Source organism: Takifugu flavidus, chromosome 5, assembly GCF_003711565.1.
Source record: "Takifugu flavidus isolate HTHZ2018 chromosome 5, ASM371156v2, whole genome shotgun sequence".
In the NCBI taxonomy this organism is placed as follows: domain Eukaryota; kingdom Metazoa; phylum Chordata; class Actinopteri; order Tetraodontiformes; family Tetraodontidae; genus Takifugu; species Takifugu flavidus.
In genome coordinates, this window is record NC_079524.1 from 16,226,573 (window position 1) to 16,370,751 (window position 144,179).

General features: G+C 44.9%; 1 protein-coding gene and 2 long non-coding RNA genes across 11 annotated transcripts in view; 1 reads left to right on the forward strand and 2 right to left on the reverse strand.

Annotated features, from left to right (window-relative positions):
- Positions 1–8,100: 8,100 nt before the first annotated feature.
- On the reverse strand, positions 8,101–12,717 carry LOC130526339 (uncharacterized). The gene is made up of 4 exons (XR_008950707.1): positions 12,379–12,717; positions 8,716–8,811; positions 8,414–8,547; positions 8,101–8,340 (listed from the first exon to the last, which is right to left on the reverse strand). It is a non-coding gene; the product is annotated as an uncharacterized LOC130526339 (long non-coding RNA).
- Positions 12,718–25,819: 13,102 nt separating this feature from the next.
- On the reverse strand, positions 25,820–78,355 carry pbx3b (pre-B-cell leukemia homeobox 3b). Of its 9 annotated transcripts, none has more exons than XM_057033348.1 (11): positions 76,886–78,355; positions 76,437–76,516; positions 37,598–37,839; positions 36,561–36,751; positions 35,445–35,580; positions 34,730–34,759; positions 31,203–31,368; positions 30,320–30,397; positions 29,475–29,587; positions 28,763–28,852; positions 25,820–27,283 (listed from the first exon to the last, which is right to left on the reverse strand). In XM_057033348.1, exons 1-11 carry the CDS (start codon positions 77,131–77,133, stop codon positions 27,191–27,193), a joined length of 1,467 nt encoding a protein of 488 aa, XP_056889328.1. In that variant the 5' UTR covers positions 77,134–78,355; the 3' UTR covers positions 25,820–27,190. The 9 variants fall into 9 exon arrangements, with proteins under 9 accessions (XP_056889328.1, XP_056889329.1, XP_056889330.1 ...); XM_057033349.1 differs by having other exon boundaries at positions 76,437–76,510; positions 76,886–78,354; XM_057033350.1 differs by lacking the exon at positions 34,730–34,759.
- A 64,961-nt stretch (positions 78,356–143,316) lies between these two features.
- The window catches only part of LOC130525715 (uncharacterized), a 1,436-nt gene continuing 573 nt past the window's right edge, over positions 143,317–144,179 (forward strand). The window contains exon 1 of the long non-coding RNA XR_008950552.1: positions 143,317–144,179. This exon is cut by the window's right edge and continues 18 nt beyond it. This is a non-coding gene — a long non-coding RNA (uncharacterized LOC130525715).

The window sequence follows — 144,179 nt, forward strand, 5'->3', positions numbered from 1 at the left end:
CTGCGCTTCTGGTCATCACTGCCGAGGACTGCTGATTAACATAATCAGCCAGCATTAGTTATTCATGTGATGTGCAGAAGCGCTCGGGGGTCAAATCTTTGCCCTGTCTAATAACCTATGTTAAATATTAAAGAAGAACAGGGGCTGCCTGATTTACATGCCTATCATCCTGCCTTTGGATGCGGGGGGAAAAAAGAAAAAACATTCAAAGCATGCTATTATTTAATTCACAAGAGTGAATTTGCTGAAAATGCAGCGCTTTGAAGATCTGAGAACATGCTGTTGTTATCCTGCAACGTGCAACAGCACCAACAAAAAATACTGCTTGTGGAAACAGAATATGCGATCATGTGATAGTCAGACCATTCAGTGTTTTGCAGATATTTTATTAAATAAGTGTGCGTGTGTGTCTTTGTGTGTGAGTGGCTTTGTGTGTTTGTGGCGTAAGAGGCTTTTTCCACTTGGCTTCATCTGACTGACAAAAAAAGACCCCAGTGGGCACGCATGAACTGACTTGCTGCATCTTTATGCCTCACATTTCTTGATTAAGAACAACTAGCAGAGAGGCTAGCCAAGCGTGGCCTATGTTGGGTGAGCTGGGCGGGCGGGGAAGGGGGAGGACCCCTGTGGGCTGCAGAAAAGGAGGCCGGCTATGAACCCTGAGGACCTTATTAGGGGACCAGTGACCTCACTGGTGCAAAGCTCAGAAAAAAGCTGCCCGCTGGCATGATGTCATACTTCAGATGTCAACCTTCATCACAGTGACTCTGTGATTTGTCCAAAACTGTAAAAATATGTATTGTTTCAACAACTTAACGATGAATGGAGCTAATGTGTGTTGCTAACAGATGTGTTTCACTATATAGTTTGCACTGACAGGCCCCTTTATCAGGTAAACATGTTCAATGACTTGTTAACACAAATAGCTAATCAACCAATCACGTGGCAGCAACTCAGTACAGGGTGATTTTAAACTGAGAAAAGAGGTTTTAAGTAACTTGTTTTTTTACGAACTGCCGACCAGCTGGGGTTTCAAAGCACATCCATTTTTCCAATGAAAAATCCAGTGAGGCAGTTGTGTGGATGAAAATGCTTTGTTATTGTGAGAGGTCAGTAGAGTATGTGCAGACTAGCTCCAGATGATAGAAAGGCATCAGTAACTAACTGAAATTATCGCTCATTAAAACTAAGGAGTGCAGATACCATCTCTGAGCACACAACACCTGGAACCTTGAAGAAGATGGGCTATAGCAGCTGGAGACCACAACGGCCCTAACTCCTGTTAGCTTGGAACAGGAAAGTGAGGCAACAATTTGCGCAGACTCATCAAAATTGAGCAATAGCAAGATTGGAAAAACCTTGTCTGGTCTGAAGAGTCTTGATTTTAGCTGTGACATTTCGGTGGTCGGGTCAGAATATGGCATGAACAACATGAAAGGTTTGTTAAATCCAGCAGGAAAATGCACCATGTCACAAAGCTCAAATCATCTCTGAAACATAACGAGTGTACTCCAGTGGTTTCCATCATTAGATCTCAATCCAATAGAGCACCTTTGCTATGTGGTGAAAGAGGAGATTCACATCACAGATTTGCAGCCAACAAGTCTGCAGCAACTGTGAGGACATCATCTCAGTTTGGACCAAAATCTCAAGGAAGTGTCCAACACTTTGTTGAAAGTATGCCATTAAGAATTAAAGCAGTTCTGAAGGCAAAAAGGGGTCCAGCCTTTTAGTAGCAAGGTGGACCTAATTGAGTGGTCGGAGTGTGTATATTTTACAGCTCGGAAGGCTTTTCCAAAATTTTAAAGAATTGCAATAATCCAGAATCCAGTTGTGTTGAGGTGAGGATTCTGTGAAGCAAAGAGTTCCTGCATGTCAAACTTGCGCATCGATGTTTTTGTGGAACTCATTTTGTGCACTGGTGTGCAGTCCTGGAACCATTTATGGTTAAAGGCTGAATGTCTGATTTCCCCCTTCTGAAATTGCCCCTCAGCTCTTTAATCTGAGGGTTGAGGAGACAGTTTGTGGAGCATCATGTTGAGAGTCTTTCCACCTCCTCCCTGTATGCAGTCTCATCTCCTCCTGAGATGAGTCCAGCTACGGTGGTGTGGTCGTCAAACTTGATGATGGCATTGTTCAGGTGGCTAGTCATGAGTATAGAGGGTATAGAGAAGGGAGCTCAGCAGGTAGTACTGAGGAGACCCAATGCTGGTTCTGAGGAGAGATGTGGATCTAGACGCACCCTCTGGGAGCGGTCTTTTAAGAAGGTGTAGATCCAAGTGCAGATGTGTTTTGGCAACGAAAAGTCCAGCACAGCTTAAGTCTATGAATAGCAGCCTGGCATAGCTGCCTCACTGCTACACGTTAGTGTGGTGTGGAGAACTGTGGCAATGACATCTTCTTTAGACCTGTTTGTCCTTTATGATGTTTTGGGACTCTTTGCCACATTTGCTGTACGTTGTTAGTGTTAAAGTGAGCCTCAATCTTCCTTTTGTATGTTGTCTTAGGGTTAAGACCCTCCCTGATGCCTCTCTCCAGTTAGCCTTGGCAGACTTTGTCCTGAGTCTCATGCGCGGACCTGAAGGCACAGTCCTTTTCTTTTTAAAGCACATTGACGTCTGTTGACATCTATTGCGACTGGTTTGGATATACCTGAATTTGTCTGTACATTGGGACGGTGCCAACACAGCGTTTGATGTAGCCAAGCTCAGTCGAGGTGGACTCTTCCCGGTCCTCGTGTTTTAAAATGTCCCAGTTGCTGTGATCAAAGCAGTCCTCTAGCTGCTGAGAGGAGCCATCATGCAAAGTTTTAACGGTCCTTGCCCTTGTGTGGACTTTTTTTTCTTTAGGTGGTGAATGCTGGTATCATGAGCAAGGATATAGTATAGCCCTGTAACTGTGCTTGATAGTGGTAAAGACTTTATCCAGCGCATTTTTTCCTCTGGTGCTGGTGGAATTTAGGGAACAGCCGGTGGGATGTACATGGCAGTCACTGAGATAACAGTAAACTCCTCTTGGGAGTGCATGGGTCTGGAGACCAGTGGCTCTTGATGGTCGTAATGTTGGGGCACCAGTTGTATTTAATGTAGATGCATAACACCTACCCTTTGCTCTTATCTGTCTCTGTCATGGCAGCGGGCTGTGGGGCCTGCTAACTCGATGGGTTTGGTATTCTGTCGTCAGCAGAATGCCAAAGTCCTCTATGAGGCGACTCCATTTTATTTGTGATGGATCTGGCATTCAAGAGGAAGATGCTGGGAAGGGGTAGCTTGTGTGGCTGTCTTTTCATCACAACAAAGGTGTTGCTGCCCACGGCGATTGTAATCCACGGAGAGCCCAGTGATCAGGCAAAGTCCTGCAGTATGTTATGTGGTCAGATAAAGTCATTTGTTATTTGGTGTTCATTCCGTAATCAAATGCTCAGGAGCTCCAGGTGACTCTAGACAGGATTCGCCTGTCAAATCAAATGAAAAATGACAACAACACACAACACGTGTTGGTGTATGTGTACGCTGGGTCTCTCCTAACAAAAGATATACTATAGTTTGATGTCTTTTGAATGAGATGAATAATTTTTAATTAATCTTTATAGTAGTGTCGCTTACAATCAAACATGTCTCTAGGTGCTTTACCCAGGGCCTGACCCCCCCAATAACCAAGGGTGGCAATGAGTTTGCTGGACTTCCATCCAGTACTGGCAACTTTGTTCCTCACCGAAATGGATATTTTTTGTAACATAATAGAATGAGCTGAAAAGATGTTTGTTCAGTTATTTTGGGTTGTTTGGTTTGACTTCACATACGACAGTAGATCACATTTCTAATCATGTTACTGAATATGCAACTTTTGATTAGATTGATTAGATTAGATTTTAGTTATTATGAAGGTGAAGAAACTGTCAAAATGCTGGTGTGGATTACTTGGTTACTTTTTATGAAATCATTTCAATTCTGAATGTACCCTCACTAAAAGAAAAGTCTCTTTAACTCCTTTGTAAACTTTGTAAAGCTGAATCATTCTGGTTTCAGAGTTCAATCTCTGTGGGAGCCATAAAACGCACTACAAACACAGCTTCAGCAGCAGGTGGGTCTCAGAGGTTGCACTACACAATTCCAGATTGGGCTTTTAATGACAACCTGCTCTGTGGAAGTGAATGAGTGCACAATTTATCACCCATATTCTCTCACCCTCTAGGACTGGGTGGACTGATCATATAGACTAATGAAGTGCAAACTCTCCTCCAGGGTTCCCTCTGCAGTGATAGAACTACTCGGGATTTTCCTTTTCTTTCTTCATTCTTTTTCTTTTGTTCTTTTTTAATTTGCTTCTTAAGAAAATTACAGCCTTTCTTGGCTGTGCTTGTTATTGCTTGGCCACGGTGACCGTTTGGAAATGAAAATAACTTTGTTCATTTTGTGCAAAGACCTTTAGGCCCCTGCATCTGGGTTAAGAATTAAATTTCTAAATATAGCCTTCAGTGCTCACAGGCTGCTATGCTCTCACATAAAGAAACAGTGTGATGGGCTCATTTACAAGGCCAGTAAATTGGAAATAGAATCACTATTTGTGCAGAGCCTTGAAAAAAAAAGAAAAAAGCACTTCATTGTTCATTTCCTCATTACTGTTTTACTGTGCATGGCCATGCAATTGAAATATTTGTTGGAGGCATGGCTAAACTCAGACTAAAAGGCTTTTGGTTCATTTGAAGAAGCCCTAAAGTTTGAAATGTTGTTTCCAGATTACTGTGTTTGCTGGACAGTGTCTATTTTACTGCAACACACCAACTAAAGTAAATCCACAAAGGAAAAAGAGAAAATTACATCACTTTTACAGTATATAGTAGTGGACAGAGTTAGCAGGACAGCCAAGTTTAAAAGAGGTTATTTTGAGGGGGGACATCTCCATTTAATATATTGCATTAATGGTTTGGTAAGATAATTTGACATTATAACAATATAATGTAGCTGATCCTTTGTACCAGTTATCAGCAGCATACCGTGGGTTCGCTTCTCTCCAATAGGGAGAATTCGAGGGGAATGACATTTGATTGTGTTGGAGACATGGCCATTCCATCCATCCATCCATTGGATGCCCATCATGATTATTTCTACCAGGAGTTTTACACCATGTACTCTAATAAAGCCCCAGCCCAAGTTGATTTAGAACTTTCTAGGTTTAGTTCCAACCACTGGACCAGCATGCAGCTTCCTGGCAATTAATAATTTAGCTATTGTAAACCAATGTTTATCAATATTTATCTTTGTCTGAAATACATAAATAAGTTCTTCTCCAACTCTTGAGTTAATTCATTGATGCTCCTATAGAAAACCACACAGTATAACTCTCCGTTTCTGTTGGTTGAAGACCAGACATGATGCATCATTCTCCGTCCATCTGAAGCAGCTTCACCACACATCAGCGCACCGTTAGAAGGCCATTGCAGGAGTTGGTGCTGTACCAGCAGTTGGGGCGCCTGCTGGCTTAGGAAGAGTCCAGTTGTGATGCCAATGTGGTGATGAATTTGTATTATTTACTTTCGTTTCAAAATTGATTCAGATTTTTCAAATTATTTTTATGTCATCTCAGACATTTTATATAATATATAATGCTGAATAACAGTCAGTCAGTCTGTAGGACAACAACGAGAAGGCCCTTGAAATTTGGACTCTTGCGAGAAGTACGTCCCCTGGACAGTGACCAATTCGATGGGGCAGGAGAAAAAAGATCGAGGGTGGACTGTGACGCTACATTTGATGAACCATGGTTTTAAACAGCTTTTCAAAATGAAGAGAAGAACGAGTATCCACTTATTTGTGTTAAGGGAACGAGCCACTGGAGCTTCTATGGTGTCACAGCCCTCACACACAAATAGTTTCCTCACTTCAAAAACCAATGTCGTGGCAGGCTGGATGTACTTGGCAGAGACCAACGTCCAGCCGTGACTGGATGGACGGGTCACAATGTTTCACCGTGTGAGCAGGCTGGACTACTCTTTAAATGAAGTGGGCAGTCACCCTCGATGTGTACATCACCACTGAGGCATGGTGAGCAACGAGACGCCTGTATAGAGCCCCTGCTGGCCTATCGCAGGGCTGGTCTGCGAGGCCCCTAGGTTGCCTAATCAAATCTGAAATCATCACATTTGCTGGGCTTACAGGCAGGGATGCATGCAACAAGAAAGACAGGGAGACTGCAACACCCGTCATACTCCTCCCCCCACCGCTCTTAAATACCACCATTAGGAGGACATTAGAAAAAAAGGGGTGCAATTGTAACAGTGTCTTTCCCATCAGGGTGAAGCTTTCTGGTTACACACTTGTGATCTAGTGATTTTTTTGTGCAGAATCAGTAGCCAGCTGAAAACAGTGATCTGTGAAATTCTAGACTCGCGGTATAGCAGCGATGTGTTTATTTGGCTTGTCCGAGCCGAGGCTGAGGAGTAATAGCCCTGTCTAGGGGGTGCTGAAGATGGAATCTTGTCGCTTTACTATCAATGAGGCATAATGGAATCCTTTGATGGAGTTTTGAGTCATCAAAACATAATTAGGCAAGCGTGAACAATGATCTCCATAAAGTGCAGAGTACTAATTAAAACAGTTCAGCTTTACAGCATTTCAAACATGACAATAAAGATAACAGGAGGGCCCAAATGGATTGTGCACTGTGCCAGTAGTTGGCAGGAAAGCGCAGGATCCCACATTCAAAGGACATCAAGGTTTCTCCACTGAAAATCCAGATGTGCAGAAAATATTTGGCGGTGGGGGGGGGGGATCCATGTGCATCCATCAATCACGTCTCAGTTTTCGTTTGTCCGTATTTCACGAATGTGAAATGGAAATCAACAGATTATGTCATAAAGATCATCAACAATGAACATACATGTATCAGCCGCTTGAATAATTAAATAATTCATGTAGAAAAAGGGATTTTATTCCGTTTTGAAGTTTTTATGGGACATTCCTTGTTAGAGTTACTGTTTTAAATGCATCTCGTAACCTTTTTGTGCAAAATATGCAAATGCATTTTGTTGTTCATTGCTTGAACTCTATTTATCAGCTCACTAACATTGATTAAGTGCAATTAGATATCAGCATATGATAGTTCTTTGAACACTGAAGGTCTGTAGTCCATTATGCAGTCTGTAAGCATTTAAAACCTTTCAGACTAAAATCATAACTAATAGGTTGCAGTTATATGTGTTTGGGATTGAACTAGCCAGTCCCTCGAGAGCTTCATTGATCCCTTAATGAACGTAGTGCAAGCGAAAAAATTGATTTTTGCCTCCCTGAAGATGCGACTTTATATCTCTTCTTTAAATTCCGACAGTGCTGTGTGCATTTGATTATACACTGAGAGGGTGGAAATCTTTGCATCTTTATAAAATATTCATTGGAGTGGATGGGTGAGGCAGGCCTGTGCAGACGGTTGCCTGGTGATGGAGGAATTATTTGAAAGTTCCAAAAGACAGAGAGGATTTGGTGCAGGCAGTTAAAGCGCCGTTATTCTTCCAACGCAAGAGCTGCAAAAATCTATTTCCTTGTAGGTATTTTACACTATTTTACATAAATCCTACATATGTGATGCACATTTCTTTGTATATTACACTATATAATAAATGTAATTTTAGTTCGAACCCTCTCCCTGGGTTGGACAGGCGTGAATTAGATGCCACATCTACAGAGAATATCAACATCAGCAATATATCTCTGTTCATTATAATTAGAGATACAGTAGGTAGTGCATAATATGTCCATGGAAGATGGTATCAGTCCTGGAATCAGCAAGACTAGAGGAAAACAAAACGGGATGCAGCAGTAACATGTATTTATGTGGCATGAATGTATAGATTCATTTTAAGAATAGAAGAGGAGAAAGATGGAGAGGTGTAGGTGCATTATATAAGCAGCCAGAGGTCTGAGATATATAAATACTTACTGTTGTCTGAACTGTGGGACATTTGATACATCCTCAAACTGGAATGGTTGAGATAAAAGATGCTATAAGAATGAACTTCAAATGAACCTCAGTTTCCTTTTAGTTACAAAGGAAATCCATGTGTTGTCCTGTACTGCTGCCAGCCACAGGGGGCAAGGAACTATACCAGACATGTTTAAATCAAAGGGGAACTTTTCTATGAAAAACAGGTACGTAATTAAAAATGACAACTCAAACCAGAATAAAATCTGGTCTTGTTGAACTGCTGTGGTTCTCAGAAGATGGTATATCAGAGTTTTAGGGTGAAAACATGAAGGGAAATTTGAATTGGACCACTTTCTGCCGTCTGCATTGAGTGGTGGAGCTTGTCAAAGGACTACTACCCCTCGCTTGGTATCTTCAGACCTGAGGGGATGACAAACACATCTGTCAGCACTGTGCCAATATAGTTTAGGGCCTCTCGTGATGGGGCACATACCGAATGACAGAAACGGGTAATTTCCACTCCCTGGCATCATAAATCCACCGTCTGGCTGCCGTCCGGCTGCTGATGCTGCAGAATGCCACTCACAGTGGACCTGTCGGAGCACCACGAGCTCCATCACTGCTCCCCTGGCCCCCAGAAACAAGCACATTATAAACATTTCATCAAAACATCCATCTGTCTGTCTGTCTGTAGCATTGGTTACTATATTACTTGCAAAATAGAATAACAGTATTAATTTGATCATTAATTTAACGATTTAACGATTACTTTAACAAGAAAATAAATGCACAAACCAGCATCCCGTGTAATCCAAATGAACCAGCGCAATAATTGCGACCAAACTGCAGACGATCTCACGTCGTGCCGTTGGAACGGTTCCTCACGACACCCTGTGGGGAAACGTTTACGTTCCAAACAAGAGAAGAACAGACTGTGTTCCGAGCAGCATCAGGTCAGAGCAGAATACATCGATAGCATAAACTCAGCAGCTCCCAATAACATTACTGCTAATTAGTCTTATAAATGAGCTGACAATTACACCTCATGACTGGAGTTAGAACATAGAACATCCGTGATGGAACGACACCAAAACAACATCAGTTTTTCATACAGTTTTATGCCATATGTTGAAAAAGGACTTAAACTTTTTAAAATGATTTGGACAATGATACATTTGTTGAAATGTTTGTGTCACTGTAAAGATCTACAATAAATATACTCTAGAATTTATCAGAGAAACTGAGAGCAAGGTCTAAACCTGAAGGTCTAAACCTGAGGAACAGCAGGTGATCTCATGTCAATAATGTTTAAGCTGCTATAGTATGTTAAGTAGTAAATAAAGTGAATGCTCTATGAAAGTTTATTGATATATGATGCATTATGTATGGATTCTTTAATTTTTGTCTGCTAAAAAAAGAAGCAGAGCTGTCATGCTGTTGTTCAGCAGACCTTTATGCAGAATCTGACACGATACATTCACATCTGCAATAAAAATGCACTTAATTTACAGTGGCGCAGCAAGAATATAGTGCTGGCACAGCCATGGAGATGAGGCGTAGCAGCCATAATATATTCATGTTTGCTTAAATCAGGCTCAAGGTTAAAACAACACCTCTTTCTCTTGGCGTCACATCTCTTTGGCAGAACTCTGAGTTCTGACATGCCAAACATGACACCTCCGCTCGCTATTACCGTAGAAATAAAGGCTGAATGATAAATAAGTCTGTAAATTTACAAGCCTCCAGCATATACTTCCTGTTCATCTCCTTACTGTGACTGAAATGCAAATAGGTCATTCAGCTTCATTCCCCCTTTCACCCTAACAAGCAATGACAGTCTTTAAATTTCCTGTTGAAGCCACTGTCCTCACCAAAAACACAAGAAACTCTCCCATTTAGCTTGGAAATATATTTCTGTGCCCTAATGCTGCAGAAGGGGAAGGAAATATACGCTTAAGGGAAGCCATGACCGCTTTCAGGAAGCCATGACCGGGATTGAGCGGAATGCTAAATGCCATACATCTTCAAGGTTATCTCTGAAGACAGAGCCCTTTTGGAATCTGCTTTATTTTCTTGAATGCATGCATCAAGTCAACGGAACGAAAAAGATGAAGGTGACTCCCCCCCTCCACCCCTCTCTGTGGCGTTGGTGCACCTTGCTGTGTCTGCAATGAATGGCTGTAATTTTGGCCAGTTGCTGCGCCGTCAGTGTCTCTGCTCCGTCTAGTGGACCTGGGAGTAGGTGTAGGTACAGTTAGCCAGGGGCTAATTCAAAGCTCTTAAATGTGAACAGTGTCATTTTCCGTCCCCAAGCCCCCAGAATATTGAAATTAGGTCATCGGTGCAGCAGAGGCCAATTTTCACCATCATATATCATAGCTGCCCCTGCACCCAAGGTCTCATTACACCATACATGGTCAATAAGCCATTAACATGCAGCAGACAATATGGCGAGCCTCCGTACAGTAGCGATGAGTCCACGTGTGCAGGACACATTTCTACCAAGAAAAATAAGGAGAATTTGATGTGTGTGGGATTATTTAGATATTTTTGTGTGCCGAGCCCCCCTTTTTTCCACCAGTAACACCCCACCGGTGTTGGAAGCTGAGCGGCGTAAACAAACAACGCCCGAGGCCATCGCTGGCTGGTTAAACAACCACAGGCTATTTTCTCTTCTCTCCAGCGTTTCATGATGGAAAGTGTTTGGTGGGGCTCCTTAACAAAGAGCTTACACATTCTTACAAAATCACCCACATTACGGCCCCGCTCGCGCTTGTCGTCTTTTTAATTAATTCCACCTGAAAAGGAGATAAAAACTTGCCGAGTAGTCAAATAGCTTTAGCGGTGATTGATCCGCGAGGGCGCCACTGAGCAGCAGAGACACGGAGGCATCCTGCTTTTCTCCTGGCCATTATGCAGCCAACAAACCAAAGGCATGGGCGAAGCAAAGGAAGAATCAGCCACCGAGGTAACAAATGGACCAAATCATTGTCACAACCCATGTTTCTCTCCCCTATAACTTGGTTACATGACGTTGCTGGGACATTTATGGACCCTCTGAGCCGGAGCTGGTGGATTAAAACCAAATTAAGCTGAACTGGTTGAAACCTCTTCTGTGACGAGTCTCACACCAAAAACAAACATTTTATTAACAATAAAACATTGCTTTATTTTATTTTCTCGGGCTGATTCAATCATTTTTCCCTACATTTTTTTTCCAGAGAGCCTTCTTCCTGTTTGTGAAAATGGGGTTTGTATTGATGAGCTGAGCCCGATATTGATTTCCCATCATTCCTGGTGTGGACATTTTCTGGTCTATTATACTACAGTCGCAGCATATTCCCCTTGCAGTCGTAAAGTGGATATATGGACAACCTGACCTTGGCAATATGGAGATAATGAAATATCCTTAATGACCCTTCCGGAAAGATTTTAAAGGCTGGACTATAGACTGCCAACCTATGTACAGTAATGGTGGGAGTGGGAGGATTTTAGTGGCCAAGGAGCTCACCTCATGTACTGGGAGGACTTTTAACGTGTCTATTTTACTAGGTTAATGTAACCATTAAGGGCACAGCGTAGCACGATGGTAGCGAATATCAAGGAGCAGCAGTTTATATTTAAGGGCAGTGTCAGTCATTGCCCTTTCACCCACAGCACTAACCGGATGAATAAAACTCGCTTTTTCCTGCTCGATCACGCACAATCGTACAGAAAGTGTTAATATGTTTAGACCGTCGCTGAATAATTTAGATTAAAACGTCCATCCCGTTCTGGAAAGGCGTTTTAAATGTTTCACCATCCGATGATTTAGGAGCGACCATAAAATATATCGATGTAGCAGCGAAGCTTCTCCCCGCGTTCAGTTAACATCACGCCCTATAGACACACTCATGCAAGTGTGGAAATTCGAATTCGCTGATACGTATTAGCACAACTTACAAAATCGGAAGAATTTTCAGAACTCTGTTCAAAGTCAGAGGCAGAGAAGGAATCAGTGAACTCGAGCAGCATGTCAGGTATTCAGGTGTCAGAGCTGGTTAGGTGAGGGAGGAAAGATGTCATAGTGACAGTTGTTTCAAGATCTGCGCTGCTAGCAGCTGATAATCAGCAACAATCAACTTGGCCGACCACTTCACTGCCTCCAGCGCGCTTCAAACGCGCACCGCCTCGAGCACAAAGGCGAGCCGTCGCCTTTGATGTCATTGTCAAAAAGGCGAGTTTTGTTCCATCGCATTTAAACTCCACCCCCTCTACGGGAACCCCGACGAAGACGAGCAGGAATCCGATTTTGAACATGAAAAGAGCCTCTGTGTTGTCTGCAGCCGCCTTTCATCCGCAGAATACAGCCGAACCGTCGCAGCCTCCGTCTGCTCAGCCTAAATGATGCTCTTCTGGGTAATGAAAGCTCAACCAATAATGCATCTTATTCAGAGTAAAGTGATGGTTAAATCTCACCTTCTAATGGTGGTAAATGCACCTTAAGGTCACGCTTCTTCTCTGGTTCCCATCTCTCTCCATGTGAATTATCTGGCCATTGTGAGAAGGTATTTACATATAGTCACGGCCCCGTGTCATTTGGGGGGTTACGTATCCCTGGGATTCAGGAAGAGCTTCAGAAAATGTTAAATGGGTGCGATGCAGGAATTTTGAGTGGGGGGGGATTCTTATTACAAGTAGAAAACTGTTCGACATTAAATTACATCAATAAACTCCTTCAACTCCGCCAAACAGCAGCAGTCAGCCGAACACACACGTGATGGAATCTCGCCGTGGCCGCGGCTGCTTCATAATGACTATAATCACGGCAGATAAGCAACTAGTGGATTGGAGAGGACGGAGGAGATAAGAGGGCAGGAGAAATAGAAGGATTGAAAAAGTAATTGAATCTTTTGGAGGCGCGTTCAGATGAAAGCCACCGGCTACGTGGGAGAAGCTTTCCCAGCAATGACATTTAGATTACAGGTGGCCCTGTTCCCCATCACGGTCGACACCTCCTTCTTCACAACAGCTCCAGAATCTCTGCAGTTGTTGCTGTCAGGGTGACCATTTATAAGAAAGCATTGTAAATATATCTTTTTATTTCGTAGTTTTGTCAGGCGCTTTGATGAGCGACATATTATCCATGCTATAATGATGTTCCTGCTCCGGATGGTCATCTCAAGTCTCCATCCGAGGACCTTCTCCGAGCGGCCCCGTTTGGCCCCACCACCTCCTTTTATCCTGTCTACCCCCTGTATTGACACAGAGTGGCATATTTCAGATATTAGAGCGATCACATTTGCCCCTGTGACACACTTCAAATGCATCTCAGATTAATGATATGCCACGGTGGGAGATCTACAAAAACCATTAGTAAGCCTGACAAGTTGACATCAGATTTTTAAAAATTCCCGAGTAATCTTTTTGATTTATGAAAGTGTGTCCAGGTTCATCGGGAGTGATTCCAGATTTATCACATCCTGGTTAGAATTATTAATGATTTTCAATTTGTAAATCTGAGCCTGCCATGTTCTCAGGAGCTCCGTGGAAATCACTGAAGGCGGAGAGCGGGGTCCGTGCTCTGCTCCTCAAGCACGATTACTTTATCAAAATATAGCTGGGTGTGACTTACATTTCACTTCCTTTCCACACCTGCGGAGGCTTCATTTCTCTCCTCTTTGCTGTGAGGATTTTTCAAAAAACGGCATCTAAACAGCAGAGCCGCAGCTTGTGCCATTGCTTGGCTAATCTTTTGAAGTTAGACGTGGGAATATTAGTTCCGAGTTCCTGACACGTGCACTTTTGAGGGCCCACTGTGTCAACATGTCAAATGGATGTGGCGGCCAGACAGCTGTACATTGCAATCTTTCTCAGTGTTGATGAGGAGCGCCGCCATCATCATCACTTTTCGAAGATAGCCAGCTCTGTGTTAATGTTTGCTCTGATGTCACATTGATGCATCAGGACGACTATTTGACTTCCACTTAATGTGCACGCTCACAGCAACTAGAATCTAATCTGCATGAGGCATCCTTTGTGTGGCATATGCCAACTCAGACATGAATAAGAATGGCACTTTGCTAGCTAGCACAATGACCACACAGCAAGACGTATGGCCGTTTGCTGAAACGTGCATTTTCCGTGATGCCATTAAGAACAAACATGTTTGATAAGCCTAATTAAATCCTTAATACTTCATATAATGACAGAATGATGGTTTTGCAAGCCTTTCTCATTTTTCCTCACACTTTTTCTTCTTTGTGTGGTGCATCTCACTTCCATCAGACGGTTGCTAATGGCGTTCCGTAGACGTGCTCCCATAAATATAACCCTTCACCACAGCCGAGATAGTGCCAACATGACTTCGTTTGTACTAATGTCTGTTTACATATTCAGAAGAGGGAGGTATTTGCATTGTTTCCTCTCCTCAATAGGACGGATGTTTGTTGTAATATGGACATCCACTGAAAGTGGACATGACCAGATAATACATTAACGTCCCCTTTGCAGGACAAAAGATTTTTTTTTTCCACAGTGGTAATCATGAGTATTACAACATTAATAAAAACCTACATGGGGAGATCAAATTGAACCGTTTTTTGATTGTGAATAAACTGGAATCACTGTAAACAAAAGTGCTAACGAGAAAAATCAGCATCTTGGCATTTACTTCTTGGCTACAGTGGCTACAGGATTCCCAGCCAGATCACAGCATGTTGAATTTGGACCAAATTCAGTGCAAACTGTACAAGATATTCTCTGTATTAGCCACCTTTGCCTGCTGAGCTCCTGTTGAAAATGATAGAAAACAATGCCCAGAATTGCCCATTTCCCACGTCCCAATCTCTGTGCTCTCATTACAGAAGGCTGATTTAGGCTTGATAAAAACAGAAGAAAAGTCTGCTTTCTTAACTGCATGATTAATATGACAATTAAAATGCAACTGATCTCTGGAAAAATCTTTTACCTTTAATACCATTTTGTGCATTTACATGTTCTAAAGCAGCGCGCGTGGGAAATGTTTGTCCTTAAATTGTGATTATAGTGAAAAAGTCCTGACAGTTAGAACCAGCGACGGACTGAGTACAATCCAGAGATCTAACCGACTCAGCGGCGCTGTGTGGAAGATGCGGAACAAAAGGAGCGAGCAGACAGCTTTGTGTTCTAATGAATGTTTGTCAGCTCTGGAATAATAGGAAGGAATAGATTTGCTTCAATGTTCCACAAGGGAAGGACGCACATTGTAAAACGTTACACTGGACTAATCAATCAATTATGTCGGTTCCCAAACTCAGCCGACAATAAACAGGACGTTTGTCTTAGCATTCAAGTCTTCAATACGCTTGAAATTCACTTTTATTAATTTGTATGGAGTCATATCAGTTCTAAATGATAATTAATACAGAGCTAAGTGCCTAACCGTAAATAAAATACATAAAAACTTTGTAAAACTTATTTTCTATACCTGGACTGTTAAATTCAGGTGAATGTTCGTCCACTCTCACCCCCGGGAGCTTGTTTTAATTTGCAGCACTTTATCAACAGGACAGTTTTTAAACATAGAAAGATAAAAACCAAGAACTTAACAATAAAACAGCAAAAACATTCACTAATTAAATAATAGAAATTATGGACAATCACAACACAGCTTCTCATTCAGAGAGAAAAGCCAAAGAGAAGAAATGTGTTTTAAAGAGGCCTTAAAAGCAGGACGTGTCAGTTCCCTTTCACAGCTTGATGGATCACTTCAGATACTGTAAGAGAGGCTGGAGATGAGCTGGATCCAACCCAAACACCTGGACGGGACATCAGCCTATCAGAGTGGGTCCAGCTCCGCCTAAAGAGGGACATCGATTCTCCGTGTGTCCAGGCGTACAGGGACACTGATGCAGTCTGGCTGTAACTGGGAGGACAGTTCAGTCTCATATCAGACACCTGCTTTATTGATGACAAACTACATTAATTCTGATCTTCCAGATGTGACAGAGTCTGTTTAACTTTTTCCTCAACTAGAACAGAGAGAAATCAGCTGATGCGTTTCAGTTTGAACACTGAATCAGGTCAATTTAGGCATGAAGTTTAGTTTCTTTCCAAGTTGTTTGCCAAATTGTGAGTCAGTGTGAAGCACTGTTGTTGTCGTTGGTTTGATGTAGGGGTAATTATCAGACGAGTGGGTTGCAGCCAACGAAGTGAAATAAGGGATGGAGTCTCACTGTCACACTCCTTCATTTGTTTTCCCCGTTTCTGTTAGGATGCGATTCAGGCAGGACCAACACAATATTTTAATTAACTCAGATAGCTGATCGCTGATCAGATCGTTCCTTCGAACAAAAGGCACCAAACACACAGGCCATGATCTCCTGGTGCCCTACCAGGCTTCTGCGGATGGTCCCGGTAAAAGTTTTGCAGGAGGCTGCTATCCAGGAGGAGCCCGAGACCTTTCCTCAGGACCCCCCTGCCAATCGACCAAGAACTGGAGGTCACGTCCCCGCCGACGGACATCCAAATGTGTCGGACCGTGTGGGCTGGGCCACCGTCAATAACACGGGGTAAGGTGGGGGCTCGGCTGGAGGGACCAGGTCCGACTCAGAGACCAGCTTAATACGAGAGACATGGAACGTGGGATGAATTCAAAGTGAAGGAGGCAACTTGAGGCGAACCAAGTAGGGGTTGACAATGCAGTCGATCGCAAATGGTCCGTTAGATAGGACGGGGCTGGAACACGGTGACTGTTGGCCTGCCTCTGGCACTGTGAGGAAGCACGTAGAAGGGTAGAGCAGACCCGCCCCCACACCCTCTCGCCGGTTGGCCTGTACAGGAGGCACTGCCACCTCCTACTCCTGGAACTCAGAGGTGGCTGATATCCAATGAAGGCCATAAAAGGAGACATCCCCATGGAGGCCGTGACCAACGAGTTGTGGGCGTACTCCACCCAGGGCAGGAAAGAACTCCACGATGCCGGATGTTCAGGTTCTCGTCCATGTACCGTCCAGGCTCCCGCAATGCCGTGCCAGATGCTCTGTTTTCGCCCGATCCCTCTCCCTGAGTCTAGCTCTATTCTGTCGCCATCCTGCATTGTGGGAGCTGCCACCTGGCAAGTCGAGAGAAGGGTCCTGGAGGCCCAACGGACTGCGCCAGACCCGGGTAACGGGCCTCCCAACCATCTCTTTGTTCCTGACTCCGGTCTGATGTCCTCCAGTAGGGGCATTCTTCATTCCTCAGCTCACCTGCAATCCTGGTCTCACTAGGACCCTTCACTTTCTTCGGCAATGTTTTTGGTGGCCTTCCATCGTCTGAGATACCAGGGCTTTCATCTCAGCGTGTCCTGTATGTGCCTGGGGGAGTTCCTCCCATCAGCCTCCAGCTGGCCTCCTCAATCCTCTCCAAATTCCACAGCGACCCTGGTCGCATATTGCAGTAGACTTTGTCACAGGTCTTCCCCCCTCGGACGGAAACACCACCATCCTCACGGTGGTGGATAGGTTTTCCAAGGCGGTCCACTTCATCCCTCTTTCCAGGATTCCATCTGCAATGGAGGCGGAGAACCTCCTGGTCAGTCACGTCTTCCGTCTTCATCGCTTCCCGAGGAATAGTGTGTCTGATCGGGGGCCCCAGTTTACGTCCTTAGTTTTGAAGGCCTTCTGCAGCGCCCATTCCTCCGATTGAGGGGCCTAGGAAGGGAGCACGAGAGGATACCATTGGCCCACGTTTACCACAAAGCCGATGAGAAAGGTCAGACTTTGGTGATCAGCAGCAGATGTGACGGTCACCAGCGAAAGGTACCCACGTGAGTCCACCACACCCCCTAGTGAGAAAACCAGGAAAACGAAACCCCAACAACAGGCACCAAACACACAGGCTTAGTGATGTCCAGGAGTATTTTGGGATTGACATGAACGTGCATCAATAAAATGTCACTTTTGCCGTGACTGCAAAGCATCAAACCACATCCTAAACCACGTCATCCCTTCTGGTTCTACATGCTGGACCAGAAACAACCAATTCTCAAAAGCGTAGAAGCAGGAAGACTTTATCCCTGGGTCATCTCTGGCTCTGAAGGTCACATGTGTCTCAATATAACTGAACTTTTTTGGTGAGAGGACACTGTCCAGCAGAGTTTTTACTCTATTTTCCGTCCTCCAAAACTTGCCGCCTGCTCACTGGCCGCCGGCCTGCGCAGTCCTGACAGGCTTAAAGAAGGGAGCTGCAGGCTACCAGACCTGACAAGTGCCTCTGACAACCACACAAATTGAGGATGACTTATGATGAAGAATTGTGGTCTGAGGGGCAAGACAAGAAAGCATCACAACTTCATTTGCGTCAGCCTCACAATGATGCTAATGAATTCCTGTGGTTTGGATCGCACTCTGAACTGATGCCTCAGAATCCATGCAATGAATATACTGCATGTATTCCGAGGCATTTATTGCATCAGACATACCGTCTCTCTGCTGTATGTGAATCTATTCTTCGATTTTATGTCGTTGCTGATTTCGTAAACAAGGTTTTTCAACCGTTGTGGGCTCAGACCACAATTTTAAAGCTCATTTTGTGCTGTAAGGTCCGCAGGCAAGCCTGATCATTTTGTCCATACAGTAAAGGACCTTTTATTGAGAATGTCAATAGGAGGATCTGGTTACCTATGTTGAGGGAGAGGGAGGAACTTAATTGCTCCCAGTGAGCGCAGGCAGAGGACTTGATTAGACCTTGAACCACTTCTCATGTTTTTCATTTGTGTGGTGATGACCTTCCTCCTGACTGGAATCACCCCGATCTCATTCCGTGTCCACCGCTCTCTGGAGATTCATGCCCCAGTGGCTTCAACTGACTGCTGACTTCATTCTAGCAACTCTGAAAAGGAGCATATTATGTTAACTCTAAAAAAGGTAGGGAGTTCAGCACATTTGTTCCGAGGGAAAAAACTTCTACCCATAACTACCTGCTGGTTCCAGTGAATAAAGGGATTTTAAAACGGGCTTCTCAAGAGCTACACAATGTATGAAACATAAGTCTAAATTTGATTAAATATCAAGAACAATAAAAGAAAGCATCAACATGTGCACTAAGTACACTGTTAAAACTGGCCTATGGATATAGAATTGTTAGCAGTACAACTTATGCTTGTGTGTGTGTGTGTGTGTGTGTGTGTGTGTGTGTGTGTGTAAGCATACAATTTGCAATGTTACATTGACATGTATTATTTCACAAACCTAATATTGCTCACTGTTATATAACATAGAGTATTTAATGATGTACTGAGGTCTGTCTCATTTTTCACTATATGACAAATAGACATTTGTATAGAATATAAAACATAAACTATATTTTTATATAAATCCAGAGGCTGTTCATGTATGAGTGACCTTATATGCAAGTTTCTGACTTGATCTTTAATTTTCTATTCTATTCTATAACAATATTATTCTGTATTTTGTTAAACTGTTGATGCCCAACATGCTTCTTTACATACAAAATATATATAGAACCACTAAATAGAAGCAAAGAAAACAATCCAGGATTATAACACTCAGCTGACCCACCTGCCATTAGCAAGATGAATTAGCTGGGTTCACACTAGTGACAACAGCTACAGAGGGAAAATGATCCTGGTGCCTCCTAGACCCTCAGCTCCCAGACACCAGGAAGTAGACAAGGGCCACCCGGGCCCCAGAGACTCTGAGTGAGCGAGAGACACAGAAAGAGAGGGAGAGAGAGAAACACATTAAGTCTGTGATTGTATGGAAGACAAATAGGGCTTTATTTGTGCAGTGAAGAAAATATGCAGCACAGTGGTGCAGATCTTTACAGAGCACCCCCACCCACACACACACACACGCATACACACACACACACACACACCCTGCTTTAAAGACTCTGCAGCTTAATGCAGAGACATGTTAAAAGCCTCAAGAGACGTTAAGAATGCAAATGTGCACAATGTTGTTTGAATGCCAATACCTGATTTACCACTGAGCTCACAATTATCCGTGGCTGCTTTGGCCAGTGTCAGTGAGTCCGTTTATTCTGCTGCTCGCAGCATGCAGTTACTGTCTGGAGCTGTTAATGAACTTCCATTATGAGCTTGCTTGATGACCCTTATCTGATGTTGTGTTGTCAGAGTCAGCGCGTAGGGAAGCGCTAACACCCAAGTATGATATACGTTACAGAAACGATGCATGACACTGGGTCAGCCATCTTTCGGGACACAACTCCAATCAAAATCTGTTTTAAAAACCAAAATGGGCCTTTGAGGCGAACGCTTCTCATCTGCTCGCATCCACCCTATTTGCATATCTCTTGAATAATAAATAATTAAATCACATTATCAATTGTTTGAAACAAGGCTCCACGCGTAAATGGCTTCTGGCCAGGTGTGCTGGCCACTGATTGGTCAGAATCACTGTCTCCACGGTCACCCGCTCTGCCCAAACATGCAGCCTGCAACACAGATTCAGCAGGTTTTGTGTTACCACCAGGAGCTCCTCTCACGGCTCCATTGATTTTTCCACGTTGTGTAGGTTCAGAGCGCTCTCTGCACATCACCGGATTCAAGCGACAACAGTCCACGAGAGCACGAGCAGCGTTGCAAATGAAAAATCATGTTAATTTCTTTGTCACGATGTTTGCGCTCATCATGGGTGCACTCACCAGAATAACTGATGACATCATGCTGGTGGGCAGTTCTGCAGGAGTGAGATCATGGTCTCACAGTGAACTCCTCAGGGTTTGCACCAGGCCTGCTTCTTTGCTCTGCTTGATTACGTTTTATTTATTTTTACGTGCGTTACCAGCCCACGGAGCAAAGTTCACAACTGGGTCTTGAACAGAAAGGCTTTGACCTCTGACGACACTCTGATGTCTCAGTAAAAAATGGTTTAGAAGAGTGCGGCGACACTGGGCTGACCTATTTCAGACATATTTTACATCCAAATTCTACTTTTTGCCCGAAATGAGTACCAACAGGTCAAAGGTCATCTTCTGAACTTAAATGAACTTAAATTTGGAAAGTGAAGCCTGTGAGTTTTGAACGTGATTAAATGAAGGGAATTCAAACACAAATGTACCATTACCACACGTCGTCCTAACTGGTTTTAATTTTGAAAATGAAGGTTTTAAACAGACTTACTTGAAATGTAATTAGAGCTTGTGGAGGGAAAAGACGGCGCTGATGTTTGCTTGGTTAAACCTCTGGCCGTCCTCGATGACACATGTGTATTTGTTCTGCTCTGAATCATAGGTGGCCCAAAGCTGTCTTGATAAATAGCTACTCCAGGCAAGTATGGTGTATGCTCCCTGACACTATAGGTCACATAACCTTGTTGTCGGGACTAAGACTAATGCAATGTGAAGTGTCAAGTTATTATACTGGAACTAGACTGTGGAGCGGAACCTGAGCTACTGCGGTGATAGCAAGTAGGTGAAACAAGGCAAGGTGAATGTAAAAAGGTCATAAAAGGAAGATACTCAGCAAATGAGAGGGTATGGGAGGGAAAACGCTCGACACTAAGTGGGTCTTGTTGGTAGTGAAAGGGGGCACCGAGGCTCTCAGCACTATGCCAGGAAGGGAATGTGTTTGTTTATTTGAGGAGAGCTAAATAATGCAGTAATAATCCCCCGCACCGTGTCTCCTGAGCAAATGCCTCAGCACCTGTCAAGAATTTGCAGCACGTCGTCTGTTGAGAGATTCGCAAGAAGGAAACATGCTATCATTACAAAGCCAAGTGAACGAAAGTAATTGTCTGCAGATGGCAAAAAACAAGCTGCAGCTGTTAATACAGTGTGAAACATAAAATATGAAATATAAATGTAGCAGCGAGGGACCGAGAACAAACTGCATTAAACCAAAAAGTTAATGACTTCCCATTACACAACCTAGCCTATAGCAACACTGCAACAGTGATACAAAGATCAGTTGCTTTTCCAGATAATTACTGGAATCAAAGCAGATGCTGGCTGGATTGCACATTTGAAGATATTTTAATTCTTTTTTTTTCTGCTCTGAAATGCATTTAATTCATTTTCAGTGCATCTTCACACCATGTGATGAGCACCAGCACTGACTCAGAGAGGGCTAGACTACCGGTATGCTAAATGAGCTTAACTTAGCATAGATGATCGTAAAAACACAGAGCACAAAAACGTTCTCACTCTTTTAATGCCTTTATTTGTTAAAAATGGAAAAATAGGGTTTATTTTCATGCGCTCATGCAGTGTTAAATAACAGAACTGCTTTATGTCAACTTATCAGAGCTTCCTTTTAGCATAAATGACAACATCGGAAGATTAGCAGGCATGCATGCAGCAGTACGAGGACAGCATATTTTACCCAATTCATATCTATTATTTAATACTGTTACCGCCACACTTTGCAAACATTCAGACTATATTAGTGGCGGTACTAACTAGCCGTATTCACGTTAGCTAAAAAACCCTTTCCAACACAATGTCTTTATTGTACAAGAACTGCAACGGCAGCCTGAATCATCTGCATTTACTCCACCTGACGGGATGGTTTCTGCCTCTTTTTAGCGGCAGTTAAAATGAACTTTGTTCTTGGCTCTCAGTCAGTGTTGGATTGAGTGTTGAGGAAAATTAGACCCATATGGACCCTCCATAAACTTACTGCCATCGCGAAAGAATGATAAAGTATCACTGGTACATTTAAAAGTATGGTCATATCTGAAGTTTTATAGAAAAATAAAACCAAGTGCTAAAGAAACAATGATGAGTTCACTCCTTTATGAGCTACTGGAGAATCAGGCCTGGTGACGCTTCCTCTGTGAACTGGTTACGACCCAGAATAAACTGTGTTTTGCACTTTAAGCGTCGCAAGTTGTCAGATCTTGTAACTGAAGCACAACAGGAGGTCTGTGGGAACACCATTCCCTTCTCCACTGTATGGAATACCTGTCTCACATTCACTCTTTCTGGCATAAAACTACTGTCACAAGCAACTAAACGTGTAAATTCTTCACCCACTCTAGTTAAGCATGGACTTTAATATAAAAATAGCTGACAGTAAAGTCCAGACTGGCTACATACGCGTTTATATGAAGACGGGCATCATATAAAGGTTCCATAAATACTCAACTTTGGTTTAGTCCTGCACACACTGTACATGTGAGCAGAAGCGCAGATGGATAAGAAAGTATTAGGCTTTTATTATCACTCCTGTCACGGAACCTGACACGACAGCAGTATGATAAGCTACCACAGGTACAAGGATGAGGCAGCAGATGACCATTAAGCAATCTCCAATGCCAGAAATGGGCAAATGAACTCAAACAGAAAATGAACTTAAGAAGGAGGAAGGATCAAATGTTAATTAACTCCACTGTTTTGAGCTCAAAGGCCACTCAGGACTCATCTCTTAATAGGAGACAGTGCTGGTGAGGAGAAGGTCCATTATGCCCAGTAAATCAAGCCTCTGTAATCCTCTTCCAATCATGTCTCATGAAGCATGATCTCAATGTGAACAGGACACGGCGGCTCCTGTAAAGCTGATTCTCAAGGCCCTGACTGTGAAGGGATCTGATCAAGGATACTATAACATGCAAATAAATAAGTGCCGGTACACACATTTGGAAAAACTTGGACACCACATTCAAAATGGGACTGTGAGCTTTGTTCCTAGAATGCTGTATTTCAACATGTCCTCCTTCAGATTGCTGAGCAACAGCGTTCTAACATGTGAATCTTGGTGTAAGCTGGCACCGACCCCCCAACTGTGATTAGTTGGGGGGGGGTAGTGAGTCAGGCAATAACTGGCAGTTAACCAAACATTGAGGGACGTGGGGAGATGAACTAAGAGAAATAATCCAGGTGTGGTTTCTGTCTCACTCAATGAGGTTTTAATGTGTTATGTCGCTTTCAAAACCTTAAAAAAAAGATCCTCACTAATGAATTTGCATAATTTTTATATTCCATCCGAGACACCATGTCTGTATTAGAATATCAAGGGGCTGTGAACAATGACACGGAAGCTTTACATTAAAGATGCATCTTATATTTAAGCTAATACATCCTCTATCCCCTAATAATATAAACGATGTCATTCTCTAATTTAATTGGCACTAGATATGCTCATATTGCTAATATAGCCAGATTTGCATATTTAATGATGCATGAGGTTCATGGTGAATTTTACTTCGAAAATGTCTCCTTTAATGAACCTTGGAGGAATCTTTAATAAGCATAAGCTCAGAAAGTGTAACTTCTCTAATTGAAAGGCTGTGATGACAATTTTGCTGAGTGCGGAGTTTCAAAGGCAGCAGCGGAGTTTGAAAACGTTTCTGTTTGTAAAGGTAGAATGAGCAAATAGATCTGAATTAAAATAGTGGAGGAGAGCCGTCAGGGCTGGACCTCAACCTCCGAGGAGAGGGGAAGATGTGTGGAGCCTTTTATCAGGAAGGAACACTTGGAGGAGGAAATTCAATGTTGCAAGCAGAATTCTGTCATTATTAATATTTATAGCAAATACAAAAATGGTAAATGAAGTTTTATACACATCTGGTCTCCTGCGAAGCATCTTAACTGTCCTCCATCTTGGTTCCATCTCTTTTCTCAGCACAATGTCTGTTTCTTGCCATGCACAAGGTTGCCATGGTGTTTGAGACACAGCAACCCTGGACCAGAGCGCAGGAGTAAGGCAGGAATGAAGAAGCTGCCAGGAAAATGGGGATAAATGGACGTCAATCTCCATGTGGAATTGCTAGCCAATGATCCATTAAGGCAGCCTTTCCACAACAGACAGACAGAATAGCCTGAATTAGAAGTGGCTGACATTTCAGTTAATTGCACTAACCATGTCGACCCACAGGAGCTGCAGAGCAGGTTTATGTCTGCTCCTCCAAGCACCAGAAACGGGAGCGACGACCTTGAAGAGCCACATTTTAAACGTATGGCTCAGTTCTAACGTCGTCCGAGTGACAGTTAACACACGATTGTGTAATACGATGCTCTCAAGTGCCTTGCTACGCAGTGGGGGGGGGGCAAAATATCTGGAGTATGAGCAGAAACTCATAAAGCTGTCTGGCCGTCTGCCTCCGTTGTGGTTCTGGAGATGAGTCTATCAACCAGACCTGAACTTAGAGTCCAGGTATGATGTGATCCAGTCTGGAGGAGGAGGGCGTCCAAACATCTGAGGCGAATGTGGACTGGAGAAGTGGTCGTGCTGAGGCTCCCCAAGTCCGTTTTGAGAAGGGAGCTGCCCTCAGCTTGAAACCACCTTCGCTCTTCCTCGACCCCCTGAGGAGCAACGGAGGGAAATTCTTTCTTCTAATTCAGGGGTCCCCAAACTTTTTCCTGTGAGGGCCACATAACTTTTCTCTTCTCTCAGGGCTCAGTTTGTAACAGAAAAAGTGTGAGGATTGCAGGGGTGCCTAAATGTAAAAATTTATTGTTTTCAAGAAAGCACAATCCAATAACCCTTTCTGGATTCTTCACAAAAAAAGCCAGGAAATAAATAACACTATTTATGAAATAAATAATAACCAAATAACCCTCTCTGGTTTCTTTACATAAAAAAAGTCAATGGAACATAAAGTTTCTGTTGTGCCGTGCACAATCTTAACAGGTCCAAGTTCAGCTTAGTTGTCAGAGTAGAATCTCTTACTTAAATGACTTATATGAGCAGTCTCTAAAGTCCAACTATATTATCAAATACAAATACACATATATGAAAAAAACCCAAAATGCTTTCTGGTATTGTTCAGGGGGCCGGACCAAATGTGGAGGCGGGCCGTATCCGGCCCACAGGCCATAGTTTGGGGGCCACTGTTCTAATTGGACTTGACAGAAACTGCCCCCCCGTCTTTGAGTGTTCCATAATATGGTCATCAGTAGTTTAGTGGTCTTGACCTGCACACCAGCAGGTCTGTGGAGCTTCTGCAGGATGAAAGAAGCGCACACGCCGGCGTCATGAAAGCAAAAGGTTTATTCATGTTTGAAATTACACAACTACCACTAGGAAGACTTCTCAGTCCAGGGTGTAGTCTGGTTAGAAAGTAACACTAAACATCTTTAATACGTTAGAATCACTGCCACAAATCATTTGTTATGACTTCTCAGATTCAGAATCACATACAATAGAAAAAAGAGAAAGACGCTTTTGAACCCTGTTGAACAGAGCCGAAGATGTACAGTTCAGAATACTGAAACCTCTATGCATTACAGTTTCCATGGTGATTTTTTTGATTTTTTTCCTTTTATTCATGATTTAGTAACAAGATGAGCAACATTCAAAATGCTTTTTTTTCTTTCTTTTCTTTTTTCCCCCCAGTATTTACAACAGTTTTACTGTTAGGTTAATTTATCAACAATGGTCATCGCCCCCCCACCCCCACCGCATAAAATCCAAAAGCAAACAACCCCACACCCCCCCACCCTCCTTTACTCATGGTATTAATATTGTTCTGGTGTTTTTAATCATTTTAGTTGCAGTACAGCAACGTCATTTTATAAAAGATTAGAATATACATTAGATTACATAGAGAATGAAAAGTTTACAATGTTTAAAGATGTCATCAAAGTAAACTACATTAAAACATGAAATGAGGAGGAAACGATGACACGATGGTGTTGGTTTTGTTTAGAGGTAGTAAGTGAGCACTCTAAGCTACAGGAAGGTCGGGAGTTATTGGTTTGTATGGATCTGAATGATGCAATAAAGCCGCGATCGGACAGATCTATAATCAAGCTGTATCATAAATGACTTTTCATGAATACTGTGGCCATTCATCAGGATCCGTTAATGAGAAATATGGAATTTTTAAAAAATGAAGAGTTTACATACGGTATGTACACACTGAACAAAGAAATTCTGAAGGATGGAATGTTGTCATTTAAAGTCAAGCAATCAATTATTCCTGTATGTTCCAGATTTTTAGGTTGTTTCCGTCGACGTTTGCAGCTGTAAGGCAAAATTGGAATCTTGATGGCAACTAACTCTCTGTGGATAACGCCGGTGTTTTACTTAGCTTAACGTGTGAAACGGAGACCAATTATCAAAGTGGGAAGCAGCAATTAAATCCACATTCAAACCAATATCCAAGTCATACTGTACTTAAAATCCAGATGGTCTGTTTAATGTTTGGGTGTGCTAACCCCTACAACAAACACGTGTTTAATAAAGATTTGTGACGACAGAAACGATGCTGCCTGCGGCGGGGTCAGAGGAAAAGCTCGTGGAAGTTTTCTCCACGTGTTTTTTTTAATGCTGTTGTGATGTTTGTCTTCTAATGGAAAACGTCCATGTCTGCGGTGTGGCTGATGATGCATTAAGAACGGATCAGTTCGAGGTATCGGAGTGCACACTTTCTGGCCCTTCTGTTGGCAATATTACTGAAGATGGAGTCGTTGCATCCTGCCATCCGCCATTACCCTGGAACAGAAACAGGAAGAGGGTCAGTCACTTTAAAGGGGGAAAGAGGTGGAGTCGAGCACGGCGTGTGTCCAGAACACACCTGTGACATTACAACAAACTATAAAAGCAGATAAATGAAGATAAGACATCGCTGCTCTGACGTTAGCCTACTGCTGCGTTTTAGCACAGCACAAATTTGCAGTGAGTCCTGACCAATGGCGGCGCTGCCTGAAATCAGTGTCTAAGCAGATTTCTGCTACGGCCGACAGCTTGTCGCTACATATTCTGCTGTCAGTCAGGAAGAGGGAGGGCTCGTGCCGGGCGAGGTGAGGGAGCTGAGTGGAAGTGACAAGGCCGGGCCTCTCGCAGAGAGAGCCAGTCTTAGCCAGTCTGACTCTGCTTTGCTCCAGGCGTGACCTAGCCTTTACTGGATCCGTCTACGTCATCACAAACAAAGCTAAAGGTTAGGCTATGCTAATATCTCCATAATGCATTTTTATGGCTGCGGCTGCTGCCGCTGATGTGGAGTCAGAACAATGCTGCCATTTATGACCAATATTTGGTGATTGTGCCGTTCGTTCCGATTCGGTCTTTTCCTGCACCGCGGTTGTTGAGTGAGGATCACACTAAGCCGGGCTGAGCCGGTAGGCACAGGTTGACACCCTGCACGGAAGTGAGAAACCTTGTGAGAAAGTGAAAAACACTTGATCCTGGTTGGAGTTGACGTGTCTTAAGAGCTTACAGCCATGCGGCTTCAGCAAAAACTGTTCAAAGCTGAAAAGGACCTTTCTGGTTTCCTTTCATGTGTAAAAAATCTTTACAAATCTTTTTTTTTTGTGATAAATAAATCATAAATATTTCATCCTTTTCTCATGCATATATAATATTCTGTCTATCTAGACTTTGATGCAGGATGTATTAGAGATGCAATCCAAAAACGTAATAAATTTGAAGTTTTACTTGTGCAACTAAGTGGCTTATCTGCATTCTCATATATTGCGTAACTCTTAAATTTAGTCACAGGGATTTTTATTTTATAAATCTGCCTTTAAATGACATCTCACTCTACTGGATTCCAAGCTTTTTAAAAGCTTTAGCTTTAGATAACATTAAATATAATTCTTAAAATGCATTTTTCCTGTAGGCACAACATCACCCAGCAAAAACACCAAAACTGTCACTTTGAGAGAGAGAAAGGCTCTCTCATCTTCTCGTCAATTAAATTAATCTTTACTCCATCAGCTTCAGATAATCGACCGCTTTTCCAAAAAGGCGCCTTATCAAAGGAGATGGAATTCATATCTGGGAAAAAGCTGCCGGCAGTCACGTGTTCACACCTTATCGCCGTGATATGGATGTGGAAGACTCAGTGAAGCGTTTCAAAACAGTAACTTTTTCATTATTATTATTTTAAAAGTCGGATTTCGTGAGTAATTAAAGGGTTTCCTCGGTAAATGAGCGACAGCTTGGCATTCCGTCTCTGTCTCGGCTACTTACATTCAAGCTGTGGGGACTGTACATGGCGTTCCCCCCGAGAGCATCATTGTATCCTGCCGTCTGACTGATAACATGGCGCATGGTATCCACCTGATGGGACAGACAAGGTGGACAAGCTGGTCAGCAGAGTGTCTGAGAACGGAATGACACTGACTGCAAACATGCTTAGCGAAGCGACAGATGCTGACTGGTGTGCATTTACCTACAGGCTCTATGGGATAACAGGAGTGATGGTAATGTAGTGGGTATTCTATGGCTGCTGAGCATTAGCTTTGATTTCTGAGGTTTTTTTGGTGTGTGTGTGTGTTGTGTGACTACGTTACGCAACTTATAAAATGGAGGACAACAAGACACAATAACAAGATGAGACAGCAATATTGGAATACAGGAAAAAAGGGGAGAACAACATACCCCCAAAAAAAACAAAAAACCCTAATACCAACCCAAGAGTTCAAGTCAAAGCCAAATGCATTCACATAAGTTGAAATGTTTGGAATTTGAGCCAATAACCTTGCCTGAAAGCAGTGGGGTCGGATGTATTTTGGCAGGCAAAACGTTCCACCCACAGCAAAACATTCAATTGAAGGTCAGATGGAGCTGACTTTTTGGTGCTTGAGACGGCACTGTGGATGTTTGAGTCCAGCACACAGGCAAGACACGGACAGCCCTCTGCACTGCGTTATCAGGAACCGTCCCTGGTTGGTGGTCCTACCTGTGACTGTACATTGGCTCCGACTTGTGCCCCTTGGTAAGAATCCCCATTCAGACTCTGCATGCTCAAGAACATGTCCCCAGAGTTTGGGAGGTTATAAGAACCTGAAGAACCTGGAAAGGGAGGATGTAAGCAGCTGAATACACTAGAAGGCTATAAAGGAGCACATACACACACATACACACGAGAAGAACAGCCCCTCCAGAATTTCACATTATAGAAATGTATTTGTGTCACGGCACTTTTAAAACAGCAGCTGTGTGTCAGGGTGACATATCGCCACTGTTGCTGCCTTTGGTTGGGGCATTCCTGCATTGGCCCACCATTGTTTACCGCCGTCTCCAGGCGGAAGGCCTCACAACTGTCCCCCAACGTGGGATGAGCGCGTCACACGCAGCGGCTTCGTCACAGCCGCAAACAAGGAAGCGGCTTGACTGACGTATGGCTCCGCATTATGCGCTGCTCTTACTGATAAAACTCAGCGTGATCGCTGCGATTCGCCGAAATTTGTAGAATGTGACGATCCCAGAGGGACTGGATGTGGATGACACACACACACACACACACATCTGCATACACACATCCGACCCAGGCGGAGGGATACACCGAAGGACTCCCATGAAAGCAAGCAAGGGTGAAGGAAGGAAAGAGGATCTTTTCACAAATGCGGTTGATATAAATGAAATGAGAAGCACATGACACGTGGGGGGTGGGGTGGGGGGGCGGGGGTGGCACTTAAGCTCCCAGTCGTTCCACATCACCTACTTCCAATCTAACGTTGGCGTGAGGGTAACACATGGTGTGATGACAAAAGGACAATAAGAAGCTTATGAAAAGAGCAGTACCAGTAAACATGTTGGTTAAAAGAGTGTTTTTGCTCTCTGCAGAATCCAGCTGATACTCTTCATCTTTCATCTGGAATCCTGGGTGCAAGAAAAAGGGACCACTTCATAAGCTCGCCACATCCCAACGCAGCTCGACCAAGTCCAGTAAGCCAACTAAACATGCTTTATTGAGGCTCAGGGCCTTTTAAAACAAGATATTTACCATAGGGCTGATCAATGAAGCTCCATCTAGTGTGTGTCACAGTGCAAAGATCATTGGGAAGACATCTTCATCATTTAAGAAACTCAAATCTGCTGATATAAATAGTGTTTTCACCTCTGCTCTGTATGGATCTGGCCCAATACTTTGTCCATTACTATTGGAAAGTACCGAATTCAAACGCTCTGATGAAACATTGTGATGTTTATCGCTGCTAAGATTTATTAAGGACTTCTGTAGAAAAATAGGAAATGTGTTATATTGTGATATAACCACTTGAATGTCTGTTATCAGTATAATTCAAGGGCCTAATCTGGATATTATTTCTGATTCACTACTGTTAATTAAGATTCCCCCACTAATTATTCAGAAAAGCAACTATTCAGAGCGCCTACGTACCCTTACGATCCAAATGACAGGAAGTTGACAGAAAGACATGGAAAAACAACTCCCATGACATCCTTCGATGATTCTTATTCCATTTTAGCGAAAAATACATATGTTTTCGGTTCACAAGTCAGGAACGCTCTTTTATGCATGAGTTTGCTCGGCATCAACTGTCTTACGACAGGAGACACTGTGATCCCAGAGCTGGGAGCACAGCCTGTCGCTCCGACAGTGCGGGAGAGAACAAGGCAGCGGAAAAGGGCACACTTTGTCTTTGTATCTAAAAGCGGTGCCTACCGGAGTTAGGTGTGGTCGGGGAGTTCGCCTGGCTGTTCTGCGCTGCCACGGCTGCAGCTTGCGCTGCATTGACGGCGGTCTTGGCGGCGTACAGGTTGGCCTCCTCCTGAAACTTGCCGATATTTTTCTTGTATCGGATGCGCTTGTTGCCGAACCAGTTGGATACCTGTGTGAGAGGAGAGCAGAAGAAGGAGGAGGAGCAGAGGAGTCAGACATCAAGCAACCACAGCAGCGTGCACCGAGCAGTGGGATTGTTTCAAGATGTCATGTTTAGGTCCATCAAGTACCAAATTCCCAGCCCCTGCAGTAATGTCCGCCGGGTACACAACCTAATTAAGCCATAATCAGGAGCCGCTTGTGTCGTCTCATGGATGGGAGCGTGACACGCTCTCGAGCTCCGTCTCCAGACAAAACCAAAACACAAGGGACTCCGTCTGCACTCATGGCAGAGCTGATTGTAAAAGATAGAACTCCCTCTTGAATTTTTAGGAATGTTAATCTTCCACCCACTTACACGCTGACTTCAGAGCAGTGGGTCTGGGTGATTGACACCGGGTCTTTTTAAAGTACAGTTGCTGATATTGAATGTCCCCAATACATTTTCCTGCAAGTGAATGGACCTGAGTATTGCCAGCACAAGACAACACGAGTTGAATGTGTTTCATTGTGGATCACAAAAGAACCCCCCCCCCCCCCGGCTTCTTCTTCAAATTCTAAAAAACAATCTGCAAAACGGCGACAATTTCAATAAATGAAGCAATAAATACAGCTCAGTATAAAACCTCTTCATCAGATATGAGATGTGCCTCATATTCAACATTTCACAAAGAAATTGGGCTCAATCTGAGATCAACAATAATAATAATAACAGTAATCGTAACAAAGAATAACCCGCACGTTTCAAGGATGTGCCTAATAGTAAAAGAAACATCTTATCCAGGTAAAAAAGGAGACAACAAACATCAGTGATAAGTTGTGTGAGGGCTGGACCCTGTGTGTGAGCACCGCTGCTGCAATAACCATGGAATAATAATGAGATGATGCCCATTTTTAATGGTTCTATAAATTAGAGTGTCTTGTCGCTGTACTGCTGTTGGCCCCCGCTCCCCCTCTCTGGCCCTAAAGCCCACGGCTGGACCAGCCAAAGAGCAGCTGCCCCTAATGATGCTTTATTTAATTTCCACCCATGTGCTTAAATTTTAATATCCCCCCAGCAGCCCATCGTTTCTGCGATGTAAAAACCGACTGCATTTGCGGGACATCAGATCGCTCCTATCCTGCACGTCTCTGCACCTCTAAATCTTTAATATCTAGGCAATTAAAATTAATGACCATTCAGGTGAGGACCACTGTTGGCAGGGCTTTCTTGACATCAATTGTTTGATGGGTTTACCTAGAGGTTAAACTAACAAGCTAGGTTTAATTGGAAGCAATGAAAGCCCAGGCCATCATCCTTTTTACTTAACCTGCTTACACCAAAGACGATGCAATATTCTGGCAGGTTGGGAGCGCTCGGAGAGTGGCCAACCCCCCCAGAAAAACTGCAGCAAATGTTTTCTAAACCTCATCAGCTTGTTTAATCAGACAAAATGTCCAGGCATGCAGTGTATTTACCCGGCTACATTTATTGAAGTGCCAGCTGGAGTCTGTTTGCCCACAAAGACATATTTGTGTCATTAAGCGACACCAATATGGCAGCAAAGCGCGCGGATCGTTGGGTTCCGGGTTCAAATGCGACCGCTTCCTAAGTTAGCAACGGTGAACGCGTCGATTTTAATCTATTTAATCTTTACGATGAACTCTCTGTGTTAATTGCGTCGCGCCGCTGTGCAACGTTTGAGGCTCGGACACGCCGCTGGCACCAAATCCTCCCATCCCAGCCGCTGGACGTCTCCGGCTCAGTGAACTCTGGCATTAGGGATTCTCCGGGTTCACATAAATATTGAACAAATACACTACGCTGGTGGGCAGAGCACAAACCATGTTACAGAACTAATTCCCTTTTATCTTGTGGCAGGCCATGCATTCAATTGACTCCTATGTGCGGTGAGAACCAGGTTGTGAGATTGAATTACCTGACACCGGCAGCCTCAAAGGCGCCCGTTGTATAATGACCGTGCAGACCCATTGCCTTCAGTGCTGCCCACTGGAGAGGCCCTGGGAGTTGTGGTTAATAATTTAAACTATTTCACCCTATTTCTGGTCAAAACGAGGCAGCCCTTCGTCTACCATCGTGCTGAGTCTGAGGTTAGAGCGGCCTAAACCTTAAACACAGATAGGTGATGCCATTAAATATACATGCTACGCTAATAATGAATGAGGCTTCAAATCAGAGACTCTGGTTTCACTCTGATCTGCGACTGACAAATGGAAACGGTGGTTTAAAATCACAGAGATTATAGAACCCCGGAGTCCTGCACAGGACTTTCTACCGTGCTCTCATCGCCTTGGTAACGTCTGGTAAAATCCCATTTTAAATTTCATTTTCAACATCCCTGTGCCGTCACCGTGATAAAATAAAAATAACACTACGCAGTTATGATAAAGCAAATCGTTATCTTCAGTGGAGGGTGGTTATAGTTTTATGTGCTTCTTTCTTTAGTCTTTTCAGGCATTTTACTCCCAAATAAATAAATAAATGCACTCCAACCCTGCATTGATTTAATTTTAGATGACTTTTCTCTAATCCAGCATTGCATTTCATCAGCAGCCATGCAATAAATGGTGCAGCAGACTGATATTGGTGTCCTATTTACAAGGGATGTTTTTAACTTAATGAACTGTGGGCGCGCTCTCAACTGAGTCTGCGGAAAAAAGTTTCGGGCTTCGTGAAAAATGACTTGGCCGAGCCCTCAGAAAGTCCCGAGACACGGTGACAGATAACAAACTTACCATGCACTTAGCTGTCTGCCAAGCCCCTGACTTGGTTATTCACTTAAAACAGACTAAATCACCAAGAATAAGTCAATAAGAATGTCTACTGCGACCTCTGTGTGTCAAGAAGCCTGCCACTAATGGAGCCTGAGATGAGCTCAAGTGCATTTTTAAAAGCCCTCTAATTTCTGTGCGGCCTGATTTGTTCCCATGAGAGTCAGTGTAGAGAACCTGTTTTAATCATGAGGCAAAAGCAGACATTCAAGGCACTCTAGCAAACAGAATATATATATATATATAATATATATAATGTGGTAAACAATAGTCAAAAGTTCATAACACATTTGTACACACATAATATGGTGACATGGGTGTAATTTACAAATATGAATTATAAGTATCTGCTGTGTAACTCAGGGGTGGGATGTAAATGTTGACGGGTACACCTCTCATCTGTTTTTTTTTTTTCTTTTTAATATATATACATGTAAATATATATATATAACACTGCAACTCATCATAGCATTAGTGTTGTGATCCATCCAGCAGTGTAAGGGAGGGAGGGTCTGTGTAGTGGAATCACATCACTGTGAGGCTTAATATTACATACAAAAACAATGGAAGACAGTGGATCAGGAGAAGTCATGACATACCTGTGATACTGTGATGGTGCTTCCCACCCCCTGAAGGCAAAAAAGAATGGGCTTTTACAGTATCTGACTCTGCATGACTACACCCCTCCACACCCCCTCCCCGCACAGAAGAAAAAAACACTGTAGATTATTGTATAGATTCATGTGGTGTCTCAAGAGGACAGCCATAGAACAATAGAGTATCAGAAACCATCTAGTCACAGTGATAGCAGACAACAGAGATGTGGGGGTTAGGTGTGAGAGATATTGCCTTCAGTTTACCCAGAAAAGTGTCTTTTCTATATCATAAGTGTGACGGTTAGTTCTCTCGATGAGCAGAACTATCACCCTGTCTTTCTGAAGCACCGAGTTTTAACTAGTTGGGGGGTTTTTTGGGGGTTTTTTTTTGCAGTAATGGATGACGCCATTTGTCTCTCCAGCTGATGACCTAGGTGCAACTGGGAGAGGACACATGGTGGATGGGAATGTGCTGGCAAAATGGCAGGGGACCACAAGGAAGGACAGCGTGGTGCTTTTGATTGAGGCCAAAATGATGTACGTACACCTCCTCCTGTCCCTGTGGCCCCGCTCTGACTGACTGGGACCGGTGTTGACTGAAGCCTCATTAGGCAGCCACAATGTCAAGGTTAGCTAAGGACATTGGGTTTTGGCGGTGTGACCTATACTAAAGAGCCCTCGTGTACCCACCAGGTACTGTTAGATGAACATTACCCACCTGGGAAACTGTGATGCTGCATTTCTTAGCCAGCTCCTCTTTAGCCTCCTCACTGGGATACGGGTTGCTGAGGTGCGAGTAGAAATACTCGTTCAAAATTTCTGTCGCCTGCTTGCTGAAGTTTCTCCTTTTTCGCCTGATTGAGGAGGAAAAACAGGAGAAAGACAGAGCAGGCCTATTAATGGCAGACCGGCATTAGCGCGTCCATTTGGAGAGCGCGAATCGCACAATCAATCTCACACATAAAGGGTTCAAATAATGAGGGATAGGCTCCGAGAGGCTTTGGGTGCAGGATTCTGTGTACGGCCGTGAATCCTGTCAGCGCACACAAGACCAGACTTTATCTAGTACACTAACAAGCCCACACACACACACACACACACACGCATGCACACACAATGCTAAATGTGGTCTGTTAGTCTCCAATCTCCAGTCCAAGCATGTAATGTGTGGTGTTTAGCGTGGTGGATGGTAGGCTTTGTGACGAAGCGCAAAGCCCAGTTGGAGGGAATCTCAGAGCATTATAGAAATCACGGCATGCACAGTTGAGCATCGCTCCTGACGTGCCGCCGCCCCGGGGACCCCCGGGAGAAACAAGCGAACTCTAACTAGCTCTGGACCCCCCACCCGCCCCATGCCTCCCAAGGCCACTACTTATGTTGAGCATTTGCTTGCCTTGTTTACCGCGGCCTTGGAGCGGCAGTGGGCAGAAAATTCGCTTCCACGCGGCTGCTCGGGACAGACTCGCCGCAGTGCCCGGCGCAGCTCCGCGCGGTCCGTGATTAGAGTAATCACAGCACCTGCTGGTGACCTCCCCTCCATCCATTACGCACTACTTCCCCTCCCCATTTTATTTGGCCTTAACTGCTCTCAGGTGCGGGGGGGATAATCTATGGGACACAATCACAGTCATGCATCTCTGACAAGCTCACGCTGCGTCCTGAGCCAGAAAAGTTTGCCAGTTCGTCGATGAAATCCTGATTTCTCTCATTCACAGATATGTAATAGTTCTGTTCCTGTCTAATAGCTTTGCTTCCTGTTATCAATCTGTGGATCGGTGTTGTTGGAGGACCCAAGGAAAGAGCCCGAAGACTCCCTTACACGTCCTACACTCACCTGGCGTCGAGGAATCTGGAGCGCAGGATCATGACGGCCTCGCAGGTGCTCTGCTTCAGCTGCATCTGGATGGAGCTGAACTTGCGGTGGATGATCCCCACCATGCGCTCGATTTCTTTGGGCGAGATGGGCCGCGTGCGGGACTGTTCCCTCAGCAGGTTCATCACGTGAGTGGTGAATTCATTGCAGGCCTGTTTAAATGAAAGAGCAGAGAGCTCAGCGGTGGACCTTTAACCACTCCCCACAAGTAAAGCGTTCAAATAGGATTCATTGTTTTAATATCAATTATTCCCTCACGGTGTTTAAAGTCTTGCTCTATATGTAAACTGGTTTGAAGGCTTGGAAAGAAAATGATTTTCTTTATTTGTCACAGCGATTAGGTCGTCCACGAAGAGCTTTCAGGCATGTGAAATCAAATCAAAGCAAAGCAAATGAGTCCATTACACATTTTTGCTTCGACATAACAGGTGAAGTCATTTTAGAACATGTAGATTTAACAATGCGCTGAAGTCTTAATGGAGACTGAATTTACACAGCCTCATGTTAAACCACTACTTCATACATGATGAATTAGAATCACTCATTTGCACGGAGCACACTTTGGCTCATTATGCTAAATAAAATTTGTTAAGTATTTACATTTAGATAATTAAAACCTGGAAACGCTCTGAAGAAAGATGCATTTACTCCATGCAGAGTGCTTTGTAGCCACATCCTCTTTCATAGAGTGCCCAGTAAATTAGTCTAATTTACCTTCCTGGCTTTACTGAAGCGCCACTCTTACACTGACTGTTTCACCCATAATGCTCTCATGTTTGATGAGAAGCTCAAGCATTGGTTCATTCAGAGCAGATGTCGCTCCTCCACGACATAGTTAATAACTACAATGCTAATATTAGCACGCAGACCCTGGTTTAGGATGAACTGTGTAAAGAGGAGATCCAGATTGGAGCCCAGATCTGTTTCCCAATTTGTACAAATCTCAAAAGACTGTGTGTGCGTGTGTGTGTGTAAGTATTAGAGGACTGCCCATTTACCTGCTCATATTTCTCCAGCTCTGTGTGGTAGATCTGTCTGATCTGGGTGAGTTTGGCTCTGTAGTCAGAATGTTCGATGGAGTTGTCTGCGGTCCCGCCCGAGGCCACCGCCGCAGCTGCAGCAGCTGCAGATCCGCCGCCTTTCTCTGGCCCGGCCACGCCCTCGGCCAGCAGCATGTTGTCCAGGCGCATGAGCTGGGGGTCTGGAGGATCCTCCTCCTGGGCACCACGAATGCTGAGACCTGCAGCAACAGCAAAACAAAGAGGACAAAGGGTCAGCAAGTGGTCTCCGAGAGCAAGACGTCACAATGCAGAACAGAACCAGATCAAAGCATCTCCACGGTCTCTTGCATCCGCAGGTATGAACCGGCTGCCTCCCCTTTACGAACCGTGTCGCTGTCGCCCAAGTCTCTGGCTGCTCTCTTTTATTTACACACGGCTCTGCACACTGTGTGTACAGAGCGGCTGACATGACAGCAACATCCATAAAGTGACAAATGCTCAGTGGTGAAGTGGCACTTGTACTCTGAGAAAGGATGCTAAACAGAAAAGTCTACCTGCAGAAAGCATCTGCCCAGCAGCCAACAAAACCCGCTGCATTATTTTACTTGCGGGTGACTTTTAAAACAAACACACCACTTATTTCCACCAGTCAGTCTGCGGATCCGAATATCAACAGCGTGCGTGCGCGACTTAAAAGCCCAGCAGTGCGACAGCGGGCGCTGCAGCGAGGTAGACAAAAGAAGCTAATGGTCAGAGCAGCACTTGTGAGCGATCCACGGAGAAAGACGCGCCTGGATGGGCAGTAAATACTGAGTGGCTACTTGAACATTATGATTACCAGAGTTGTTTCGATTCAATAATCCCACAATTCAGGGATTTTTAACAGCTCATTACAGCTTCATTAAGATATGGTCAGCCTCTGGATTCTAAATAAGAAGATTAGCGGCTCCATTGTGTCAGGCAGGAGGCGTGCAATCAGAGAAGGCCCTTTTAGCGGCCTGCCACTGAGTGACCCTGCACAGTCAATGCTAGGGAGCAAACAGCAAGTTCAAAAACAAAGAGAGGAAACCCGCTAAACGCACCATGATGGAGGCACCCCACCGATGTCGTCGGAGATTTCTACAGCCTCACGCGCGCAGAGATAAATTTGCCTCTATTTCCAGAAGGACTGGCTTGCGGTGGTTATGGTGTAATGGTGTGAGAGGACTGGATGAATGTGGCTATTTGTGTTGGAAACACTGAGACGCTGGACGTTTCTCCATCAGGCTTCACGGAGCCAAGCCATCCATGTGGACAACACGCTGCTGCTCCAGTAAACCTCACCCTCATCATCTCCGCCCGGACCTCCTGGTCCCGACAGGCTCAACTTGTTTCTCCCCTACGCACGTTTTTATGTGGTGTAAAGCGAAATAATGGGGTGGGATTTATGTCGCCGCATTGGAGCTAGACATTTTCACATGATGATAAAAATAAATATATAACGCTGCTGTATTTGTGACCTCATGGGGGGAAACGGTGGCTAAAAAAGGAAAGAACCAGTTCATTTTTAAGCGTTCTGGTTTCTGAATCGCTGGTTTATGGACGTTTTAACATGCTGTTTTTGTATTGTCGCTATTTTCCGTCAAGTCATGTAAGAAATTGAGGGTTTATTAATCATTACGTGGATCGGCAGATTGATAAATAATGAGAATAATCACTACAGGAAAGCCTGTTGGAAGGCTATTTTTCAAACTGAAAGCATCGTGACAGCATGAAATTGAGTTACCAAGAGAATAATCATAATGCTTGATAGACATTGAGGCTTTGCATCGATTCATCTTAGTTCAAATATCAACCATCTCGTCGGTGCGTCGGCCACCGCTGCTCCAATCTCTATTGTTCTGTTTACTCGCTAGTGGTAAGTAGGTAGGCATGTTTCCCACGTCAGGTATATTAAATATAAGTCTGGGGACATAGCGCGCCTTTCCACAACGAACCCCAGTTGTCACTTCCACTCCACTCCCCCAGTATCTACGGGGAAATGCAACTGGGGGAATTTACAGGGCTTTTCAGCTAAATGGGCATAAATCACCAGTTTCATTCAAACTGAATAATCACAGGCCATAAACTGCCACTACACTCTTACCATATATTACCTTAAAGTTCCTGCGCACAATAACGCGGCCGTTAACGGCAAAGGAAATACAGAGCGAGACACGGGAAAGTGACACGTAATCCTGTTAGCCCGCTGACATGTGGAGTGGCCGTGACACTTTTATCATACGTGCCCATTTCTATTTGGGAAATCAGTGGGATAAAAATGATTACTGGGCTGCCCCGAGATATGTGCAGCCCTACAGGAGTCCACCAGGGTGCATTTGTGCCACAGCGGCTACAGCCGGCCATTCATAACGCGTTGGGAGGCGTGACGGCTCAAGCCCGTAAACTGTAAAATGAAATTTAAAAAAAGACAAGCGTAAATAAGAAAGGATAGCTGACAGAAACCAAACTATTTAATTAACAGCTTTATCTGGGTAGCATTTATTGGGAGGGTTCCCCGTCTGCGCTCAGAATCATCACACAACTCCCACAAAATAGGCTCCAGCCAAGATAATATCTTTAATTTGCTGTGCGGTTGACAAATCTGTGTAGCAACTCCGCAAAGCCACAGTCGCATGCTAGCAGCTCAAATCCTTATCCTGTTTTTGTCTGATGATACGGGTATTAAAACAAGTTTGGGCGGCCGAGTTTAGCTCTAATCCACCTCCACAGTCAAAGCGGGATTATTCTCAGCGCAGAAGAGAAAACGGGAGACGTGTCACCTTGGTGGGAGCAGCGTAAATATAAGAATGAGGAGATCCAAACGAGGACGACGCTGGTTCGATTAATTACAAGACAGCAATGTGTGAGGGAGGGGAAGACAACAGATGTAAAATTCCAACTTTCATGCAACATCTGCCTCATTTGTCCTTTAATAACACAGGTGGAGGAGCGGAGGAAAGAGCACTCGGCCACATGATTGTCCCTCATTTCTCCTGCGTGAGGCCGATAAAAGCAGATGCTGCGATTACTCCATCCCTATCAGTCAGAGGGAGCTCTCTTTTTTTTTTTTGCACAGGTTTCAGTGGCGCTATCAGACGCGAGGAAGCAACAAATTTGACAGATAAAGACAATACAGCCCCTTTTCTCTCATATAGTCTCTCCTGTTCTCTGTTTATAATCATTTCCGGTCCTGGGCTGTTGTCTCGTACATCATCGCCTGCTTGAAGCCCTGACAGTGATCTGAGCACTGCCTCGGGCCTGCTCTCTTTTCTCCCCGTGCCTCCCCCCTCCTGCCCTCTTTATTCTGTGGGCTTTGCTGACCTTTGGCCCTCTGCTTGTTTACTCTCATCACTGAAGTGTGAGCAGGAGAGCCATAAAGCCAGAGCCCTGCTGGGTTAATGTGGCCTGCAGAACAGGGAAGGGGCTTCACTGCTGCGCTAACGCTGCTGTCAGACAGTAGAAGAGAAAAGCTCTTAAAGACAAAACTGGGTTGTTGCTTTTTTTTTGCAGTTATAGAATATAAACACATCGCAATTGCGGAAAACTGAGAAGAGCTTTGTAATTTTACAAATGGAACATTTGTTTTGGGGTCAAGTCAACGTATCCCTGTGAATTTGGCTAAAACCTGCATTTACCTGCGGGTTTTTCCAGCCAGTTTAGCATCTGCCGTCCGTCAGTCTTTGTCGAGCATCTTGTGATGCAGTTTGAAATCCTGAATCGTCTCAGCTAAGATCCTTTGATCGATGGCGACACAATAAAGAGGACTAAAAGGAATTGATGCCGTTGATAGTCCTTGAAGAACGTCCAGAGACGTGTGGACAATCTTCGCGCTTCCATTCAGCGACCAGCGACAGCAGCATTCTTGCGTTAACATTCTAGAATTTGATTTGGTTGAGTAATTCCCGTTGACCTGAGTAGAATGTCTCTACAATCCCAGTTCCCTTTGCTGACCAGTGCCTCCGGTGCACAGCCACGTATTGACACTCTGTTCATCTAATTGCATTGATCCGCAAAGGTCTCCCAAAGCTAACTGATCGAAACAGAATTTATTTCCTGCCGATAGCCGCAAAGGTCGTCTCTCTTATACACGTGAGGTAGATGTTGCAGTGAAACAAGAAAAGCAGGAAAGAAGCCACGGCGGAGAGCCTTAGCCTGTTACCGAAGCTCATCCGAGGTGAGCTTTAACTCCGGATCTATAGCTTCTAATCCACCATGTTATTGTAGCCCACTGCCAAAGCGATCCCCCAGAGAATACGGAGGCCTCAGAGGATCCATTTCACAAAGAGGCTGGCGCACTGCAGCCGCGCTCCACAGCTCCTCGGAGTTCATATCGCCTCCTTTTGTCGCGGCGCCCAGATCAGTGACTTTCAGCTCCAGAGGCAGGGAGCGAGATCAAATTACCATTGGAAATCCTTTGTTCTGACAAATGAAACATAAGGATCCTCTTTCATCGCTGCTCTTTTAAGCTTGGCCTAAATCCACACGGCACAAAAAAAAAAAAAATCTAAGAGAATGCCTGCGGGTGTGCTCTAGCATGTACAGTAATTAACAGGCCATTAACACATTAATAGACATTAACTATTCCCAATGTTAATGACAGTGTAATTACCATACCTGATGCCACACTTTGGAGAAGCCAACGCACATTTTCCAGTCACAACGTCAGTCTCCAAACATATTTTTAGCACAATATAAACTTTACAGCTACTTTCACACATTATATTACTAAATTACACAGAACAATACAACAATGAGCTTGTTCTAATTTCAGGCTCCTGGTTTATATTTATTTCTGCTAAACTACAGAACAAAACTAATCTTGTTTCAATACAAACATCACACATCTAGAAATTAGATTTTAATGTACAAAACAGCAGATACGACAGCAGTCCTGTATTGTACGCCATTACCATATTTTTATATTTTATATACCATATACTGTAGCCATTTAGCCTCAGTCCCAGCATAATCATTTTACCTTCTGCTAAATTAGCATCACCACCTATTTTAGCCTGTTTCACGTTCATCAACGTAACTTTTAGAGCCCGTCAGCCCAGGCCAGGGGCAACGCTGCTCATGGACGTAGGCAAATAAAATCATCAAATAATAATTAGACCATTTGCAGAACATGTAAATGATTACATCCTGTTGTTAGCGCTCTAACTCTAATCACCTCATCTATACTCCTACACCCAAAGCTCTGGGATCAGCTTCAGAGGTAAGGCTGAAAGGGGGGGGGGGGCAGAGTTTGATGATTAAAAGCAGACTCTGAACTGGGGAATCCCTGTCTACCGTAATGATGTATTTCTTCTCAGCGGATTGAGTGATAAGCTAATCAGCCCCCCCTGACAGTGAAGTGTTGCAGCTCCTTCATGCTGGGTCAAGCCTTCTCCCATCATACACCACCAGCATACACTCAACAGACAGCGAGGGAGGGTGGGGTGGGGGGGGGGGTCAAAAAGTGGCTGTGGTCAGAAAAGAAGATCATTGTCAGGTCAGGTAGCGCTTTGTGTCTCCATGATGATGATGAGCCCGCCTCCGAAAAGAGGGGGAGGCTGAGACTGCATGACGGCGGGGGTGGGGGGTGGGGGGGGTGAGCTCGCCACTGTCGACCCGCGACTCCGAGACATGCGGGGGATCAAGGGGTGGGCAAGGGGGTGGGAAGAGACAACCCAAACAAACATCTTGAAGACATTTTGCCAAGTGCACCAAAATTAATCACTGTCCCACGGTGGCACTGACATTTGTGGGAAGCGACACGTAACATGACAGGCTGGAGAGGGCTTTGTTCCCCTCCGAAGACGTGGGCAAACGGCCAAAGCCTGGCGGCGGAGGGACGGGGGGGGTGGTCGAATGAGCGGACAGGACCTCCGCCACACGGGCACACTGACCAACCCCGCAGACCTCATGCGGGACGGGGTTCCATTAACACCCATCTGGTCACGCAGTGGATAAGAGACTTATATTTAATGTTGCAAGAACTTGTTTTTGAACATCTGAAATTAAAATTAGGAGGGGAAAAAAATCGGAATTCTGTTTGATGTACATGACGTATGATCCCGATCCTTTTCCATAAAACCGAAGCTTCTAGGTGCAAACATGAACGAGTCCCTCCTAATTCGACTGTAGCGGAGCAAATCTGCATAATTGCGTTGCGTCTATGTGTGAGTATACAAATGATTTATTCAGCAAAAGATTTAAAAAATGTATTCAGCCAGAGATTTCAAACTGTGCTTTGGAAGCCCACTTAGGGTTGGAATCATGGGAGACAGTTATTGTTTACTGTGTTTCAATACTTCATTTTATCCCCTATATTGTGTTAGCATGCTTTGCTTATTTCCTTTTTTTTCCCCCACTTCCATTTTATGTTTCATGTATTGATGATCTAGCTGCTAGCCTCAATTTGTTGCAAAGGTAGACTGATTTGTTATTCAGACCCCAAGCAAATAATGCAAATGTGGCACTGAAAGCCACTTATGAAATACCCAAAGGCAACTAATCACTCCTCCTCTCGTTCCAGCCTTTCCGCATCCTTCTAATTAGAAGATGGAGATTGCATGAAACCAGGTCACCCAGCAGGTCTTGTACACGCTGATAACCATGGAAATACGCAGGCAAACCCTACATCCACAGAACAAGCCAAGCATGCGTTATTTTAAAGGCTAGAGGTGAAGAAAATAATGCTATTCGGGTTATTAATCCCATATATTTCACTGTACGCTCCCGATGAAAGGATTTAGGCTGGAAGCCTTTTGTGTGGGTGCTCTGTTGTCGAGCGTGCATGTGCTCGTGTCTGCATGCATGCGAGTGAAGACTACGAGCCCGCATAAACAAGGAAATGGCATCGGTAGCATACAGCCAAGCATGATCCACTGCCAGAGAGATTATTCTTTGCAGTGGCATTTCTGCACGAGAGTTGACAGTCCATCATTTAGATTTAGGTGGATCCACGAAAAGGCTGCATTGCCTGGAGCAGAAGGAGCTGCTCTTTCCTTCAGTGTTCCTTCACTGCTCTATGGAAGCAAATTCAGTCCCCAACTGCGAAGCCACAATCCTTTGCTAGCTCCTCTTGCATGTAAGGACTCTGCTATGAGGCAAACCAGCGTTATGACACTGGAATAAACCCGCGCTTGACGTACGGATTTTTCCGAGGACTGATAAAGCCCGCTGCGGACCTCCGGTATTCCGGGCTGCACCTGCGTGTGTGTGTGTGGGGGGGGTGTTGTTTGTGTGCAAGCACCCTGAGCTGCCGTTGCCACTTGGGTTGCAGAGTGCAGCGCAATCAGGTCTGGGCCAAACAACATCTTGTGACAGAAGCAGGCCAAAGAGGATGTTGAGACACGCAGAGACTTAACAGGCAGCCGGCCTGCCATCCACTCTTTTTCAGCTCGCCTTAGAGTCAACACATCACTTCGGATCAAGTGTCTCTCAAAGAACGCGACGAGAGCAGAGTCTTATTTTACCACGGGAAAGGAGCGGAGCAACTGCGAGTGATTTGGTCTCATCCCATCAACGGCGTCCTTTCAGTGCACACATGATCCACAAAGAGGGAAGGTTTTGGTTTCAATTTTGGCAGGGACGCCAGCACCCCCCCCCCCCCCCCCCCCCATTATTACTACTCTGTACCTACAGACAATATAAGCAGAAAGAGACAACATTCAGCCAGATTGTAAAATCCAATGCACAAGAAACAAACAAAAAAGCCCCCCCAAATACTCAAAAATAAATTAAAAAAAAAAAAAATACATCCAGATATATAGACACACACACTGCATAAATTAACACAATTATAAAACAATGTTTGTGGTTGAAAAAGACGCCTTAAAATGATTATTTTTTGTCGACGATCCTTTTCTTACATGTATAAACCCGTATTATCCCAAACTACAAACGAATGTCTGCTCATAGAAGTAAACAGCACAAATAAAGCTTTTCTGAGAAAAGTGGAGCATTTTTCAGATGGAACAAGGCAAGCTGCACGTTGCGTACCGCACGTAGTGCACGTGTGTGATACCCCGCGTTGCTGGATTTGATATAGCGTGGAATCACCTGCAAACAAGGTAGCGGGAAGGAAATGAAGGGAGCTGAAGCTAATTAGCCCCAGCACGGACTTTGCACAGTGTTTAATGATTTCAAATGGAATCGTGCTCATCAGCCGTGACTGACTCGCCCAGTTATCCAAGATGAACCGCACAATCTTCCCCCACGTCACCACTGTCACGTGTTGGTCTCACCCGACAACCGGGTGGCTGCCAGGACACCAGCGGAGCGGACTCGGGGGGGCCACTGAAGCACCACAACCGCTCTCGCGGCCTCTGCGAAGGAGGGATTGGAAGGCGGCTCACCCTCGTAATTACAATAATTAACAGTTGCAGATTTAATTGGAAGGGAAGACATTAGCAGGACCAACATGGTGGAGGGAACCTTGGGCGCGCGGAGCTTTTGTCTCCTCCTGTATGTGATGCCCGCCGCTGCGGTTGCTGGCTGCTGACACGACACAACCAAAGCGAGGGTTCAGGCGGTGGGGCTTGTCAGGAGCCTGACTGGAGGCAGATAATTAGGTGCCAGGTTAATGAGAGCACCGGCTCTTGATGGCGTTTGGTTACTGTATGTGGGCAATTAATGACTTTGTTTTTGTGTGGTTTTTTTTTATTGCCCACTTGAGTGGAAAACATAATACATTATTTACTCCGGGCCCGGGCGCGGCGTTTGATGGGGTGGCGCCGACTCTGGCGCAATCAAAATTCATTCAGACACTTGAGTACGTTACAGTTGGGTTTGGAAGTCGCGCTCCGCTCATTCCTGCAAAGGCCGCTTGACCTTTGCCGGGCGTTCTGCCCGGTGGGGGGCGTCGACGCCACGGGTCAGACCGGCGAAACACAACCGAACAAAGAAACGAAGCCCCGTCGCCAAAAGAGTTCAGTTTGTCACGCATATCAGGTTGCATAATGTATTTGTGAGATTCCATACTGGCTGGAAAAGCCCCGCTTATATTCTTGAGGATTTATTGGAGATGAATCCGCTGAGAGGTCTTTAGACATCCTCTTCTTTAGCCCAACCACTCAGCGCCTCCTATTTTGGAGTACTTGTTCCCTTGCCTGTGGTGGCCAATTAGAGCATTATAAGATAAATGGGTACTGGCAACTTTGATGTCCATCTTTTTTAATAAGCTTTGCTTAAGATGACATCTGTGTGAAAGAGTTCAATATTTTCACAGTGGGAGAGAAAAGAGGTTTATTCTAAAACGAAATAGCATTTAAATACTGCTGGGTTTTAGTCGGGGTAACGGCGGCGGCGGGATAGGGAGGGTTGGCTGCGACTCCCGTGTTGCATTCATTATCTTCTACTGCAGTTGTGCAGATTAGCCAGCAAAGATCATTCTGAGAGCCTTGAGAAATCTTTGCTTTTATATGACTGAATTAGCCTTCACCAGGAACACGGATTATAATTACCCTGAAAACAGCCTTTTTTTCCCCACAAATAAAACACAAGAAAGGCAATTAATTCATTCTAAACCCAACCACACACACACACACAAAAATGAGACAGCAAGTACTGTAACAATACCTAAAACAGCGTTTTGATAAAATGGAGGAGGTAACGGGGGAGCATATATCTGACCTTGCCGGCAGACTTTTACCGTGAGCGTAACTCAGTCAGGAATAATGTAAATGTCTGGAGACTCTTAAGACTGAGCAGGCTCATATAAAAGCATCCGGTCCCAAGCTAGTAAAACAAGTCAATAAATAGAGCGGGAGAAGCCGCCGCCACCGCCGCTGTCTGCTGGGCAGAAACGGAGGTGAGGCGCTCCCGTTTTCAGCCCCACCGCAGAGGTTGACTCAAGCTTTTGGACCGTCACTCCGCTCGGAAAAACAAGGACTCCGCCGGATTTACAACTCGCTGCAGCCGACTCGGTCGCTACTCATAAACTCTTCAACCTCGTATCAGCGGCATACCCGGATACAGACAAACTCCCGCCTTATTATAATGGTATAACCTCAAAGGCCTTTTTGGGGTTTAACTTTAATTTTTAATAACAAGAGCTAGACTGAAACATTAAGACTGTCTGTAGCTAACCCTAACCCTAACCCTAGCTACACAACTTTACAAAATTTTAACTGATTTCTTGGAACAGATCCAACGTGTGTGTTTAAGTAATATAATATCCGCGTAAAACGTTAGCGTGAACGTTAGCGACCCAACCAAAGCACAATAAAAACCAAATAACTCTCATTGACTTTAGCATTTAGAAGGCTTTGTGTCCTGGGTTGTATAAACTGTAATCATTTGTCATGTTTATTGGTTACAGATGTTAGAGACGCATCCATCAGGTCCTCGTGTAACCTGGGCCGCGGAGTTTCTAGTTAACCGGTCGGGTTTATGTGATTACACATGAGGAAGTCACGGAATTATGGCTTTGCACGCCTTATCTGAAGAGCTGTAATGCTGGACACACGGTCTCACTGGCGCTTTCGGCGGCAGCTCGACTAAGCTACGGACTGTTTGTCGCCGTGTTGATTCTCACAGGAAGAGCAAACACTAAACGCTAAGCTAGAGCGGCACTTACTTTACGAGAAAGCGGCTCCTTCCTGCTCCGAAGGGGAAGCTGACGACAAACGCTAACATGAAATGGAAACACCATTAAGTAGGCAAACACTTTATCGCGATAACGGCTTCTTGATAACAAAGTACAGCGGCGGTTCTGCTTTTTTTCCTTCCTGTGTCAACACTTTGGGAAAGCAAATATTTCAGTGACTAGCCTCTTCGCCCTGCAATCCATATGGCGTGTTGCGATGCACAGGAGAAGTGGCGCGGCACAATGAATACGCAGAGGTCACACGCGGTATCGTGGCGGGGCCAGTGTCAAACCATTATTAAATTACCCCGCTATCTCCTGTTATGTCCCCATACTGATATGAGAGTTATCTTTTTCATTTATGTACCGGATTTGCAGGGTTTTATGCATTAAAGATTACTGAACACTCCGGCGCCACAAGATGCAATAGCTCAGCCAGAACAAGGCTGATGTGTCGAAGGCAAAGGGAAACAAATCTTCAGCAGCTGGATTCAGACAGGGTTTATTCTCCTCAGACAATACGAGCTGTGACTACACAGACCGTTTTCCAACCCAAACTACTGTGGTAAGCAGTACAAATCCTCGGGACAAAATGAAATGTATTAAACATGTGGATTTCATAAATCTCCCCTCGCCCGCTCTGGGTCAGAGGTATATTCACTGTGGAGCTCAGCAGGCACTCTCGCCTCTGTATTGTTACTCAAGTGCTCTGAGTGGTTTCAAAATGAATGTCAGCAAAAGCCGCATGTGTGGGGCAAACAGCGGATCCTCGCAGCAGAACAGTTCATTGGCTCCAGGTACTCGGTCACAATATTACAGAGCAGGTGGAGATTTAAAGGTTGCAGCTGGATTAAAGACTTGCAAATGTAAACAGCTCCAGTGAGTGATGGTTTGGTAGCCTCTCCTCCGTGCTGACAGCATGGAAACATCCCAGACCGGGACTGCTAAACACCCATCTGGGACACCTTGAACAGCAAATTGAGGGTGGAGGCAGCCTGGGGGAACTGGGGGAACTGGCTCCCTTTCTGGTGGACCCCAACATGGCCACACTTCCATTTGGCCATGAAACGTCCCTTTTATTCAGCTAAAGCATCACGGAATTGTCAATTTAGCGTAGACTGAATTCATCTTTAAAAGATTTTCCCTGTATGTTTAATCGTTGGGAACGCTGAGAACGCACTTGCACGTGATTGGCTGGTCGGGCTGCCTACAGTTAGGAAATATTAGCATTCAGAAGCAGCGGTGGACAAGAGGGCGACGCAAACATGTGTTAGCTTTTGAGAAAAGGTGAAAGGCGACGCACAAAGTTGCATTTGTCTTTTAAACACCGGGCAAATGCGGCTGCTTCCAGCCAAAGCCTGGTAAACAAAAGTAGTGAATGATATATTAATGTTGTGCTTAGCGGTGCTACATGTGGGGGCCTCGGAGAATGAGATGAATAAAGACGGCAGATAAATTAGCGTGTGAAAGGATATTCCTTCCCTCAAGCTCGCGTTGTGACGGAGGCAAAACAAACAATGAAGCCTACAACCTTTGAGTCATTCCAGCCCCATTGTGCTGCATAATTCAATCATTTTGGTGACAGCTGACGATTACTTCATCATCACGCAAAGACAGATTAAAAAGTTGTCAAATTAAATATTAAAGCCAGACTGCAGGCGGCGGTGAATTTTTAAAGGAATAACACAGATTGGAGATGAAATGAGGCACCTATATGCATATTTTATGCCAAAGGGAATGAATGCATATATATTCCTCTAGGCCACCTACTTTGTAATAAAGAACAGTGTGTGTATAGATGTGGTAATGCAGCGCAGCAGAAATGATGTGAAAAAGAAATTGGTTTTACATAATGATGTCAAAAGGAATCTGGCTCTGCACGGTCAGGCGGAATAAAGATAAGATTCTCTTTCTGTGTGAGTGAATATTTTGCTAATGGTTTCTTCATTTCCTTAAAGAATAAAGGGGTCGTGAATGAGCCTCGAATCCGACGCGCGTTGAATGAAGCTAGCGTTTATCTTTCAGCCGCACAAGAGATGCGTTAGAAACACCCCTGTGAAGCACAAGACGGAAACGTGAACGCTTTGTCATCCATTGAAATAAAGAGAAAGTGACAAGTGACAGTAATGCTATCACACTTTCAGCTGGTTTGAAGAGGAGAACAAAGCGGCAGAATGTGATGTGAGGGGGGGGGGGGGGGGGGTTAAGCCTCTATGAAGAACAGAAGAGGAGGGCACGCTTCAGAAAGTCAGCATTGATTGGAGCAAACAATGACTGATCAATACGCACATGAGAGGCTCCCTCTTGCAACCGCGTGCGCGTGCGTTTCATATATGGCACACGCGTGTTCGCTGGAGCCTGTTGAATGCGGGATTAGCATGAATTTGCTGGCTAATTCACGGATACACTCCTGCACCCGTACACTCACGCAATAAGCATCATTGTCACAGAGGTTTCCTTTCCAAATGTTTCAGCCTCCACCATCTGCAGGCGTTCCCAGACACACCGCTTTGAGTCTGCCATAATGATGCATGACTAAGTACACTTAAAGTGTTGCAGTCTGTTGGCAAAATGCAGTCAAGCACTTTGCAATAGTGTCACAACGGATAAACCATACAGCTGAAGGTTGACGATGGATAAAAGGCAGTGACAAGCCTGGTGATGTGACTCTGTGTGTGTGTGTGTGTGTGTGTGTGTGTGTGTGTGTGTGTGTGTGTGTGTGTGTGTATTCACCAGAGTATGAGAGGTAAGAAACCATGGCACCGCAGATTTGTGAGTGTACTTAACTAGGATGTGAAATCGGTTTGGACACAATGGCACCGAATGCTGCGCTAGAGTCTGTTGAAAGTGGGACGGGGTTTAAATGTTATTCCCTTTGCCAATGAGCAGCATCTCCGTCTACGCCTGTGGTTCCGAGGGAAGACGCGAACATTTGGCAGCGCAGTAGTCGGAGTTCTTTGTCCCCTCCGCTGATGCCATAAACGCCATTTAAAAAACAAAATTTCAAATTAAAACTCACTGCAGCCTTGCTGAAAAGTCATGTGACCGTCTGAGTATCTGCTTTATAACAGCAATGTGGAAATCGGGATTTTGGCTGCTGGCGGAACCTTCTAGAAGGATTCCCGGTGTGGAACTCTCACCTGGGGGAGTTCCCAAAAAAACAAGTGGTTTTGACAGAAAAATCAGTGTGTTCAGGGGGGAACTTTCAGGAAAAAACCTGTGACACCAGAAACGGTGAGGGAAGAAAATCAAAAGCCTTTTTTTTTTTTTTTTCCTTTTTTCCGGGAGGGAAGTTCATTGTGGTTCATTTTAAAATGATGAAGATAATCTTAATGTTTGCGCTGGGCTTCCGCGATTGTTTTTCTGTTGCGCAAATGCATGTTTTTATTCATTCTTGAACGCAGCAAACCCTGGGGAATCTTGGAGGAAAGCAATGAGAGACTAGAGCTCCTCTTACAGCCGTAGCCCCCCCCCCCCCTCCCTGTCTCCTCCTCTACTCTTCAGGCTAAATATTCAGCTTACAGTGAGGGAAAGGAGGCAGAGAACTCTCCATTATCCCGCGCTCTGTTTGCCAACGTCTTTAGCGTCAAAACATTCTGCAGCCTGCGTTTGCTGCTTTGTCAAGTTCACCACTGTGGCCGCGTTCATGTAAATGATCTGGAATGTTTTGGTTCTTTTTTTTTTCTTTTGAAAGAATGCATTTTTAAGAGGAATTGGTATTTCTGCCTGCGCGTCTTGTCACAAACCCTTTTCTCTCCCATCCTCGCCTTCCCCCACCGCGCGCTGTAGACTGCATAATTGATGCAAATGCCGTCACATGTGTCAGTAGTTGGGCTCCTCCAGCTTACTTCTGTGCAACATTTTATCGCAGAACATTAAGTGGAGAAAGCAGCCCCATGGCGGCGGTGGAAAATCAGCTTGTCAGTGGACTCATTCATGCAGCCGTGTGCTTGCAGATTGTTTCATCAACGTGATTGAGAACAACCAAAAAAAAAAGTGCAGCAGCAAATTCCAGCTTATGTTTTGGAGCCTCTTGCAACATTTATTATTTAGCGTCGCTGCCCACCCTCGTCTCTGGAGGCATCCGAATGCTTCATGGGCTAATTCCCGCATATTTCCTCACATTTCATCCGATTCGCCGTCTAGCCTTTCCACATCAGCCACAGCGAGCCGTTACACTTTGTTGTTCACGTGCGCGCGCGCCCGTGCCGGCAGGATTTCATTTGCAACAATGATACAGGAGGAATTATGTAAAATGGCAACAGTCCACGCCATTTAATGAGACTAATGTCTTTGGCGGAGCAGGAATAAAAACGCTTCTGTCTGTTTCTGTATGGAACAACGGAGCAGGAGGACGTTGGAGTTCTTTACCCAGAATGCTCTGCCCCCAGACAGAGAGAGCCGCTCGTCTGCTCCCTCCTCTTTTACTGTCTGTGCTGCAGATTAAGAGACTTGATCCTCTAAATATCTGAAGAATTCTGCTTGGAAAAAAATGATAAAAAAAAGGGAAGAAGGGGGTGGGGGTCAGACAAAGGCCAAGGGATAGCTTTACAGGCAGATCTGTAGAGGTGCAGCATCGACAAGGAGGCTGCGGAAACCAGCAGGTTGGCTAACTGATGTTTATCTCCAGACTTATTATTAAATCCCTCACAAGCCCGCGTCTGCTCGGACATATGATCTCTGAAATTAATGGGAAAAATTGATTAGACTCCGGCTGCAAACGTGTCATGCTTGAGATGAGTTGGGAGATGAGAAATACACAGTATATTCTTGGACTGGTAAATGGGATGCTGCATCTTCTCTCCTTGTCAAGTCTTTTTTCCCCCCCTTTTTTATTTTATTTATTTGCACAAACAACTTCTGGCTTGCGAATTGCAACACTCGCGCGGAGTAAACTGCAAATGCTGACTGCCTCTTTGTTCGCACCTCTCTTGATATAGAGAAAGAAACCGAAAAAATACCCCTTATTTTCCAGCATTCACAAAGAATATCTGGGGCTCCTGGAAAAAAAAAGCCGAAAAAACAAAACATTTCAACAGTAATAAGCTTTCTCCGTGAGAGTCTGGAACGTTTCAGAGAGGCTCTTTGAAGCTCTCACTGTCGACTGTTCACATAAAGATAGAGCTTGGAAAGCCTGAGCACCATATCGCTGTAACCTCTCAGTGCTTCCGCATTAATAATTAATGGCCAATGTGAGTAAACACCACAGTAGATACACGAATGCCCCTAACAACACAAACCGCTGCTCCCCACGAAAGCTGCTAGCGCAAGAATAACTGGATAACTATTCCGCATTACTTGCTAATTGCTTTTTCCCTGTCACACTTGTACCAACTGCATGGCTCTATGTGCATATTCCCAGATTCAACCAAAATTTGCCAGCCTTTATCTGTCAGAGGAGGCTTGGAGGCGCCGCTCGTGCGCAGTTACCCTTTAGCTTCCAGACAACATGCTAATATATAGGGCTAACACAGCCTCATTTATATTACTTATAGCGAGGTGCGCATGCATGGGGCCTCCACAAACATGCTGACCTTGTCACTGCAAACAGTATCTTTCGAATGCAGCGTCCTCAGGTGCTGAACCACTTCCTGCCTGCGTGATAGAACAGGAGCAGGACGCTGAACTAGAATAATGTAGCATTTGATCCGATGCATCTGCTGGTTGTTTATGAACATATTTACAGACTAATCTTAGGTGTTCGATCACAATAACCCTTCCTTATATTTTAGTAGATGAAATACAGCCACATCTTGCTGATTAAGGTGCAAGAAGGTCATTTTCTAGCTTACTATAAATCCTCATTACGTCCCCGAGTACTTTTGAGAGCGGGCGACTATAGCAGAGCATGTTCTCTTTATTCAGCACTCACTGACAGACATGGCCAGGCATTCCGGGTTAATGTAATATCACAGTTGGATACCTCCTCAACTCACTTACATTCCCTGTTCGCTTAAAGGTCCTTATGGGGATTTAAGAAAGAACAATCAGTCAGTGCTCGACTGTGATATAAATACTGAGGGTTTGGCAGCAACAACGCCAAAAATCACATCTGAGCGATGTAATTAAATGCATCTTCCAACGTTGTTGGTTGGTTCTAGGGGGAAATGGTGGTCTAAGAATAGAAAACTGGACAGTAAAAAGGTCCGTGGTTCATCTACTGCGACTGGCATGTCAATTTGAACTGTGAATAAGAGAGTAATTGAAAGCAACAGGAGCAGAAAGAAGCGGAAATTCATCAAGGCAAGCATGGAAATGCTCAAATGAGTTCCAAGCGACACTGCGAGAGCCTCCTCTCTGATTCTCCTGCCGCCCGTTTGGCCACAACAGATGCGCCTAATTTTGAACTCAAAAGCCGAACCAAACAGTCTCCCCGTTGAAAGTATTCCAGAACGATCCCAAGCACGTTAATTGTTTTATTGGGAGTAAGTATTTCTTGGACCAGGTCTCCTTCCAGCCATGTGGCTTCATAAACTTGGTGTTAACAGCACATCATTAACGCGCTAACATCTGCAGGCTTCAGGCCTCCATTAGTGGTAAATCTGGTTTTATAAAAGTAACAACAACGGAGCTCTTAAGCGTTCACCGTGAGACCATCCGTCACAGCCTGTTGAAGCTCTTCGCACCCCGGACCCTGTTATTTAACGGAGTTAAAGTCAGAGGTCACCCTTGCTGGGGCTTTTAAAGGTGTCCTTACTGATATTATTGCTGTTTTGATGGCTTTCCAGACGTGGCTCGGGAGCCAACATCTGCGTCGCCCCGTACTCTTATCTCCGTTGGCAAGCTGGCACAGTGGCACGAGCCTGCCGTGCAATCATGGCAGCGCACCGCTGTCACTAAATGGCACGTTCTCTCAGCCTCAGTCCTCCTTTTTCCTAAGCACAGGCTTCTCCAGCTGCAGCCTAATTTCCTGTGACTTGCCTAATTACTGTAATTAAGGATTAATTGCCATTAATTATTCACACATAAGCTCATCGCAAATCATGGGGTAAATGTCTTATGAAAGCTGCCATACCAGCCATGTATAAACACACATGGATGCTCCAGGCTGCTGAATCGATCACTCAACCCCTCAGCAAATTTCTGTACCACACTTAGGAAAACAGCAATAACTCTCCCCAAAAGCAACAGCCCATCCAGGTGATGGAGGAACCCACTCGCTCGTGCTTTGTCAAAGACTACATCGGGTTTCTGCTTCCAAGAAGTCCAAGAGGGCCTAAACGCCGCTAGGTTCCCATAAGAAGGGTCAGGTGTTTGGGGTTTTGCTTCTTTTAAATCACACTGGAAGATGAATATTTGCCAAAATGGGCGTTTGTTGGAGTTTTGGTTGGGGTCACCGTCCTTTAACGTGCTCTAGATTTACGTCGCCCCGCTCTCGGAAGGGCTGTTTGATCTCTGTTGATGGGCCGACCCGAGTCAGTGGTGGGAACAATCAGATAGCGCGGACAAATATTGTGTTTCGCCACATATCGATGATTCCAAGGAGTCATGAGGAAACTGGCTTTGAGGCTGCCGCCATCATAAAAGGGGCCGTAACGTCAGCGTGTCGAGGATGAAATGGCCTCCAGCCACGCGAGGTGACAACCGTGGACGGGATCAGGCTTTTGTGGTTGAGACGAGGAAGAGCGCTGATGAAGAAAAGACATTGGTGGCAGATTTATGCAAAGAACGTCTTCATTTTGGGGTGCATAAGTTTGTACATCTGATTTAAACATTTATGTTAATGGGCCTTCTGGCAGCTCTTTAATGTTGTACACTCTCTTGTAAACAGCCTGTTTGTAAATCCATCATTCGGCCATCCTGGAAAAAAATAATAAAAAATGCGTAAATGCGTAAAAATGCAAGCTGCAGAAGAAGAGAGGAGCAGATAACAGCCTTCCGCATGGAGACGTGGGGATAACAAGACTTCCGGCTCCAGCCTGTGCTGGAGTTTCTCCTCCTCAGCAGTACTGCAGCCAGAGTTTCATTTCCAAAGCTGAGCGAGTCCACTTTTTATATTGTTGCTAGATTAATGTGCAGCGGGAGCGGGTTGTGTGTTTATTTAGATCAACCTGTGGTTCGATGTGACACATCTAAAGGACCCGGATTTCTCCTGCTGTAGGGACGTTTCCTTGTGAATTATAAGGATGGATGACACCAGAACTTTGTAAACAGGAGACAAAAGGCCCGTCCACCCTCCAAAACATTTTACCCCTCCTCCATCCGACTGTTTAAGTTTGGAGCAGGAAAAAGGAAAACTGGAGGTGCGCCTATGTCACGTTCCCACGTTAGCCCGTGTCATCAGTGTCCGGTTCCGATGAAGGCCAGCAATCGTCTTTGGGTTCCGTAAGTTACTGTCAAAGCTGTGCCCAAATGACGAGGTGCCAAATCGGAAGATTTATTTCTTTACTTGGCTAATGCCTCACAAACTAGCGTGCTACCTGCTAGCTCAGGAGGAAAGCAGCACTGTGTTTTGCTGTGCTGTGTAATATGGAAAGAGCCATCGTTTCACGGCACCCACAGCCTGTGCACCTTTCAGCGGACCTGTACGCCCCCCCCCCCCCCCCCCCCCCCGGCTGTGCGACACCCCCAGCATGCAAATGCGTCATCGCGCTGCCGTGATGGCTAATTGCTACTTCCCTATTTATTGTCACATTCCCTCTCTTGTCAGCTGACTCTCTGTGTCACTTTGCATTTATGGACTCCCGGCTGCCTTGATCTCAGTAATTAAACTTTATGTGCTAATTGGCGTAAATGCAAAGATGGGAGTTGTGGGCAAGCGCGTTCCACTGCAGCTATAAATTGCGGCTGTGCTAAGTGTGGGCTGTAGCGCCGAGGAGATGGCACGAGTGTCTCGAAGAAACTTATTCCTGTCAGTCGCACCTCAGCCTTTCCTCTACACGTTCAGAGCGTGGCGCAATCTGGAAGAAATATTTGGACAGCTTTAGAAAACCTGCGCCCGCTTCTGAAGGTGTTATTTCTGGAACAACATTGTCAAATGAATCGTTAAGACCCGAGAGCATTTCCATTGTGGATTTGAGAGCATAATCTAATCTTTAAAGGTCTCCTAATAACGCCCCGAAATGATGGTGCCGTATCTGCAACAGCGATATTTCATTTGTTCTCTCATTCTGTAAGCTAAAGGATATGGCGCTCCTCATTCTACATCTTCAGATACAGACCAAAGCCCAACAAAAGCATTGAGGAAGGCAGATCATCGCCGCACAACTGACATCACTGTGGACTCACAATGGTGTAGCTTCATATAAAGGAGATATTCAGTTGAAACTGTCCATGCTAATAATGTCTCATCGTTAAAGGAGTCCTAATGTTCGCTACACACATCTTTAAGATGCCGTTAACGCGACTGCTTCCCTCTGGATTCAACAGCCTAGGCAACAGTTTCCAGAGGAAGCTGCAACCGTTCAAAGAACGTACGGATTTAATGAACAAAAGAAAACCGTCTTCCCTTTACTATTTAATGTTGTTTTTAAGACTTCTGCTTGGAAAGGGGCGACACAATTATGATGAATATCAACCAGCGGACGTTAATTCTGCCTCGGCCGCGAGCTTTTCTCATGCAAAAATGCAGATGCGTGTTCCCTTTTCTTCCCTTCTCCCCTCTTTTCATTTTAAACTTGGTTCTTTTCTAAACTCTGTTGTCAGCAGATGTCCTTCTGATGGAGACAAAGAAAATGAGAGGGGGGGCTGGATATCATCAGCATAGCAATGAGCCTCCTCTCCGTGCCCCTTGCAAGGCGCAGTCACGGCGCCGGCTCCAGCCACTGCACTACCTTTTCAACTTGCAAATGACAGTGTCACCAAATGCTATCCTTCCATCAATCAAGTGGAGGGGGTCATGAATATACAAAAGGCAAAGCGGAGGCTGGCTGCCTCCCGCAGCTCTACTTGGCCCAATTATACGGGCTCAGCTTTCTCCTGTGAGCCTCCACTTTTTGTTTTCATCCTAAAGGGTACAGTCCTGCGAAGCCCCCGGGCTCAATCAAGGTAGGTCACGCATACTGGACCTCTCAAGTGGACTGCAAATGCAAGTTAAATGTGGACACCAAATGTCATCTTTCTTTTGCATCATTAGTGCTGGGGGGCAAAGACAGCAGGGGTCAGCCCCTTTTTATCCCCGTGCACAAGTCCTCCTCTCCCCACCCGAACCTAGAGCCAGACTCCTCGGCTGCCCCCCCTCCCCCGGCTCTCTCTCTCTCTGCTGCAGCCTGTGTGCCCCTTTCTTTACCCCAGCTGTCAGATCATACTAGTGAATTAGCATTCTAACGGTCACGCCTCAACCCCTGAATGAATCTCTGCGTCGACAGCGAGTTTACTAATCAATGAGTCCGCTGAAACCGATAATTGTAACTGGTTTTGATGAGCGTGCCGCTGACGAGAGGCTACCGTTACTTTAAAAGCGGACCGGATTGTCCCTTTAAACGATTTAACGAGTTTTTGGTTATATTAATCACCGCTAAATGCTGAGAAAAGTCTCCAACGACTTGGCCAGAGATGATGAAACGCGTTCTCCAAAACAGGTGGAACAAGCTGCTCGCGAGCAGCTTTTATTCCTTCTGTGTGTCGGCGAATAAAAGCAGGAAATCGAGGCACGGACGAGAAAGCGGAGGGTTAACACGGGACAACAGCTGAGTAAATAAATGACTGTAAATATGTACAGTAAGTGGATGTTGGAACAGGCCGTGTAGGAGCTGAGAAGGTTCGGGTTAACCAACAGTCTGTCTGCAGTAATTTATAGGCAGCTATGATAAATACTCTTTGTCCATGACAGTCATATGAAATAATAAAGCAGGGCTGGTGATAAACATTACTAAATCCTGACAGTATTGATTTATAATGTCTAACAGTGACATCAAACTACAGAACTGACGGAAACAATGCCAGGGCTTTAGGAGCAGTTTGTCAACCATTAATTCTGTCAAAAGGGGTTTCGCTCTGAGCTGAGTGAGCTTGTCTTGCAGTTGTCAATCCCCCCTCGCTGGAAATGACTTCAGCACGTCTGCAGGCAAGGCCCCAAAGCTCTGCTCCGTTAGCCCTAATTACCCCCATCTCTGCTTTGGCAACGACGAGACCGGCCTCTGTTTAAAATGCATGTTAATTATGCAAATTATTAATTGGGCTGGTGCTTGAGGATTTGTGTTTATGCCCGGATTAGAGTTAATAACTGTATCAAGCTATGTTTTAAGCCTGACCTATGACAAGTAACGCAGAGGTGCTGAAAGGGATATTTTCCGATACATTACCCTCTGTTCCCTTCCGCAGCCGTACCCCATTACAGGAGGCTGAGCAAATGGCACACAAACCCAGCCAGCGCACAACAACAGCAAGGCAGCGAGCGTAGAACATCTAGCGCCGCCGCACATGTAACAGCTCATATTCACGCAGGCCTACACGCGACTTTAAGGGTCCGAGGTGCCGCGTCGGGGGCCGGCTGTCAGGCTAATTGCCCCCACCTGCGATGGGGCCCACCCGTGCTCTGTCACCACCCGCCACCCAGTCAACAGTCAACACTAGAAGACAGAGGCGCCGCACCTTCATCTCATTGCAAACTCCGCGAATGTGCTGATGCGTTCCTGGCTTTAACAGCCCCCCGGCCTCGTGGCTTCACACTCTTCACACTCGTGAATGCGTGCTGTGCCCCTACCCCCCCCCCCCCCCTTCCCAACTCGAATAAATGGTGATTGTGTCATTTCCTGACTTTTCCTGTCAAAACCTTTGGGAGCTTCTACAAGTTCTCCCTCCAATGGGCGATAAAACTTAAGCTTGTGGGATGACAGCCGAGCGCGACACTGTTCCCAAGAGATATAGAACAGACCAGAGATAAGAGAACGATAGGGAACTTTGGCACCGAATACGCAGTCGATCGGAATTTTTTTTTGCGTCGACAATCGACGCCAAGTTGAAAATCGCGTTAAAACAAACGTTCGGCAAACTCGTTTACCCGACAGCTAGCGATTCGCGTCAAGCTAACGCCACATAAATTCTCCAATTCTTTAGGCTTTTCGTTAAAACGCACACTTGATCAGAACCGGACAGCCTCCGCCGTCTGCCGGCCCCACCGCCACCAATCTTCCCACTTCCTGCCATGACTGAAATGGTTGAGGGTGCGTTAGGCTGTTTTGCTCAATGGTCCCTGACCAATATAAGGTACTACTGAGATAGCATGTTCTGATTTATGCTCTGTGACGACATTACGGATGCATGTAGGCGCACGCATGAACGGCGTCGTACACACGCGGCTGAACCTGCGCACGTGTAAAACATTTAATGCATAATAAAGGAAAACCAGCACACAAGTGGTGGATTTCCTGCGCGGGGTTTACGTTTAATTCTGAGAAAACCCTTTGTTTGTTGGATGTAAATTGCGGCCTGATTAAAGTCCAGCGGAGGGGGGTGGGGGTGGGGGGGGCACAGTAAATCCTGGGCGAATGTGCTGCACTTCCTCCGAAATGGGAAATATTGATCAGTGTGATTTCCCTGGGTAGTGGTGGTGGGGCTGTGGAAGAAGAGTGAGAGACATTATTTAAGGCGCATGCAGCCTAAGTTTAAAAAAATGTGACATTATGGTCTGTTCCGTGAAACATGGCCCAGTCTGAGTGGCCTTTGATGGTGAGGCAGAAAGGTTGTTCATCAGGGGGGTGGTTGTCTCGTGTTGATTTTACATTATTAATTTGAGGCACACAAGGTCACTGGGGCCGCCACAGCCATGAGAACCAGTTGTTATCTTAACACAGCTGTCAGGCGGAATCCGCATTGACTGATTATACCATTGATTGGTAGCACGGTGAGAAAGAGGCTTTTCGGATACCACTCAGAATTCCGAGGCTTTTAAGTGGCTCGAATGCCAAATACCCCTTTTCCCGCTTCTCTAATGTTTTAACTAGCAACAGAGCAGGAAGTCTGGACTTCTGGACTGGACTTTGGAATAAGACAAGATTTAAAAGTTGGACTAACACACCCGGAGAGTGCAGTTTGATTCCAGGTAGCCCTGCAAGTGGGCCCGGAATGGGAAGGTTCTTTGAGCCAGAAGTCAAACGGCATTTTAGCCGGTGGAGAAAATCCAGGCGCTTGGACAGCGCTCACATTTGCGACGTTGTCCGTTGGCGTCACCTTGCAGGTTGCTAACGTGCTAGAGCCCAACTGGTCAACCGGAAACGGCTCGAAAGTGTGCAAATGGCCATTGCGGCGGCGTGATTCCAATTACGCAAACAGCCGCGCTTGCACTTGAACTATCCCACTAACTACGGCACTAACTACGGTAGTAACTACAGCACGTACAGGTGTGGGTGCATCTTGGGCTGATAGACGCTGATGTCAAATGAATGTAAATGCGTTGAAGCGTGTGAGTAAAATGTAAAAAAAGGAAGTGAAAATTACAAAAAGTGTGAGATCTTATACAAAGGGGGTTGAATCCCGAGCAGCTGGCATGGAATGAACTCTCCTGGAGAGGGAATGCCAGTTTCAGAGCGCCCCGAGCATTGATTTGATGCCAAGGCAGTAAACAGCTTTTATCAGCAATAATGATGGCATAATCCCAGCTAAAGAGGAAAGTAGCATATGGTGCAAAGCTTACCGCTGCAATCCCAACAAAGTAGGGGGGATTTTCATCACTTTGCCCACTCCAGAATCGTTTTTTCTCTCCTTGGTTTCCGCACATCGGAATCGGATCATTGTTCTCAGACCTTTTTGGAATGGGCTGCTCAGAGCCTCGTGGGATTTATGTTACATCACTCTAAAATGTAAAAGTGGACCGCAAACGCAACCGTGACGTATAAAGGCCAAGAACCACCGGCCTACAAGCTCTGGAATGCTGCATATACATATAAAGTATGGATATGAGGAAGGCGGAATTTCAAACAGCGCCTGGATGCCACAGACAATGAAGTCAAACACTCTCCGCTGCAGCGTCTATATTCCGTTTGTCAGGATCCATCCCGGCCTCCGTTAAATCTATCAAGTTCTCCTTTTGATCAGACAGGCCAGGAGACAGCTCTTTTCCCAGGATCGGTGCAGCGCCGCCAAGCAGCGCTCCAGACGGGCTCCAACCTCTCGCATCGATTTTTCTCCGAGCTGCGACCATTCATTGTTTGTGACATTCTCCTGTCGGCTCTTTAACATCCTTCAACCAAATCAATTTCATATTTTTGTCAATGCGTCACAACTGGATGAGCCGGATGGGAAGGTGACGCAGCGTGATTTACGATTTCGGATTTGCAGGCGGCATTTGTATCAGCTGGAGTCTCCTTAAAGATATTTGTCAAATTATAGAAATGAAAAGTCGCAGTTAATGATACAAAACATTCACCAGCACCTCAATGTGGCCTTCGTGACTCTGAAAGTTCTTCTGGACGAGGAACGATGCGTTGAGAGGCACGTTTATCTCACCTCCCGATACGATTTTTTACGCAATTTCGCACGTTCTCCCCCAGCAGAGTCAAGATATGGCAACATATGAAGGCATCACGCGCGATTCAAAAGGATTAGCGTTGTGAATTTAGCAGTTAAGACGCAAACAGGATGTCGAAAGTGTGTTTAAGCAAAAGTGCCCTCTGGTGGCGGGCGCCGGTATAGGTGACAGGTTCCTCCCGGAAGCATTAAAAAGGCCGTCCTCAGAATTTTAGTCCTCAAAATCTCTTTCCAGGTTCGACAGATGATGAGATTCAGTATTTGTCTCCATGAATGAATCCATTATACCAACGAATCCCGGTGGACGCATCAAATATTTACTGTAAACAAAACCCATCTAGGAAAAGCCGTCTGTTATTATACGTTAATAACAGACGGCTTGAGTCCGTCCTCCTTCTTCATAAACCTGAACGGCTTTGCCCTCTATTATTCTCTCAATATCACGCGCTAACACTGACAACAATAACGAGCGACCTTGAGTTCCAGCCCGGAATCGGAAAATAATATTGGATAGCGGCGTTAAGTGCGACAATAATGAGATGAATATTCCCCATTTAGTGGAGACAGCTTTAGGACAAATTCTGAGGGGGCGCTGGCTGCTGCAGCTACATGCTGGTCACTCTTAGTTGTCAGGGCTGATTTATTGCCTCCTAGCTGTTCAATTTCACATTTTGTCCTCGTCATATCCCAGACTCATGATCATTCCGCACTGACCCTTGTAGGGCAGGCCGGGAATATTGATAAAACAATTATCTGTTTGCCGTTCATTTGATTTTCCATTTCAATTACGGATTGGAGGAAGCAAAAAGAAAAGATTGAGGCATTGATTTTTTTTTTTCCCCCTCCCAGCGTACAACAGGAAGGAGGCAGGTTTTGATGGGATGCTTTGGTGACATGATGGAGGGGCGGGAGCGTGCAGCCGCTCGAGGCCATGTGCTTTTTATTTTATTTCTTTTTTTACTTGGGTATTTTTCAATCCACCTTTTTCATTTTAAACATTTAATACAGAGAAACCCACAAACCTGCCTCTGTTACTGAGTCCTAAATCATGTCTAATTCTAGATTTTGGGACATTTATAGGTTGAGCGGGTCCTCATCCTGGGTTTTTTCCCTTTTTCCCTCCGATGAGGAGCCACGTGGTCACGCTGCTACTGACCGGAGGTAAACACCACATGTGCGGGGCACTCTGGAGGCCAAAGGGACTCAAAGGTCATAGCAATTTGTCAGCGACACCATACTGCCCCCCCCCCCCCTTTTCTGATGCTCTGCCACTGTGTATTTGTCACTCTTAAATGACAGCAGAGTTGCGTCATACTTGTTTTTTTTTTCTGCAGCAGCGCCATGAGGCCCCACCACCTCTGCAGAGGCTGTGACAGACAAAAATAACCCAAACGTAACAAATACAGTAACTGGATGAATGGGGGGGGGCTGCCAAAGGAATCCACTAGCACATAAAGTAAATAGATTCTCCTGTAAATGATTTGGAACGTTGGTAATGGGTAAAGATCTAATGGGAATCTTGGTAAAATAGCCTTTGGGGAGCCTGGGAAAAATCTGCCTCAGTGAAGTGGCCGGCTCTTGGCCAAAGCTCTGTGTGGAGGGGAAAAGGGGGGGGGGGGGGGGACAACATGAGAGGGGGCGACCTGGGAGGGTAAGAGAGAGAAACTCTTAAGGAATCTCCTCCCGCGGACGTTGATTAGCTCCACTGTTCCGCATGATTTGAAAAAAAAAAAGTTGAAGAAGCGAAAGGGCCAATAACAATGCTATTGCTGCCCAGCTAGCGCTACCAAGCTAGGCCGCTTCGGCGAACACCACCGCTCCTCGGAGGGTTTTACACGGCCGACCCTAAGTGGGTTTGGCTTTGATCAAAGTTTAGCACCGTGGCTTCATCCGTCAGATGAGAGGGATGAGACCCGGCCTCCGTCCTGGCAGAGGCTCCTTCCCGGAGCTCCCGAGCACCCTTCCAACTTCGGATTATGTTGGCTAATTAAGTTAATGGACTGGCTAACACAACAACGCCACATAAGGATCCCTTTCTTCTCTAAGACATCTTCCTCGGGATTATTAATATGGTTCACCTCTTAATTCCACAAGCATAACAACCATCTTAAAACCGGAGCGCTCTGAAGAAGGTGTGCAGGGATTAAGGAGCGGCGGCGAGCTGCCGCAGCTCCTGGACACGCTGCTCCGGTGATCTGTGTAGCAACATGCATCCGCCCACAATCAACCTCCCACCCCATCAGCGCACAACTGCCTGCTCCCTTTTCATTTGAACACATTTTCTAGCCAAAAATTTCACTTCAATCTCACCTCATCTCTCCATACTACATTAACCCCTGGCAATTGCCTTCCAAATGACCCCATTAAGCTGTAATTGGCTCAGCAGGCCTGCTCCCCCGCTTGTAATTCTGTGCAGCGAACCCACCAGACGCTCCCCCGGCATTGTTTCATGTTCTGGCTCCCATCAGCCAGTTCAGACACTGACCCCCCTACCCCCACCCCCAACCCCACCACACACAGACACGCCCAACCCCCCCGTTTCATCCTCACCTCATCTCTTCTGCTGTGGCCGAAGCTGTTGGTGGTCAGCGCGATAACGTCGCCTCCTCCTCAGCAGTCAGACTTAGTTACTTAGTTACACCTCTGACGCGTGCGCTCATCATGACAAAAAAAAACAATTTTCCATCCCGTTGTCACGACAACTGACAGGACAACTCACACAGAGAGTAGCAAAGGAAGGCACTAGCTTCCCAGCGCCTCTTAATTTGATGCAGAATGTTATTAGCATGTTAAAGTCTGATCGAACCGTTCGCTTGTCGTTAGGATGCCGTCGGGCGCTCAGTGGGGCACCCCGGGATGCAACTTCACCTTTTTCCCGCTTTCACCGGGGAGCTGGTGTCAAGGTCGCTCAGCATTCCGAGGAAAGCCTTGGCGGATAGCTAACGCGCAGATGTGGATAGGTGGAGAAAGTGATCCTGACAGTGATCTATTGTATTGCAACGAGATGCAGGTGTCAAAAAGAAGAAGGCGTCGCGCGCCACAGCCGCTGGCAACGCACTGTATATATGAATACATGCACACGGCTGCTGAAATACATGTTTTACCCTGTGTGTGTGTGTGTGTGTGTGTGTGTGTGTGTGTGTGTGTGTCTGACTAATCATCCATTCAACACTTCCTCCACATCATCAGTGAGGTCTGTAACTAACTGGTCAGCTTGTACACAGATAGTGACCACCCACCCACACACACACACACCCACACACACACACGCACGCACACCCACCCACCCACACACGCACGCATGCGCGCACACACACACACACACACACACAGATGCTGAGCTGCATTCAGAGGTAATCAAGTGTCAGCGGAGCTAAATATAGCAGACAAACACACAGTGCTTCATTAAATAAATCTTAAAATAAACGATAATACAGTTCGAAAGGTTCAACCTAAAAACGTTGCTGCGTTTCTGCCTTGCTGGCTGTTTTACAATCCACCAATAATCAAATGCAGATGATTGTTTTGATTTTTCTCCAGCGATTTAATGGAATAAAAACGGCCCCTGCGTGAATTTCCGCTCCCAGAAGATGCAGGGGACTGGTGTGTACACACGAGCCTTCCCAAACGCTGCGCGTCACCTTCTTCTCTGGTTGCCTGTTTATTTAAATTCATCCTTTTTCTTAAGCAAATGTTCCCAGCACCATCAAGGTGTTTTTGTTGCAAAGCTCTAACTGATCCGCGGGGATATGCTTCCAACAGCCTGTCTCTCCCTCGCCTTTCAACACAAAACTCTGCGCTCCAATCAAAATGAACCACAAGGGACCCCCTCTCCACCCCACCCCAACCCCCCCCAACACTATCAACACCAGCACCACCTCCCCTCTTCCTTCCCCCCAAGCTACGCCTGTGATAGCAGCCTCTCTGCCATTGATCGCGGAGTTTAGCACAGAGCCCGCATGCCACCGTTAGCACAAAACAAAGGCCTGGCGCTCTTTAATAGCGGCGCGCTAACGTCTGCAGGTCGCCTCTGCCCTGAAAGAATGAATGAAAAAAGAAGATAGCAATTAAAAAGGTTAACGAGGGACCGCATTTTTCCCCCCTGACACAAATCTTTTCAACTCACAAACAGATGATATCTGTGGTTTGTTTTTTTAGCATTAACATTCTCTTGCCACAAGTGATAAAAACACACATTTGCGTCTCGTGTGTAATTGCGTTGCATGTTGCAAATCTAATCGCTGATGCAGAATTCAAAAAAAGACACACAGCTTTATTGATTCACCTAACACCAGCCAGGAGGATCCAATGAATTAAGAAAAAGATAAATCACCGCTAACCCCAAGCTAGTGGCGGACCGCTGCCACGCCACGCCGACCGCTTTCAGAATCTGGATAATTCTCCCGTCCTCCTCCATGAATTCCGCATGTGTCTGTTTATTTAACAAGGGCTGATTTACTTGTGACACAGGATAAATTCCTGTATTTTCTGCGAGCCCCTCTAAAATTGCCATCATTTTTAATTAATTCTTAATTAAAATATATTACACCACAGCTTCCACCCATCTCTCCTGATATTCTAACGTAATCAATTCAAAAGCATTTACATATCATTAATTAAAAGCTTTCCTCTCTCATCCTTAAAATTATAATGAGGCCCGATTCCTCATTAGTAACCCAGGAAAGAAAATAAGAAAATAACACTACAGTAGAGAATGGATGACACATTCCAGAGTTTTACACACACACACACACACACACACACACACACACACATATATATATGTATAGTAAAAACTGCATAAATATAAAAGCTGGCTCACTACTTGTTGGAACGTCACCACAATTCATTTCCACCCTGAATTTTAGAGGCATCTTTCTAAACTCTGGCTCATTTGTCCCGCTCTCGTTGGGTCTCGACCCCTCACTTAAGGAAGAGCAATAATCTCAAATGATAATAGGAATTGTTATGCAGGGCGTCGGGCGCGTCCCGATTCTTATCGGCCGTCTCTCACAGGTGCTGCGGAGCCGTGTGTGTCTCCGCACGTCAGATAAAAATCGCTGCACTCGGTGCTCCGACATCCTCGCAGCAATTTATTTGAATGTTTTGTCACAGCGGTTGTGGGTGCATTTTGTGTGGGCCGCTCACCAAAACAGCAACAGCTTCCTGACACCTCTGTGTGTCACACACACACACACACACACACACACAGCAAAATCATAAATGTGCACTGCATGTGTGTGTGTTGGTAAACTGAGAGTATTCATTAATATTTAACACTCTAATAAAGCAGGTGACACGACATCGTTAGCACTCGATACTCATTTAAAAATATCCACTTTCATTTACACCTCTATGACCACACACACACACACACACACACACACACACACACTGATCCCAGTAGTCCTGGGAAAGAGGCTAGCTAAACAAAACCCTCGCAAAAAAAAGAAAGTGAGCAAATTTTATAGAATTAGTTCCTATAAATATGCTTCTTTTTTTTCCTGGCCTGTGTAATATGTAAATAAATTCCGTGGCGGCAGAAATCCAGCTGTAATCTGGTGCTGACATGGAATATTGAGCAAGTTAATGAAATCCTCTCCAAGACAGGAACTCTATTTTTACACCATGATAATTAAAGTGCGACGCCGTTATAATTTACAGCCCTCGCTTAATTGCATAGGAAACGTAAAATGGGAGAGGTCTGCATGAGAGGAGATTAAATGCGCGCACGTGCACGCGCGCGGGGACGGGCGAGCGCGCCTCGTCACTCAAGAAGAGTGAGTGTGAGTGACTAAACAACAGGACTGTATCTTTTAGCATCGTATCAAAGGTTGGGTAATGAAATATGAAGCGTCTTATTTTTCTGCCACCGGCACCTTTGACAAATCGAGTACAATCCCAAATCTCCATAAATCACGATTAAAGACAAGTATATCATCAGCCGCGCATATATCTTCCCCGGTCTGACCTGTAGACTAATGACAAAAAGGCCCGACTATCTTGTCTGATTAATTAATTCAAAATGCCGGCTGTTATTCAAATGTGAGGCTGATGTTATTTGAATAACACTTGACAGCGACGCCTGAAGAAATAATTTCTAGTTTGTGAGGCAGCCGCCGTCGCACCTCTGATGGCTCGTGGAGGCCCCCCCCACCACCCCCCCACCCCCCAACCCTCTCTGGGTAGCACTTCACCTTCTCGTCTTTGTATTTTCACAGGCCAAAATATTGATCTCCAATTACTTCCTAATGAGGAATGTCTGTGTATTTAGTACAGTATTTGTTCTTTAATCTTTTTAGGGAACTGGCAGTTTTTGTTTTTTTTTCATATTTAGTAGAATATAATTCATCATTGCTGAGGGAAGTTGTTTTTTTTATCATTTGGATTATTGCTGTTGTGTTTTTTTAAGGCTTCGGAAATCAGTGGTTATTGTTAAAAACCTTCCTGATTGTGTAGTTGTAGATTTCTATGTGTGCAATAATATTGTGATTTTTCAGCTCAATTAGCTGAAAATGGTGATCAAAACAGTTGGGGATGATTCTAAAATTGACCTTCGCAATAAAAAAAAAGAAACTTCTTGTTTTTGTGTGGAAATATATGCATTTTTTGTGTTGATGGGTACAAAATAATCCTGTAAAAATATTGGTTCGATTCCAGCAGGTAGCCGGAGCACATCAGCACCAACCCCCCCCCAAACGGACATACTTCCCTTTTTTTTCCCGTCCTTCCGTGTACGTTTGTATTTCCTCCGATCTGAAAGCTGCTCCGGCTCTGGGGGGGGTGGGGGGGGGGTCGGGGCTTGTGCATCTGCAGCCCCCTGATGCTGACGCCGAGCTGCCAAAGTGACACACTCTGTTTGGCTTCTCCACCATGACGGAGACGCTCGCATCTTTGTCTCCAGCACAAGGGCGCGCACGTTTAAGCGCACGTTGAGGACGCCGCCGCCAAACCAGACGCTGCCAGAGAGCGTCGAAGCCTCACTCCAGTGCTGATTATTTAAAAGAAAATAATAATGAATGAATTCATTAACTAATATTATTATTTTTGCCAAACCCTGAGGAATAGAGAAGAAGTGGAAACTAGCAGGGAGCGTGCGAGGGCCTCGGGGCAGCACAACCCCCCCCCCCATCGCTTCCCTCATCAAGCATGGATTCTAATCAGGGCTAGGGAGATATAAGACGCTCAGTCATTAAATAAATTAACTCTGCCACTCCGCGCTCTCCTCCAGCACCCGCGAGAACCCCGCCGTGCTCTGCATACTTACAGAGAGCGCCACGCGGCCCCCGCTCCCAGCACACCCACGTCAGCACGCCACCCAGGGAGAAGCGAGCTCTCGTCCCAACCGGGAAGGAGTTTTTAGCCGTTTTCCTCCCGATGCCGGGACACTGGGAATAACGCCGCGTCTTTTTTCAGTCGTATTGGAAAAAGCCGTCGCGACTCCGGGGAGGGGGTCAAAAGGTCCTCCTCTCACGCGTCTCCCGCTGCTCCGACGCCATCCGGAGCGTCTCGCCCCGAGTTCCGGGGCGTGGGCCGCGCCACGCGCCTGCGCTCCGGAGGGCTGATTCAATCATCAAACCCACTTTCTAGAATTCACATTCATAATTGTATCAGAGGAGTGAAACAACAACCCCCCCCCCCATAATCCTCACATTCAGAAATCTGAATAAATGAGTGACGAATAACCTCGGAAGACCAGCGCCGCTCCGCCGTGGCGGCAGACAGCGCGGACGCGGCTTCTCCGAGGATCATGCCATTCATCAGGAGGGGGCGAGCTCGGCGTCGGCTCGGATCACACGCGCAAACAATCAAAGCTGACGCGGCCTTCGCGCAGCACCTGCCACTCCACCAGCACAAATAGATCAATATGAGGGTGGGGGGGGAGTCAGACTCGTCCCCCCCCCCCCCCGCACCCGCATCACCTCGCACAGATGTAAAAAGAGCCCGCTTAATACATATCAGTCACTCTGACAGAGGAAATGCTGATTTGAGGAGGCAAACGCGCCGCGTCAGCAGAACGGCGTTGTCAAAACTCGCCGTTTGAATTTCCGCCGCCGCGTCGCACGGAGACGAACGTCCCCAGAAATCGCTGACGCGGCAATCTGTATCATTTTAATGCGCGTTTTAATTCTCCATTACTTAGACAGGAAGTACCTGGAAGGGTGGGAGCACATTAGAGGAAGTAAGAAATGAACAGAAGGGTCTGGGGATCTCTCCAGCAGACACAATTAAATATTCATGCGTCTCCTCCCAGGACACAACAGATAGTGATCATTACCGCGGCAGCAGCGCGCCACCATTTTGTTCACATGTTTGGTGACCAATCAATGTGCGTGTGTGTGTGTGTGTGTGTGTAGAAGACGAAGGTCTGCCCCTTACAAAATGCAAAATGTAAAAGCAGCCTGAACAACGGTGGAACATGTAGCTATTCTACTTTAACTTCCTTCTCAACTCCAAGAAACTTTGTTTTTCTTCTTCTTTTTTCATCCTTTGTTTTGGGAATTTGGGGGACGGCTGCTCTTTAACATAGACCTTTAGTGAAGGACTAAAAATGGCAGAGGTAATTTTCCATCCGATCCCTTTTGCAGAGGTCTGGCAGCATCTTCTGCCTCTTTCACCTTTACTTTGTGATTATTCCCGGATCTCCGATCTGCTGCCATTGATTATCCACCATTGGGACGGACCTCCTCGCCGCGCTTCGGTGGCCATGAATGATTCTGCAACACTTTCCTTTAGGAGGAAACTGCATTGATGCTGCGTGGACGAGCATCGGGCGCTAAAGAAGGCTTTTTAATCCCTGTCCAGGAGGAGCTGAAGGAGGTGCGGGGCTCCTCTGCCTGCTGTCATTAATCATGCCTTTCTGGGACTGAGCACTTATTAATTTCTGTCACCTCCAAACATCATCTGATATTGTTACTCCGCAGCTCGGTCTCTCGTTCGGCAGCAGACGGCAAGCGTTTCCTCCCAGTATGAAGGAAGTCAGGCTCTATCTGGCTGCAGAGGCCTTCATCCCAGGGGCTCTGACACCAATTAAGCCGTTTCACCAGGAGACGAAAACAGGCCCCACAGTTCTGCTGTAACATGAACCAGCACCTTGCTGCTGGCCCCGCGCCACCTTTCCATTACTTTCAGACCCAAACTGAACTTCATGGTTCTCGGGACATTGAAAAGATGGAGGCGACATGAAACTACGGCGTCCCGAGAACTTCAGACGGCTTTGGCACCCGAAACGCCGCTTAACACAAACGTCTTTATTGACAAACAGCATCCAAACGTGTTAGCGTTCTGACACCACGGAGGAAAAGTGCTCAGCGGGCACTTCCTGTTCCGTCTTGTATTTTCTGCCTGTATTTTCTGGCTTTTGGCAGGCGGCAGAGTGCAGCTTGTCTCAGGGCTAAAGCAGAATAATGCAAGCTTGGCTATGAATAAAATATTAGAAATCTTAACGCAGCAGCCAATAAGAATTATTTGCCTTATTAAAGCAGCAGAAGACGCTGATTAAAATTTCATTGCATTGCAGTCTTTTTCCCATTTCTGCCTTCAATATATCACTGTAATGTAGGAAACATGTGGAACGGCGGCATATGGAACAATGGGAAGAGGCGCTTCATTTTCAAGCATGCAAATGAGGGGAAGTCAGCCCACATTCCTCCCTTTTTTACTCCTTTCTCTCTCTTTTTGTGGGTCCTTTTGTTTTTGCAAAAACAAGCCTGTGGAAGGAAAAGCAACAGTGGCGTTCCGCTCGCTCTGCTGTTGTCAGCGAACACGACTGCAGACTGCTCGGGTGTCAGAATTCCTTCATCTACAGTAATCCATCACCTGTAGGAGCAGCACCTACACGTGCACACACACACACACTCACACAAGGTAACGCTAAATCTACAGAAAAAGAAACAGCCGTCTCCAGTCGTAACAAAGGCAACCGTGTTTTTGGTGTTCGGGTGATAGGGCGGTCCACGTGCAACGTGCACAGAGTAAATAAATATCACGGTGTCCACTGTCTCAGGAGGAAAACTCTTCCCTGGAACACTAGAGCTAATGAAATAGCGACCTATAAATAGCGGAGTCATTACTGAGAGAGGACTTGTTTTTGCACCAGTCTCTTCACTCTAACCCTTTTTACACTAATAAGCAGCCATACGTGGAATCACCCGTGAGCACCATCAGACGGGGGGGGAGCGCGTCTTTAAAAAGAATCCATAGCTGTGAATAAATGTATAGCTGCCGCTGAGTTAAATAAGGCTTTGCTAGACGCTTCGACCTTTATGCCGTCGAGGTAAAATGACACGAACGAGTCGAGTGATCTTCAAAAAATCTACAGACGTGACCAAAAAGGGGTGAAAAGATTTTTTTTTTAAATGCATTTAGAAATCACAAGCATCTTCATGAAGAATATATATATATAAAAAAAAAAGCATCACAGAATTAGTGGCAGCCTTATTGTGGTGAACCGGTTTCAATCAATCCTTCCGTTTTGCATCCCAATAAAGCCGCCTCTGCTGGCTGCCACTGCCTGAAGACAACCATTTCACCACCTCTGTCATGCCTAATTAACAACTCAGATGTACAATTCAGAAATTTCGCAATTAACCTACTAAAATATTGTTGGAGGATGCTAATTGTTATGCCAGTTGCTATAAAGGCTCATTTGCATAACGTATGTGCAAAAAACAATTATGAGCTGTTGATCGCGCGCAGGAGCCTGCAGGAAAAGCTCCAAGCGACGGGGCTGGGGGCGGGAAGGGGGGCAGGGATGAGTGCTCGCGTTCCCAGACGGAGGGACGGCACACAGGAAGGCGGCACCGATCCGAGCGGTCGTCGTTTCCATCTCAGGGTGAAACTTTTTGTTTCGGAGCTGCTGCTTTTCGTCCACACTGAAGGGGAGATTTGGGATCTCCTTCGATAATGGCCACATGCAATTACTCCCCCCCCCCCCCCCCCCCTTCTCGTAGCCACGGAGCCGGTCAGGAGCCCAGCTGGGTGTGAGCCAGTCAGTTGTGTCTCCTTTGTCTGTGTGCTGTTTAACAGAAAACAGCTTTGAGAACCTATAGCAATCATTTGGTGTTTACATGAACCCTAACCCAGTTGGAACGAGAGGGGTCATTAACTTTGTCAGGAAACATTAAAATTAATGCTCCCTGTAGATTTCAAAAATGCCTCCCGCCTCACGGCCCCCCGACTCGCTCTGGAAACAGGTAATGCTTTTAGTCAGCCTTGCATGTGGTAAATTACAAACTCATCCACAACCGCATTTAATTATCCCAGTTTTAACCGAACATCAGAGGTTGAAGGGGCTTCAGAGCTGCCCCCCTACCCTGGCTCGGACGGGGAGTGCTGTCCCTGCCTAATCCACTCCTATAAATACTGGGTCAGAGCACTTATCAGCCTGCATCTCCCACCCTCCCTTCCCACACACACACACACACACACACACCTTCCCCTGAGTTGGTGAACCTGATAAGTCAAAGGTCAGGAAAACAACGAGTCGATACGCAGCCAAAAGAAGCCGCACCGCTGAGAGAGCTGTGCAAAAGGCTAAGCCTCTCTGTAGCGCGCCGTGATTTAGCCTGTAATAGTTTCTGTAATCTCTTTCTATTGATTAAACCTCACATCAGAGGGGACTCTTGTTAAAGGACCTCTCTTTTCCTGGTCAGAAATACCGTACGAAGGTAATCTTTCACCTTTGTTATTCTAGCTGCTGCCGCTGCCGCTGCGACTCTCCCTTTTCAACCAAGCGTGAGAGAAAGACGGCAGGATAAAACAAACCCAGCACACGGGAATGGCTGCAAATCTGAACGGCGGACAATTTTTACTCGACGCCTTCCCCGCCGTCTCGGGCAGACCGGGGAGAAAAGGGGACCGTGAAAACAGCATTTAACCGCGACGCCACAAAACCCTCTTTGTATTTATTTTTTCCTTCTATATCTAAAAAAATATATTTACAACAAACTCCACCTGCCATCCAAGTATGACGTTTAGCTCATCTAAATGCATAAAAGGGGGGGAAAAATATACATTTCAAGGGGAAAAAAATATCCCATGCTAAAAACACTCAATTTAGTGACAGGCAAATGACTTCATGCTGCCACTTAATCTCATTTCTTGCATAATGCTCTCTAATTAGCATATCAAAGTGAATTAATACTTTGAGGGCATTAGCAATGCAGAAATATATGCGGTAGCTCAACAACAACACTTTGTGAACTGCCAGAAACTTTTAAATGCCAAGAAGACTTTCTAAATGATTATGCCAGCGCTAGAAAAACGCCAAAAACAACAACAACAACAACAATAGAGCAACCCAGAGTGACCTGGATTTCTAATGTATTTTCAGGATAAGCACGTCGTTTGAAGCTGGATGGACAATAATAATCTGATTCTACCTTTGGGTGAGATGACCCATGCGCAGAGTAATTAAGATTCTTGGAGCGCTTTTAGCTTTGGTTTTAAAAGTCTTTTCTAGGACGGCGTTGGGGGCACCGGTTAAAAAGACAACGGCCTCCGAGGAGGCGCGAGGAAGGACGCACTGTTGGAGAAACAAGCCGGTCAGCGAGGCCAACTATACCAGCTGAGCTCTGTCAGTGGCTAAGAAGGGGGGGGGCTGTAACTCCAGACCACAGGTTAACCTCACACACACACACACACACACTCTTTCTCTCTCCCTCCATCATCTGTCACGCCTTCAACAGGAGACATTGACATTTGAAGGTTTGTAGGAATATCGCCAGGCGACGTCTCCAGTTTTCCAGAGCCGACACACACCAGCATCACGCCACACAAACGACCCCTTTATCACGTCTCCTTCTTCATTAGTCCTATTTTCTTGCCTCCGTCCCACGGCTGCAACGCTAGCTACCGGCTCAGCAAGTCAGAGGCAGAATGCGCGATGTGCACGCTCTGTAGTTGTAAGCGACACACACATCACACACACACACACCTGCGCGCCTCTTCCTGTGAGTGGCACCTGCATTTGGGGAAGTTCATAAACTTTTACAGGCTTCTCCCAAGAGGATCTACCCATAAACAACACAAAGGTCACATATTGACGCATCCTGCCCTCTTTTTTCTGCATTATATTTTTAGCACCCGTAAATATGTAAATGATTTGAGAAACAGTCGCACACAAGAGTGTGTAGGATCGGTTTTCAGCTACATAAAGCATAAATCTGAGCTGTGACAGAGACACTTTGGGAGGACGCCTTCCCTCCTTAAAACAAGGGAATTCTCATTCTACATGCTCCAATTTATCAGGAAGCTGTGCAGAGCTCTTTTTAAATGTGCAAGCTGAAGAAAATTGGGGGAAAAATCACCAAAACTCCTGGTGAAAAAGGGCAACAATGTAATTTCTGCTGTCTAATATAAAAGAGTGCACACATGCACAGCTGTTTCTGTTTTACTTTACAATTCCATTTGGTGACGGTCAAATGTATTTATTTTTTCACTATTTCTTTTTCTGTTCCGATCTTTTGCTGATCTCAGTTCATTTACAGGTCGAGTCTGTGACCAGTGATTGTGGTCTCAGCTAGCATTTGCTTCGGGATTTCCCCCCCCCTACGCTGTTCAGATCAGGCTACTGTGGCTGCAGAGCTGCAGCCTGGTTTTCAGCCGGAATAGAGGCAGGCAGAGGAGCCAGGCGAGATGCTCCAGCACGAACATCCGTCTCTGAACAACCTGCGGTGCTATTTTTGTGGCTTCCCCATCGACTGTCTCAGGAAGTCTCTTTTTAACACGCTGCCGAGATGCAGGCTGCTACAAACTCCCCGAGCTTCAACAGATTCAATAAATCCACCTGCCTGCGGTGAAATATTTAAGGGAAACAAAGGAAAATCTTACCTGTCTTCTCTTTGATTTCACACAGAACGCTGAAGAGTGCCGGTTTCATTCTGTGACAGTTCAGTCCATGTTTCCTGTTTCAGTATAAGACAAACACATGATACTGAAATAAGTTCACTGATAAAGGCCACAACAAACAAGGCAGTAGGACTTTCTAGCTATTTTAGAATATCGCCACACGTGTTTACAAAGTTACTGAAAGTCCTGGAATCAAAGGGTCAAATCAAAGCAGCTGACTGACATCAAGTTTCAACGGGGAATATTTTGGCGTTAACGTTTTCACATTTTCTCAGCAACTTTTTCATCAGTTTCATGAATGCAAATTGATTTCCTTTAAACTTATTCTCAACTTTTAAATAGACCCTGCATAATTCCAACAATGATGCGTTTTGGGGACAGACAATAGGGAGGGAGGGAGCGAAGGGAATAAAACATATAAATAAACCAACTTTGCTTGCGCCTCGTCCAGACTTTGATCAGTTATGGTCATGATTTGATGGAGAATGTCTCCAATGTCCTGTTTCCTCCCGTCTCCGTCTGTCCCATCGTGCCCATGAGGAGGCGGCAATGTCATGCCTCCTTGTACCGAATGCCCAGCCAGACTCACGCCGCCGATGGACTGCATGATCCGGGCCTGATCGTCCATGGTAGACGCTAAAGAGTCTGTGCACTGAGCCACACAAATTGAAAAACTCATATACGAAATCGGCTAAAACATGTACCACAGACAAGAAAGGTGGAATCGGCTGCGTGCGGCTCCCCGCGGATACACGACACACGCGTTACAGTGTTTTTGTGAATCAAAATGTCTTGGGGGAGATGATTTTTAGCGTGAATCGGGTGTCCAAGTTGTCGCCGTTTTCTTACGCGCGGTCCAAAGTGGCAAAAACGCGTGACTGGACGCTTGTTTTTTTTAAAAAAGGAATTAATCTTCTTCTTCTAAACACTTGGGCATCAAACCGTCGGTCCGCTTTGCCACCAATCCTCACGCCAATCTGTCTTTTTTCTGGTATTTGACGGCCGGTGTAGAAACAGGAACGCTCCTCATTTATTCAGCGCTCTTCGTGCGGTTCCCGACGCATGTCCTTTCCAAAGAAAATGTCCAAAATCCAGATAACAACGCAAAGACAACAACAACAAGAAAGAAAAAAATATCCAATGCTGAAATGTGTGAACAATTCTAATAAAATCTCGCAGGTGTCGCCAACTATAAATATGGAGAAATTGCTCCGGCGCCAACTGACAGCCTTAAAAAATTCACAGTCAACTGTCTCAGGTGTCCAACCGTGACTAAAAAAAAAATACGAAATCGCTACAAAAAGTTGGGAGGATTTCAGGTTTTTTCTCTCTTTTCTTTTCTTTTTTTTTAAAAAAAAAAGATAAGCCGCGAGAGGAAATTAATGAGGACGCGGCGCGTAAAAGGCAACGGGCAAAAAATATCGCGCCCTGCTGAAATTTATGAGCTCCAGCTTCTGCCTGTGTGTGTTTTATGTTGTTTGATGGCAGCCGTGGTGAGCGATTGACAGTGTGCCAATGCCACTCACTCAGTGCAGACGTGTCAGCACCGGGAACCCGGTTCGGAAAAATTAATAATAAAAAACACAAAAATGAAAATGCACGCTCCGCCCTGCAGAGGAGGGGTCTGCCGTCTTGACACTCTCGCCAGAACCCAGGGAAAAAAAATGTTAAGAGCTCGCACTTAAGATGTTGATTAGAATGATGAAGGCACGGCAGCGTCCGCTTGCGCTCCCCTCGCGTATCCTCGTGTCCTTGCGCGTGCGCGTGCAGCTATGTGCATATTTTCTAGCAGCAATAAAGCTTTAATCCTGCCACAAACACAGGCAAACACATAATGAGCCTTTTATACAGTTTGATGTAAAACTGCACAATCTCCTGCGAGCCTTGGCTCAAGCCAGTCAGGCAGGAGACATGTTTATATTATTGGAAGTGCGGCTCCTCCACCAATCAGAGGCCGCGCTGACGCCGACTGACGAGCCGCGCGTCCTATTGCGGGCGCATGCACGACGCTGGGAGCCCTCCCCTCCGTCTTCGCGCTGCTTGCACAAAGGGGACGGCAACTTATGATTGGACGTTGCCACAAGCGATATCCATTACACAAGCAGGCGGCACTGCTTCGTGCTGCTCCGCAGTTGCTATAGCAACAGACACGTTGTGGAGCTGGATGCGAGGCTGCAAATCCACCGCGCACCTCCAAAATAAACACGCAGCGCGCAGATCTTCTCCTTTCATTCGAGGCGGAGCAGACGAAAGTGTGACCGGATGTGATTTATAAAAGTTGCTTTCATTTTATTTATCTATTTACTTATTTATAAAAGTCATTTGCAGAGATTCTGTGCAGGTTTGACAGCCTTGCAATGCTTCAGAGAGTCGCGTATTTTCATTCCCCACTCCCTTTCACTTTTAAAATAAGCACTAAACTGCTACATTTCATAAATATCCATCTGTGCTGGGGGCAGGTCACTATTTAAGCGAGTTAAACTACTGCGACTTTTATTGTGGAACTATGAGAATCGTTTATTTTTATTATTATTACAGTAACAACAATAATGATAGAATAAGCAGCCATGAGAGCAGGATGGGATCACTAACCAAACTGTAAAATCCCAAGGTTCCCCATTCATCCATGACCTTTGACCTTCATCATGCATGCTATTTTCAATGGTATTTTTGATTGTTTATCAGCTTAACGTCGAACAAACAGGGAGGGGGGGAGCGGAAGAGCAGCACGATCCAGGCCGATTATCTCTGTGACAATTAAAGGGAAAATATCATCCACGCATCGTTACAGTATGGACACATTTAAAATAGCTGCAGGTCGCACAGACGGCACACGTGGCTCAGAGTTGGGCTGTGTGTGTGTGTGTGTGTGGGGGGGGGGGGGGGGTACAGAGAGAGAGAGAGCTATAAAGGTGGTGTCATTCAGACTGTATTTGTTAAACTCTTGTCTGTGTTTATGGGGTTATAGCAGTTGACTTCATCTTTTAGAGCAGATATGAACATCGAGCTATCCCCAAACACACGTAAAACCATCCCTAAACAATCATCTTGACCGCTGGATTGTGTTAAGACACCAACAACAAAGTGTCTCCGTGAATATCGTTTCCTACCAGTGTTGCCGGGAAGTAAAAAAAATAAATGTTGTTTTGTTGTTTTTTAAGGAATTCAAATCATATGTTCGAAACCCTACGAGGCGACTCAAACAGTTAAAACCAAACGGAGCGTTTTGGTGCGCGTGTGTGGCTCCATTCCCCCGTTTGACCTTGAAGCCTGGGAGCAGCACACTCTGGAGTTTAGTGACTGGGAGTCCCGGGACGACTGCATTTATCATTGAAATACTGAGCTGTCAAGTGGCGCTACGCACCTGTCAAGGAGGGCTCAAAGGTACAGCTCTGGCTGTTCTCCTCTCTTGCAGTGCATGATTCTTCATTGCATTGCATAGCAGGCCGATTCGCCGTTGTTTCCAGACATATGTCAGCATAATTCACTTCCTCTGGTGACAGCTCCTCACGGTGACACGCCGCACCGCTACCAGTTCACAAAACCCTTGTTTACTTTAGCGCGGGCTAGCGCTGTCCCCTTTTTTCCCCGCGCTGGAGTTCTAAAAAGGCGTGCTTGGCCAGTTTATTTGAGGGGAAATAAATTAGATGTAACCTGACAAGTTGTTTCGGCGCGTTAGGCGAAATAAAACGACGATATTTTGCACAAACGAGCTGAGCCGGGCACAGGAATTAACGCTCGTGAGCACGGAGACGCCACTTTGTCATCATACTTCTCATTGTGACATCTGAAAAGACCCACAGGTGCTGTAGAAAGTGACTGTGTTGTCATATTTCATTTAGGCATCCTTCTGCAAAGCTGTAATTGCCTAATTAGCTTGTTAATTAGGAGATTAGCATTTACTGATAGAGTGGCTTGCTCTGTTGTGATGAGAGTAATGCAGATTAAGTGAGAAGTTATGGGTGCATAATTTCACAGTTTTGGCCGTCCACTAAAGGGTCGCAAATCATTCCGAGGGTTGCGAGAATCACCGCCAGATTTGCATCTGAAGAGGACGCTCGTCTGCTCTTCAGCCTCCTTCCAGCACAACCAGGAGAAGAAGGAACCCGTTCTCCCTTCCGTCCTGTCCCACCTCCTTAGCCCCGAGCTTCCTAGATCCGACCGAGCGGACCCAGCTCCACGCATGACTAACCTCATGATGACCAGCCTTGTCTTTGATTTGGACCCTTTATTCTTATTTATTTGTAGTCATCTCGGGACAACGTCCAGAGAACGATGCGTTTAAGGACTCCTGTGAATGCAGTTTATTTAAAATGAGGGATTCTTCATTCATTTAGGGCTTTTATTGCTCCTATTTAACAGATACCTGGCACTCAAGAGTCAACATAATTAAAATTAAATGCATTTAAAAGTCACATTGCAACCAAGGCCTACCCACCTTTTTAAAAGCCAAACCCGGGTCCGAACCTTAACCTGAACCCAGCTCTTACCTCCCATTTATAAAAGCACGTTTATATGCTAAGACACAGCAAATAAAGCACTCAAACAAGCTAAAGCATCTATGGACGTGAGCTAGAGCAGTGCAGGATCTATTAGCTCCGTTAATGAGGGTTGTTAACTCCCTCTGTGCTTATTACATCACATCAAGCCTTCGTGTGGGAGGAAAAGGAATAAACTCTCGTCAAGTGTTAAAAGCGCCATTATAAAGTCGATACAGCTCTGACACATCAGCCGCACATCTGCGAGGAAGGACTCACTTGGCGACTGGACTGAGGATTCACTTACGCCGGAAAGGTCTTTGTGAAGGCGTCCGTCTGCGGCTGTTACGTAAACGTAAAGTTTGAATAAGTTTCGGTCCCAAGTGTGAAAAAGTAGGAAGGAATCTGTATCTTGAGCAGCGTGAGACAGATGTGAGAGATCAGGAGCAGGCAGTAATCAGCGGGAGGAGGTGAGAGGTACACAGCTATAGCGCTCGCCACGATCAATCATACTATACTTGTCCTCCCTCGGCCCCCTCGGCGTTACCGTCTCTGCCGCATGTGCGTCTCTCTCTGCTTAAAATGATCACACGGACTATAAACTGAGAGAGCTGAAAGTCCTGCTAACGTGAGGACGTGCGGTGGAAGCAGGAACCTTTAAGGCGGCCGTGCGCCAGGAACGCGGGGTCCAAGAGGTTCACCCTTGAACTGCGATCCAGGGTCCGATTTTTGCTGTCTCGGGACGTCTAAGACGCTGCAGTAAAAATCCCTAAAGTCACTTCGCAGCCTGAAACACAAGGTTCTGGTTCATGTCCATCAGATCACTCATTAGTCGTGACCCAAACAACATCAGGAACCGAAGCCTTTTCCTTCCAAGCTGCCTTCAACACCCTCCCTCCCATCTTCAACACCCAACACGTCCAACAAATTCCCGGCCTCTTCCTCGGCAACGCGACAATTTGCCCGGTAACGAAGGGAAAATCATCACGGGGGGGGTCAGAGTTCAGCCTGTCTAAATCAGCGCGGCCCGACTGGCCTCCGTATTGACATTCCGCCAGCTGTGACGCCATAACTCAGCCCGCCGTGATGGTCATTTGATAAATGGTATCATAAATTGTTGACAAAACAATTTGTAATGTAAGATGTTACCGATGGGTTGTGCTGCTTCTCAAATCTCTCATTCATCGGCGAAGAGCTGCAGATGCTGATGTCGCCGACAGGAACGCCGCGCGGAGGCCCGTCGACAGGAGGCACGTATCCGAGATCAGTCTGAAGGAGCTGACGCAGATGATCAAGGTTGACCGAGAAGCTGCTGATGAACAGAAATATCTGTCTAAAAGCCGTAAAATGAAAGTTGAGGTCATTCTGGACATTCGTTTACACTCACATTTTAAGAAAATGAGCTTTTTATCATGTGACCAAAATAGCCAAAAATTGTTAAAGCTGCATTTCCAATCAACTATTTGACTTTTTATCTTTTTTCCCCCTTTTACCTGTAAAATATCCCAAAGAAGAAACGTTGTTTTTCTCCCGTCCAAATATTTGACGCCCTTTATTTCCCATGAAAACCTGCCAGACAATCACAGTACAATATCCGACAACTCAGGAGCGCGTTGACTGGTGCCGTTACGGAGACAGGAATTGGCGTGAACGTGACCCCGCCCCCCCCCCCCAACACGCCACCGCTGTCGCGTTCCCTCGTAAACGTCCTGTAGCGAAAGCTCAAAGATGCTATAATGAACACAAAAGCGTCTCAGCAGTCAGCCCTGGTGCGTGTAATCAGGAGCCTTTTAATGAATTCCAAAAGCAAAGTTCTTTATTTTTAGTCTCTATGAAGTCACAGGGACACAGATTTTATTGTCAGGTTTCTTCAAAGATCTCCAGGTGAACGCGTCTGTCCCGCGGATCTTGTTAGCGTTCGCGTGAAACATACAGTCAAATACTTGTGAAGTCCGCCGCAATACAGCTCGCGTTAGCGCCAATTTCCACTGGAAATGATTTGATCTTAAAAGCCAGTGCGGCAGAAAGACGCCTGGTGCTCTTGATCATGAGACAACAGCGTCTTTTCATCACGCGGCTCTTTGCTGGGAGTCGCCTGTCCATCCTCTCGCTGACAGTGCCACTTCTGTTTGGATGGCAGCGGGCGACCCCTGGGCTTCAAAGATACATTGAAGTTCTGCAAGTATCTGTCAAGCACGGAGACCAACGAAGAGAAAAACATCTGCCCAGCACATCTCCGCACACCTATCCACGGAGGCGGCGTTTGTTGTTGACGTGCCGCGTCTCGGCACAGCGGAGGCCTCCGACACAGCCGCGTCTCCTTCCTTATCCTCGTTTTAATTCGGTTTGGAGGGAAAGGGATTAGGTAAAACACTGGTTTGTGACATTTAGTATCTGCTATCTTCCGGGGAAGGCGACGGGATTTATGAAATGGGTCACAGGCGTGAACATGAGTCTCGCTTAAGCCTTCCGTTAAAGCCACATGACCTTAAGAAGGAGGAAAACATATCGCTGAAAAATGCTAATGTGGTTGCATTTGGCGCGCATTAATTCTGTGCATGAACGCCGCATATTTCCCCCTTTTTTTAAAAAAAAACGGAGCTCGGAAATGACGGGTTCTTTTCCCGGGAATAGTCAGATCTGCTCTTTGGTAGTTGGGAACATGCTCTATCAATGAACTGGTGACATCATCGCGGATTTGATTCTTTTCCTTTTGGTGATTTGTGAAATCGGGAAAAACTGCTGATTTGTAAGGTTTCCGTGGCGTCGGCGAGGTCATCTAGAGACTCACTAATTGTACAGTGAACGAGAGTCTCCTGAAGGGCCACAGCAAGGTTAGTAACTCCTGTTTAACAACACTGTTACAGAGCATTAGCCCGACCCCAATGCGTTTGCTAACATTTGCTCAACATTTTATCTGGCCCTGAAGTTGGAGTATCAGCAGGTCTGGAAAGTTCTCACGGTTAATGCCTCTTTGGAGGCTTTTCGCTCGTGCGTTTACGAAGCAAGAGGCCTCCGATCAGTGTCAGACCTGCTTCCTCAACAAGACGCTAGCGCTGAGTTCAAAGGTGCCATTTTAAAAGGCTCCGAGCAGGGAAAATTCCGACTGTTTTCTTCCATATACTTGTGTCCTGCGTATTATCGTAGCGCAGGAAGAGGCTGGAATCCTGACTGTGAGTTTCAGCATGTGTTATATTTGACTTTTACTACAGTTGTGAGTATTTGTGGTTGAAATTCACAATAAATTACTGCACCTGCATAAACTATGGGAGCCGTATTTGTTACCAAGTCTACTTTTTCATATCTTAATCAATATTTCTGATACGTGTGAGGTCAAAATTCCCTGTTTTGCATCGCTGTGCACTGTTTGTATTATCTCTGCTTCTGACTGCAGAACAGGAGACAAAGATGCTTGAATATAGCATGAAAAGGTCTGAGCAGGAATTTGTGGGAAGGAGTATTGACCTTAGCATCCCGCTGCATGTCCCTTTAATCCAAAGAGGGCGGGACCACGAGGAGGGACAGACATCCTGACGACACGTGCAAAAGGTCATCTGTGTATGGAAAAATCAAATCAAATGGAGGGAAACTTACTGCAGGACAGTTTAGAATAAAAATGATAAAATTGGCTTGAACTGCAATTAGCCATGCATGCTAACCACGTCTCTGCTCAAGCCTGAGAAAAGACTACATTAAATTCCATATACCGGGAGGATATATCGGAGCTGGAGATGAAGGAATGCTGCCTGTGTGAGCAGAGATAGCATAAATAGTCCTGTTGATCAGGAACAATTTTTTTGCCGTTTCATTGTACTGTGACATATCTTTCATTAAGGTTTAACCATTAGATTAAACTAGATCCAGTATCCAATAGTAATTAACTTGAGTATATCGCGAGGCCATTATTCACATTAAAGTAACCTTTTAATAGCTGAGCCTTTAACTCCACTGCAGGTAATGACTTTAAAGAGTGCTTATTAAAAGAGAAATGGTAATGAGCTTTAATAAAGCAGAACAACTTTGAAATGAAGAGCGTTTTTCAATAGAAAAGGATGGAAGGATTGAACCTGTGATTCCATTAACGAGACTAATGATTCTTTATCAGCCCTCTTATGTGAACACGGAGTTAACATTAACAGTGATTGAGGAGGGGTTTCGGTAAAAGATGGGTCCTTTCATTGCCCTTTAAAAGATCAGATAAGAGAAAAAGAACTTTGGTCATTTAAATCATTGAGAAGGCGATAACATGAGTAGCACGACCTCAAACCCAGACGGCGGAGCCCAAATCTCCCTCAGCACTTATGGTCTGTAACAATACAGTACAGCCACAATTATAAAGCAAATCTGTCTCATTATGTGTGGAAATGAAGCCGGTGAAAGCAGGCAGATCAAGTGATAGAAGAGCCGGAATTGGCCTCAGAAAAGGCAATTATATATGTAGCGCGTGTGTGTGTGTGTGTGGGGGGGGGGGGGGTGTTAAATCAAAAGTGCCAATTTAAATATATATCACATATTATAGGCGTTTTGCTGTCCTTAGAGAGCGGCGGCAAACAGCAACAAGGTAGAGAAGACAAAGAATTTAAAGTGTACGGGGACGGAGAGAATGGAAATAATTAAATCAATCTTTGGCGAGCAGCTGGAGAAAGACTCCAGCTGACAACAGCACCTGGGTGTGCAGCACAGGCTGCCTGGGGGGGCTGCACTGGCTCCCCCCACCACCACCCAGCATCCCTCCACCCGCCCCTCCCAAATACCCTAAAGGCCCCCCGGCCCCTGCTGGAGCTCTGGCTGGTCCCTGCATCCCCGTCTCCGTGTTCCCAGACACGCCGCGTCGTCTTTCTGACGCTCGCAGACTAATTAAAGGGATGATTTGTGAAACACCATCTTTTCATTCAATTAATCAGCGACACAAAGCCGTAAAAGCCATCATCTGAAAATATTCCTGTTGGTTTTTGTGGTTTGTTTGTTTTTTTTGCTGCGCGCCTAATAGATGAAGTCATATTAAAGGAACGACGGGGTGATCTATTTAAAAAAGGTTGGCAACGCTCCTGATGGTTTTTAAGGCCTGTCAATCAAACGACTGGCATCCGCTATCAGTGGCGGCGGCGCGCTTTGTGTTCCTGCATCAATTCGCTTTTCTTTAAGCGGAAGCCAAACACACGTGGCCGAATGAATGATCGTGGGCTTCCTAAAGAAACACTTCCCTGCCTCCGCGTGCCTCCTCGTCTCTACCCGTTTTAATTAGTTGTGAAAAATGACTTCATTTGGAAGATAAATAACGTGAGCATCTCTTTTTGTGGCTGGCAGGGTAGAAAGACGCCGCTTTTAGGTGCCATCAAGACCTTGTTGCACTCCTTAAATAAGATGAAACCTGAGTAAAACCAGGAGAACTTAGAGTTCCCAAAAATCACCTCTGTTGCGCAATGTTTGATCGATATCTCTTATGGTGTTTTGCTGTTTTCCCTCCTACTGTTTGTGATACATATATGCATCAATCTATACTTCCTGCCGCTGAAATCGACCTGCTTGACTACTGGAATCCGCTTGGTTCCGCTTCATTGCGGCGGCTCAGAGCTGATCGTCATGGCGATGCAGGAGGAACACAGTTGTGAGGTACAGGTGCAACGATGGGGGCGTTCCGTCGTTAGGGCTCGTCACATCGAGGAAGCAGAACGTTCCGAAAATATTCGGGGAGCGTTTTCCAATATATGGATGTTTCTTTTGGGACAAGAAAGAGCAGTTCTAATCAGGTCGAAATGGGTTTTTTTGTGACTTTATATTCCTAAAATTGGATGGTTTTTCAACAGCTGCGTGATGACATCATCACATTCAAGGGTTTCCGACATGAAATGATGTTTTGGGAGTTCTGGCGACCGTTTCAGTTTTCCATTTATTTAAAAAACCGCAGCCAAATTCACATATATCACCAATATATATTTATCCAGTAGTTATGGTGAGCAATAGCTGTGAACTCAGGTGTAATTCGGTTTCAGTCTATCAAGATTAATTATGTCGGGAAGGTGATGAATGCATTGCGGGCTGACGCCTCGATGCATCAGCATCATTCCCGATGAGATTTTTCACCGGAGTTGAGAGTTTCCAAGATTAACTGCTGTATTAGTCAATGTTTTTGGGATAAGGCTTCACACTAATTTAGTGAAGAGCAACAACCTGCAGAGGAGGCTCCATTAGCAATGACAATGAACTACAGCTCTGCTGGGACAAACTGATTAACGCCGCTTGCTGGAATTGTGAAGTCATTCCACCGGTTGGGTGATAATTCCACATTCGGAGCTTGTAAAGAGCGGCTTGGTCCTCGGCAACGGAGTCAGCTCGTATTTTTCCACGTCCCCAGAAGGTGACACCCGAGTTAGTTTTGGCTCTAAATTTGCAGAGATGTCAGGAAAACAGAGTGAAAAAATCACACGTCGGCGTCAACCTCATCCCAAAAGCTTAATTGAAAAATACATTTCAAATTAACTGTGAGCAAAGGGCCACAGATTAAGTGCCACCAAAAACAGGAGGCAATCAAACCGGGAAGATGAGAAATCTGTCCCTCCTCTGTGAAATTACATTCACAACTGATCACCAAAAGGAAAGATCTTTTTCTCCCTTCTTTCCTTCCCTTTTTCTCCGGGAAGTTTCTCTATTGAGATCAGATGTTCAGAATATAAAACACTGACATGCTGCTGTCAGCATTCATTTCCATTTTTTACAGAAACGCGGTACTGAAATCCTCTCCAGGCAGATAAGTATCTTTACACATGACTGCCAGATTTGATTGCCTTCTGTAAAGGGGATGGTGTTGGAGTCACTCTCAATGCAGTGCCACAGTACATGGGATTCTTCTTCCTCTGTTATCCCATTCTGTGCCCCTCGCAGCACCCTCATCTAAATAAGAATATGTCTTCCATGCTTGGCTGTCCTCAGAGGGATTGGTCAGGGGCTGAAGGCGAGGCTCCTCGCTGTAACACAACACATGCGACCTTAGCTGAATGGAGACGTTGCCTTTTTATTGTCTGCGTTTTATGTAGGACGTCTATTTTATTCCAAAATATGGAAAGCTGTTTTTCACCCGCTCCACAGCAGACTCCTCTCTGCTGCCTGTGTTTCTACAGCCGCTCCAGCGTTGCCATGTAACCGCGGCGAGTAAATGTGACATCCCGACTCTATTAGCACAATAGTAGCAGATTTCTGCCGGGCCCCTCAATGCATCTTTCTCAAGCCGCGGTCTTTTTCTTGCATTTTAAACGGGCAGAAGACAAATTATCCTGCTAAATGTTTGCTTATTTAATGCTAACGTCGACGGCGCCCTAATAAATAACTGAATATTGATTGTATCTAAAGGAAATAAAATGTGAAGAATGAGTTTCTGATCTGTATTTCACAGTGTGAGGGCCGTGATGAGGGACATTGGGTTTGATGATTGTTGCTACACACAGTGCAATAATAAATTTGGGGCTACGGGGGTCTGACATTGTCTGCGCGCGGTATAATTAAGCGGTGCATTAGAAAGAGGGCTGGAATAAAACATGAGTATGTAAATGCAGCCTAGAGCTGATGTTCGAGTGATTATTACAATGCAGATAAAGTATTCCTCACAACTGCCTGTGTGTACTGAAGCTTCCACAAACATCTGGACCTTTTAATTGAAAAAATGGCGCGGTGTTTCGCTGTGTTGCTTTGTGCTAAGTGAAGTCAACAATTAAAATGAAAATGTAATTGATAAGAATTGCGTAGCTTCATTATTTGGTGTTCTAGTCAAGAAAATTGATTTATCAATTATCTACAGGTCACGGAGCAGAGGCCAGCCGTTTCTGTGCTCATTGCTCATCTCAAACACGCCGCACAGAGCCGAAAGCATCTCCTCCTCTGCAAATTAATAATCACAACATGAATATCGTATAGCAAAAATCATCCCCTTTTTACTGTGGTAATGTAAAGACAGGCTGAGATGCAGGCGCTCTTTCATACCTTTAAATTAGAGTTAAATCAGGGGGGAATCGATCAAAAACATTGAAATAAACATGTGTAATGCAGAGTGCATTGTATGCCAAAATCAGCCAATTCTCTTTCTCATGGAGCTGATGAATGAATGAGTGAATGAATGAATGAATCAATGAATGAAAGTGCCATTGCAGTTCTGTACTTTCAACCATTTCTTTTATAGACGCAACATAAGCAAGTGTCACCATAATTCCCCCTCAAAACTGGTTCCATTTTTGACTTTTGCGCTGAATTTAACAACAAATTCAGCCGACACACAAAAATGCTTTAAAACAATGAAACTTTTTCACGTTAACGACGAAAGAGGCAATGCCCGCTTCCTCATGCTGAGCAGGTGCAGCCCAGGATTAGCATTGAATAATATTACCAAAAAAAAAAAAAAATCCTCTTGGTCTTCAGGCAAATGTCAGACATAACCCCGGCTACGTGCACGTCACGTATGTGCACCTGTTGTGTTTCTCATAGGAAGAGGTCGATATGCGCTGACTTGAGTGAGGAATGAGTGCGGTGGTGTCCGTGCATGGCAAATGTTCCTTCATCCTCCCTGTCTGAAGGCTCCAGATCAGTGGGCCTGAGGACAGAAGCTGTTGGTCTGCCAATGTGGCCCCAGCCTGGATGGTGGGCATGTGGCAGCGTCACTAATGAGCAGACTGTCCTGATTCACAGACGGCTGAAGAGAGCAATAGAATACCACTGGAAGTTGAGTCAAAGAGGGACCTTCATGACCTTCCTCCAAACAAAGCCAGGGCTCCCCTTTATCCCTCCACCTCTTCACTATTGTAATGAGCAGGCTTGCTTCCATTGGGGGGAGCCACTGAGTTGTCTCGATGCCATCTCGCGACGCTCTGTAAGCATCTGTCACCTCCCTATCTATATTTCATGCTATTACCTTTTAGGCCTTGGGCTGCATGCTGTAAGCCTCGGGGTGCTTGATTTCCACCGGCATGAGCTTTCAGCCGAGGAAGGATCAAGTCGTAATCATGGTGCTACATGGTGGTGTTTTAGCAGCGGGTGTCCTATATACCAGAATCCCAAGTGGTTCCAATTCTGTGGCACTCAGCAAAATGAAGAATACCTTATGACCTCTATTTTTATCAGTACACTCTGTTACATCTGTCTCCCTGTTGTAGTTTTTAACCTGCCGTGAGACAGGTGGGAAAAAATGATCTTAGTAGCATTCCAAATAGACTATGATAAAGCCTCACGGTATATTTATCTGAAGGAGATTAAATAGTTTATTCATTCAAACTACTCAAAGCCCTGAAATATTTTCTCCCCTCTTACCTGTGGAATTATTTTTCCATCTATTGTCCAGGGCGTTGGTGTGGATCGCTCCCTTCCCGGATGATCTGAAATGACGACCTGCTTATTGAAGCTGAGTATATATGAAACAGGAAATCCAGAGATGAGGAAATGTGATGAAAAGCAAGTGATTGGAAAGCTGGGGCAGCCCATCCATCCACCTGATCCTCAATGACAGCAAGACTTTCAAACAGCGGCACCAGAGAACACTCTAACCCTATCCTTGTAGTTAATTAAGGCTTTCATCCTCTCAATATTATTTTATTTAATTTATGAAGAGGAAAAATGAAACGTGTGCGTGTGGGGGTGCATTTCATACTTTAGGAAAGTGTTAATGAGTTGCTACTAACCTTTCTCAGTTATCCATCATGCGGTAATGGAGGGGAGAATCCCCTATCCAATCAGTATCATCAAAAACTTTCTATTAACTCTAAATAGGACAAAGCGTTCGGCTGAAATTAATGGAATTTGCCAATGTCTAATTAATTCTCATTATGGTGTTAAAATCCTCTCTGAATATTTGAACTGCGTTTGTCTGGGTATTATTTAGAAAGACCTCTACACAAGTTTGAACTTGAAAAGTGACACTGAAGTGTAATCAGTAGCACTTCAGGGGCGCCAGCTGAAACAAAATATGTCTGGTAAAGCTTCCTGAGAAGAATAAAGAAATCTCCAAGGAAAAACCTTTTAAAATTCTGTGTTATTATACAAAAGAACATCAAAAACATTGTCCAGAAACAATGAAAAACGCAAGACTAAATACTGATAAAGAACAATTAAGTCTGTTTTCAGTGGTTCAACCAGCAAAATAGTGCTTAGAACTATAATTTCACTCGCTCTGCATATAATTTTGAGCCATTGAGGAATCCTTTATGTTAAATATAGTCTGTAATCTATGGTAGATTTACCTAAAAAACCTCCTTCTTCCTGCTTCTTTCTGACACTTTGAAATCAAATTGAAGCCAAACATCATTCCCCTCTGAGGGCTTCACCACCTGCACAGTTGTGGCAGCCTTCCCTTAGACTGGATAGGGAAAAAGTCACCCAAAAAAAATCCCTTCTAGGGAAAAAGAAGTGACCTGAGGGACAGCTACTAGTGAGGGATCCTTCTCCCTGGGATGGACAGACGTGTAATAGACGAGACATCATCATCAGGAATGTTTTGAAATATAGAATGAGACGATATGTTACATGTCTTTAACTGCCTATGGAAGATACCGCTGATGTCCTCATTCAAACTGGACCTTCTCTCCACGACACAGATCCAGACCTTGCCTAGACCCTGCAGGACTAGAGAAACCAAGACAGGCTCCAGCAGTAATATTTAACACTTTATCCCACATAAATGTAGAGAGAACTATGGGAAGGGGAAGCAGAGAAAGAGGGAAGCTAGTCTATGCATCATAGGAACCATAGGAACATAGGAGATGGACACAGGCCAAGAGCAGGTCCGTGGTCGCTGAAGGTTCCCTGGACTACATCTGGAAACTCTGGCAATTACAAGAAAGCCTGCGTTTTGAGAGAACGGCACTCTAGTCGGTTTATAAGGAACTATGAGTTGATTGGGATGGAATGAGGCAAGACCGCAAACATCCTCGCAAGTGAGATGGAGCCTTTTGAAGTCCACTCTAAGTCCATCAGGATTCCCCTGAGAAGTGACATTCTAAACCAGCTGTGGAGTCTCCAACACCGTGTTTGGGTAGCCTGATAAAAGTCCATTAATCCATCCTGTCGGGGGGGTTTGGGGCGTCGCAAAACTCATTTTGTGCGTGCGTGCATATCCTCATTATCTGCCATGTTCCCATTTTCAGTTTTCTACATCTTTAATAGTAGTTGCCGTCCCCTCACCAGATGTTCGAGTTGCTGCGTCAATCCAATTCCTCCAAACTGCTCTTGGATGCCGCTTGAAAGTGCAGGAGGGCAAATGGCGAATCAGAGATTCCCCCTCTTTTTACTGTCATGAATCATGCTTGGCAGCAAAGAATAAGCTACTTGTGGAGACGTTGCTACTGGCGCTGTGCTCATTGCCATTCATCACCTCAGAGAAACTGCAAAATCTAAAAAGGCAAAAAAAAAAAACCCAGCACAATCCATCCAGGAACCCTTAGAACCAACAACAACCAGCATTACCAAAAGTGCATTCATCTTTTGACGAGCAAGAAATATTTTTCACGTCCACTGTTAGTGATTTTTTTTTTTATGGCCACTGTTGCTTTTAAGTTAATCGCAAGGTTGGATTTAATGATGAGCCGTTAGGGACATTTGATCATCTACATTTCTTCAAATTTTCGTCTCGTAACACAATCAAGGTTTTGCACCTGCAACCTCTTAGGTTACCAGTGGTCCATGTATGTAGGCACAGTGGCAGAAGAGCAGATGGAGAATAGCTATGTCCTTCTAATGGTGCCTTCAGGGGTCACCACAGACAACCAACTTTCACTTTCCACCGTGTCCTCTGCATCCTCTTCTCACACCACCTAACTTCATGTCCTCTCTCACCGTAGTCCTCCAGGCTGGCTCGTCCAACCTCAGCACCCTTCTAGATCTTCACTAGCCCCACTCGGTTAGTGTGAAAACCATCCACACTGGGTTTATCTCCAAAACATTTCACTTTCCCTCTGCCTCCAAAGAGCATTGTTGATCTCACCACCGTCACCACAGTAACCACTAAAGCTACTTCTTTACCCCTTCAGACGTCCCCATATAGTACCACAGTTCCTGTCTCCCTGGCACCCTGTTTTATGCTTTTCTGGATCTACAACCTTGTCTGTACTTCTCCTTCGACAACCTCAGAGCAAATAGTGAATCTGTAGAACTCTTCCTTGGCATGAAACCGTGCTGCTGCTCACAGAGGTTCACTTCTCTATTCAGACTGGCCTTCAGTAATCTTTCAGATGACTTCGCTGTATTGGCTCAATCATCTCCTTTATTCCTCTCCAGTAGCCACAACGACGCGTGTCACCTTGGGTGTCATCAGTTCCACAGCCACCTCTCCGAGAGATCTCCGTACCTCCGCAGGTATGTCACCAGGACCATCTCCTTCTCTAAATGACCTTTTAACTTCACCAAACTAAATGTCTTCCTGGGTCACAATGATTATTTCCTGCTTTGTTCTCTCAGATTTTTCTCATTCTCATTCATCTGCCCTTCAAGGTATTGTTTCCATTCTTTTATGAGACTACATTTCTATCTATCCTGAATCAATCCTCATCTGCTGCACATCCTTACATCCCTCACTCCGCCTCACCCACCTGTATAAATCCAATTCTCCTGAGGTGATCTCTTTCCCTGAATACTCTAGTCCACGACCAAGTCTCCTTCTTGACTCACAAGTCCCCCTCCATATAAATCCTGCTCTATTTACTTTCCCATGGTAGAGCAGCCTGAATCCTTATCCTCAGCTTCTAGTCTTGTTGCCTTTCCTCCTGAACACATGAAATTGTCCCAACATTCATATTGTCTCTAGTCTCAGTCCCAGACTCTGGTCTTTCCTCTTTGTCTACAGACAGAGAGACACACCTTCCTTCCTTGAGAGATTCGTGGAGTATTCTAATGCAGAAGAATAATAAATGAATATGATAAATGTTTGCAACTTTGTGCTTGTGGCAGTAGAGCTGCCAGGACACCTTCAGAGCACTGCCGAGGTACCCTTGAGCAAGGTAGCAAAACCCCCAAACGCTCAGACAGGGCCCTGCGATGAGTTCGCACTCGTCCCTGCCTTCACCCGTCTGCAGCTGGGATAGGCTCCAGCAACCACCACCACCACCACCGACCCTGCGAGGGAAATATGGGCCAAGAGGAAAAACAAAAACCACAAATTGAGAATTTGAGCCTTTTTTAAACATGTAAATCAGAAGGAGTCAAATTCAGTGAGCACAGGAGATAAAGAGCTGGGCTGATGAAGGTCAGGGCCGGCTCTTGGCATAGGCAGCGGTTGCCTGGGGCCCCCTTTGTCGGAGGGGGGGGCACTTCAAGCACTCCCATTAAATAAACAAATAAATGTTACAACAATGATACAACTAAAAGAAAAAATTTGCATTCAGGACCAGCCGGTCCCTCCTATGCTCACTTTAGGATGCCACAGATGTCTTTGCAACACACATGAGTTAAGTCTGCTTTTATTAATGTTATTTAGATCTATTTTATGTTTCTGTTACTTTTTCAGTTGAGGATTTGTTGTGTGAGAGTGTGGTTAAATGTTTTTGGGATAACATCGCAATATAAAAATGTGACGTCCAACAAGGAAGAAAGGTGACAAAGGATATTTAGGTGCTTTTTTTTTTTTTAACGTGACTTATTGGTCATTTTGTGGGGGATTCTCACCCCCAGTTTGTCGCTTAGCTGCATTTTTAAAGGGGAAAAAGGAATTTGTGCAGTTCATCAGACTAAGGTGTCGTCAGCACACAAGATCTCTGAGGAGAAACACTGAAACACGACAGGATATCCTTCCGCCGATCCGCATCTGATGGTGCTGATCCTGATAGAAGGTTTGTGTTTAACTAATTGTTTTTGTTCCCTTCTAAAGAAACAGGGAAGTGAGTTGTTTCATATTTTTGCATTAGGCAGACATCATTGTGATGTTGCCTTTCTGTGGGAACATCTGTGCCGCCTCATCAGTTTAACAAAGCAGAGAAATGGAACTCGAAGCCTGGTTTGCTGCTTCAGCTGTAACTTTGCCAAAGCCTGCCAGCAAGTCCAAACATTCCGCAGTCGTAAATCTCTTATTTGGAGCTGGAGCCGCCACAAACAGCACCTATTTTCCAAGGTTTTCCTTTACCTTGAAACAGTAAATTAACCTTACTGCCAATGTAGTGCTGAGTCTTCCTCTCCAGATTGGCTGAGCAATTTATTTATAACCTGCTGTGTACATGTAAATCTTCGACAGACACCCGGGCACATTAGCGGAACGTTTGATCGAGCAGTAGAAGCTAAAAGTGAATCAAGAGCGCATTTATCCATACAAAAAAAGAGCAACAATTCATTTTTTTCCTACTTTGAAAAGCACTGTAGACTATGTTGACTGTGGTCAAGACTTAAATCATATTGTCTTTCAATCTTTTTTTATTATAAACCTGAATAAATGTTTTTGAATGTTACGTAACGTAACAACCGCTAACGGAGGCTTTGACAATCGTCGGTGCACTGCTTGAAATCAGAGCTGATGTCTTTTTAATAATGATGTAGTTGATCTACAGGACCCCAGCCCTCCTCTGTCATGCCTAAAGGGCACAATGTGTTGGTTCCCAACCATAATGTTACAGTTCCCTTCATCCCTTTATGCCATCCAGTCCCCAGGGGACTGGACACAATACATTTGTATTTCAGCACTTCCAGATTATGTGGCACCACCTTATAAAACATCTAACATCTTTCTGTTTATGCCTCTTTTCCTTTTACTGCAGAAAAATCTTCCTATTCTCAAAGTAATTCATCCTGTAGCTCAACAAAAAACACCCCAAATGTTCTTCAGAGACACTTCACCTTCACTTTAATTTGCCAAAAAAAGATGTAATGCAGTGGGAAATGCTCTTGGAGAGCTTTCTGTGAAACAATGTGGAATTATTTACAGTTTTCATTAATATGAATGTGTCATTATCAGCTGTCAGATATTATAAATACGTACAGCGATGTCAGGCCTGGTATAGATCACACAAGATGGGAAACCACATTTTGTGAATTTAATTGGTAAAATTGCAAATCAGGTACATAATTCACTGCCACATTTAATCAATAAACTTTGTAGATCAACTCATTTAATTTATAAATGCTCCCATATAGATCAGGCGACCAATTAAACAATTACTATGCATTTAGCTATTAATTAATGGAGTCATTAATCACACCATTACCGTTGAATTTTTAAGCCAACAGATTTGCGAGCAGACATGCAGCCTGTCTTGGAGCAGTACATCTTGCATGGGGAGTGCAGACTGTGACACAGCCAGATTCACTGTGCTAAAAATCAATGCAATTAGGAAAGAGACTGGAAGTTGGCCTGAGGTCCAGCATGGTCTTCAGGAGACACGAGCACACAGCAAAACGTTCCTTTAGTTCCTTCTTTAGAATGAATGGCAGGTATAAGGTAAGATTTTATGTCCAACATTTACATTTATAACATTAGGTCATAGTTCTTACCTTTTACAAACTTTATATTCATTTAATATCCCCACCACACATCACAACAATATCCATGTAAGGGTGATTTTTATCCTAAAATAAGCTTACAATTGTTCGTCTAAAGAACAATCTAAGCAATGTTGCACTGAAGGTAAAGCTAACTGATAGTTCATTAGCTCATACGTCATCTAAAGGCGTTGCAGAGTGAACAAATATCAATGGTCCTTTAATGGTGAACTATGAATTATTTGGTGGTTTTTTAAGGGGATTTCTGCAGAGAAAGAGGCAAAAATAGGTCATTTAACGGTCATTGTGCTATTAATATCATTACAGTCGCCAATAACCTGACTGGATGGTGTTATTGGGACAGTCTTATGCTTCCTAAAAGACTGCCTACATTAATCATTATGGTGTACAGTATCATATATACAGTAGAATGGTGTTAACTATAATTCGGGGTTGTCATTGGTTTCATAATTGGCTCCAGCCTTTCCATCAGACAGCATCACGCGTATGTTTTGAAATTTAACAATTACAGAAAAGGTGTCTCCACCTTCACGTCGGCCAAACGTGAAAGGTGAGATCAGCTTTGAGATGTTGTGAAAAGCTGCATTCTTGTACGAGCTGCAGGACGGGCTGCAGAACTGTCGGCCTTGGGCCGCTGATTGTCTCATCTGTCTTGGCTAAGTCAGCAGGATGTGACAGCCGCCCTCTCTCCTGGTACCTGCTGACCACTGGACTTGGCATCCTCTCCTCTCACCTGCCCTATCACCGCCTCCACCACTATCACTATCTCTCGCTTCACTCCCATCTCAATGTCTTTGCAGCGGGAATGAGGATCAGCGCCTCAGTGTCAAAGAAGAGATGTAAGCTAACAACTACTGACTGCAGACTTTCAAGTGTCGGTTCCGGGTGTTGACTTCGGTTTGTTAGTTTTTGATAATGCTGACAAAGTGACAAACCATCACTTTAAGTGTAAGCGACATATTTGGGGGCGGCTGTGGCTCCGGTGGTAGGATGGTCGTCGGCTGGATCACCGACCCCTGCGTACTACGTGTCGAAGTGTCCTTGAGCAAGACAATCAACCCCGATGTAACCCCATCCGAAGCTGGGTCTTCGCTATATGAACGATTGTTACGGCATGCTGATTGAAGGATAAACGTGCTTTGACAGGTATTAAAAGGACAAGAACAGGGTTAATTAATGTTACATATTATTTGGAGACTTCCGCACAATGTAAACTAGTCAATAAGCTTCAGTGGGGTTTTGCTGAAATCTGATGGAAGGTGGCAAAGTGGCGAGATTTTGGCTTCATCCTGTCTCTTCCGTAGTTACCTTTCCTACGTCGCCCTGTGTTTATGACAAGAGAAATGGGCGTCATATCCATGTTGTGTAACTGCACACAGTGTCAAATATATATATAGAGAGAGAGGGGGGGGGGGGTGTTTTATTTTTGAAAGGTTTACCCTGTCGGATGTCAGTATGTGCTTCACGTCATCTCCACATGGTCTTTGAAAGTTGACATCAATACACCCCCACTGGTCACTGAACTAAATTGCCTTTCTCATTGAGCAGCAAAGTATCATCATGTGTGAAAACCAAAGACGGATCAGAAAACCCACTTTTTAAAAAGCCTTTCTGTTGGGGCGAGTGTGTATTTCATTACGGCTCCATTTTACTCACTGCTCACCGCAGTCCTGACACGAAGCAGCAACCAAAACCTGGCTCGTCAGGGATAACAGATGAGCGTAGATGAACAGTGTCAGGTAAAGTGCCGTGAAAGACATTTAATGTGTTTTATATCAGTGTGTCTGAATTGTCCGGGAACACTTGAATCACTCAGTGTCAACCAAATACAGCGTAATGAGACTCACCTCCTCTCATCTCAAGACACATGTCTCTCTGCTGTCACTCAGGCTAACGGAGGGAAAGGGGCTTTTGGAGTCGTTTGAAGTGCACATAGCCTATATATAATAGCGCTTCATTTTGCTGTGGGAATTGCCTCACGAGGGATTATTTCCATAAGGGCTCCCCTGAGACAGGACAGAGGTCGCACTCCTGAATTCACACAAACATCTGGAGTTGAGTAACAGAAATTCTTAAATGAGGGAGCGATCTGGAGAAACTTTGAACTGGATTCCTTTTTCTAAAGCTAAAATCTTTTTCTCGTTGTTGCTGCTTTTTCCGGTGAGATGTCCGTTTGGAAAGAACTCAGAGTTTCCCCCTTTGTTGTCAACACAAACCAGTACAACAGGGAGGATCTGCTGCTGTCACAGACTATAAATGGTAAATGGAATGGGTGGTGTTTCTCAACAAGGCTGAGATGGAGGTAAGAGGCCCTTGCTGCTGGAAAAGAATGAACTTTGAGTAGAAAGAAAGATCTCTAATTATCCCCACCTGGGCTCAACTACATGGGCGGGTTGAGATGAAGCCATTAGCTGTCTTTCCACTGGCACCACCAAGAGTTTGTATGCATCTGTGTCTTATTTTCCTTTCTGGCACCATCAGTCCAGCCAGCTAAGCAGGCATGACCAGATTTGGCAAGTTCCAAGGACTTTGGCAAAGTTCGACAAGAAGGAAGCAGTGATATGTGGAGAGGGGGGAAGGGCTTTCCGCCTGCCTCTCGGGTACTTGAGCTGGGTGTGTTGCCTAGAGAGACTCATTGTGTTGGTCAAAACAATCTTCTGGAAAGTGGGACAGTTGCAGCGTGGGTGAAGAACAGCTTAAGGGTTCTGTCTAAATCCTGGATTGTGCGATTGTTAGATAAATTATAAGACAGGCAGATCAGGGTAAACTTGGACGATGTGACTCGAATTTGTTTTCTTCAAATGGAAGATAGTTTCTTAATCACCGTGCTCTTGAAATCTAATAAACGATTCATCTGCTACGCTCATGAGTGTGTTGTTGTATTTATACAGCTGTGATCAAAGATGCTTGTTACGTCATGGAGTTTTTACAGCAAATTGCAAAAAATGACAGATTTTTGCTAATGCTATTTTTGGATATTATTCTCATATTATACAAAAAGCAATAAAACCTGTTGCAGGTTTGCTTCCGTAGCTGTTTGTTATAATGTTTAAAATCATATAACCCCAATGTGACTGAAATTCAGCTGCATGTATTTATTCTATTACTATGTTATGACAAACATCAAAAGGGTGGAATACATTACACAATTCAGTGTCTATTTTTGATTCTAGATTTTTTTTAGTACTTGCAAAAGAGTGTTTGTTTGTTTTTTAATCTATCTGGCATTAAGCTCTTCTTGCTAACGGTTGTATCCGGATACTTCAGCCCATCTCTCGTTTGTCTCCCATTTCTTGATCTAAAAAAAAAAAGGCTTGTTGCAGGACTGTCAGTTGTCGTTAGCCAAGTCACGCCTCGGTCTGGCCATGCAAGTGTGCATGTTGTCAAAGCTATTTATGAGCAATGACCAGATATGAAGCCCAGACTATTGTGGTCGTGTAAACAGCCACATCTGTTTGAACCCACCTGCTCCCCAGTGTTTACCAGCCTTATAAATAATGAAATAAGTCTGGGGTATTACTATTACTGCATAGGCAATATTGCAGGAGCAACACTACTCCAAAAAGTCTACGCAAATGCGCCGCGTACTTTTAAAACGACTTCTTTTTCTTCTTGCACCAGCTATGCTTCACACCCCTGTTTACTCATTTCTGCCTCTTTTTTTTATTTATGTGGCTCCCTGTTTGTTTTCATTTTAGTCTCTTGAACCTTGCCACCCATGGAAAGGCGAGCTGGCTCAAAATGATCACTATCATTAACATTCACGGGGGGTTCACTTATCATCCCTGACTGGAGGGACACGGCAGCCATTATGAAATGTCCGCAGGTGGAGCACCGTGATACATATTGCATGGTGCCACAATGGATTTATATATTCAGTAACAAAAGAAAAATGTAATGAAATAAAACAGAAGGCCATCCTTTATCACTCGCTTTGACTTGGCGTGAGGCCACTGTGTCCCATGTTGAAGAGGGGGAAGCGCATGGGAATTCCATGGGTGCTGCCGTGGAGCCAGCGTGCTGGGTCAGGCTATAATTCACAACAGACACTTGTTTTACTGGCAACACTTCTGCTCTCCGAAGTCACATTCCGGCCTCCTAGAACGGGCAGAAAAGGACCTGCAGAGGCGCCTCATACTCCCTGTCTGTAACCTCTCGCTGTATAAAAGCAGAATGAATGAATGAATGTCATTACAATGTAATTGTTCAGCCCCTTTTTCAGGATGCAAATGCGTATCTGCTGTCGTTCCAAAACAGCGTGCAGAACCCGATCCCTCCTCCAAACACGTTCCCAGCGTATCTGCTATCGTATTTACAATAACAGCAGGCGGGTCTGGCTGGCACGGCAGCCGAATTTGCGCCCAGCAGTATCATATTTTGCATAAATCCTATATTTTGACCTCTTAAAACCTGGTATCGCTTTTAGCATTTCAAAGCCATTAAAACCTTTTAAAGATGGCAATGTTTTTGTTAACTAGACGTCATTTGGATGGCTGCAATAATAGCTTTTAGTCACATAAAGGCCATCATACAAATTCAGCCCACAGAATTCAGCTGAAATATATGGCCGGAAATGTGAGCTAGTGCTTGACAGATTTCCTTATGCGTGATTAAAGACATAATTTCTATCCTGGATTTCCTTGAGTAGAAAGGCTCCCAGACCAGTAATAACCTAATTGGAGAGAAGCCTCTAACTAGTGTTGCTCCTCTGTGTCCCTGTGTATAAATAGAGTCTATAATGGACTGAGGTGTGATGCCATCATTCATCTCTGCTCAGAAACACTCCAGGTTCAGGTCTTTGCTCATTTTCCTAATGATGCTCTTGTTTTAGGAATGTTTTCACTTTAAGGTTTGTAAGATTCCAGCTTAATGGATCCTATTTATCACGAGCATTTGTACCCAAGTCCAGTTTAGCCAGGAAACTTCTTTGACATAACAAATAGCCGAATGAAAGGTTCTTCAGCTGGACAATAGGTATTTTGTTCCGTTGCAATGGTAAATGTGAAGAAAAGTCAGTCTCTTTTTCTCCTCATTTATGTGTAGCTAATTTAATGTCTGCTAATTTAATTAACATGTTAATGTAAATCGTGTAAATTGGAAACGTCAACAAAAAATGCAAATGTAAAGGAAAACATTTGCAACAAATGATCAAATAATGGTGGAGACATATCCCATATGATAAGCACCAGTTAGGCCATGTTTTAATGTGCTAGATTAGCGTCTGGCTCGAACCCAAACACAAAAGCCGGCTTTTTAGTAACTCCCATTGGCCTCGGGATGCTCGTGGACTGGCAGGTTGCACAACACATTACCATCCTGCAGCAGCTCTTAAAGCAGGTTTTACCCTGAAACACAGCTGGGATCTTGGCCAGTGCTGCTGTCTTGGCCACGAAGCACCAAACTTCCGTGCTAGAAAGAGATTAAAATGGAACCCAGTCGGAACAATGAGAGCGGTCGGATGCAATTTTCTTTCTCCTATAGTTCCTGTCTGGACACTAACAGGAGCAGGCTATGATTAGTGACTCATTTAAGACACTATATGTTTAAGAAACAACAATGCTCCTTCCCCTCATATGCATGGCTGCCCTGGTGTGCACGAGCGTCTCAGCTGATGCCAAATTCAGGATCTGTGTGTGGAGTTATCTGTCGCTAAACATCACAACAGCTCAGTGTGATGCCTTCAGATTCCAATCTCATGCTTCATGCCTGCTGCCCCTCTATCAGGGATTCTTATTTGGAGACAGGACCCTGACTAAATTCCCCAGGGAGCAGATGATGTGCAGGTCTAGGTACAAACTCAATCCCATGAATACAGTCTCAGACACCATGGATGCTTCTCAGGAGTTTTACTTAAACATTGAGCCCGTGGAGACGTGCGAGGCGAAGACTGCTGTCAACTTAACTGACTTCAGAAGTGGCGAGATTAGCATATGTGGAAGGAGAGGTGGATTATTGGACTGAAAATGAGCAAGAATCTCATGGCACAAAACAAGCAAAATGAATAATGAAAAACTAACGGCAAGACCATGGAGGACTGCAGTCTTTGTCTTTTTATTGGGATTGTTGATAGGATGGATTCAATGAATTCTTTTGAGTGGTTGGTTGCTCATTTTTTAAATTTTATTGGACTGAAATGATATAGCTGAAGAACAAACACGATACTTTTGATAATCAAACATCTGCCACAGTCAGCTAAAGATTAATTCCTTTTTAAACCATAAATGCACTAATAGCATTAACTGAGTTTTTATCTTTATCCTGCTGTGCTTTTGTTTCACGATGCTTACAGCCCTGCTGCACATTCCCTCCTTTTTAACGCACCATAAATTATGTCTTATCTTCAAACATGCCCACAATGAAATGTGTGGGAGGAGGAGACAGTAAATATGAGCTGTCCAGTGCTCTTCTTGTACATGTCATCAAGCTGAGTGCATTCAAAAGCACCATACAAAGCTAATTTCAGGCCCAGAGACACAATTCATCTTCATCTCTATTAATATAGTTCCTTTATTTATTAAGGCCTTTTTTTATGAGCAGCTCATGTTCCCTAACTCACAAGGCAGAACAAAAATCACTCACAACACAAATTAAGGATTTTTAAAAAGGCTCTATCGCTTCATCATAAAAGACTTTTTTTTTGTTCTTTCCTGCCACTGTGCTCCATGATCCACGGTATCATTCATTCGCTGAGATTTCACATATTACAGACACCACTACAAATCAGTGAGACGCGGATTTCACACCATGCACGTTGAAATATGCAAAGCGTCAGAGAGGAGCTAATAAACTACCTTAAGGTGTGAGTGGAAGACAAGCGACTGAAGATTAAAACTCTAATGTGGGCCTGTAAATTAGGCCCTGGGTAGGCATAGATTAAAATCCTGAGCCAACAGCAGGGCTGGCGTGTGGCCCAGGGAAAGTTTTAGCTTTTATTTGTTTGGGTGAAATAGCAGTAACCTTTGACCTGTCCGCTAAATTTGACACAACACTGACCCTTTAGCTTAGTCTGTTCCCCCTGTGAGCTTTTGTTGATAATGTTCATCTACATCTGCTGCAGTAAAATAGGTAAAAGGTAAAATTCAACATTGAAAACACATTTAGGTGAGAAAAAAGACAACAGACAGGTGGTGGTGCACATGTTTTAGATGGAAGGAATCCTCAACTGGGGGTTCTCAGGGTGGATATCGAACAAGGGTGCAGCCCGCCACCTCCAATTGTCTTGATAGGGGAGCAAGAGATGTACAGCGGTCTCAAATGAAGGTGGCATCTGGTGCCCAATTCGTCATGCCTGAATTACCCAGCAGCTGATAAAGGCTGAAGTTTTAATAAAAGTTGGGAGGGGAAGATAGCTGGGTGAAGGACACTGATGAGGTGTCTTGGGGCCTATTTCTAGGTTGAGATAAGAACGTCCGGAGGGAAGCAGATCGGGGGTCTAGCATAGTGTGATAATACGCTGATGTAGAGGAAAACGGGGGTGGGTGGGGGTGCTGTTGACATGCAACACAGCACACATAATGGAAAAAAATTATAAATAAGCAAATAAATAATGATGATGATCTAAACGAGGAGAAGCCAGGGTGGAGGTGGTGGAGTCCTGAAGCGTCTCTGCCCGTAATTTGGCCACCCGCCAGCAGCCATTGCTTACCCTCAGCTGCGACGGCAAGCTCCAGATGTGCCAGTGGCACGTTTTGGATTTTGCCAGCTGACTGCACCGTTTGATAGCCCGCTCTCTGGATGCCCATCACCGGCCGCAGAGATAGAATTAAATGATGATGATCTTCCCACAAGTTGGGTGAGGAAACAACGCATATAAATCTTGATTTCATCTCAGCATGAGAAGTCTTTATCCATCATCACTCTTAATGAACAAGTCATTAGCCGGGATGAATGGCGCTCTGGGTTCCCGCTCACCACTGCTGCTTTTGTTTACAGCATTCAGGGGCAACTTCCTGTGCCCTCTGAGAGGGTCAAACTCATTTTTTCCAGATGTGGGGTAACCTCTCTGCTCCTGGGGTGGCTGCACACTCGTGTACTAAACAGGGCCTGAAAAAATGAAGATCTACTGTGGAGTTTCGTGCTTTTTAGCCCCCTGTCAAAGCAAACATCGAGAACGCCACGTTAGCATATTATAATTACACAATATAACGTGGTAAATCACTGGGCACAGGTACAATTTTCCCAGATATAAACTTGCCTCAGGCTCTCTATTTTTATTTCCTCATACTAAACACTTCCTTTTCATACTTCGTACATACAAGGTAAATTATCGATATTTGAAAATGAACTGGGTGTTGAACATAAAGTTCAATTTTTAAATACGTTAAGAGTAGCTGAAGCAATTGCCGAACACTTCAGACAAACATCAATCAACTACGTTGCATCAGGGATATTTGGTTTCACGTAGACATCATGAGGGTGGAGCTACGTTTATTAACAGTGATAGCGAAGCGCACATTGTAAAACAGTGCCGTGCTGGAGCGCTACAAAAAAGAAAAAAAGTGTTTGATTCTGTTAAATATCTGAAATCCTAACTTCCCATTTGAACCGACTGGCCTGTTTCTTAAGCAACAATAGGGAGACAAGCGCGAGTCTTGTTTGTATTTACAAAGCTGCTTTGTTAAAAAAAAAAAAGCCTTGCAGAGTTCTGTCCCGGTGTTCTCCAGGGCTACAGCGGAATCTCAAACACCTACATGAAAGTTGGATGAAAACTGTTGTGATCCTCCCCCCCCTCTGCCTGTGAAGCGCCGCTTCAAATATGAAAAGCAGTGCGGCATCAATCTGGCTGTAAATGTGAGGAGATAAAGGTTGACATTAGATAATTGAAAATATCTGCCACTAATACACCAGAGTCTGTGTTTGTATTTGAACATGAAGGAGGAGAGTGGCATGTGACTTTCCTTGTTAGTGACAGCTGCCATGTTCCCTGGTCTGCAGGGACGCGCAGCCATGTCTGGCACAGCACGTCTTGAAGTCTGCCAAATCCCCCGAGATGCATTTTTACATATCTGATGGTTTTCTTGAAGAGAAGTTCCAGTTAAATCCTTTCAGATGTTCCCTCAACGTTTAAGTCCTGGAAACACAAGGAAGCGGCAGAGGGGTTGTAGAAGGTACCGCTTCCCCCATGGGATTATTTTTTTTGCTCTTTTAAGACAATGCTGTGGTTTCTATTAGGAGCCTGCCGAATGAGCAATGCTGCCTCCGCACCGCGGCTCGCTAGTGATCAGTCTAATGCCTCAGTTGATGACATAGAAATTTACTGATGTTGTGGATACACACCATATTTATCTGTTTTTCCACTTATAACACGTGCTCAGTATAGGTGCAGAAGTGAAATACCCATTACTGCATGTGTCAGTGTCATAAACAATAGGCGTCGACTCCTCGGAAGGAGCCGGGGTGGTAATGGAGGCAGTGCATCAATGTTCAACACAAGGTCTGCAATTCACACCAGCAGGATGTTCACCTGAGCATCGGAAATCAGCCGAGGAGCCGGCAGGAGAGGAGCAACAGACGCGCAGAGGTCAACATTCCTGCACGGGTCAATGTCAAGGAAGAAAGAGAGAATTTTAGTCATTTCTCTGGGTTCTCGATGCAGATACTCCTGAAGGCTTGGGCCAAACTGAATAAAATGGCGTTTGTTGGGATCAAACTGGAAAATGACAGCCGCTCTAGACGATCCTCTATTATCCACGGAACCTTTTCGTGTGTGGAATATGTGGAATATTGTATGATTCAATTAAAGGGAGCGCTGAAAGCTGATATTCAAATTAGATAGAAGATAGATAGTAGATAGATAGATAGATAGATAGATAGATAGATAGATAGATAGATAGATAGATAGATAGTAGATAGATGATGGATGGATGATGGATGGATGGATGGATGGATGGATGGATGGATGGATCTTCTCATATAACAGCTGACTCAGCTGACTCCTCATATAGCGTGCCCCCCCCCCCCCCCCCCCCCCCCCAACGCTGTTATTTCCCAGGTTTTAGGTGAAGGTAATGCAGCAGCTGATGGGTTCTGTTGGAGAGGAACGGCAGAGCGATACGGTGATGACTGTGGCCTTGTCAGTAATTCAGCAGATCAGATGACACTTGAATGGGAGAGCAGGAGTGTGTGCGTGTGTGTGTGTGTGTGTGTGGGGGGGGGGGGCTGAAGACTGCGTCGACAACAGCAGCTATAAAGGTGTTATGGGCTCTGATGCTGGGCTTTAAACAGGCCCCCATTCTCTTATCGGACATGGTGCAGGTGAAATATGGCTCCCTGAAATGGGAACGCTGCTCCTTGTACTCAGAGATTCCGGCTTTCCTGTTGAATACACTGAACAGCACAAGCGGTATTAATTGATGGAAACTGTTAGGCAGCTGTATTTTATGTAATGTGATAAATGTTCCTAAAAAGAATTCAGAGGCCACCATTTTACTCTTTAAGACCATCAAAGAACAAAATGGCAGCCAGATTATAAGGAAGCAGTGCTGTGACCCCATCCATCCATCCATCCATCCATCCCCATCCATCCATCACCATCCATCCATACATCCATCCATCCACCCATCATCCACCCATCATCCATCATCCATCATCCATCAATCCATCCATCCATCCATCCACCCATCATCCATCCATCCATCCAGCATCCTTCATCCATACCATCCATCCATCCATCCATCATCCATCCATCCATCCATCATCCATCCATCATCCATCCATCCATCCATCCTCATCCATCCATCCATCCATCCATCCATCCATCCATCCATCCATCCATCCATCCATCCATCAATCCATCCATCCATCCATCCATCCATCCATATATATACAGTATATATATATAGATATATTGGAAACTTGGGACAATTGCATGTATTTGTTAAATTGCACAGCTTTTAGTGAGTCAGAGGAAATGAAAACTTAAAACTCCGTATTCTAGTCTCAATGTTGGTGCAGGTGCTTCTCTGTAGGACATCTGGAGTTTCAGTTGAAACATTATGTAGTTTGTTTGTTAAGTAAAAACGTACATTGGCAGGACAAGGTTGTGTTACCTCCGTGTGGAAGAGTGGGGAACGCTGGTCCGGCACAAACAGAGCCATGAACACTGCACACACACACACACACACATACACACACAGACAGAGGTGTTAGTTTCTAAAGAAAATTGCATCAGCTTCCGAAGAATGCCTTTATGTTTCCCAGCCCGGCTCTTTAACACACATTTCAGAGGAGGCCTGTCAGCTTATGGCATATTAGCTGGATGGGTCTGTTTCCCGTGGGACACGAGAGGCTAGCTCGGGTTCCCAGGAATGAGATGGAAGACGCACTGTGTGAAATCCTTTGCTCTGTCATTCCAATACAGCACAATGAAAAACAAATACAGTCCGCACGGCCGGAGAGTGGATTCCCACCCGCGGCCGTCTCCCACCCGCAGACATTGATCTGTCCACGCTTCTGATCTTTACATTTGCTCTTCTATACATGAAAATGTATAAATAGAACTTTTGGGCTTCATTTGTGTCGTTTTGTAGCTTCTTCGTAGCTGACTGAGTATAGTAAAACAACCTCTGTCACACTACTTGCCCTTATGGACCCAGAAAAACATGAAATCAATACTGCATGCATTTCAAGCAGGAAAATTCTGTTATTGAGCATACTGCTTTATAATGGTTTCCATTATTGACATATATGAGTTATGAAATAAAACCTAATGCAATGAGGATGAGGAAAATGGTATTTGAGGGCTTTTATTGGATCAATTCCGAGTTGCAGCGGTGTGTTCTGATGACAATAAAATGATAATCTCATCTTTCATATATGCAACATCAAAGAATATGTTGCAAAAGTGCAGACGTATCAGAAATGTGATAAAGCAGCAGGAGGAATAATGACAGAGCTCACAGACTTGTCATCCTGAATTTGTTTTGGGATTGGGGGGGGGGGGTCTCCTGGAATGTGACTTGACTTTGGCAGATGTGACTTAAATGTGCTAAACGAAGGGGCCATTTATACACCGATGAAACTGAAATAAAATTCCCTCCAGGCTGGTAAATCTGGATTTGCTCTGTCTTTGGGACGGATGTCCGATCGTAGCCAAACCCGGAATAAATAACTGACGTCACACCGAGACAGTTTTACAGAAGCTCTGAAGGATTTTTAGTGAAATTGTTTGCGTCACCCCGAAGCTACTCATTCACACGTCTTCATACTAAACCGCTCCCTTTAACTACCTGACACAGGTGGTGGGTTAGGCACAGTTTTTCTGTCTGTATGTGATTGTAAATGTTGTTGTGATGTATAGAAAGCAGCAGAGAGGACTTCCAGAGAGAACTATAGCAAAAATAAAAGATGAAATATGGTCAAATATGAACAAAAGGGAGGTAAGATACAAGTCAAAAGCACCTTAATAACACTGAGTTAAAAACAGGTCAACTGATTTCACTGTTTTTCATTATTTTCCCATTTTTCAGGTGTATATTTTGAAAGATTCCTTTTTTTCCCCATGTGTTCTGGGGCAGCCGACGTGGAGCAGAGGTAATGTGTGTTTGAAGCAGCGGGCAGATGGGCTGATCTCAGGCGACCCTTCCTCTCTTCTCCGTCTTAGTCTCCCTCCACCATCAGCCACCTCCCTTTCTTATCCATTACATGGTGGCTGAATGATGGTGATTTGGTTGAGGCCCAGTGCCGGTAGAAAATTGGTTGGTTGATAAAAACCCTCCTATCAAAGGGGGCTACTTTCTCATTTACATTTAGATGAGTATTGATTATTTATTTACTCAGTGGAGTGGGATTCTTTTCCAATCTTATCTCTTGTCTGTGCCTGTCACCTGGAAAAAAGAGAGCTAGAGTTCTTGACATGGCACAAGGATAACAGCATTTTGTATACCAGATAAAAGTTAGAGCGGTGGTCTCTGCCTCTTTTCTCCCCCTAACACAATTTTGACGGAAGAAAGAGAGTTCGGAAAATTAGAACTGATAGCTTAAAAGACCAAGGGGGGGAGGCAGGTGGGGAAATCTATTTGCTGGGGCGACAAGTCAAATTGGTTGTCCAGATACGGCCATGATCTCTCCCCCTGCAGAGAGGCTATGCAGAATTCCAGTAGTTTGGCTAGAGAGAGAATATCTATCAGATCTTTTGAGAGTGTAAGACTTTATAGTCAGTCCCTTCGGAAAAGTTACGATGGTCATTAAGAAAATTACACCCAACTGAAACCTTGAAAATGGTGCGCTGCCATCTAGTTCCAGCAGCTTTTCCTGTTTGAGACAAGGATGTTTCAGATTTATCAACCAAAATGAGTCCATGTGGGGGACAAAATAAAAGGATGGATGGATGGATGGATGGATGGATGGATGGATGGATGGATGGATGGATGGATGGATGGATGGATGGATGGATGGGTGGGTGGATGGATGGATGGATGGATGGATGTGGATGGATGGATGGATGGATGGATGGATGGATGGCTCATTGCTGTGTTTCATGCCATAACTGCAGCAGCCATGAAGGTCGCTCCAGACCATATACGTTAGCGTGTACGCTACAGTGTAGGCCATATACGTTAGCGTGTACGCTACAGTGTAGGCCATATACGTTAGCGTGTACGTTACAGTGTAGGCCATATACGTTAGCATGTACGCTACAGTGTAGGCCATATACGTTAGCGTGTACGCTACAGTGTAGGCCATATACGTTAGCATGTACACTACAGTGTAGGCTATATACGTTAGCGTGTACATTACAGTGTTTGCTGGCTGGAGCTGCTGAGTGTGTTTTGTCTGACGCTCCCTCCACTCACATGTGATCACACGCTGGCTAACATAGAATTCCAGTGTTGCAGACTGGGTGGAAATGAAGCCCCAGGACATGTCTGTCATGTTCTAAGTGCTAAACTCTGCTGATGTTTGGGTGCTTGAGACGGGGATTGGTCATGCATTGCCAATGAGTCTGGAGGCTCGTGGCAGTGCAGCAAGCTTTTGCAAGACTGACTGAAGGTGTTTAGGGTGGGAGGTGCAGCATGTGGGTGCTCTGTAGGAACCGGGAACCCCTGACAGACCCTGCCTCTTCTTCTCAGCGCTTTGATGGAGAGTGAAGAGTCTCTGGAGGTGGCCTCTGTCAGCTCTACTCCTCCTCAAAAGCAGACACTGAGCTTCAGCACATCCATGCCTCGCCTTCTCACCCTTCACCCCCCCGGGGCCACTCCCATCCTCTCATGGTCACTTTTCATCTCCTCTCTTTGGGCTCAGGGTGTTGCCACTTGTAAATAGACTCTGTTTAGAATGTAATGAGCAGTGATGGAATGTACTTTTACTGTAGATTCATATCCACATTTTATCTTGAATAAATGAAGTGCAGGCAAATGCTGTTTTATTTCTCTGCTGCTTTAAATCTGTTGCCATCTTTTGAAAGGAAAGACTGCATATTTATTCTGCTGCATGCTTACAGTCCAGAAATGTGAATATAAACTACTGCATATAAATAGACAAGTATGAATGTCAGAAATCCCCTCCAGTATTTTTTCCATTGTTAGTTTTATTTATTTTTATCAAATTCTATTTATTGCTATGATCATTTTCTATATGTGTTTGATTCCTATAATGAAACATACATCGGTAGAGGCTTATATGACCCAGGAAGTGACAAAACAGGCGTTTTGATTTAGCCAAAAATGAATATTGGGGCTACACGAGGAAAAACAGCATCCTGAACAACATCTGCTGCCCCCTGGGAGGAGACGCCGGTCCATCTGCACCAGAAGCCCAGACTGGCCCGCAGCCTCCATCCTTGGGCAGCGCACCTCCTGAATGAACAGGGCCCCCCTCGTCTGCCCCCCGCGCATCCTCCCACACGCCACCGCTGCAACGTAGCATAAAGTTTGCACAGAGAAAATGAGCCTGAGCTGTTGAAAATGGGCTGTTAAACTTTATGGTTCCTGCGTGTCGAGCGAGCTGATCTTAGATCATTACTGCTGAATAGCACTCGGGACATTTTTTTAACACATGCTATATTTTTGGGATGGAACTTCAGGCGTGTCTGTCTATACGTTTGTTACACCTTAATGATGGCGCCATATCTCATCATCTGTGCTGACCTGCTACCTCCTGCTCTACGTGGCGCTTTTTATTTGAGACATGAAACAGTCGTTCTTATACACCAGGGGTGTCCAAACTTTTTGCAAAGAGGGCCAGATTTGATAACGTGAAGATGCCCGGGGGCCAGTGGATCCTTCTGATGTTTTTTTAACCAGAAAAGTTACATGCAAATGTACACTATTATAAAACAATTTTCATTGTCACAATTCTCTTTATTTTTCAAATGGCAGTGTAACCAAATATAAGCCACTCAGGCAGACGTGAACAACTCTAAAAACACAATTCTGCCTTTAATTCATATCATATAACATTGAACACTGAACTGTACGGAATACCTTAAATTTCCATGAGTTTGATAAATGTAATGCAAAGTTGTCTGTTATCATTCAAGTTTAAAACAAGTAAATTTTGCTCTTGTCTTTTACAAGATCTACAAGAAAGGAGGAATTACATTTTAGTGATTTATTTATTCTGTTAGTGCCAGCGGGCCATAAATAATACATTGTAAGACTGAAGTTGCGGGCCGTATGAAATCTTACCGCGGGCCGTGATTGGCCCCCGGGCCGGACTTTGGACATGCCTGTTATACACAAACATGTGCGGCCCAACATTGGTGTAATGGAGAGTTTGGTGGCGTTCTCCTTGTCTCCCAGTCTCGCGTGCGTCCGAAACAACCCTGATTGCGGCGCGTTGTAACGTAATCAGGACTGTCAGATTCCTGCTGGACAGTAAAGGAGAGCCAGCAGAAATCAGCCTGTCAGATCACTCCGAGAACCAAATAAACCAAGCGCGCTCCGCTCTCACTAACCTACATCATACTCACTGTTCGCCCACAGCAGGAGGCTCGTGACATGTGACATGACAAGTCGGCGTGTTGTGAACTCTAAGCGCAAGTGACGCGGAGCCGTGCTGCAGTTCACGACCATGCAGAGCAATTATTTGATTTATTGATTTCATGTTGGTTTATAGGATCTCGAGTCAATTACAGGATGCGCGTATGAATGGATAGAAGCTCTAGAGGACAGAGTTTCCTCCTGGAGGTGGAGCTTCTGGATTCCCATTCACACCCATCTGGGCAAAGGTCAAATGTCAACGTTTGACTGAGACCCCCAACAAGGCAGATGGAGAACAGTGGGAATTCTGCTGGTATTACTACGCTGCATAACTTCCATGTTCAAAAATACTTTGAGTTCTTTTAAAAATGGAGCACTGGTTGTAGAGTTACAGCAGAGTTTTGTGATTTACTGGTCAGAATGAAAAGCTCGAACTTTATATGTTTGTTATATTTACCGGGTTTCAAGTCTCAATACAGTGGGGGGGAGTCTGGACACGTTTGTAGCTGTGTGAGCTGATCCATCGTTCTTGGAACAACAACAGCGGGAGAGACTGGCAGAGTAAGAAGAGCAGACTGGGAAACTCTCTGATTAGATGACAGGCTGGACGGTCCAGACAATCTAGTCCGCCTCACATTTGCTCATTTGGGGCTCTCAGTTAGAAAGGACTGTTAGAAACGTTCGCAGCTCCCCCCACAGGAAAAGAGAACCCAGGAAGAGGTCTGCTTTGCCTTCTTTACCATGGAGATCAGGTTATGTTTCTCAAATTCAGCTGAGAATCAACAGTCACACAAATGTGTTGGGAAGAACAAGGTTTGAACGGTTTCCATGACTGATGGGGACTGATGCCTGGACTGGGTTCTGCAACCAGGACGGCTCATTTATCAAATATGTTGGTCGTCTACGGGTTGAACTAGTGTTAATGCAGTCCGGCCTGGCAGATTACTCCAAACGATGACATCATGGAGATCGCGTTCGTGATTTTTTCATGAATTAAAAATGTCTAACTTTTCAAAAATGTCAGCTTTGCAAAAGCATCAAGTCGTTTTCATCCACGCCGTCGTACCAGCTTACACTGATATATTTCCCCCAATTCCCCCAACCCCCTGTGCCCCCATCCCCCCCGTTCCTCCCTCCCACGTCTCCTAGAGCTCCTTCAGGCCAAACTTTGCTGCACAACTCGTCTTTGTCTCGGCGTCTCACAGCCCTTCCACTTTGTGCAGCTATCAAGGCCAGAGGTTGTGAAGAGGAACCTGTCACAGACATCACTACCTCCCCTCCTCGTGGCTACATCTGCCAGAACCACCTCCCACCTGTCTGCCGCTGAGATTTATGTGGCTGTGCAGAAGGAGGCCAATCCAGGCCGTCAGTGCTGAGTGGGACTCGTTTTCCGCTGACAGTTGTGTGTATGATACTGTAGTTGGCTCTGAGACAGGCTTTGGCCCGGTGTGTCTGAGATCTGTCATAAATGAAAGCTTGAAAAGGTTAGGACAGTTCAGTCAAGATAAATGGTGGAAAGGGAGGACAGCTAATGTAAGAACACAAACACTTCAGGATGACGGCGTGATCTCCCGTCTCACAACACACACCGCCGCTGCTCTTAAAAACAACCGAAACTCGCGCTTGAAATGGGAAAAGATGTGTGGAAAACTCACTTTTAATGCCGGTGCCATTAATCACAGCGGCTGAAGCTCCGCGGTGGCTTTCTCTCAATAAATGCTAACTTATACAAGAAAAGAACAAGTTCTGTTGACATGCTTTACGTTTCCCATCACCACGTGTGTTTATGAGGGAATGTTGGCCCTTTTAACACGTTATGACTTGAACTAAATTTAGAAAATGATCATTTTCCACTGTTTTGTCTATCAGAATGTGGGTATTGCACAAACACGCTAAATCAGAACCATCTATTGTCCGACTACTCGTCACCTTAATGGACCTACAGACGCCCCCCCACTCACCTTTTTTTAAAAAAGATACAGCAGGATTACGCAGAGCAGCAAATCACATGAAACATCGTGATTTTCATAACGCCGGCCGACTCGGCTACATTACACCGTTGGTAAGCGTTGCCTTTGCTGCACGCGGATGAAATCATCCACAACAGTTCCTCCAGTCAGCCATCATGAGCCTCTATTGACTCTCATCAAAACAAATGATAAAGAATGCTTATTAGGTTTTCACAATGTCTTTTGTATAATAAACCTCATTAACTGCATTGTGCAAAACAAATGGGCAGAATAATCAGTATACTTATTGACATTGTGTCATTTCTGGTTAGAGCAGCAAGAGGACTCTCACTGTGTCTCCAGGCATTGCCTTCTATCTCTCAAGAGGAAGAACACTAATGGCTTCTGAAAGCAAGATCGAAGGAACTCATAAAGCTCTGCAGGAGGAGACCAGAGGAGGAAGAAATGTATTAAATCTTTTTTTTCTTTTTTTTTTCCATCTAATACATGATGCTGCTCAGCAACCCGGACCGACAACATCGCATTAGCTGATTGCAGATGCTGGTTGTTAGGGTTTATGCTCATACTGAGATGAACTTTCAGGGGGAAACAACGCCATGCTGCTCTGTTCACGTGCTGCTCCATGCAGATACTTTTGGTTTTAGAGGCCCCTTTACTCAACTGAATGTTAAACTCTCTGGATTTTCTGGGAAAGTGGACGCAGCTAAGGTGGACGTCACCTCAGCTTCAGCCCTCATGAGCTTCATCTTTCTGGTGACAGCAGTTTTAACAATAATTGAAATAACAATAGGAGCTTTTCTAAAATGACAACAGGTGGACCACGATGTTGGCACGTGCGACCTCACGGGTCAAACGCACACCGAAAGTGCCGCTCAGAAAGGGATGATTGGCGGCTGTCATGTCCTCATCACTGCAGACCTTGTCGGAAGGCATGTCTTTGACGGGGGGGGGGGGGGAGTCCAGATGTGGGAATTCACCCTGCGACTGGTTCCCTGCACAGCCAGGCAGCAGAGCGCCATCAGCATATGCAATCCCGTCTGTGCGCATTTACATTACAATTTGTCACATCGTAATTTATCTTGAGCTTTTAGTATTGTCCTTATCAGTATTGCATCATGTCTTCATGCTGTTATGACCACAAAAGCAATGTGGCTAGAAGCCCCAAATGGATTTACTGTGATTGATTATTAGCTTAAGCGTCATCATTTGCAGGGGAGACAATGTGCACACCTGTAATCTGTTTCTGCATCAAACTGCTGTTTTAATGATGCATGTTTTATCATTTATTTAAAAGTCTCTCTCTCGCCACTTGGCTGTATGTTTATCATCATCAATCTCCGCGGCTGCAGAGCCCCACGCTGCGAGAACAAGCCTTTGATGATGCTGTTGCTGACGCCGTGGCGCCGCTACCTTAACAACCCAATCAACTGGCCCCCGCGCTCACTCCCCTCATCAATGCAATGAATGCAGGAGAGAGAAGCATGATTTATTATAATGCACACTCAAAATTAAACAGCATAAATTACTCTTATTTACTCTGTAGGTGATAAAGATCCCGTCAAGTAATGTCACTTGAGCATAATTTTTATAGAACAAATGAAATTTGTTATCAGGGAAAAGCAGGTCAAGTTTATCAATTAAAAATCATCCTCTCTCTCTCTCTCTCTCTCTTCTCTCTCGCTCTAGAGCAAATGGTTTGGTGCAATTTAGAGTGATTGATTTTATTATATCTTCATTTATTAAAGTACTACAAGAGGCTGTAGCGTGAGTAATCAGGACAAGAAAAACTGAGTCAGCGTGAACGCTGACGACCAGCACTTCACAGTCTTCTTAACCTTTATGAGTGTTTTGGCCACATCCATTAAGGACATCAGCGCTGGGGAGGTTTTTATGCACCGGTGTAAAGAAATAATCTTATACAATTGATTTAGGTAAAAGTGTATCACCCACACAAATCTGTTGGGAGTAAAAGTGCAGGAATCTCTGACTAAAATACTTTAAAGTACTTTTCTGGCTTAAGTAGTGCAAAAAGTAAATTTAAATGTACGCAAATATATAGGAGACACCAAATCTCACCACTTGGTTATTATCCAGGTCAAATATTGATCAAATATTGTCATTTTTCTTATTATCGGAGTCAATTAAATTAAGGTTAAAACTATTTTTGCCATCCATTTTTAGTGAACAACAAAAAAACCCTCATATTTTATTCATTAATTAATTACTTGAGACTTTTTAATTTAGTCAATGCAACCATCAATCTGTCTGTCCAATTTACCCTAAAGTTTTAAAACTCAATCAGTGGATTCAAATCTTGCATCACCCCATTATCACACACACACACACACACACACAACACACACACACACACACACACACACACACACACACACACACAGAAAGGAAATGTGGTCCTAGAGAACCTTGTAAAGATAAAATAAAAAGAATCTGGAGAATGTGGGAAGAGGATAAGTTGAATATATATCTCATGTGATAAGAGGAAGATGAAGCGCTAAAAATGAAAAAAAAAAAAATTCTATTACGGCGGCGACAGTAACAGAACTGCTGCCGTGTGGAGTAGCCTCTGTTGAAAAGATTGATGCAATAAGGACTGACCTTGGCTTGGAGCAGGAGTCGGTGATGTATGTATGAGCATCTCCCTGCTAAATGGACCCAGATTTGTAGCACTAATATACATGGAAGCCCAGTACTAAACTGGCCACGGCCATAAATCAACAGCCACTTTGGGTGTCATTTCTGGTTTATATTCTTCTATTGTTCCATGCTTTTAATTCGTGTCACTGCCATCTGTTCATTTGATGCACTTTCCGACGGTACGATTTGGCCGCAGAGACGATGTGGAGACGATCCCAGTTAGGCCATCGTCTGGGATTAGCCGGGCCATGCGGGTAAATTCCAGGGACGGTTTCTCTCAGTCGAATCCAAATAGAATGTGATATCAGCCGATTTCAGACGGATATGCACAGAAAATTCGGATGAATTTGAAGTGTTTGTGTTTTGCACAGCGGACTAAGCATAAAAAGGTTAAGACAATTCCTCTAATCCTTTCTAACACTGGAATTCTTGTACAGTTGTTGATGGATGAATGTGTATCTTCTCAAAACATTATTCTGATTACTGATGTGTCATAATAAGAATAATAAGATGTTGTGGAGATGATTCACATACCCCGACTACATTTAATATAAAAATCAGCCACAATAAAGCCTCTGATAAGTCCCCTTTCATCCTATAACCACTTCAATTTTAGCTTAGCTACTTCAGCGCAGCGCTGGCCCATTCATGGCGTATTACCAATTCTGTGTGCGATGATTATCAGTGTGATGATGTATGTATGAGGCAGATGTTCCAAGAGGCAGAGGCAAGCGAGGCCATGAATGAATGAATTACTGGAGTCATGAAAAGGAGCTATAGATATAGAATTTTGAGCCCTGTAATATGTTTGCTTTCCCTCCCCTTATCTCGCCAGACAAAAATACACCTTATCTCAGGTCTGCATGAAATGTGGAGCCCCTCCAGATCATCTGCCCATTTCTTTCCCTTGTGCTGCTTCTGGATGTGTTGTTGCTCTTCCGCTGCTGCTGTTGTTATTTGTGTGTTGTTGTGTCGCTGCCCTGCCTGTATTGCAGCATTTTTGACATACTTGAGGTTATGTAAACACAACCGGACGCAAATACAATCAGGCCCCGCCCTCCATTTTCTAGCCTATATTTAGACACGTCGTGTCCTCCCCGACTAGTAAGATATATAGATGTAGAAGCAACACAACACACTCTCTCCCCCTCTCTCTATCGCTCTCTTTCTCACACCAACACACACAAACACACACGCACACTGCTGCAAGCCAAAAATACACGTTGCTGCCGTTTGATAATGAGGGTGGACAGGGCGGAATTATCACTTCGCATCACAATAATATTATCCTTCTCACAACTCCTGCAGCATCCTCCGTGATGGTGTGACATTTCCATTTCACTCAAGTTTAATCTTGGTCTCCTAAATAAAACCTTAGCCCACGGGCCCTTTCCAAACGGACCCGGTCCCATTATAATCACATGGAATTAAATAACTACAGTTTAACACTGTACTTGTTCTGACAGCAGGCATGACAAGTAGTTTGCACAGCAAACTTCCCCCCCAGATATACGAAGGATTAAAAACACAGTAAACGCATGCTGAAGATGACAAGAATGATACTTATTATTAGTGAGAACTAGTGAGACAGATGTTTTGTAAAAGGAAGGATGTCAGGGCACGTTTTTCCCCTCTAATGATTTATTTTTAAGTAAACATATTTTAAAACAATATGTGCAGCTTCCTCAGTGACAGTGGTGGTAGTTTGCTCTACGTTGGTTTGTTGAGCTCTCAAAAGAGCAGCTATACGTAGGAAATGTACCTAAAGTAAACACAAATTGGCCCTGATGTGTCATTTCCAATATTTATATCACTGACAACAGTATAGCCAGAATATTCTCGTTCCTAAAGTGTCGCCCACCAATAATGTTGATGCTTTTTGATCTGTAGCTCCGCCCTCCAAAGATCTGCCAATCACGCGGCGCGGAGCGTCTCTGCATCCAGGTTGCCAGATACCACTGAGCCTTAGCCCACGTCATTTCCAATGACAGTACCAAACCTAAAAGGCCTCCTTGTGATTCCCAAATTCCCCGTGACCACGTCAGAACCAAAGCAAGGATCAGTATATGGAGATGTCGTTGAAAGATGCAGAAAATTAGAGGACGGACGCTGATGTTGCTAATTTTTTCCTGGACAGCTAAATTTGGCTAACCTAACTCTGATTAACGTAGGCAGTTGGCACGGACCATCACTTGCCACGGTAGCTCGTTCTAGTAGGCGTTCTTAATGGATCCGGTGCCCTAACTGGCAACCTCTATTCAGGGTTGGAGGGGGAGGTGATACCAGGCGCTACAGTGTGATTGCAGTACCCGCTTTGGCCACATGTCCATACTGCTCCTTCGACAATATTCCAGCACTGGTGATCTAAGATGGTTGAAGCTGAGTTCATTTAATGAGGGCACAATGCCTCGCTGCCCAATAATCCTTTTTATTCACACGAAACATCCACAATTGGAAAATTAGGCCACAGTGACGTTTTCCATGTGCATCACAAAGTGAGGAAATTCTAAAAATGTCAATGAAGTCCCTTTTGTTATGTAGCCAAGCTGCTTTCATAAAGATTTCTGGCAGTTCCAGTCAGAACCAAACAATCGGTGTATCCACCACCTGGACCCAGGCCAGTAAATGTCTCAACTGCTGATTGATTTCCATGTTGTTGAAGCAGATTTGACTCATATCAATAGATTTCCCCACAAAGATGCCACATATCAGCATTTTGGCTCCTATTTGTCACTCGTAATATCAAAAACTGATGAAAACATTAGCTAATATTAGCTTATGCGATGGCACTAATTCGTCAATATGTTTTTTCCATATTTTTTTATGTAGATTCTGTTGATTTATACTTGTCTTTCCCACAATCCTTTGAGAAAAGTGCAATCAAAGTAAATGCATTGGCTGATCTAAAAACACTTTTTTCTTTTAAATTTTCCACGCAACATGCTGTCAAATGCAAACGAGCCGCTGGTGTGATTCACTAGCAGGTTGTCACATAAATCTTTGCCTGCCCGTTATTTTTATTGCCACCTTTGAGTTCTTCTACAGAGATAAAACAGCCCCAGAAGAACTTAGCTTTTACATTTCTTGTCAGTTCACTGTGCATCTCTCCCTGAGAGCCAGCTCTCCTCCTCCATCTCATTCCTTTGTTGCACCGGGGCTGAACACTATGTTAACCTAGTAATTGGCACTGGGCCTTCCCCATTATACGGCCTTCTATTGAGCCGTTCTACATGACTAGTTAAAGAAGATGGCATGAAGATTAATGAAGTCCAGCAAATACAGGAAGAGGGGGTATACCTCTCCAACACGTCTGCAGAAGAGGTAGCAAAAAACAACAACACTCAGCCCCTGGCTCTGCCGTTCCTCCACGCAGCTTCTTTTTCAATATCGCCTGGTTTAAACCGTGAACTCTGGACCTTCTCTTGCAAAGCCACCACAACGCCATGGCTTGATTGATGTCGCCACATCAGTCAGTCTTTTCCCCCTGAATTGAAAGACCCAGCTCTCCAAAATAGATTTTCCAGCACAATTCACACTGGCTGCCAGTAGATAGAGTGGCAGGGCGAGCCTTTATGCAGTTTCATTTAAAACCATGAGCTCGCTGACGTGTTCATTCTCTACCAAATGCCCTTTCAATAAGGTCCACACTCTTCACTTTCAAACTGTCTCACAGGGCTTCATTGCTGATCTGGAGCCACCAGCAACTGTGAAATGATGGAGTGGGAAATCTCTTCTGGATGTGAAAGCAGAAACACGAAACAACAGACGTGCAGAGGCCATCGAACAAAACATAAATGTTCTCTGCAGTTTGCTGGAATCTTCAAACTGTTCCCTTTTCCCCCAGTTTGCATCGGAATACTGCTTCTCCGTCGTCACCAAAGACACAATTAAACACTGCTACAGCTGTAAATTCGGCGAGAATATGCAGCAATAATAAACAAGAAATCCTTCCAGGGGATTGTTTTTGGCCACTCAGTGACAGCACATTCAAGCCCCCTTTATTTCTCCCCCATGAGCAGTTCATTCGCAGCATAATGCATGACACCAACATAAACAAGATGAGGGAACACGGATTCCGCGGTACTTCAGCCCTAATAAAACATCTGCGGAAATCACAACCAACGGAAACAAATTCCGGACCAGCAGGAACCTCCCAAAAGCAAACGTTTAAATATAAATAACAATCACAGCAAGCAGCAGGAAGTTACTCTTCATATCAGGACAACTGCTCCGAATTCAAGAATAAGGAGCCTGCTGCTAAATGGCTTTTGCAGCGTAGTCTGACAACGACAGAGAGGAGGGAACGTCTCGTCTTTTCAAACACGACTGTTATAAACCACCAAATGACTCATTAGGAGGAAAGCGAACAGAAAAATAAACATTAATTGATGTTCACCATTAGCAGCTTTTGATAATTATACGGAATGAAATGCATCACGGCACACGAGCCGGACTCTGATGGCCTCTCTGGCTTTGACAGAAGAGCAAAAGAAGGATGACAACACACATCAAATATGTAAAGAGTGTGTTTGTGAAGGTGGTGAACATGACTGGAAGCTTTCTCAGGGAAGCTTTATTTTTCTGATTTGTATTGAGGAAAGAGAGAGAGACCATCTGTACACATCAAATCAAATCAAATCAAATCAATCTTTATTTGTATAGCGTCTTATACAATCCAAATTGTTTCAAGGTGCTTTCCAGAATCCCAGGGCCGGGGGGAGGAAAAACTCCTTCTTCAAGGAAGAAACCTTGAGCAGGACCAGGCTCATGTAGGGGGACCCTCCTGCTGATGGGAGGAGAGGAGAGGAGAGGAGAGGAGAGGAGAGGAGAGGAGAGGAGAGGAGAGGAGAGGAGAGGAGAGGAGAGGGGGAGAGGAGAGGAGGAGGAGGAGAGGAGAGGAGAGGAGAGGAGAGGAGAGGAGAGAGGAGAGGAGAGGAGAGGAGAGGAGAAGGAGAGGAGAGGAGGAGAGAGGAGAGGAGGAGGAGAGGAGAGAGAGGAGAGGAGAGGAGAGGAGAGGAGGAGAGGAGAGGAGAGGAGAGAGAGAAGGAGAAGGAGGGGGAAGAGGAGAGGAGAGGAGGAGAGGAGAGGAGAGAGGAGAGAGAGGAGAGAGAGAAGGAGAAGGAGGGGGAAGAGGAGAGGAGAGAGGAGAGGAGAGGAGAGGAGAGGAGAGGAGAGGAGAGGAGAGGAGAGGAGAGGAGAGGAGAGGAGAGGAGAGGAGAGGGAGAGGCGTGAAGGATGCCAAGCACATTTTTGTGTTGGATCTCCTGCTCAGATGACGGAGGCCAACATGTTTTAGGCAAGTTTCTGTGGGTTGATTCGGTTTCCAAAGATCTGTGAAGCATTTCTTGCCGGTGAGAGTGGGACCCCTCACATCACATCAAGAACAAGAGTTGTTCTGTACTCTATAAAGCTAAAAACACAAGTCACCCCCAACAAGGCATATGAGTTCTGAAACCTGGACCCTGACTTACCATCACCGCGTAGAGCCTTAAGATGCAACACTTGGAAAAGGTGGGCTGCGGCGTGTTCTTTTGGTAATCAGATAAATTAGCTAAAGCTATCAAAAGATTGCAATAACACTCAGCGCTGCCATAAACCTAAGAGCTGCAACTGTGCTGGTGGCTTTATGACAGACGTCAGCGGAGCCCGCTGATTTATCTGCGCGCCCCTGTCCTATCAATCTCTGGTGCGAATGCCTTACTCTGCCTCTCAGGAGAGACCTTTCAAGCCAGGATCACATCAGCAACCATCAGCGTCAAACGCACAGCGCCGGGATCCTGGAGGTGGATTTTGTGTGTTTACGTGTGTTTATGCATGTTTATGTGTGACTGATTGATTGATTGATTTATTGTGTGCAGGCTTTACTTGGTTTGTTTGCGTAGCAATAGCACATCAGTGAAGGCGCTAATGAAATTAAGGAGAAAGCCTGTGTGGCTTCCAGAGTGACCCATATCCCGTTTGTGCGTGTAATCAGTATTACGACTTGGCCTCTCTCGCTTGTTACTTTAATCAAGAACAAGCGCTGCCTCTCGTAATCGCTCGGCCCCGAGATGAATGCTTCACAAATTCTGCTGAACGTATGTTCTGATATATGCACTTAATAGCTGTATATAATATAAAAGTGCTTCTCTTTTTCCGCTCGTTCCAGGAAACATAAAAAAGAAAAAACTTGGATGGTGACTTTAATTATTCATGCATACTGCGACCTTTTAAGAATATCTTTTTTTCGCGACGACACCTTTTTTTTCCATTTTAATCATAAATGAAATGTATGACACATAAGGGCACCCAATCATATGCTACATATCGCCCTCATCCTTTTAACAAATAACTTTCATAGCCTATTAAAAGGGGTCTTCATCTGCCCTGTCAAACAGCAGCCCTGCACTTTTTTTTTTGGTTTAATTACACTATCCAATTAAAAAAAATAGAAGAAGAAGGAAAGAAAAAAAAAACCTGCCGCGTTTTGATCCGCCTCTCCTTGGGATTGAGTGAATATGACATTTACAAGGCTCGCCTTTCAAGCAGACAATGGCGTGATTGATGAGGTGCAGACGTTATGAAGGAGGCGATTGCCGCGTGGAAGCAGCGCTTAGTGCACTTAGATTTATTTATCATCTCTTTCCAACGCAAGGCTGCAGGTCTGCACGCCGCTCGCCGCACGATCCGTCCCCGATTCTCTGGGTTTTTTAGGCAGCGAGGGCTCCTGCTGATGCTTCCACACCCCCGAAAAGACCCCCGGACGGCAGTTACTTAAGCAGCACCAGGCCTCTCTAACTGCAGTAGTAGTGGTGAGTACAGTAAATGTCGCTGTCAGCGAGGCTGACTCGCTGCGGTCAAGCAGCGGGGGCCGCTTGTTAGCCGACTCTTGCTGTTGTGTGTGTTTAGAGAATGATTAATTCATTCAGAGGGGAAGAATGCTGGATTCTCTCCACCCCGACGGACTGGGGGAATGCTGCAGACGCATGAACGCGCCGATTTAGGTCAAAAGTCATCATGTGATATGAGCCCTATTTTCCCTAAAAGAAGGGCTTGAGTTTGGGTTTCTTCCAATTCATTTCAGCAGCACTGAGACAACAACTCGCTATCAGCTCTCCTTCATATGAGGTATCTACTGGATGGATTTCTTTAAGTTGGCCCCATCAGAGTGTAGTGTCGCATGCTAAGCATTCATCCCTGACAAAGGAGGTCAAGCTCCAGCTGCAGAGCGACGGCAAGACGTCCTCAAAGAGAGATGAGGCAAGGGAAAATGACAGCCAAGCCATGCTAGCCTTCAAAAAAGAGAGCTAAATAATCCATTCTGTGCCCAGAGAAGCCTTTTCATTTCTAATTTTCACAACTGGTGTTGGACTTTCGGCCGTTTTCGGCGCAGATTCGTTCGGCTCCAAAAAGGAGACGGTAACATCTTGATTGGAACATGGCTGCAGAGCTGAGAGCCAGTGAGGCGTGTTCGCTCTCCACAGCAGCACCACCAACCTCATCAGAATCCACTCATGAACTTAGCCTCTGACATCTCTCTTGTCTTCACACTTGTACAGCCATGGGGCGGAATCATTTAAAGCTGCATCATTTCAGCTTTTTGCCGGTTTTGCTTATTGGCCAAACCAGTAATAATCAATCCTCCCTGCGTGAAGGCTGCAGAGTGATCCGCATCACGTGCTTTCACGTTGAAGTCAGGAACGGATACGTTTTCCTGACACTAAATAGAAATACGACGGTCGATGCTAATCCCCCCAGCAGCATATAGTCATTCATCCTCTTCAGACGGAGCGGTGATGGGTGGCACTGTTAACGCAGCGTGATGATGGTCAGCCCTTAGAGAGGGAGCAGGAGTGGACCACCTTTGTTGTTTATGCCATGCCTCCTCCGTACACAGACTGAAGGGGGGAGTCAGGAGACAGATGCTTAACGACTCCCTCAAGGCCACAGCTCTGGCCCTTATCTCATCCCCAGTTTGTGCTGGTTGCCATAGTAACTGACCCGAACACTTGAGTAACGCGGCATATATCGGCCTATTAGCTACTAGAAGAATTTATCGAGCACACGTAGCGGTAAAAGGATGACGCCATGTTTGGTTAATGTGGTTGTAATGTTGACCAGCAGTCTATAAAGCAGGAGGTTATATTTGGAATAATGTATTGTTCAACTTATACATTAGGAAACAACTGACGGGTCATATTCTGCGGCGTTGGAGTCAAACAGCATCACGTCTATCAACGGAGCACAAATAAAGCTGCACTTCATTATGACGTCACAGTCTGTGTGTGTGTTTGTGTGTGTGTGTGTGTGTGTGTGTGTGTGTGAGTTCCTGACATATCGAAAATGAACAGTTTTATAAATGTAGACTAACAGCGCGCCGCAGCAAGGAAATTAAATGGGCACAATAAAAATGGTTTTAGCCGTTTTACAAGTGACAAAAGATGCTTACTTTTACAGCGTCCGGAGGACAAATTCCTGTGGCAATTGTAAGGAACAATTACTTAAATAATTGGGCTTTCAAAGAGAAGATTGATTGTCTAAAAGCTGTTTTCTGTGGAGAATCCATTAGGGGAAACCATTTTTCCTGCCTCCTTGACATAGTGTTTTTATTAATTTCTACTCCCAAAGATGCATGATTCTTTGGGGCTTTTTTTGCTGCTCGGTCACTGGCCTGGATGATGAACTATGCTGCGTGGGGAGAAGTCATCAAATGAACAATTTAGAACCATCCTCTGATTTACGGCACCGATATACATATACATTTCTCAAGCAAAGAAAAAAACGTATGAAAATGGTAACTTTGGCCACGCTGACGTGAGCTCCTTTTTCTTTTTTTTTCCCTGGCATCTTCTTTATATTCGCGAAGCTTAATTACCACCTATTCAGAACATGATCCTAGAGGAGAGGCGAGGGACGCGGCGCTGCTGAAGGTTATCTCCCAGACAAGCTGCCGGGAGACGCCAAAGCCTCATTGATAGTTAAATGCGTCACACAGGTCGCACCCTATCGTCCTAAATCTGATTTTTGCCCGTCTCATTTTGAGAAATGCGGCGACCTTTTTTTTCTTTTTTGGTCGGGGCACAAAAAGCTGGACTGTAAGGATCCAGATGATCGATTCAGCGTCCAGTATGGTGTGATTAGGCGTCGGTGATGAAGATGATGGGGGGGGGGGTGTTTAAAAAAAACGCATCGTGCTGCTGAGATGATAAGGCGTCTCCCTGAATGCTGTTAATGGGAGAGGGGGGCCTGTGGCCATCTCCAGTCCCCCTTCTGTTGTGCTGATGGGACGAAACCACCGCCATCTGCTTCCCATCCTATCTGCCCCCCTCCCGCCCCCACACACCCAACCCGTGGACGCAGACGCTCTCCCTTGCCCTTTCAAGCAGCATGCTGGCGTTGTCTTCCCTCTCTGGCTGGAGGTCACACGGTATCAAAGGACGACAATAAAACACAAAAGGAGAAGGAAAAAAAGGGACCAGTAACCAGCTCAGAGTCACCGGAGCGACGCTTGCTGCGTTCATAAAGGAGCGTTCATGAATGTGAAGTCGGCAACCCGGATATTTGCGTTCTTGAATGCCGCCTGCTCGGGTCAACTTCACTGGATTCGCGTATTCCAGAGGAGGAAACTGCTTTTACGTCACAAAGCCAACCCAAAGGGAGAACATGTGCTTCACTTCCGTTAGATTTCAAAATGCCTTGTGTTTTTGCTTTCAAGCAGCTGGTAAATTAAGTGGAAACTGTTAATCTGACTCTATTGCATGATGTGTGATGCAAATGTGGGACAACTGGCATTAATGGACAAAACGGTAATAAAACAGGTTCCCAGGTGCACGTCCAAGAGGCAACAACCGGCACCAGGGGAACAGGTAGGCATTCTGATTGGAAGCAATTTCAGACGTGTTTACATTTTAGCAGCGTTTTTTTTTAACCTTGCTGCAGCCAAATTCCAGCCAAGCGAAGCTCACAGTGTCCGAAGACATGAAACACCATAGAATTGTGCTCAGATTTGACCCAAACTGCAACATTAGTGTCACGTTTCAGATGAAAAGCCGAAGCAGGAAGCCGCTCAAAAAAAAAAAAAGATTAATATGAATTTCCAGCCAATGGCGCCGCTCTATGCATCACACATGACACGACACAAACCTCGGGGCCGATCGTAATGATGGCGCGCGCTGCGGAGTATTATGTAAATACTGGGAGAGGAAAGTGGGAAAAAAAAACACTTTATTTATGCGTCCTACATCTCAACTTCTATTTCAATCATCCCAGCGTGCCCCCTCCCTCTGAGAAGGGACCCGTAGCTCTGCCCGGGGGCAGTCTGGTCCTTGTGTGACTGACACCCTCCACTGCCGCCCCTCCCCGTCCCGCCAGGAGCCTTCACACGCAACCTGGGGGGCCCATGTAGAATTAGCTTAAAAAGTAGGGCACAGATAATTGTCTGGACAAGAAAGTGTATCAGTGCTCTGTCATGTTCAAGTTCCTGCCACTCAGACTCATAAGGCTAATTCTGGGGAAGTACCTCACACTGTGGGGCCACAGTCACTCTGCTTCCTGACTGATTCCTCCACGCTGGCACATACATGTTAATTCGGTCCACAGCCCACGGCGGCTCCACATAATTAATATGTATGAAAGGTCAGGCAGGGAAGAAAGAAAAAAGGTGTTTTTGATTAATTGTCCCTCTGTTTTACAGTATTAATAACCAGGAGGATTAAGAAGCTCGGGCCTTACCTGGTAGTAAACATTAAAATTTCATGAAACTGCTACGCACAGCTGACGGTAAAAAGACAGTAAGCGTACACAGGCAGGATTTCACACTGGCACGGATATAAATTACTCTCACAGCGTAACACCAAGCAAATGTGAACAGTGTGCAGGGGTGTCATTAATAATGGAAAAAGGCAGCCTCCCATTTATTAGAAATGTGAAAAGTCATGTTTGCTCCAATGTGGCCTATTTTAAAAGTGCATCTGTGGGAATGAAGGAAGCACTCGGGAGAGGAGGAGCAGCGGCTCCCAAAGCTGCTCAGCGCAGCGTCGTTCCTCCGGGACAAACAGCAGAGGGAATAAGGAGCTTCTCGGAATGCTGCACCGCCGTTCTGCTGATCACGGAGAGATCCGGGATTTTATTAGCCATGAAAAGGTATATTTTTATGTTAGCAGCCATAAAATGTAATGAAAGGGGAACACCCCCACCGTGCATAAAATGGTTCTGATTCTGCGGGATCCTGTTGATGGAGGGCCAAAGGCTCCCTTTTTATCTTTTGATTCTCACATTAACCTTCCATTTAAAATTATCTATGTTATCATTGCCCCAGATTTGTGTTAATAAATTCATGGTTTATGAGCCATCCTGGAGGAAAATTATCACGATGCCATAGTTTAAGTAACATATGTTCCAATTTACCGACACGCGCTGAATGTAACACATCATCACCCATCCAGTCACGTCATCATCATCATTACATGGTGTAAAATCTCCTGCAATAAGTCACCCTTTGGATTTTGATGATCAGGCAGCACATGGAGCCAGAAATGGACAGGTGGCCACAGAAGCACGACCAGGATCAGGTGACTAACGTTACTCCTTCGGTTTGAATGAGACAGGAGACAACAAGCTCAGTTTGGCTGTGGAATTTCATTAAAGTATCTGACTGAACACAACAGAAATTGGAATGAATCTGATTACTGTTGTAAAAAAAAACCTCTGTCATTTTATTGTCCTTGACTGAGCACACACGTATCATTAAAAAATCCTCTCAGAGGGAAAAAGATCCGTCAGCAGCATTAGAATTTCTATTCAGTTAGTTATTCACTATATTTCATCCCTTTTTTAAAAATGTTTTTCCTCCTTTTGCAGTCATAAGATCCTCAATAATATCATCTGATCGCAGCCAATCACATGAAGGTGGACGAGTGACCTGCGCATATTTCTCTCCTCGGAGCGGGTCGGTAACAACGAGAGAATAAGAGAGGGCTTTTTAAATGAGTACATCAACTATGAGTAATACGCCGAGATACTGAAAATAACGGCACAATGATGATGATGACAGCAGAAGCAGCAGCCTTCCAAGAGGTCGGGCGGGGTCACATAGTGGGATGGAGATTCTGGGGCAAAAAATAGCCTTTCTGGACGGCTGCTGCAATAACGTGAATAGATGTCTTCCCCTCTGCAATTAAACCCTCTCTGATTACGTCTCTCTGGATATCGATTGGAAACTTTCACTTAATAACCACTAACGTGCTCTCTTATCTTAACCTCGGAGTCCAGCCTTCAAGCACTGAGTACGGAGAGATTTATATGCACTTCTTAAGTGAGTCCTTCGGGACATTGTGTCATTTCTGCAGTCTAACGTGTGGACAGGTGTCTTGTTGTATTAAATGTGCCGCTTTCGCAATTAGGAGATCAAATCGGAATAATACAGGTAAATGTAGCTCTGTAACTTTCTTCGACAGACGCTGATTTTAAGTTACGCAAAGCGGGGTTCAAACTGTAGTTGAACGCCTTTGAGAATAACTCCCTCCAGATTTGAGCCTATATTCATGGAAATACGCCCTGTTTAACGCAGCATATGTTGAACAGGGCATGAAAACATAAGAAATGATGATCTCCCCTCAACACAGCACAGTTGAGGCTTAAAAGAAAAATAAACAGGATTATAGGGTCTCAAACCTCTCTTTAAAAGCCTTTGAGTCTGTTGATATCATCCAGGGACGCCGGAATACTTTACACCCTCTCTATTTTATACCCGAACCTGAAAAAGAAAGTTCTTCAGAGCTCCTCCTGAAGATCTACATCAAATGCTTGTTTTTCTGCTGGGTTGCATCTTGTGCAGGAAAATAAAAACCATTAACAGAAATAGCAGCTGAGGCAAAATAACAAAACTAGATATTAATTAATTACTGCCAGCCGTGAATGTTTTTCTTTTCTTTTTAAACAGGAAAACAGAACAGAACATCGAGACCCGGACTGAACCGAACCGGCGGTTATTTATTAGAATGCACGATCAACCTTTTTACCGGTTTGATCGTCCCACAGATCGATATTTAATGTTTGACGGTGAGTTACGGTGAGACGCGGCGGACTGCTGACAGCCTTCAGAGACCTTACGCAATGCTGGAAATGCATTTTGGCCTGGGGAAGAAAAAGTCACAATGCATATAAATGTTTCCTGGGACGGCTCCAAGCTGCTGCTTCGCTCCAAAAGCAACACTGACTTGTATAGGAAATTTACCCTTCACAGCTCACGCCTCTGAATCATACACCTGTTTGGTTTCAGCATGCCAGTCTTCCTCACCCGCGCTCTGCTCAGCCATGTGAACACAGCACAGGTTGTCCACCCTACTGCCCTCAGGCCCCACAATGTGTTCAGAGCCCGGCTGCCTTGCTGGATGTCTGGCTGGTTGGCTGCCTGCATTAAGGCAGGAGAGAAGAAGGGAAAGAGGCTGGATTAAATAAATAATAGTGCAGCCTTTCTTTGTGTGACTAAGCAATGATGGGAGCGGGGTTGCCAAGTGGCGGACACAATGCCCTTTTATTTTTCCTTATTTCATTTTTTATTACGGTAGCTCAGAGCTTAAAGCACTTTATGATAAGTGTTTTGATGTGTGCTGAAAGATGCCGCGCAATCAAAGAGGCAAATTTGAAATAAAGGCAAACACGGGAAGATAGCACCTCGAGAAACATTTCTTTCAGAAGGATAGATGGTTGGTTTTGTGGTCTTATTGTCTTGTGTCTGATCTTTGGCTAACTGCTGCATTCATCAAAGGCCTGCTCAGACACACAGAGACAATAGCTAATGAGTAGAAGCTCCCAGTTGGGCTGATCTGGGCTTTGGTGCTGCAGACAATGCAACAACATCTGTGCTGCAGAGGGCTGGTGTGCTCTGACAGAAGCCTCCCCAGAGAGGGAGGGAGGGAAAGAGAGAGAGACCTGGATTTACCAAGCCGTCCTCCCCCATCCGAGCCCTCTCATCACCCCGCCGTGCAGAAGGGACACACACCGTGAGTCCCTTTGGCACAGACGACAAAATCGCATTTCCAAACAAAAACAAACTACCGCATCTCTACAAAGGCTACGTGTTGGGGGTCGGGACAAGCGTAATTTAGTTTCCTGTGGTTAAAAAAGGAATCTGACGTGTCAAGCAGAGTGCACACTACATGTTTTAGTGCAGAGATGTGATTCAATGAAATAACGGGTCAGCAGCACAACACAATCAGAATAAAAAAGGCTGATTTTTTAAAGGGGGATCATTAGGAAATGAATGTTGATCCAGAAAAATGCATTTGAATGATTTTTTAACGGTGGACGGGAATGATGAGCTGCAGCTGGCAGCTGGTAGCAAAACAAGCCTCTTGGCACATGTGTTCCACCTCTGAATGACTGGCAGGTGGGACACAAAATACCCATTAATATCATCAACGCGCAAAGGTTTTGCAAGCTGCACCGAGATATTATACATATGATAATAGCAGAGATATCTGGACAACATGGCTGTTGTGCTGTTTGAATATAACATGTTAAGAGTCCCTATCACCTTCTGTCATGAGTCTTTTTGCCCCAACGATAAATACTGAAAGGAAATTGGTCTAACTTGATTCACTGGTGATTGATCTGATTATAAACGTTAATTGTTTAGCAGCCCGATGGGAGCAAACCCTTTTTAACAGTCTCAGGTATGGAGAGATATGATGAGCTGGAAGATGATAGATGCAAATAAAAGAGAAGTTCAAACTGTAGTTGTGTTTTTATTTTTTTTTAAAGTATTTTACAGCTTATATTTGCAAACATCTTCAGTGTTTTCTGCCGCCTGGCTTCAAACTTTGTGTGGGTCTCGCCAAATTTAACAGCAACGCTTCAACACGAGAGGTGGTTTTATTCCAGGCGCATGGGGAGGAGGAAGGTGTGAAAGAGGCTCCTCGTGGGGAGGGCTAGCAACAACCAAGGCTGGGTGGATGCCCACCACAGAGGGACATGAGGACGTAGTTCATAAATATGCAGACACTTGTGTTGGGTGCTGACGGGCCAGGCATCATGCTTCTGGAACATTATGTTAGCACAGAATATTATTGGAAGCATGAACCACATGTACCCAAGAGCCTGGGGGCAAGAGGTGCCACGTGCATTGCCACACCACCTGCACCATCACTGCCTCCCTTCATTAAGCCTGGTATTTATACGGATGTCTGCACCCCCCTACTTGAACAGCCCTGGTCTTCTGGTAAGGCAGCACTTTATGAGAATTAATGTGGCACTTCAGAGGAGAGTGTCAGTGTGGTGAGGTACCGGGGTGCCAGGAAAACGAGTCCCTGGCTCTCCTCTGTCACACTGAATAAAGGCGCCACAGCCGACCCAGAGCCAGTATGAGGGTGGACAGCGCATGACAGAAGGGTTTCTCAGGCCAGGGGAAAGCAAAGTATTCTTTATTAAATCTGTTCTCATGTTTACAGTGTGAGTGATTATATTTCACATGGAGATGATCGGAGCCTTGAAGACAAAGCGGCAGCCTGAGACAGAGCTGGTGTCAGCAGCACATCGGCCAGGGCTCAGCAGACAGCACAGTTGACAGGTAAAGGAAAATGAATGTCCAATGGCCCCTACAGGCACAAGGTGTAATGGGACGGCCCCTGCCCTTCTGTTTTGAATGATGTAATTGCCAACAGGATCAGGCTGGGGTCTGATCCATCACACGGTGATACCCGACTATCTTACCACAACTGTTGATTTCAACCTCCTGCAAGCGATGGCGTAAAAGTTCTACTTTGACATTGACAAGTACACCTTAATTTCTAAAACAAAAAAAGGGAAATTCAGACAGCTCCAAAATGGATTAAATTCCATGAGCTACATTTTTCTGTGTATACGTTAAACACATGGACTTTCTTGTGCACTGTAAAATCTCTTGACATTAAAAGCTCCAAGAATTTTACGCAGTTGTGTAAAATATGTGCAGCAGTTTGTAAAAAGTCGTAACTTCAGTAGCATAAAAAGATCTGCCTCCTCAACCTTTGTGCCATCCCAGCGGGACCGTTGGTCCCACACAGAGACCCACTCATTGTGACTCTATTTCAGACCAAACTTGTGTTGTTGTCCATCGCTTCCTCAGTATTTGGGGGTCGACCGGTGGAGACCTGTTAAATGGGAAACTGCCTGTATTTACTAGCAGCTTTAACCACTCGGAGCTCTTTTCAAATCTGTATTCTCGCATTCACGCAGCTCTCCGAGGGTGCCACATCACAGCCTCGGGATCCGTTCTGGGCTTCAGCGCCTGGCTCTTCAAATGACTCCGAGATGGAACCAGCAACCGCTGTATAACCTGAATGACTCCTTTCACCATGTGATCTACAGCGTCCACTTTAGGGGACTTTTGAAGACATCGCAGGCAGCTCCTCATTTACTGCTGCATCCAGCCAGGTCTTCAGAGCCCCAGTTAGTGCTCAGAGATTAGCAGTGCCACAATTGTATAGATTTATTTTTTCTTTCATGATTATCAGGTTAAATATGAGACCTTTGGAAGGTGTGGCGTTGGCAATGATGCTCGATGCAGAATGCAAGTTTAACACAAAGGCAATAAAAACGGCTCCAGCGTCCGACCCGCGTCGGTGGCAGAGCCGTCGGAGCGCGATGCTTTTCGTTCTGCGTAGGACATAAAGTCCAACTGTGGCGTTTAAATGCGTTTAGGATCCACATATGAGCGTGTTAAATCGCCACTTTTCTAAGGGACTGTGTTTCTACTGCTGTTAGCATTATGTTTGGTCATTTCTGCAAAGATAGATGGAAAAAGAGGAGCAGCAACACTGATGCGGCTTGTAGTGCGGCAGCAGGGGAGGGCATTAAAATCTAGTTTGCATCACTCAGCGCCTCCAATTAAACAGGAATAACCAGATACAAGTTCCTGTCTTCGGATGTGTTTTATAAGCTCCTGTGCAGCAGGGGAATTCTCCAGAATATCTCTCTGCAGTTTGGCAACCTCCACTGCACGCCTCAGTTCATTAGTGTTAAAAATGGTAAGCATTTTAGAGCCAGATGTACTTTTTAAGTCTTATTAGCTTCAGATGATTTTGTTTAAAGGGCGTATAAGGTTCCCAATTAAAGCTGCAGAGAACTGAAACAGAAGTTTCTTTTCCCCCCAGTGTTAGATGCAACTTTTTCTAAGCCACGGGCCTTACTGTTAGCACTCTTATCAAAGGCAGACATCAAATGACTGCTGCAACTTGCACACACAGAGCCATATAAATCCTTGAGACAAAAATCTTACAGGCTTGACTCCGAAAAGAGAAAAAAAACCCTTGAGACCTGGTTTGTTGATGCACCCTGTCCTCGGATGGAGGTGGTGCAGATACACAAAAAGGAATAATACATAAATTGAGATAACTTTCATGTGTTTCATGTGAGGTCATACAGTCACCGTCTCATATTTGGCAGGACAAGCAACAACTGTTCGAGACCCGAGTCTGCGGTCCTGTAAGCACATCCAGGAATGGACTTGTGTTGAATTTACACTCACAAGCACAGTACTGAGGCTCACATATGCACGTTCTCAACACAGAAGTTATTAAATCAGTTTATTAAAATAAACCAGACACTGTCATCTTTAACCTATATTATTTATTTTAAAGAGCTGCTGTATGTAATTTGAAACACTGAAAACAGCATTCAGGTAAAAAATGTCATGTTGAGTAATGACACAGTGATGGCCTGTAATAAATTTATATGAGTAACAACACAAACCGAATATAAGTAATGCTAACCTGACCCCAACACCAACCCTAACATCTAAATCTAACCCTAACATCTAACCCTTACATTGAAGCCTTTGTAATCCAAACATCTAACCCTAAACAACTGAACTGTAACCCTAACACTAACTCTAGCATCAAACATGACCCTAACCCAAAACAATCAATTGCTAACATTGAACCAAACCTTCTAACCCTGACATCTAACATGTAACCCAAACATCCAACCCTAACCCAGAAGCGTAACCCTAACACTGACCCTGACCCTAAACCCCTAACCCTAACCCTGACCCTAATCCTGACATCAAACATAACCCCAACGCTAACCCTAACCCCCTAACCCAGGCATGGGCAAACTAAGCCCGGGGGCCACACCGGCCCGTTAAACGTTTTAATCCGGAACGCCAACTTGAAAAATTAAATGAATAAACCTTGTTAATGTTAAATTTTCACTGCAATTCTGGTGTTTTCCCACTAGAAAAAAGACAGTCAGGAGGAGAGTGATGGTGATATCCTGAAGGATAACAGAACTTTCAGTGCTTTAAAATAGAAATGGTATTAATTTTTTTTAAAAAAAGGCACATTTTAGTCATTTGATTTTAAGTGTTTTAAGACTCATTCCAAAGTCAGATATTTTGTTGTAATGCTTCTCTTCATTTTCATTTGAAATTAAAGCACATCTTTTCTCCATATCCCAAGATGTGTATTTTTTCTCCAATGAGGTGAGGTTACCAAAGCACTCCATCCATCCATCTGCTCCTGGTCCGGCCCCTTTGTCAAATGTTAGAACCCATTGTGGCCCACGAATCAAAATGTTTGCCCACCCCTGCCCTAACCCTAACCCTATACCTAATATCTAACCCTTACATGCAATCCAACATCTAACCCTAAACATCTGAGCAAACCATCGAACCGTAATATTAACCATAACAACTAAGATGTAACAATAACCCTAACAATAACTCTAGAATCAAACACAACCCCCAGCCTAACATCTAAAACAAACATAAACCCTAAACCTAACACTAACACCAAACCCTGACATGTGAGACTAACCCTAACATCAAACACAAACCCTAACCCGAACCTTAATCCTAACCCCAACCCTATCCCTAACATCTAGACATAGCATCTAGACCTAACATCTAACCCTAATATGTAATCTAATCAACAAACGCCAAACATCTAACACTAACATGCAACCCTAGCAACATTTAACATAACCCTAAGACTAACCCAAACACTAACCCTAACATCAAACACAACCCCAACACTACCCTAACATCGATACCTAACATCTAACCCAAACATCAACATATAATTCAAACACCTAAGCCTAAACATCTATCCACACCATCTAACCCTAATACTAACATGTAACATAGTATGTAACCCTATTATCTAACCCTAATCCTAAACCTAACCTGTAACCATAAAATCTAACCATTACATCGAACCATAACCCCAACCCTAACTCTGACATCAAACATAAACCCTATCACTAGCATATAACCCTAGCCTCTAACCCTAACCCTTAACTTAAACCTAACAATTAACATAACCCTAACCCTAACCCTAACCCTAACCTAACTCTAACCCTAACCCTAACCATGACCGTAACAATAAATAAGAGGAAATGTTACTGCTGTCACAGGGAACAACAGTACAGGAAACACGGCTTCATCTTCTTCATCACTGCTTTAAAGTTTGGAAGCCCAGAGGTGCAATTAAGGCCACAGTCAGTGGAATATAAATGGGAATCTACAAGCACAGCTGGGGAAATGCACCATGGGCTCCTCATGGGGAACACTCATGGAAGATGAGCAGCCTTCACAAAACCGCTCATTTTTTTAATGGAAGTGTGTGTGTTTAAAATAAATGAGATGTTTTTGCAGTCAAGTAAAAGTGATGGTTGTATGGTTGTTATACTGGTCTGCGCTCTGGGGGTCAAATATCCCATTAAAACCAGAACAACTGACCGGATTTCAACCCGGTATGCTCTTCATAAACACGTTATAATATCCATGTGATAGAAATTGTCCCCTTTATTGTGTATAAAATAGGGGCCATCTTACTGTTAATTAGAAATAAAGTAATAACAACAAGCTGTTTTCTGATTGGTCGGAATTTCCAAATCCACTTTTCCGATTTTAAGCGGTTTGAACGTGTTGTGTTCGCTGCCTCTCAGCAGTGAGGGATAATATCCACTCTGGTTCTCTGCCTGTGACCGGGTCCTTTCACTGTTGTAATTCTGCTTTGGTTCAGTTCTACTGGGTTCACCCCGAGTCCCAGCAGAGGGAAAAACAAAGCCCTTTAACATCTCCCATTCCAGGCGCTGCAGTGAGGCCCATTCCCTCCACAGGGCTGTCACTATTTCATTCCCAGTCTGCCCTTCCTCCACGCACCACAACTCCAACAGGGGCATCGCTCATGATAGAAAACAATGAGCGTGATTTGTGAACTCTCGCCGTCTTTGTAATTTCATCAGTGTAATGGGATTATATTTCAAATCACCGCTGCTTTGTTCATTACACATTTAAACTCCTCTGACAGACAAAAACTTAAATAAAATGTGCGTGTCAACCCTGGTTGACTTTGCCTGCTTCTGCACTTGATTAGACAAACAGTGCGCCGCGGCACCACGACGGGGAAATAATGTGCTCATTTATTCATTTTTCAAACAAGTCACAATAGATTTCTAACGACCAGCGTCTGACCTCCCTTAGGTACCTCTCGCTTAGGGAGGTTAATAAAGCCGAATGCTGCGGCGCCAAAGAACCGCGGCAACGGCACAAGGCTGAGACGCCTGTGATGAAATAAAGACAGGGCCAAATCAAGAGTTTCCAAATGCCCGCTCCTACCTCAGAGGGAGGCGGAGGAGAGGGAGGCTCAAGAAAAGGACTGGTATTCCACTTAGATTCCAATTCCACAGGTCTCGGAGGGACAATTAAACCAAGTGAGGAAGAAGTACTCTCTTTTCTCAATGCACTGGGGCGTGCATATTAGATGCTGCAACCATGGTGATGCACTCGCACACCCGGAGGATTCTGCCAAGATTTAAACGGCGAGGGAGAAAAAGACGCTCTGAAAACTTTACGCTGACATTTAAGAACACAAGAAGGATCTCCGCGAACGGCCCTTAAATTTCTGCGTGGCCGGAGCAAACGTCTGCGGGCCGACATGAAAAGAAGCGCGGCGCCGGGAAGTGAGAATATTGCGTAATATCAGAGGATTACTCGGTATGTACAGTAGGCAAGACCATTAAGTGAGCGGCAGTAGCCCGGGGAAAATGTCAAAACTTTGGGCTCAACACACACACACACACACGCGGAGGGTGGGGGCTGTGCACATGTGCCGCCATGACACATCCATCTTGTTTTGCAGCTTAGCTCGGCGCTCTATTTATCTGAATTGCTGTCATTTTAGCTCACTCAGGTCAGCGGCAATTCAACCTCCTCCTTCGTCTGAGACACTTCAGAATCATAATGTGATGCATGTGGGACAGAACCTGCTAAACACAGCCGGCCTCACCGCTCACACACTGCCGGGGATCAGTCACACACACCCGGCGAGGTGGCCAGCGTGGCCAGAGCCCGTCGTGCTACCATAGTGGAGGCTAAAGCAGCTCCACGGTTCTGTCTGCTGGAAGGGCAAATGCAGAGTTGAAGCGTTGCTGACAGTTTCCTTCAGAAACTAGAGGAAAAACTAAAGATTCGAAAGATTCACGTCAGAACATTTGAAGTCAATTCTAGCATGGAATTTAAAAACATTAAAAAAAACAAGGTTAGAATTTTGAGTTTGAATCAAAGAGATTCAGATGGAAATATTGATTCTGAACCTTGAGTTGAAGACACGAGAACTCAGCATTTCTCAACTGTCTCGACAGTCAGGACAAAAAGAGGAAAAAGTAAAGAATCAAAACGACGAATGCAAAATTTTGGTCCGATTTTTCCCGCTTTCCATAAACAAACAAGGATCAATGGTCTGCTAATCACCCCTATTAGCTGAACATTATGGGCTCCCCATCATAACCCCCACCCCACCGCCCCCCAAAAAAAAAAAGATTGTGCCCTCAAAGACCATCATCATTAAACCCCCACAAGTGTCAGACCAAAGAACAAAACCTAACGATCTGGAAGAAGAAATCGGAAGAAAAGAGTAAATATTTCAGTCTTTTCCAGGCACAGCCACATTTCTCTCTCCACTGTTGCAGTTCACTGCTGGGCACCTCTCGGGAGAAGAGAAAATTACATCCTACCTGATAATTAGCAAAGTTCAGAGCAAACTAAAATCTGCCCGGCTCTCTTAGCTCCCCCACCAATGGCAGCTTTCTCTTAGCAACTAATTAAGTCCGCCTCTGAGGTTTTCAGGCAGCGCCGGCGTCGATGCTGCAGCAGCAGAATTAAAAACAAAAGGGGGAAGGATGGAAATGAAGGGGACCGCTTGGTTTTTTCACATTTTCCTCTTTCATCTTTTCACACTGACGAATAATATATGACAATGGTATTCCTCGGGGGGTATTATTATTTCACACATGGATGCAGCCTTCAAATAGAAATAACAGAGTTGGCCGCCATTACCCGCTGTAGCAAATAGCAAAGCAGCCTCTGTCCATAATGTTCTTTAATTATGATCATATCATCATCCATATCTGGTAATGTTGCATGAAAAAGGAACAGCGAAGCACACACAAGGTATTAAATGCAAATCACTAATCTCCTCACAGCTGAAGGAAAAGACGCTACACGGACGCCGTTATTAGCGATAGTATCATCGCCGCCCAAAATCAGATTTGAGGCTTCTCGCGTCTTTTTATGAAGGCTTCTTAGAACAGAGAAGCTACCGTACACAAGGCCTTTCATATTTATTTTATTTGTGAAACCTTTTTTAATATACTCTAATGTCTAAATCAGTGTAATGGAACAGTTTATTCAGTAATCGGACCCGTCCGGGTCACGCAGGTCAACCGGTGAATGAATGGCAGCATTTAAAAGAGCCACATAAAGTAAATAATAATAGATAAATAAGATGAGTTGGAAGTGGGAGGAAAGTTTATCAGAAGCACACAGCTGCTGAGGGGATCTGGACCTGGACAACGGACGTTTCTGGGAGTCGCACGTAGGAACGATTCACCGCGTATCATAGTGCAGAACTGAGGTAAAGGCAGTTTCGAGGGGGGCAGCCGAGTTAGCGCGTGGTGCTAACCATCTTGTAACAGACCTTCAAACAGACTTACAGGGAAGGCAAATCCTACAGAAGCACAACATGGATGGTTGAGGGTTGGGGGAAATCTGCCGAGGGCATCAAATCAAAACTCAAATATCCTACATGGAGGACTCTGGAGGCGGGGCTTTCGTAGTGACGGCGGCGGATGGCCACTGGAACGCAGAGTGGAGCCAGTCACAAGGCAAGTAAACACTCAACACAAGTCACTCGTTAGAGACACTCGAGCCAGCGGTAGCGTAAAGGGAGTCGGCCTGTGAAAGGCGGCACGGCAGCCTCTTTGATCCAGAGAGACGAGAACGAGCAAGGCGGGCAGGCAGTCATTATTTTCTCCACAATTACCTGAAGTCCTTGATAACAAGCAAAGGGGGGCGGTGGGGGGAGAAAAAAGCCATATAATTACAAAAACATCAGCAACAGCATTATTGTCAGGAGAACACAGCGGCATAATGAAGCAATTATAAAGGAGCAGCTTTGCGCTTGTCATTAATTTCTGCTTTTAAGGAAGCGGAGAAGAACCGCGGCTAAACGTCAGGCCGAGAAGGAGACGCCGAGGCGGCATCAGAAGATTCCCGAGGCTGCACGTGTACGTGAGATGCGCCGGTGATGAGTCCGCCAAGTCTCCCAGTCTCAGGCTGGACACTGAAATGTCCACTGGGGGACTCTTTCAACACATTATAATCACCCGCCATCATCCAAGTCGAGGTGTGCGTTTGCGTCTGCAGCCGCAGACGACTGAATATCACATTTCAACTTGTTTATTTTGCGTCAAGCGGAGGACGGCCAAATGAAAGGTAATGAGGGGAAGTCCATGCTGGGCGAGGAGCTTGCCCTTTTCACACATCATCGCAGAGATTGATCTCTCCTTCCCGTTGCTCCCAGCTCGCGCGCCCTCTCGATTGAGAGATACTACATTTGAAATGCATGCATGCTTTCCCTTTGAAACCGACACCTCGCCCCTGATTAAGCCGTGCGGCCCGCTAACATGTTGCATTCCATTTTTTCGTTTAAATCCCTCCAAACCGCCGAGTGATCACAGACACGTCGTTTTATTAACGAGTCCTCCCCTCCTTTTCTTTGATTCCTGCAAATACTGGAAGGGGTAGAGACGCGCTGGGAGCCCAGCCTCCTCCCGCGGGCCGCCGCGGGACCACGGCGGGCCGTCCCCGAGCCATCAAACGGTGAGAAAATGTGAGAGAATCGGAAAGACAGGGAGTGAAGTGACTTCCTTTTGTGCGTATGAGAGTCCAAAGCCTCCTCCGTTAGACATGCCGTCTTATTAACACATCCTGCAGCACACTTCATCATGTTGTCCTCGCGAGGCAATTGTACGGAAGGGGCAATTAGGACGGGGAAGCTGTGAGGTTGCCATTATTTTAGAATTTAATGACCACGCAATACGGAGCTAGATGTAGAAATGAGGGCTACAATGCTACAATTATGCATAATCTGGCAGATCTTACCACACCCCCCACACTCCTCTCTCTTTGCCTTGAATAAATTTACATGAAAATGCATCCCTGCCTAATTTATTTGGAAAAATTAGAATATACATTACAGATATTTCCACAGACGACATCAGCAACACGCGGTTATGAATTTAATGAATTATTTCTTTGTGTTCATGTGTATGGATTAGGTTGGGGGTGGGGGGAGCACCTCCGCCAGGCCTGCTTTGGAGACAACAGATAGAGGAAATAATTATACACAGGTGTATATACAATGTCTGCTCTCAGCTCTCATTCTATAGAAAGAGGAATCGTCCACAGAGAATACAGCCGTAGATGTGCTGCAGTCAGGACCACACAGGAGGAACGATGAAAAGACGATAAAGGAAGCTTCATCTGCACATGTAGGCCAATTCTAATTATACCACAAGAGTTTCCTTATATCTCCAGTTTCACAAAGGAGCTTCTCCAAACCGAAATACTCTAACAATAAAATTTACTAATTATGAACCTCTTGCTAATTGCCTTTTCCCAGTTTGGCTCCTAATTCCATATAAGTGATTCTTACATTACCCTAAATTAAATTGGGAGAATTACTCTCAGTGAACCAACAGTCATCGGAAATAATAATAATAAAATAATCCGGGCTGGATGTTTTAGGCGCTTTGGAGCAAATAAATATTGCATTTCACGTTCGAAAAGGAAATGGCGTGATTATTCAAAGTCTGTGCTGTTCGGCTCTAATCCAAATAATATCGTTGGAAAAATCTGTCCTCAGTCAGGTTGATAGATCATAGCGTTACCAAGGCAACCAACATGTTATTCTGAGACTTTGGGCTTCTTTAGAAACCGAACGGCAAACTTCGGGATCATTTGAGTTATTCTTTGCTTTTCTTGAGCTTTTCCCGACTCTATCGGGCCTCTGATCCGACGCTCCCATTATCGCTGGTCGTGAGGCTAAAGAGCAACAAACAAATGGGGAAACGAAAATTAGAAGCACGCCGTCTTCTGCAGGTTATTGCTCCTGGAGCTCCTCCTTCATCAGCGTAATTATGCTATCGCAGCCATTCGTCAGTCCCCTGGTTTGGGGGCTACAGCACAGCTAAAGCTAACGCTAGCGGGTGGCGTCCTCAGAATCAACAAGCAGTGAGGGAGGAGTTGTCCATCCTCAGCCAGGGACAGCCACGTTCACGCCTACGTGTGGCCCTGGATGCGTGATAATGTTTCTAAAGAGTATTGGCGTGATGCACGACTCTGGCCACAGCCCAGGAGCAGGTTATTGACACAGATGCTCTGTCATTAATAAGCCGCCGCGTCCTTTTGTGTTGGGGATCGCTGTGGCTGCAGTTAACTACAACTTGTCAAGGCTGTCCCAGCCGCACAATGTGCACTTCCTGCATCTCCTGTCAGCACACATAATTCCCGGGTGCTGGCACGCCACTGATTTCTGCATAAGTGATGCGATGGCTTCTAGTAGAGTTAGGAGCACGAGTCTTTTGCCATTGAGAGATGTTCATCATTCTTGATCTGGCTCTGTCAAGACCTGGTGTTTTAGTGCCTCTCACGATTAGGCGGAATTGACAGGCCAAGAAGGCAGCGAATGGCAAAAAATGTCTGCAACTGAGGGGGTGTGGTGCAGGCGGCAGGGTGAAGTGGAGTGTGGCCGCCATTTAATCTGCAATTTATCAGTTTAGGCTGCAGCATGTAACATCAGGGAGATTACATTCCAGGAGAAGAAGCTTCATCTCCCCACCCGTCTCCTCTCAAAGGCCGTCTAATGTTATCTGACGGCAGAACGTGGAGGACAAAAGGGGAAGACCGGCTTTATTGTCACTATTATTGTTTGTGAAACCCTTAATTAATAAATAGCAGCGAGGACTCCTCCGCCCCTGCTGACATAGAGATGTGCTGCATCCTTTATTAGAGGCTCTTTATCGCAAAATTTAGTACAGGTTTCAAATGTGTTCGCCCCCCCCACACACACACACACACATCAGTGTCTGCACATGACCTCTGCCAACTCTGATCACGTCAGTCCAATAAATGCTTAATTGCCATTTTTCCGTTGGGTTGCTTTATTGATGTAATTTCAAAAGTGATTAACATGAAATGTTAACTAGCTGTTGCATTTAGCACCAAATAAAAGTAACCTGCTAAAGGCCCGGTGAAGGAAGGAAAGGTATCGGGTGATTCGTGGAACCTTAGTATTATTTTTTCAACATATTCTCTACGTACATGTAAACCAAACTAGTTTGGTTTTCTGCCCAATTTTTCGCCCCGACATTAATTTTCTCTGCTAGCTCGAAATTACGCAATCAAAACCTCGTTCAAAGACCAGTTTGATGGAAGTCACCGATTTATTGTGTTGTTTTTCCACCTGACGTAACAGTGAACGTTGGACACCAGCATTAAGTCAATTTAATTCATCCAATTTTTCAACCCCACTCCTTGTTGCCCAGCGCTCTATCGGGGTCCACGTGCGTGTTCAAACACACGGCTGCGGCAAACCTTCTGCGTCGCCGGGCCGCAGTATTTCGGGGAGGGCGGGGACAGAAACCCGGATGCTCCGGCTTCAAGTAAAACATCGCAGCCCACCATTAAAATGGTTCAGGAGTCAAGTAGAACAAGCGAGACTGGCTGCAGGGCAGAAAAGGGCAAAAGAGGAACCAAGAGGAGCGGTGGTGGTCATTCTTAAAAACTGTCACACACGTGCCGGCTCATTTCTTCCCGCCAACGTCACTCGCGAATAATTTGCGCTGTTTTTTGCTTCAAAAACAGGCTGGAACAGAAGAAGAAAAAACCCCCGGCGTGTTAGCTCCGCCGCATTTGTATTTATGGCTGCGTGATCGCCAATAAAGCCA

What these genes read in the sequence shown, in the direction of transcription:
- pbx3b (XM_057033348.1), bottom strand. Translation starts at nt 77,133, where the DNA reads ATGAGTTTTTCAATTTGTGTGGCTCAGTGCACAGACTCTTTAGCGTCT. An exon ending in TCCAGATTCCTCGACGCCAG is followed by an intron (nt 35,581 to 36,560) that starts GTGAGTGTAGGA and finishes CTCCTCAATCAG; the next exon opens with GCGAAAAAGGAGAAACTTCA. An exon ending in CCCGACCACACCTAACTCCG is followed by an intron (nt 30,398 to 31,202) that starts GTAGGCACCGCT and finishes TCTTGCACCCAG; the next exon opens with GATTCCAGATGAAAGATGAA.